This window comes from Panthera tigris, chromosome F2 (assembly GCF_018350195.1).
Source record: "Panthera tigris isolate Pti1 chromosome F2, P.tigris_Pti1_mat1.1, whole genome shotgun sequence".
Lineage (NCBI taxonomy): Eukaryota > Metazoa > Chordata > Mammalia > Carnivora > Felidae > Panthera > Panthera tigris.
Window position 1 is genome coordinate 64206671 of NC_056676.1, and position 144179 is coordinate 64350849.

Sequence of the window (144179 nt, forward strand, 5' to 3'; positions counted from 1 at the left end):
GGCTGAGAGACTAATTTCAAACTTTGGCTTTGCCACTAATTAGCCACGGGTCTTACACAAACTGCTTATTTTTCTATGACTCAGTTTTCCTGCCTGTAAGTAGGGAAGAATGATCTGACCAACATAATGGGTTGTCATGAAACTAAATTTTTTAAAGAAAATCAAGAGCTTGGGCGCCTGGATGGCTCAGTCAGCTAAGCATCCAAATTCAGCTCAGGTCATGATCTCCCAGTCTATGAATTCAAGCTCCGCATTAGGCTCTGTTCTTATGGCTCAGAGCCTGGAGCCTGCTTGGGATTCAGTGTCTCCCTCTCTCTGCCTCTCTCCTGCTTGTGCTTTGTCTCTCTCAAAAATAAATAAACATGAAAAAAAAATTTAAGAGAAAATCAAGTGCTTTAGCAGTTTCTGATACATAGTAAAGGTTCAATATGTGGTAATTACATGTTCATATATTAAACACACATGCATGCGTGCGTGCACACACACACACACACACACACACACACACACACACATCCATATATCTCTCCACATGATCAGTTGCTCAATTTTCCAAAAGTTATATTGCTTATTTAGGTCCCTATTTTATCAGTAATTCTTCTTAGATGCAATGCTTTCTTCTAATAATGTCTGATAGCATGTCATGCTTTTTTTTTCTTTGTCATTGAACCACATTTGTTCTGATAAATTAGTGTTCCCATTTTAATCAGCTCATTTAGTGGAACAAAGCTCATATGCTTATATGCTGAATGACCCTTGTGGGACCTTCACTTAAAGTATAGCTGGATTTCTCCATATATATGTTAAATTATTAAGTGCTGAGATCTTTTATTCTCTGGGTTTTTTAAAAAATTTTTTAATGTTTATTATTATTTTTTTTTTTGAGAGAGAGAAACAGTGTGAGCAAGGAAGGGACAGAGAGAGAGAGAGGGAGACACAGAATCCGAAGCAGGCTCCAGGCTCTGAGCTGTCAGCACAGAGCCCGATGCGGGGCTCGAACCCATGAAATGTGAGATCATGACCTGACCCAAAGTCAGACGCTCAACTGACTGGCACCCTGGTTTGTTTTGTTTTGTTTTGTTTTGTTTTGTTTTGTTTTGTTTTGTTTTGTTTTTAATGGTGATTCTCCAGTTGATCCACATGGCTATCTCTTCAAGGAGAGAGGCTTTCTTTCATATTTGAGGCTTATGTCACAAAAGCCCAATCAGTCTGTATTTGAAATATAGCTGTGCTGACATCTCAGAGCCTGGAGCCTTGGTTCGGATTCTGTGTCTCCCTCTCTCTCTGCGCCTCCCCTGCTCGTGCTCTGTCTCTGTCTCTCTCTCTCTCTTTCTCTTAAACATAAATTTAAAAAAATTAAAAATTTTTAAAAAAAGAGAGGGATCACATTCACATAACTTTTGTTACAGTAAATTGTTATAGTTGTTCTATTTTATTATTAGTTATTGTTCATCTCTTGCTGTGCCTAATTCATAAATTAAACCTTATCTTTGGCATGTGTATGTATAGGGAAAAATATAGTATATATAGGGTTCAGTATTAGCTGCGATTTCAAGTATCCCCTGAGGGTCACAGAACACATCCCTGCTCATTTGGACCAGGCACCTATTCCACAACCACATCAGATCTTTTGGCTTCACTTCTCTTTTGGTCACTTGTTGAACCCTAGCTACTTCTAGGACACCTAACCTGGTGTGGACTTGGACCAAACTCTTGCAGCGAAACTCAGCAGCACCTTGCCTAGTGTCTGTAACTTGCCCCACAAGCTTTTTTCCTGCGGCAGTGCTAAGGGACGAGATACTATGAGGTCTTCTTATACACATATGGGCAACCTGGATATGCAGGGGGATTTCCCCTACTGATTGATAACACAGAGGAAAGGGGCTCCCCATCAGTTCTGCAGTAGCCGGAATCACTGTAGGGAGCAGCAAAAGTATTAGTGATGACAATAATATCAACTTTCATTTAAGTGTCTACTGTGTACCAGGTAGCATGCGAAGCACTTCTCATATGCTATTGCTTATATCCCCTCAGCCTCAGTTTCTTCATCCATAAAATGGGGATGATATCATTGCTTATCTCAAACAGTGAATGAGGTAACTTCTGTCAAGCAGACAGCCCAATGCCTAGTACACAATAAATGCTCAGTTAGTATTACGTTTATTATTGCTGTTGTAACTCTTCAGTTTCTGAAGGGTTGCCTCACAGAAAAGGAGAATCCTTATTTTTTTCCCCCAGAAAATAAAATAGAAGCCAGTGAATAGAAGAATGCAAAAGATTTCAAATCCATAAATACAAATTTTTTTTTCAACAATTAGAGCTATTTCATGGAATGAGCTATCCACATAATCACTGAGCTATTCACTAGAAGAAGCCAGTTGAATGAATTTCTGCATGGGATGCCCCAAAATAGCACTGTCCAGTAGACATATAATGTAAGCCCACATAAAATTTTAAAGTTTCCAGTAGCTATATTTTAAAAAGTAAAAGAGAAACAAGTGAAATTAACTTTAATAATATATTATTATTATGCCAAATATTTCTAAATTATTATAGATTTCAACATATCAATGTATTTTAATGGTATATTTTGCCTTTTTAAAATGTATATTTGTTTATTTATTTATTTATTTATTTTTAATGTTTATTTTATTTTTTGAGACAGAGAGAGACACAGCATGAGCAGGAAAGGGGCAGAGAGAGAGGGAGACACAGAATGTGAAGCAGGCTCCAGGCTCCGAGCTGTCAGCACAGAGCCCGATGCAGGGCTCGAACTCATGAACTGTGAGATCGAAGTCGGACACTTAACCGACTGAGCCACCCAGGCACCCCTAAAATGTTTATTTATTGACTTGAAAGAGAGAGAGGGAGAGTGAGAGCAGGGGAGGGAGAGGCAAAGGGTAAGAGAGACAGAGAATCCCAAGCAGCCTCCATGCTGTCAGTGCAGAGCCTGACATGGGGCTTGATCGCATGAACCTGGAGATCATGCCCTGTGTCGAAATCAAGAGTCGGCCACTTAACCAACTGAGCTACCCAAGAGCCCCTCTGATCTGTATTTAGATGTTATAACATTCACAGTTGGAAAAGTAGCTTCTCCTACCCGTGTTGTTCCAGACATGCTTGAAACTTTTACAGTAATAGAAGCATTAGCTTTTAAATTTAAGTTAAAATGAATTAAAATGCAATAAAATTAAAAATTCTTTTCTTCAATTCCACTAGCCACATTTCAAGTGCTTAGTAGCTATATGAAGCCAGTGTCTTTCATACTCGGTGACACAGCTCTAAAACACAAGTGTCAAGAAGTAAGAGATTAGATTAAATGATCCCTGAGTTCTCCAATCCCAATGAGCCTATGACTAAATCAATTAAACAGTTATCTATTCTAAGTCTGTTAGATGCCTGGTATCATGCTAAGCATTTTGATGGCATTTAAAGAGGAATAAAAGATCATTGGACAAGTAAATGATACCACTAAAATTTTGGTCAACTGTGAAAGACTGATACGCATAAAATGAGCTATTCAGAAAAATAGCTGGGTAATTTTGGCAGTCTCCGCAGCAGATACGACAAGGGTGGCATTAATTTATGGATGGAGATGAAAGGAAAACTCACCCACTCCACCTCAAGCACAGCACAAGCAATACCTTGGGGCAGTGTGTGTGTGTGTGTGTGTGTGTGTGTGTGTTGTGTTGTTCTTGTGACAATTTGACCTGTCTTGTTAGAGCATGAATGGGTATCAGGGAATCAGGGATGGAAAAGAAATTATTAGTAGAGGTCAATGATGGAAAAATGAGATAATAGAGCCTCTGGATATATAGATCATCTGGCCAAATTATCTGATATCTGGATCTCAGATATAACATCCCTTAAAAATTTAACCATTTTTAGAACTAACCAACAACCTCTCTGTGCTTATAAGCCATCACCACATGGGGGGTCAAAGATGTGTAGTTTTCAGGCTAAAAGTTTGACACAAACAAAATTAATTTGATTTAAAAATTTATTTTTGACCCCAGAGTTCTTTTATTTTTTTCCTTTTCCATACATAAACTTGAATGGTAAGACTCAGCTGTTTTCAAAGAAGGCTTGCTTATATAAGGAAAGGGACTAACATTAACTATCTTTTAAGAGCTATAATTAGATTAAGTTCTTTACACATGCTTTGCCAATTAATCTTCATAGCAACACCTTGAAGAAGTATTATTACTTCTCTATTCTAGAATGTGGAAACTGAGCACTTAACTCACTTGAAAACTGCACAGGTGGTACTTGAACCTGAACCTGGCATTCCAGATATCATGCTCACCCATTACATTGTGTAGTGCCCAGATATGCTGACATAGCTTTAATAATGATCAAGATGGAGTGGGACACATGCTCCTTCCTTTTCTGAGTGACAGAAGTGTCAAAATATTTGCAGCAATGTCTATTCCTGTACATCTTACCAAGTTTCCATTGGTTTAGAAAACTTCAAAGGAAGTTTTCAGGGGTCATGATTAGTGGCTTATAGAGTTCGGTTAGCATCACTAAGTCCCATGTCCACTTGTTGCCTACTTAACTCTCGTTAACCATGAGTCCATGGTCACTGGAAAAAGTGGCTTAGAAAGTGCAAATTAGGGTACTGAATTCTCTCTCATTAGTAGACCAAGATCATTAGCCTCTGTAAGTCATTGGACAGGTTAGAGATTTTTACTGTGGGCTTGATTTTCTTATTTAAACTGTCTCTTTGCAAAAGATATTTGCAAGGGTGTGATTTTCATTCTAGATAGGAGAAAAACAATGACACAGAGAAGCAAAATGAGTCATTCAAATTTCCTGTCCTGTGACAACTCTGTGACTAGAGCCCAGGTATTGGACCTTAGCCCAGTAATATTTTCACACCAACATATCACCTCTTAAAAATCAAAAGTGGGGTGCCTGGGTGGCTCAGTCAGTTAAATACGTCCAATTTCATCTTGGTCATGATCTCACAGTTAATGAGTTTGGGGTGCCTCATCAGGCTCTGTTCTGACAGCTTGGAGTCTGGAGCCTGCTTCAGATTCTGTCTCTCTCTCTCTCTCTCTCTCTCTCTCTCTGCCCCTCCCCGCTTGCGCTCTCTCTCTCAAAAATAAATAAACAATTTTCATATTAAAAATAAATAAATAAAATAAAATAAATAACATTGAAGCGACTGAATGGCTCAGTCAGTTAAGCGTCCGACTTTGGCTCAGGTCGTGATCTCACAGTTCCTGAGTTTGAGCCCCACGATGGGCTCTGTGCTGACAGCTTCCAGTTCTGTGTCAACCTCTCTCTGCCCCTCCCCTGCTCATGCTCTGTCTCTCTCTCTCTCTCTCTCTCTCTCTCTCTCTCTCTCTCTCTCTCAAAAATAAATAAACATTAAAAAATAAGTGAATAAACATTAAAAAGTCAAAAGAATTCACAAAATATCAGTACAAGAAGTTTGGATTGTTTTGTACCTAGAATGCAACGGTTTGTAGGTCTACAGAAAATGCATTATCAGCTGGATCAGCTACTCAGCGGATATAATGTAGTACATATATTGAGCGCTTACTCTGTGTCAGGCATGGAACTGACTTCTTATCTCATTATTCCACCTAATCTTTAAGAACCCTGAAGTTAGGTGTTAATTTATCCTTCTTTTACAGCTGAGGAAATAGGCTTGGGGAAGTTGAGTGTCTTTGTCCACATACTCAGCTGATAAGGAGTTAGACTGAATTCATATTCTATCCATGGGTAGGGAATTCTTGGATTTTGTTGGTTGGAACTTCCTGGAAATTGATTTATTTTACAAATTCACCACCAAATTTGGCCTGAAGATATCAGGAAATCCTGAAACAAGGAAGCAATAATTCCAAGCCACAGGAATTTGTCTCTTCATTTATTCAACAATTTATTATATCCTAGAGTGATAGTATATTGTTGGAAAACTCATAAAAATAAATGAAATGATGGGCAAACACATCCAAAAATTGGGAAGAAAGATGTGTAAGGGCTTAATTTCTTAACTGTTGAATCTGTTGCTTTTTTTGTATTGTTTTTTGAAAACACAAATCTATAGAACACTCTACACCTATTACATGAAAACAGCTGCAGTGCACATTCAGTTTATTCCCCAAAGTATGGACAAAGTCTGACACTCTAATTTGAGTCCTTGAGGGAGAGAATATTGTGATTTTAGTAGATTCAGGCTCAGTCTGTATAATAGTGGCCCTGATCCAATCTCTGGCTCTAGGTACATACATTCCTTAGAAGATGATTCTGCTATGATAAGTTTTCTTCTCTATTTTCCAGGAATACTCTATAGAGAGCAATTCCATCTTGGCCAAGTACAAGGTGACCTAACCAGACTAGTCTTTTTTTCACATCCTTTATACTCGGTAATAAATTGGAAACTTTGTAAGTGGGATAAGAACACTGTGACTTCTTCTGTTGCCCCCAGAGGCAGTAATTATTGCTGTTATTCTAATTACTATTTATACACAAGTGAATTCTGCATTTGCCTTTGAAGTATGTTAATGCCTCTGAAGACTGGTTAGGGGATGACATTTCAAGGCTGACTCTTCCTTGTCTTTAACATGAGCTCTTTCAGTGGAATGATCATGAAGTTCCTACTGCAGTAATTCTTACTTTCATGAGAATATTTTATTCACTATATGTCACTTAGAAAGGATCTTAATGAAAAATGCTCCAGCAGTAAGCTCACTCAACAATGTGCCATTCTTTTAATATTTTGTTCCTTCATCTCTAAATATCTTGAAAATTATAGGCAGTATATCCTACTGGTTAAGGCAGCTGCTTTGGAGCCAGATAGCCTAATCCAAATTTTGGCCCCACTACTTATGAGAAATATGAAAGAAGTCAATCACATAACCTTCTCTGTAATTGGGAATAATATTATTACCAATCTCAAAGCGTTGCTATACAGATTAAATGAATTCATACAAATAAATTATGTAATATAAAAAAGAATGATTTTTTGAGAAGTATCATTATTATTATCATCTGTTTGAAATGAAAGATTGATGGCTTGATAAAGTCCTTGAAAACCAACTCAAACCTATCTACTGTATATATATATATACAAATATAATATATTTATATATATATAGTATATATATACTCTCTCTATATATACTCTCTCTCTCTCTCTCTCTCTCTATATATATATATATATATATATATATATAGACACACACACACATACATACATATATGTATGTGTGTGTGTGTCTATATATATATATATATATATATATATATATATAGGGTTGATTTTGTCCAGTAGCCATTTATTTGAATATTCACAAAATTGATGATAACTTAGCCATATGTCCACTTCTAATTTCTCCTCAGTGTCCCTCCATTGGGAGATGGAAGCTTGAGCTTGTTTTACTAAATAATAATTCTTCCAGGAATAATTATGTATGAGTTGGAGAGAAGAGAAGGTTAGTCTGTTTCTTGGATGAAGAACTATCCCATCACCTGGCAGATCCTGATAGAAGCCAAATGTGTTCTCTAAGTCAGTTTTGCTGAGTAAGTGAGAATTTCATTGCAGGGTCACATTCTCATCAAGAAGTCCCAATTTATTGAGAATTTATTCTGTGCAAGAAAGTGAACTATGCAGTTAACTTATTTGACTCATATCAACAAACTTATAAAGATAGAATTTTTAACCCAATTTTGCAAATTATATTAAACAGAAAACAAGAGAGAAGAGAATTGCTTAAGCTCACGCAAGTGAGATAGTGGAAAACTTAAATCAGAACTCAGACCACTGGGTGGGTACCAGTTTCTTTCTCCCTCCCTCTCTCCCTCCTTTCCTTCCTTCCTTTCTTCCATTTTTAAAATCGTACCATATATGGGCTAACTCACTAAAGGAGGGGTGGGTTGATATATTTCTCTTGAGTCAGAAAACTGTTACAGCTCGGTACCCAGGTTTTTAAGGGAAATCTCTCACTACCTAGTTTTGGCAGAGCTTTCTTGAAGGAATGCAATTTTGGGAGATGGAAGGCACATGACACAGCTCTGGGAAGTCCTTTCAAAAGGCAAACAACAGGAAATAAATTTAAAATGACTCTCATCTACCTACCTGCTCAGGTTAACTGAAAGCAATTAAAGGTACAATTTGCTTATAAACCAAATTAGGTTGGAGAAATGGTCAAGAGAGCACAGAAAGAGAGGAAAATTGCCATTGCAAAAATTGGCTCCAAAACTAGCTATTAAACTCCCACTTGCAGTTAATGCTTAGAGCATGTGTAATACGACCCTTTGTAATTCTATCTTTTATACTTCCAAGGAAGAAAGAAGTATTAATCTAGAGGGTAATGCCATACATCGGTTGTACTGAAGGAGTATGGCTATAGTTTTAATTTCACCATAGTTTCTGACTTCTTCGTGACCTTTTCCATTTGCGATGTAAATACTCAGGGTAAGATAAGGAAAAAAAATACTGAACTTTGATGATTGAGTGCTAGACACTTACAAGTCTTGATTTGTTTTAAGGCAATGAGATGAGGAAAGGGGCAAGCTTTGCAGCCAGCAGACCTGTGCTGTTTCAAACCTCAAACCTTGCCCCCTGTAGCTCTGTGATCAATAGCAGGTAACCTAACTTCCCTGACATTCACTTTCTTCATACTTGTATGAGAACAAGAGGCACTCGTGAACATTCTTATAATCCGCTCCCCTGGAACTCTGCCCCCAGGGGCTCTGGATCCTCAAGTTGCCTTTCTATTTAGCATCCCAGAGGATTTTACATCCCTGGGCAGTGCACCCAAGGAAGATTTTGTTATATTATTTACTTTCTAAAATGTATTTATTTTGAGGGAGGGTGGGGCAGAGAGAGAGGGAGAGAGAGAGAGAAAGAGAGAGAGAGAGAAAGAGAATCCCAAGCAAGCTCTGCTCTGTCAGCGTGGAGCCCGATGTGGGGCTCAATCTCACAAACCTTGAGATCAGTGAGACCATGACCTGAGCCAAAATCAAGAGTTGGATGCTTAACTAACTGAGCCACCCAGGAACCCCAAGAAAGATTTTAAATGAAGGTAAGATATGCCTTTATTTTGTGAGCTAGGCAAAGGCTGATTGTGAAAGAGAGGTGGACAGGTGAGCTCCCAGACTTCGGTGTCTCCTTGGTCAAGGCAGGTAAACATTAGGAAAGAGCACAGGGGATATATTGGAATGTGATTCCATTAAAACCAGCCTCTCTGTAGTCTTCCCTAGGAAGTCTGTATAAAGTGCCCAAGTGGCTCTGGTAAGGAGACATTGAGCTGGATGCTCTCTGTGTTGTCTCAGAGCTATGATATTATATAGTCCTAGGAACTGACTTGAAAATAAAGTACAGGATAAAAAAGGGATAGAACATTTTTCTGAGGACCCTAAATCTCCTGAGTGTTGCAGAAGAGCATCAAGTAATTAGGTTCCAGATATCAGTGGGTTATCACAGAATATTCTTCGGTTTGCAAATATAAATCAGCCGCTTTCTCAGCAAGGCTCATCAGAAAATGCTGGCATCCTAAAATGCTCCACCTCGAGCAGAGAGAGAAGCAGAGCAGCAATTCCTTTGCTGCTTCTTTGGGAGCCGGAAACGTCAAGTCCTTTGTGATTTCTACGCATCTAACTAATCATCCAATAGTTACAGCTGCATGAAAAGGATTCAAGGACCTCGTAAGTCAACTCCAAATTGGTAAGGCCCTACCTTTACCTTTTCTTTTCTTAAAACAAAGCAGCCAAACCAAACCAAAACTTCTCCAGAAAAAGAAAAACAATTATCTGGGAGTTAACCCAGTTAATTATCCAAAGGGTGTATCAATGGGATCTAGTGTCCTGATTCCTAGAATGTAAATTTTAATCTGCTCAAAGTCATAGTAGAGATTTAGTTCTTGTTAGCTGTTTATTCAAGAATATTTAATATTGACTAGATTTTAACCTTTGGATCTTGCAGATACCTTGGGAGTACAAGCTCAAGATTGTCATTTGCTTTCAGTAATTCTCAGTTTCCTCAACAGGGGAATTGGGGTAATGAAAGCAGTGGAGGTCCCATGGGGTTGTTGTGGCTATTAAAAAAAGATAATGCAAATAAGGGATTAAGCATACTTCCTGGCACATAGAAACAGGTCCGTGCATTGCTCATGTTTTTATCCTAACTTTGAGAGGAAAAGAATTAGATTCTATGTCTCAGAATGTCAGGAAAAATATAAAAGAGCATTTTGTAAATCAACTTAAAATTTCTGCAAAGTCCTTTGCCCCATCCTCTCTCTCTCCCACTCCTTCCCAGGCAGTAACAATCTAATGGGTGAAACGGGGGAAACTCTGACCTACCTGGGGAGTACTAAAGCTGTTAGGCGCACACGAATTAAAGGATTTGTTTCTGAGAGTGTGATTAATTCTGCAGTGAAAAGATGCCACTCACTTCGGTCCCTGCTTGTGTTACTGTGCTCATAAGGATCCTCAGGTATAGATTTTGTAACTTGATCTATTTCATGGACAGCAAGTAAATGTTATGTGACTGCAGTGAAATAGCTCAAATATCTGCGCCATTGGTTTTAGCTTCATCGATTAAAAAATACATATTTTAAAAGCATTTGTTGACAATTTTGATGTAATTGAATTTCTCTTTTTGTGTGGTCATTGATCCATCCTTTTCTTAATCTTAAACTTGAACAATGAATCTATTCTTTATGAAGCCTGTGTGAAAGGCTTACCACCAGTTCAAAATAAGTATTTATTGAATAATAAAAAAATAATAAATGTGATAAAATGATAAAAATAGCAATAACTAACTACCTGGCTGTACTTTAGCACCATGACTCTGTGGCAAAGTATTATTTTAAGTTGGATACTCAACATAAATTATACATTAGAAATTCATCAGAACTTGAAAACTTTCACAATTGGATCCAATAGTTTCCTCGGAATGTGTGAAGTGTTACAAATGCCGCCTAATTCTTTTTGAAGCTCAAGGCAAAGGCAAAAAATCTTGTAACATACTGGAATGATTTGGATGATTGTACCATAAAATGGCTTGGATTTGCTCATCTGGCTTCAAGTTCAGAGGAATGACCAACAAACTGACTTATGTTCTCAGCAGTGTAGATTCTGAAGGGTCTGAGCAGATGTTGAAGGCTTACTTCAGGCCAATGCACGAGGTTTTTTGTGGTTTCTCTTAAGTGTTTGCTAATATCTACCACATTGCAAACTCAATGTCCCTTTTCAACTGGCCTGACTGCTCATAATATAATACAGATGATTTCATCTTTCGCAGAGCCGTTTTGCTACAGAGAACTAAAGTCTGCAGGGCTCAGACTTCTCTAATAACATACATGTTTCTTTAAGAACAGGAAAATCCCTTCCCTTTAAAAGTTTTGCTCCTCTGTCTTGGGTTCTAGAATACAGCATCATATGTAATTCGCGTTTAAATAATGCCCTCCTTTTCCTCTGAGTATTCATTTAGGCTTCTGCTCTTTTATATATATATATATATATACACATATATATATATATATGTGTATATATATATACACACACACACACACACACACACATATATATACACACACACACATATACACGTATATATATGTGTATATATATGTATATGTATATATATGTATACATATATATGTATACATATATATGTATATGTGTGTGTGTATATATATATATTTAATGTTGTTTTAGATAGGCTATACCTTCCTTTGGTAAACATGTTCTCATTTTGACCTGATTTTCATTGTCATTCACCTTTTCTCATGTTGAACAGAATTATTTGATTAATTTGTGCATTTGTGCCTACTTTAAGGTTAAAGACTTAGTTGAAGTAAACATTGCCCTTAGTTTTAGGATATGAATGAGCCATAGAGGGCACTTTGATAATACTTTGTAAACATTTCCTTTCAAGTTATCAGAATGGTTAGAAGAAAAGTACCATTGAAACCTGTACAAGTTTCCTGTTTCCTGCCAGCCCAAACTCCTGTAAGCCTTGACGAGTGTTAGCTGCGCCATGAGTGAGAGTTTCCTCCATCTTGATGAGGTGAAGAATATTTGTACAACAAGATGTTAAGTTTGTCCTTTTGTTTTGTTTAGGAGTGTTTATAGAAGCTCTAGAGGCTGAGAAATACACTCTAGGTATCAGGTAACAATTAATCCTAAAAGGATAGTAGTTAGGTAGTAAGACCATGCCATCTGTGCCAAAGAATTATTATTAACTTTCTGAAAAACACTTGCATTGTTCTACTTGCCTGGTAAAGATAATGCCTGACCACGGGACAACAAGCCACCGTGTAATCAGAAGCGCCCATCATGAGCAGAGTTCAGGCAAACTCACCACATCATGCAGTTGGCCAAAGCCAGCACTAATCCATTGTAAGAAGGAAGGGATAGAGTTGGGATCAAACAAAAATAAGACCAGAAGTCACAGGTGGAGTTCACTAGCAGATAGCCCAGACTTAAACCCCCATGTTACCCACCACTCTGGTACCAGCCCTTTCCCTTAGCTCACAGGTATGGCCCTGTTGGGAACTCCCTTAGGACCAACTGAGAGAGGAGGGGATAAATCAAACTTAAATCATGGGCAGACCAGCTCAGTATGTAGGTACAAACTGAAATTGAACTGAAATGCGCTACAGTTCATTCAGGGCTAGTACTGAAAGACGTTTTAAGGGAAAATCATCCCAATGGCCAAAACTTCGAGCAGTATAGCTGACCATCTACTCCGTGTGAAAAGAGAAATGGTCTGAGGTTATAATACAGCCACATGGGCAGTGGAAAGTGGCTTGGCTGGTTAGTCAAGGGACTTGGAAGAAGAAAGAGTAGAAGATTGGGGACAAGGAAGTCTATGGAAGAGGCATTTGGATAACCCACTGGGTTGGGCATGAAGTGTGATGGACTTTGTACTGGTTATCAATACCCATGAGAGAACAACTACCATAGAAGAGACACTAAGCAACCATGTAGACCAAGTGACTCAGCCGATTGATATCCACTACCCTAACACCAGCATATTGGGCACATGAACAGATAGTGCTGGTGTCAGGGATGGAGGCTCTCCATTGGCCAAACCGCATGGATTTTCATTCACTGTGGCTGATCTAGCTTCTGCCATTACCAAATTCCAGTGTGCTGACAACAGAGAGCAAAGCTGAACCCCAGGTATGACTTCATCCCATGAGGAGACCAACCAGCTCCTTGGTGCCAGATTGATTATATAGGGCCCCTTCCACCTTGGGAAAGGCTGACAATCATATTAATTGAAATTCACACTCTTTGGGGTATCAGTTTGCACTTTTTGCCAGTAGGTCTCAGCCAGCACCACAATTAGAGAACATATAGTATATTTCATCCATTGACAGGTGTTTCCTTATAAGATAACATCAAACCAAGTGACCTGTCTCACAGCAGAGTAGGTTTGGTATTAGCTTGTCCTCATGGTTTTCATGGGTCTTACTACATATCATCTTCCCCAGGAGCTGCAAGTCATTTTAGCTATGGTACAGCCTGTGGAACAAATAGCTGAGGCACCAGTTGGGAGAGGACATTTGGGGAAATGCTGTATATACCTTAAGACAAGAACCATGTATGGTTCTAAGTCCCCTAAAGATAGAACACGTAGGTCCTAGAACTAAGCAGTGAAGGTAGGAGTAGGCTGTTTGTCATTCCAAGTGACCCACTTAGAAGATTTGTGTTCCTTATCCCTATAACTCTGGGTCTTGGTTACCAGAGGGAGAGTTTCCACCAGGAAACACAGTAAGAATCCCATTAAAGCTCAAGCTTTGACAACTATCTCAATCACTTTAAGCTTCTTGCACTACAAAAGTAGCATGCCAGGAAGGGAGTCACCAACTGGCAAGTGATTCTGATTACCTAGAGGAGGTAGGGCTACTCTTATACGGGTAGTAAATAATACAGTTGGGACTCAGGTGATCCACCTGGGTACCTCTTGCTTTTCTTTTGCCCAATTTTGATAGTAAGTGAACAAGTTCAGCAGCTGAAGCTCGAGAAAGACATGGTAGCTCCTTAGGAAGGAGGGTCTCAGTCCTTCTACCCATAAACCTTTGAGGCTAACAGAGGTGTCAGCTGAGAGTGAGGGGAAATCTTGACTGGGTGGGGAAGAGGGAGTATGATTAATATTAGGCATGGCTTCAACACTGGTTTCTTCATTGGTGGTGCCTGTAGTTCATCCTATGAACCATCTCCTTGTAAGCTTCCTCCAGGTGCAATGCAGCTGCTCCCAGAAGTGATTATATGATATATGTGGATCTGAATGGCATGAGGAATGGACCAGAGTATTCACCCAGATCACATTCCAAGACTGATGAAGTAAACTCCTGAGCTCCTGGGAGTGTTTGCAACTGATAGTTCTAAGCTGAGTCTCCCTCTGGGACTTGTCCTCAGCTAAAGAAAGTCATCTTGTCCAAAGTCACCCCACCACCCCCCTTCACTGGGGCAATCTGGGACCATTTGATATGGGGGTATAAAGGGCCTACCCCCTTACCCAATTTGGAGACAACTTTGAAAGGCCATCCATGCCAGCTCCAGAGCTCCCCATGGGATCTGATGAGCCTTTTGCTTCAAGTTGACTCTAGTTCAACTCTTTCCTTTGCCCAATCCTGGTGCCTTCACTTCTCCACAGGTGTTAATCCCCAAAGCACTTAAAATACCCTTGCAAGTAAACCTGTCCTTAAGAGTCTTCTTCCTGGGGAACCAAGCCTTAAAATATCCTCTTTTAAGCTTAGGATGATCTATCAGTTAATAGATCTTGTTGTGTCTATTGGTGTTATATTCTTCTGCATTTGAAGAGTGTGTATGTATGTATGTATGTATGTGCTTATAGTCATGCACGTGTGTTTTTAAGTCCAGGGACACTTCTTCCCTCAAGTAGAATGTAAATCTTTAATTTTATTTCAGTGTCACTTGGGATACAAAATTATTACTTATAGATTAAATTTCCAGCAAAACTTCCTTGAAAGGCCTGTTGGAAAGAAATATCTAGAGAGCCATGATCGGCATTGAATCTGGATGACTTTGAGGCCAAGAATCTATGACATATGAGCCTCTCTGACAATGATAGAAAACTCAGATCTACCTTCTCGCTTCCAAATTTCCTGAACAAACAACTTGAATTACTTCAAAATTACCCTTAAACATTAACTGTAGCTCTCTGTGACAATCACATTTTATAGCAGTGTGAAAAACAAGAAGGGCCTTTACCTCTCTGATGTGCTTTGTGATTTAGGTGGAAGATGTCACAACAACCCAAGTAGGTAAAGCAGGTATTATTATCCTCCTCTCCTTATGATAAAAGTGGACTGCGGAGGAACTAAATATGTTTCCCAAATTTACGCAGCTCGTAAGTGGCACCAAGAAGTCTCAGTGGTCTGAAATGACCTGACCTCCTTTTGATGCTTTTAGACACCACCTCATTAAAAACTGAAAGAAAGGAAAGGCCAAACCAGTGTTAGAAAACTGTGCTACATTTTGAATGGTTACATTTAACAGGTAGGTATTTTCCATGCCCAAACCAAAAGAAACATTTAACACCAAACAATACAGAAATTAATCTGAAGATATTTTCGTTGTATACACTTATTTTCAGGTAACGTCCAAATTGTATATTGGTACCACCTTTTAAGAATCTTGGGCCCTGTCAGATAGTCTCCCTATGCTCTGCCCTCCTACCACTGCCCATTAAACCCCCAGCTCTGACCCAAGCCCAGTGCTCTTTCTGTAACATTCCATGCTCTTCTTCTCTGAATTAAACTTGGATTTCCAGTTTGACCTCCAGTTTCCCTTTTTACTTAAGCTTATTTTCTTAAAAGAGGATTTATTTATTATTGGGGCTGTGTTTTCTTTCATCCAATGAAATACCCATTTTTTTTCTCTACCTCATAAGAAAATGAGTCCTTCACCTTCTTCTCTCCCCCGCCTCCCCCACTACTTCTCCACAAGTACATACACACTTTCCTATTTGGGGTAGATTTATTCCTTTGAATGGCTTTTGCTATGATGAACTTTACTTAAGACATTAATAATTCTTGACAAGGGCTTCTTTTGTGTTTTAGCTTTGAAAGGAAAACTTACTATGCATAATTGCCCCATTCTTAACTGCTTTATAGATTGAAAGCAGCAGAAGCTGATAACAAACAGCTTTGCCCCAAGTATACAAACTTCAAGTCTGCCTGTTCTCCCAGGGGGATTTGGCTTTTACCTAGACATGAAGGAACTGAGTGGCATAGGCTTGGGGCTAGATGAGAAAAAAAGGAAACAAAGGCAATTTAGAGCTGGTTTTGCATTCTCAGGAATCAAATACAGTCTTCCGTATACTTAAAGAATACAATAAATAATATTCAATAAAGATTTCATGTTAATAAAAAACAAATTATAAAACACAAAAAAGCAAACTTTGTATTTTGCATGTGTGGGTACTATAAGAGGTCCAAATGATGTGAGAGTGAGAATTATGATTTTAATATCTAACACAGAATGCCTTTCAGGAAGGCCACTGTCTTTAAGAAGGCAGTGTAATGGAAGTGTGGGTAAAGGCAGGGCCTCTGGGAGAGGGAGAGATGATTCAGTGATAAAGATAAAGATGTAATCATTAGTCAGCCAATAAAACACACCTGTTCAAAAAAGCTGTGAGAATTTTGAGACTGAAGGAGGTAGAGAAGGAAAAAGGGAAAAGGGAAAATGAAAGAGAGAGATGGCAGCAAAGGTGAGACCTTGAGCAGGAGTATCAGTCAGTGAGGAATTTCAGAGGCAAGAGTGATGGGCAACTTTGTAGGAACGGATGCCTACCCAGCAGACTGGCTTTTCCTAAGATGTCTGTACTAATGTCTCTTCCCTTTTCTGCTCTTCAGCAAGGTGTTGTTGTCAGTCCTGTGACTGAGGTGCCAGTTCCTGCACAGTGGTGAGGTGGCCTGGCAGTGTCTGTCTCTTGTCCTGGAAGTATTGAGGGGGGAAAAAAAGAAGTCAGGACGAAAAGGACATACAAATTCATAAATGTAGAATTAACTGATTTTATTCATTTATTTTTTTTAAAATGTTTATTTATTTTTTTTATTTTTGAGAGACAGGAGCAGAGAGAGAGGGAGAGAGAATCCCAAGCAGACTCTGTGCAATCAGTGCAGAGGCTCGCAAGGCTCCATCTCAAGAACCAAGAGATCATGACATGAGCTGAAATCAAGAGTCAAGTGCTTAACTGACTGAGCCACCTGGGTGCCCCATAATTAACTGATTGTATTTATGATTGAGCAAAACATATACCCCAAATGCAAGCAGGTAACTGGCAAGTAGCTGCAAAACTGTAGTGGATTTTCAACTCTATTTATGTGGAATTAAAGCTACAATTGTTACACATCCTAGTTTTAGTAAACGGTCAGCAGATACTCAATTTATTTCACTAGTTACATTACACTACATATCACTATTACATTGAGCTTATTCTGACATCCTGGTTCTCTTAACTGTTTATCAGGTTTACCTCAATGTTGTGTTCTCATAATTCTTTGTCGGTATCTCCTGTGGTTTTCCCTCATAGTTTACATAGCACCTGTGAGTAGTCAGTTTCCTGGACATTCTTCAGGAAGGGTCTATTAAGTTTGGATTCCCCACAGAAGACAGCCACCATTTTGTAAGAACAACTCCCCTGAGATCACTTTGCTATGGGGAGAGGCCCTGGAGAATGTGACTCCCAATGGGTAGAAAGGCCAAGAAGCCTCAAGGAGCCAGATATGTGCATGAAACAGCCACCTTGGAAGGTCTTCCATCCCCGGCTGCCAAATGACTCCATGTTGATCTGAGATTAAATGGCTCATCTGAGCCATTTCTCAATTCCTGGCCTAAAATAGCATCAGCAAAATAATAATAATAATAATAATAATAATAATGATGATGATGATGATGATAATTGCCTTAAGTCACTAAATTTGGGCATGTTATTAATTTCCAAGGAATAATCAAATCAGTGTAGTAGTCTACATTTTTTGTTTTGTGGTATAACCCTGTTCTGTTGACCAAAATAGTCAGCAAAGTCTGCCACTCTCTTATCTGAAAGATGTTACGGAGATGGCAAAAGTTTCAAGAAGTCCAGTTGCTGGTCAAAGGGCATCCACTTTAATGAGCTAATCCAACACTGCTTTGCAAGGAGGTGAGCCCTTTCACATTCACACGCAGGTGTCCTTGTTTTACCACATCCTTCCAACACTCAGCATTTTGAGACTGTAGATTGGTGCCCGTAGCATGGGTGTAATTTTAGCTTGTGTTTTCCTGTTTACTAATACAGTGGGACACCTTTCCATAAGGTTATGACTGCTAGGGTTCTTTATTTTTCTGTGAATTGCTTCTTCAAAGCTCTTGCTGACTTTTATTTGTTTTGTGTTCTTTGTCCACTTTCTTTTTATCATTTTGATTTTTTTAGAATTTTTATTGATTTGCAAAGTCTCGGTAACTATTGTTTGAGAACAGTCCCTTTTGTTTATATGTAGAGTGATCATATATTATGCCAGCTAGATGACTTTGAGAGTGAGAAGAGGGTATTAATGCCACAACTATCCTGAGGTAGCAGAAGTGTGCCGGTGCTGTCCTAGGCAGGTGCTTGTCCTGTGCATTCAACACAGGTAAATCTCAAGCACAATCGTGATGGGAAAAAACAAGTTGCAGAAGTACATTTAAACTATGATGCAGCTTGAGGCACCTGGGTGGCTCAGTCGGTTGAGCATCCGACTTTGCTTCAGGTCACGATATCCCAGTTCATGAGTTCGAACCCCATCTCTTCTGACTCTGTGTCTCCCTCTCTCTCTCTCTGCCCCTCCCCTGCTTGTTCTCTCTCTCTCTCTCTCTCTCTCTCTCTCTCTCTCTCTCTCTCAAAAGTAATAAACATTAAAAGAAAAACTAAAAAAAAAAAAAAAGATGTTATGGAGAAATCATTCAAATGGGCTATAGTCAACATTTGAATTACTGTGGACAAATTGGGAAAGAAAATGTCCTGGGATGGTGAGAAGCAAAGAGAGAGGAAGAGGTCAATGGGATAACGGACCCAAGGGCACATAAATCCAGGGAAGGGCACTGGGTTTAGGAGAGGGGATGAAGCGTATTTTATTTAAGTTGCAAGGGTGAGAGTGACCTCACATGACAGCTAAATAACATTTGAAATTCCCAAAGCTGCAAATTTTAGGTTGGTACTAATTTGAATAAGAGAAATAAATTGAAATTGACATTGATTACCTAGAAAAACGATACCTTGGTATGGTAAGATTCAAAAGCTCTGTATCTGGAAAGCACCTGGCATAAAGTTTGTTCTCAATAAATGAATGTGCGAATGAACTAGTGAGGTGACATGAACTTTGCTCAACTAGAAAAAGGGAATTAAGATCTTTTCCCTCTATCTCTACCTCCTGGTGAGGTAAACATGAGAGGTGTGAACACTCCATAGTGGGTGAGGCCGATCCCACTTGAGACTCCAGCCATGCTTCGTTGGAGGGATCACCGAGGCTTCTCCCTCATCCGTGCTCTGCCTTCTGTCCTCACTTCCACCCTTATTTGGAACCTTCATTCACGCATAGACTATTAGTCTAGTGATTTTGTAAGTAATATTTCTGCATTCGTTGTCTTTCAGCCCAAATGCCTCCTGCTTTCTATTCCTTTCTTCCATTCTGTATCCACAAGCTGAGCTAAAGACCACTCATTCTGTGCTCTTGTAGCTAGCTATTCACTTTTATCCTAATGTTGAGGCACTCATTTATAACACTTTAAGAGCCTAGACCCTAGAATGGTGCCAGGCAAGTAGTAGTTGCTAGGTAACAATTTGTTAAACTGTAGAGTTTAAAACATCAGCTCTAGGGTGCCTGGGTGGCTCAGTTGGCTGAGCATCCAACTCTTGATTTCAGCTCAGGTCATCATCCAGGGTCATCTGATCAAGCCCCATATCAGGCTCTGTGCTGAGTATGGGCCCTTCTTAAGATTCTCTCTCTCTCCCTTCTGCCCCTCTCCCCTCCCCCACTTCTCTCTCTCTCTCTAAAAAAATTAAAAAATAAAATACAAATAAAACATCAACTCTATATGTGTCAAACTATCACTGTAATAATATTTTATTTCTTCAAAACATCTTTTAGGCTTTAATCATGTCCCATTAATATGCATAAATCCTTAGCTCATGGTGACTCCTTACATCCTTAATTTCCAACAACACTTTAACAGGATTCTTTGTTAGCGTTAGGCAATTCATGACCAGGAGCATTATCTGAGGGAAGCAAAAATCATTGAGAAGACAAGTATAAGACTCTCAGGGATACAGTTACTATTTTAGATTCCTTGAAATTGAATGATATAATATCAGAAAAACACCCTGGTGCATGAATAGGAGTCAATAAACATTGTTTCATTCTATAATCTTTTGTATTCAAATATCAAGTTAATAATCAAAACAAATTGTGAGTTAGTCAGTAAATCTCCCCAGCTCTTCATATAAGTATTGAAATTATCTGTCACTCTGCCTGTCTTCTCTGGAAGAGCAACACCTCAGGGAAGGGATCATATCAGTTTCATCTTTTTTTTTTTTTAATATTTTTTTTGAGAGAGGGGAGGGGAAGGGAAGAGAGAGAGGGAAACACAGACTCCGAAGCAGGCTCCAGGCTCTGAGCTGTCAGCACAGAGCCTGATGCGGGGCTCGAACTCATGAGGGGTGAGATCATGACCTGAGCCAAAGTCAGATGCTTAACCAACTGAGCCACCCAGGTGCCCCCAGTTTCATCTTTGAACACAGTGCTAGCACAGTGCCTGGCACATGGTATGTTTGTTCAATTGACTCAAACTTGGATACCAAGTCACCCACTGTGCTGATGTATTGGTGGTATGGAGTGGGAGAAGGACCTCTAGTTCTTGTAATGAGATGTCAGGGGAAACTGGAGAACGGTGGGGATCCATGCAAGGGTAGAGACACAGAAATAAGGAAGAAGTACATACCTGCCATTCAATTTTATTTTGGTGGCTCAACAACTCTAGATTTCATATGGTATCTTTATATGGCATTAGGCTGGAATCTTTTATTGCTCCTGGGACAAAAATCTGCTGCTCCAACATCCATTTTAAAAAGTACCATTCTTCTGAATGAATGGTATTATGTGATGAAATGTTAGTCCTGAAAAATGACCAGTATTTGAAAATCTCTGCCAGTTGTTGGAGGGGGGTTGTCTTTACTGAGGCATTCACCTTAATTGTCACTTTTTTTTCCTTCCCCTTTTTGGAACTTTGTTTTTATCAGCCTCTTCGTGTGTGTGTGTGTGTGTGTGTGTGTGTGTGTGTGTGTGTGTGATGACTGGGTGTATATATTCTTAAATTTCTTCTGGGTGATGTGTCAATTTCAACCTATTACCAGTTTCTGCTTAGCAAGCATTGGCTTTCTGGTTAGTTGGCCTAAAATTATTGATGCATTATCATAGCTTTGAACACCAATATCGAAATTACCAAAGTCAAACAATAGTGTCAATACATTAGGAGCCAACCCTCCCTCCTTGGGCATTCCTTCCCAGCATAAATAACTCTTTTCCTCTTCCGTTTCATATTGCACACTATATTCATTTTCTAATACTGGTAGCAAATTGCCACAAACATAGCAGCCTAAAGCAATACAAAGGTATCTTCTTACAGTGAGTTTCCATGATGCAAGAACCTGGGCAGGAGTCAGCTGTGTCCTCTGCTCAGGACCTCACAAGGGGTCCACTGAGCTGAGGGTTCCCTTTCAAGCATCTGTCATTTCCTTCAGAACCCAACTTGTTGCAGTATTAAGACCAGGGCCCCCATCTTACTGAGGATCACTTGTCTGTGATGTGTTGTCTCCTTCTTGCTGCTTTCAAAGATCCTCTCTTTGGCTTTGACTTTTTACAGTTTGATTATGATGTGTGTAGGCTTGGACCCCTTTGAGTTTGCCCTCTCAGAAGTTTGTTGTGCCCTTTGGATAGGTTAATGTGTTTTCCTCAAGTTTGGGAAGTTTTTGACCATTATTTCTCCAAGTATTCTTTCTGCTCATTTATTTCTCTCATGTCCTTCTGGGAGTCCCACATGTATATGCTGGCATGCTGGGTGGTTTTTCTTTCTGTTCCTCAAAGTGGATGATCTTAAATGACTCATCTTTCATGTCTCTGATTCTTCATTCTTCCAGCTCCAGTCTGCCACTGAGACCCTCTAGTGAATCTTTATTTTTTAACTCCATAATTTCTATTTTTTAATCTCTATCTCTTTATTGATATTCTCTATTTAGTGACACCCTTACCATTTGTTCTTTCATTTCTTTAGACGTAGTTTTCTTAAGTTCTTTAAATGTATTTAAAATCGCAAGTTTAAAAATCTTTAGTCTATCCAATGTCTAGGCTTCCTCAACAACAGGTTCTACGATGTATAGGGCATACCTTTTGTTCTTTGTCTGTCTGATGATTTTTGTTGAAAATTGGACATTTTAAGTAATATGATGTTGCAATTCTAGAAATAAGTTTACTTCTCCTTGGGGCTTGTTGTCACTGCTGTTTACTGTTACTGTTATTGGTTTTTAGTGACTTTCCTGAACTAATATTACAAAGTCTTTATTCTTTGTCATAAGTGGACAGTGAAGTCTCTGCTCAGTTAACCTAGGGGTCAACTAATGACTGGACAGAGATGCCCTTAAATTCCTAGAACCAATAAATCTCCCAACCTTTACCAAGAGGCTCTGTGTGCATGTGGGGCATGCCTTCAATTCTGAGGCAAGCAGTCTATCATTCTGGCTTAGCCTTTACCTCCCGTGTTTTAGAGTCTATTTGAAAGGAGAGAGCTTTCTCTGGTCTGTGGATATGAGCACAGGGCATGCACACAGCTGCAATGTTAAACAATTTGACAGTCACCTCCAGGGAAAAGGCCGCTTGAACTGAATGAGTTCTGAGTGAAGAAAAAGTTCTTTGAGTGGGGGGTTTTCAGGGAAACGGCCAGACACGTCAAATAATGGCAATTCCCTGAGAATGCTGCTGTTGGGAGGTTCATGCCTTTTCCTCCCATTCTAGTGATTGCTAAGCTGCTGGCTAGTGCTTTTGAAGAGTTTGTGGAATTGCAAAATGAGTATTGGAGTAGCAAGTTAAAATACCACAGGGTTTGCTACTCTTACCAAGACACAGCCAGTTTTTTCTGAAGAAGGGCTCCTCAGATTGTTACAAGTCTTTTGTTAATTTACAGAGTTCTAAAAAGTTGATTCTGAAAATTTTTGCTTGTGTTCTCATTGCTTTTATAGAGGAGGAGATCTCTGGGTTTCCTTACTTTTCCATTCCTTATGGTGTCCTTTTCATGGCATCCTGATGAACAAAAGATTTTAAGTTCAATGTGTCTTGCTATATCAATTTTTCCTTTATGACTTTGAGAAATCCCTCCCTACCATGAGATCATGGTCTAATATATATCATAGAACGTCTTTTTCACCGTGCTCTTGGGTTTAAGCTAGTGATAATTGGTAATCTGACATACTAACTCACGTAGAGGTCATTGTAGCATTGATTATGATAGGTGGTAAATCATCTTACCACAATATATGTACCAAATTAGTCTTTTAACAATTATATATTCTTATTTTCTCTTCTAGATCTGGATTTTGAATGCGTGGAACTAGAGGGTCCTTTACGATCACCTAATAAACATATTTCAGTGGGCTAAGGACCCTAAGAATGTTCCGCCTGCTGGTCCGGCCTTTTGGTCATGTGTTTAAAGCTGTCACTAGAGAGTATAGTGCATCAAAAGTTTGGAACATTTGTTTTCTCAAGAAAATATATATAAATTATAAAGGAGAAAGGGAACTAAAAAAGCATGCTCTGCTCTGCAGCCTGCAGTCTTTATGTTTGCTCTATGTCATAAGAATTCTGGCATACTTGTTTCTGTGAAATACCTGTATTTAGAGAACAGACGAAGCCAGCCTCTGTATGGAAAAAAATGTGATTGGATATCACATTATGAATCATTTTGAATACAATCAAATTCCCCAATCTCCCCAGTGAAGAAATGATCATTTTAAGTTGACCAAACTGGACTACGAGTGAACCTTCTTTGCTCCTCAAAAAGTTGGGGATTCTTTTTTTTTTTTTAATGTTTATTTTTGAGAGAGAAAGGCAGAGCATGAGTGGGGGAGGGGCAGAGAGAGAAAGAGACACAGGATCCGAAGCAGGCTCTGGGCTCTGAGCTGTCCGCACAGAGCCTGACGCTGGGCTCCCACAAACGTAAGATCATGACCTGAGCTGAAGTTGGAAGCTTAACTGACTGAGCCACCCAGGCGCCCCCTGGGGATTCTTTTTTAAGCATACCTTTAAAACAACTTAATAATAGAAATTAGAACTGTAGAGGGATTCAACAATTGTAGAATTTTTTTTTTATGTTTTTTGAGTAGAAAATAAAAGACAATAGCATAAGCATTTGGTTGGTTCATGTCTTGGTAAACTGAAAGTTGAATCCCAGTGCTTATTTTTAAATAACTATAAGTTAGATTGAGGTGAGAGAAATGCCATGCTCGATTTCTTCAAACACCTATTTTATCTAAGCCCAACCCCTTCATTTTACTGGTGAGGCAGCAGAAGCCCAAGATTACACCTCTAGTTTGTGGGAACCCCAGAACTAAAACTTATTTCTGACTTCTGATATGGAGTTATTCTTACCTCAGCCCTTCTTTCTTGATTGTATATTTTTTAAATGTTTGTTGATTTCTGAGAGAGAGAGACAGAGAGAGCGAGAGCAAGCGAGAGAGAGAGCACAAGCAGGGGAGGGGCAGAGAAACAGGGAGACACAGAATCCGAAGCAGGCTCCAAGGTCTGTCAGCACAGAGCCTGACACGGGGCTCGAGCCCACGAACTGCGAGATCATGACCTGAGCCAAAGTTGGATGCCTAAACCGAATGAGCCACCCAGACACCCCATCTCAATTATATCACAAATAAACACTTGACAGAATGGAAAAACACTTTTGCTATTGCTGGCTTTAGGGATGAGTCCTTGAAGCGTCTAGCATAAGGATTGCCTGGAGTGTGTGGAGGGGTGAGTGCTTCCACACCTTGCTTCCCTGATTAAACTTGATGTCTTCTCTATTTTTGCGTAGAAAAATTCTCTTTAATAGTGGGAGTTCCCACACCACAGTGCACAGTAAGATCCAAAAGTGATCATCAAATGACCACAGAATTCATTAAAAAATTCAAGGTCTAAGATCCAGAGCTAGATTAAATACAGGCAGCAAAGCATGTTAGCAATGTCAAGGGACACAGAACTGTGGACATTTTTCTTTCTCCTCAGCTAAACTTGTCATTTTTTTTTCTATAAAAAGAAGACTGTGTAGGTTGAGCTATGGCCTTTCAATATTATTTTTATCTTTATACTTCCATAGCAATTAAGGCACTCCACAATCGCATTTCTTAAAGTTTTACCTAATTTACATTTTACTAAAATATTCTAGGAAATAACAGACTATGTATGTGTGTATATGTATGTATACGTATACACACACACACATACACATATTAACTGAAGTATAGCTGATATACAATGTAATATTCATTTCAGGTGTACAACACCTGACGATTCCCTACATCACACTTCGCTCATCATGGTGAGTAGTTACCATCTATCCCCACACAGTGTCATTACAATATTATTGACTCTATTCCCTATGCTGTACTTTTTATCCTCATGACTTGTTTATTTTATAACTGGAAGTTTGTCCTTCATAATCCCCTTCACCTAATTCTCCTATCCCTTCAACTGCCTCCCCTCTGGCAACCACCAATATTTTCTCTGTATTTATGACTCAATAACGGAAAATATTTCAAGGGGACCCTCCATCAACCACACGTGTAAGCAGATATGAACGTTTGAGAAAAATCTCCTGTATAAAATTTTAACAGCCATACATCACAAAAATCTGAGACACTAGTAAAACAAACATCTAAACCCCAGAGGAAATACCCACTATCCTGTTGACAAAGGCCTAAGACCAAACTTTTGTTTTACTTTTATTTTTATTTTAAGAGAATAGGGCCTCTCGGTGGTCTGATGGGTTTTCATGAACCCAAACCAGCAAACACTTCCTGATGAGGGCCACCTGCTCACTCCTTCCCAAGAAGGATTTTGGGGAGGTTTGCCATATCCACTCTTCTATTCATTATGTGCCTGTGTACGCAAGAACACCAGTGGAGATTTTCCTCAGCTGGTGGTTCCTGTTTTAATTGTCTGGGTCTTTTCCTTTACTAGCTCAGAAGAGTTTTATAAGCCTCTCCCAGGGTGGTCAAATGTGACTGTTTTTCCTAGCAAAGCATGTAGTCCGTGTTGAATGAGGCCCTCCTTTGCTACTTGCCTCTTGCTAACTCGGGGTGAGAAAACTCTCACATGTGCTGTATATTAGTTCTTGCCTCACACTCCTTAGCTAGAAATATTTTATAATTTCTGTGTTGTGCTCACTGCAGCTTCTCTCATTTTTCTATAGGTAATTTGCCATTTTGCTGACTCAAGGGTTTTACTCGATGCATTATCAATAGCTAATTTTTTAAATTTGCACTACCCTTCAAGGTTCAACTTCAGTATGAGCCATAAAAGCTCATATGATTTCTAAATGATAGAGAAAAGAATAATTGTTAAGATAAAGATGTACATTTCCTTCCATCCTGTGAAAACTATATAACAAATCATGTGCCTTCCTTTGCGGAAATTTCTAGGAAGTTTAAGACTATTTTTTTCTTTTCAAATACTTTATTCCAGAATTCTGGTACAGTAATTGTTTGTTTTAGTTTTTAGTCGTGATTCTTAGCATCTTCTGGGTCACAGAAATATTTGAGAATTTAAGGAAAGTTGTGTTTTCCTAAAATCATGTACATAGAAACACAAATTTTGCATTTAATGTAGGAACTTCTGACATTCTTCCACGGAATGTTGGGTTCTATATGTTCTCTTATTTTTCTAAGCATAATTTTAATTTAACTAGTTATAGTAGTAATTTTTCCTATTGTGTAAGGCGGTGCTATTCACTTTCTGAATTTACTGAAGGCAGTATTATAAACTGCTTCACATTTCTTTGCGACATAGCCAGAGATTTTGAATAAGTAGGAAAGTGTATTTGTTTGAAAGTAAAAAAAAAAAAAGCTAACACTTTGAAGAATGCATTTCAAAATTAAAGACAAATAAATTGATATTGGTATATAAATTGATGTAACCCCCTGGAAACCACTTGGAAAATCATTTAGCATTATCTTACAAAGCCAAATTTTCACATACTTTATGACCTGACAACTCTACTTTTGGTTATAAGCCCAAGAGAAAGAAACTCCTTACACTTGTATGAAGGTTATGTTTTACATAAATATATGTACATATTATATATATGTACACACACACACACACACACACACACACACACACACACATGATTAGTGGCTACTGAACCATTGCTTCTAGGTAAAAATCTGCTTTGTAGTGGAATTGCTTTATTCTGTATATTCCCCCAACAGGTGGTAGTAAGCTCAAGGGCAAGACTCGTGTCACATTCTTTATGACCCCATCAACAACTAGGACAGAGTTGTGAACACGGGAGGTGCTCAATAGCTGCTTACCCTGTAAATACAATGTCTTGTGATACCAGAATGCAGATCCTGAGAGGAGCAGATCTCATGAAATGTAGGATGCTAGAATCCCACAATAAATGGGTTACAGTCATGATGAAAAGCAGCTTTAAATATTATAGTAAGTGATACAAATTTAATGAGGCAGAAGAGAAATGATTTCTTTTGAGAAGGGATCACTATATTTTGGGGGAAAGAAATTGTTCACAGGGCCCCCTAGGTAGTCAGGGATCCTGAGACTCTGACCGGACCAAATGTATCAGAAAGATCGTGGCTCCAAGAAAAAGAGAATTATTTAACCTCTCTGAAATAAGAGGGCATGGACTTAAGAAGAAGCTGAAGAGCCGATAAGGACAGTGTGCAGGTTGATGAAAGACTGTGTGGTACAGATGTGATGCATCTATATGACCTCCTGGATATTTTGGCAAAAACTTGTAAAATTACTAAAATTTTGTAGTGATTTGATTTCTTATGGAAATTGGTAACAGAGTGGCTTTGTGTGACATGTCTAAGGAGGAGCACAAATAGCCTTTGTGTTTATAATCCTCTTGCTTTGTGTTCTCGGTTTTAACATGTATATATGCCATATATACACAGATGATTCTCATTATTCAAGGATTCCGTATTTTCAAATTCACCGGGTAGGAGGGAATAGGGATGATTGTGAACTGTTAAGTCTGGGAAGCTGCAGGCTATGAGCACTTCATTGAGCAGTGATGTTTCACTTGGGACTTGAAGGGAGATTAGAACTGTGCTTTAAGATGGCAACACTTCCTAACAGTGATGTCTTGGCAGTTTTCTCTTAGGGCTCCTCTCAATCAGTGTCTGAGACATAGACCTGGGTAAAAGTTGTGTATTTGGTCAGTGATTCCAGGAAGCAGGAATAAGGAAGAGCAACAGGGAAAGAGAAGAAGTAAAATGAGAAAGTATTATTGAGGTTGCTGCTGTAGGTAACAAAGGCTCGATTCTATTCGAACCTCTGAGAAGTGTCCAGAATAACCCTGAATTGTCCCATCTAAGGATGGAGAGCAGGAGGATTTACCTATGGAGTCCATTTCCCCATTGGTTGAAGGATGTCCCTGGGTTCTTAAGTCTCCTATATTTCTGGATGCACTTGTGGATGTACCCACTGTGCTCTTGTGGCATCAGAGAAGACACTTTGGTAGAAAGCATGGAGAAGGGAGGAATGTGCTTGAGGAACGATGTCATCACAAGGCAAGTATGAACTCCTGTGAAAATATCCACCTCAACGGCAATTGCAACCAAGAGTGGTCAAGGGACCATGACATGGGGGCCCCAAAGATACGTGCTAGAAGTACAAAAGTTATTCACAGGCACAACCCTTGCTTAGGATTGGAAGCAAGGAAACCAGTTAAAATATAGTAATAAAGGACGTATCCCTTTGTGTCTTTCCAACCCTTTCTACATGGAACACTTCTCCCTCCTCACTGCCTAAGCACTACCCTTACTTCAAAATCCAGGTAATAGGCACAGCCTAGAATAGTGCCTGGCACTCACTAGGTGTTCAGTACTGAATAAACAGCAAGAATATTTATCGTGACCTAAAATTTACAGTCATTGAATTTAATGCCCACGAAAACTTTACTGTATATGAATTAGTACCTCCATTTTCTAGACATATTCATGTGTTAGTTCAACAAAGCTTACTGAATATCAATCAAACAGTGTATTAGGCTGTGGTAGCTGGTAAGGAAATTAGTCCCGAAGAAGGTTAAATCTTTTGCTGAGGACGTCAGAGTAAGTGGAATGTAACAGAAGTGAACTCAATGAGGCTTTCCTGTATCCAATCCCAATTCATTCTTCTATTCAAATTCTTCCAGTTAAGCCCTACGAATTAACTATCTCATCGATCTTTAGTTTCTATACCACACTGTGAAATTTTCATTTCTCACAATGTAGGATAATGTGCATTTTCACCTTCTATATTTGTCTTTGTCTTTTCAGCTCCTTGAGGTCAAGAGCCATAATCTCATGATTTTCCATAACTTAAGACCAAGGCAAGGCATTACATGGTGCTTTGTAATATTTTTTGGTAATGACGTAGTTCTTAAATAATAGGTATCAGCACATTTCTTTTTTTTTTTTTATTGAGGTGGCACAGAAAGAATGAGATGTCATGCGATATGAATGCAGAGTTGACATCCAAATCATAACCTTTGAAGGCAGCATTAGGGCTTTATTGAAAATAAACAATAGCAATGCAAAAATGCGGACTTGTAGACAAGTAACCTTCCTCAACAGTCTTTTGGGCAGTGGAGTTTGAACTCAGAAATTTGATAGTGGCTAGAGAAGACTATGTTTAGGGAAAAGATATAACACAAACTTGGACACATCCAGACACATCCCATTCATTTGTCTGCCTCTCAAGGGAACAGTCTCTAAAATGCCTCTAGAAAGTAAGTGGAGAACAGTGCTGTCCAGTTGAAATATAATGTGATCCTGCAAATGCAATTCACATAAGTAATTTCAGTTTTTCTAGTACCCACAACAAAAGAGTAAAAAGAAACAGGTGAAATTAATTTTAATAATATATTTTATTTCATCAGATCTATCAAAAACATTATCATTTTGGCTCATAAGGAATATTAAATTTATTCATGAGATATTTTACATTTTTATCACATCTAAGTGTTCAAAATCTGGTGAGTATTTTATAGTTTTGGCTCATCTCAGCTTGGACTGAATGTTATAAGGGCTCAATGGCCACATGAAGCTAGTGGCTACCATTTGGACAATCAGGTTTCTAGACTGATTTCTACAGTTTGTATTTCCTGTGCAGGGGTGTGTGTGTGTGTGTGTGTGTGTGTGTGTGTGTGTGCGCGCGCGCGCGCGCGTGCGTGTCTGTGTGTCTGTGTATGTTCCTGACATATGTTTTTACAGCAACTTCCCTATGATCCATCATTCTTTTTGATGATAAGCTGCCAGAATAGGTACATACATTGGCTACAATATGTAATGATATTCTAATGACATCATGTTTAATTTTCTGCCCAGAGTGGGCTCTCCTTAAGTGTTACCTTACTGATAATTGGCTGCATGTGCCAGTGCAGAAATAAATGGGGTCTTCTGCATTCAAAACTAACCACAAATAAACAGGTATCTTATTACATAGAAGGACCTCCAAAAAAAGGCACATTGTAAACCTTCTGAGAAACTATATTTTTATAAAAATTGTGTTTTATTCTTTAAAAAATGTTGAATGCCTGAAGACTGCTTTTTTTCTTTCTCAATTTCAAGGCCTAGATAGAGCATGTGAGTTGACATGGACTTTTTTAATCCCTTTTTGTCCTTTCGTATTGTGGAGTTGTAGTTGTGTGCTGGGTAGGCCTAGGGTTTTGGAAACAGATACGCTAGAAGTTAAATACTGGATCTTACTTTACTAGTTGTATGACTTTTGGCATTTTATTTTATCTCCATGAACCTCAATTGCCTCATTTATAAAGTTGAGGTACTCCTGCTGGGTTTTACTCTTAAATGTGTCTTGACTCCCTTTATTGTTCTCAGAATCTAACACACCACCTTTGTTAAGTAATTGCCCAATCATTTATGAATGATCTAAAGCTATAGTCTTTTTTGTATCTACTTATCCCCCACCTACAGTATATTCCTCCACAGTGGACTGAAGTTACTTATCAAACACGTATCTGTTTTTTACATTGCTTATTAATGACTTTGTTGAGATGGTCCCCGGTTTCTCCTGACCCTGGATTTTCATGTTAGCCACCAGGGGGTGCCAGTGATCCAGAGATCAGTTAACCCCCGATTGGCTTTTCTTTGCTGTTTTTCTTTCTTCTTGATTACCGTTGTCAGTCTCAAGAGAAGTAAGATTTTCAAACTCTCCAACTCTGACTAAAATATCCTTCAAAAGAATTTAAAAACTAGCCAATTTGCCTAACTAATTATAGACTACTTAGTACTACTATATCTTTATCAGAAAATGGAAGAAGGTCTAGATAGATGGTTAAGACCAAAAGTCACATTATTTCACTTGTCTGCTGGGAATACACAATGGCCATTCATACATTACAAAGTTTGCCCCCTTTAATCTTAGTCTTTGCCTACTCAACTCGTCACTTCCTCGGCTGGACACACATTCCATATCCCTCCGAGTTCCTCTTCTCATCCCCAGTAAAGTTGCAATGTTAACCAAAATTTTCCATCAATTCTTCCTTGGTTATTTCCTTTCCCTCTGATTTCGTTTATTGTAAATGACCTCTGCAACTTACCATTTCATACTCATTTGTTTGATGTGAAGCCCAATTCAAATCTTCCATTCATGAAACTATCACTGAATTAAGTCCTATGACCATTACTTTACTATGTGGTCTTGTCATCCATCTCCAAAAACTGATTTTAAATTATCTTGATTCACTGATAGGGATGTTATGTTGCACTATTCTTAGTGTTTTCATATGCCTGCATTGTCCCTCCAAATGAGTGATAAATTCCTAAAAGGCACAGAGATCATCTTTTTCTCCCTTCCCCCACCCTGCCTTTTTTCTTTTTTTCTTTTTTTGTGTGATGTGAGCAATGCCTTGGAGACTATTCTGCTCATTTTTAGAACTTATTATTTAGGGAATAAATGAATGTATCATATCTAGTAGTTTTGAGCACTCATTATTTTCAGGCACAGAAATACAGAGCATGCTCTTCCTCTCTCCCTTTCTTTATTCCTTCCTTCATTTTCTCCTTCCACATTGTGCTAATGTCTTATGCAAATGAAAGAACTTATGTTTCTTTCCATATAGAGCTTGGGAAGAGAATCAGTAACAAGTGAGTGGCCAACTGAGTAATTCTTAAGATGACGGATTTTACAAAACAGAAAGGCATGCATGGTAGGCAGAATAGTGGTCCCCCAAAGACATCTACCTCCTAACCTATGAATAAGCTACCTTTCATGACAAAATAGACTTTGCATGAGTAAATTAAGGGATCTTGAGATGAGGAGATTATCCTGGATCATTTGTGGGCCTGATGTAATCACAAGGCCTTTTCTAAGAGGGAGGCAAGAGAGTCAGAGTGAGAAAAAAGGTGTGGGTGACACAGCAGTGACTAGAGGAATGAAGGCCCAAGAGCCAAGGAATGCAGACATCCTCCAGAGGCTGGAAAAGGTAGGGAATGGCTTCTTCCCTGGAAGCCCCAGAAGGAATGCAGCTCAACTTACTCCTTGATTTTAGACGAAAACCCCTTTCAGACTTCTGATCTCCAGAACTGTAAGAAATAAACCTGTGTTGTCCCAAGTCACTGGGTGCACTGTGTTGCCAGGGCAATAGGAAGCTAATATAACATGTAATTTAAATTTGGGCTTCTGATTTATGAAAAAATGTTTCCTTTCTCATTTTGACCTATTATTATCACTCCCTGGAGATTATAACAAATTCACAAAATATGATACACTTACACATATACATATTTTATAAAATATATACATGTTCTATGACACAAATGACATCATATCACTTATAGTGCTTCACAACTTTTTTTAACTTCAGAATATATTGTGGACATTTTTTCTCATGTCAGTAACACACTGAGCTATCTTATTCCTACTAAGAGTCGCATATTATTCCATAATATGAATACAGAACTTTACTAAACAGTTTTCCTGTTGATGATCATTTAGATTGCTTTCAATTTTTCAAATGATTAGCAAAATATATTTGCTAATGACCATTTGTGTCACTGAGAATTTGTCCAACTATATAATCAAGGAAGAACTGTTCGGTATGAGATTTAGATGTTTGGATGTGCAAGATGGGTATATTTATTAAACATTTAAGTGGTTTTGGTGTGTGCATGCCTGACTAGTTTTGACGCATTTCCTCTTCTTCTTGCTGGGAAATACAAAAAATGCAACTCGATCACTGGTGTGATCTCAGTACTGGGAGTGATGGTTGGACAAAATGCAAAGGGTCAACTTGGTCACCAAGATTTCATAAGAATGGGCTATTGGATCAAACCACTTGTAACATGATGTCAGACACTTCGCATGTATAGATAACATGTCTGACATCATGTTATCAGATATATGTTACATGTATATTACATATATACGATAAACATCATATATAATATTACTTAATTCTTCTAATAAACCTACAGGCTTGTAAAGGTGAGGATGCTTTTCAGGAAGATACAAATAGCCTCCCCAACACTACAGCTGATGAAGTGTTTCGGCCGAAAGCTAAGCCCAGGTCTGAATGACACCTTAGCCCATGCTCTCTGGGTCTTTCTTCAAGGATCCCAAATTGCTTTAAATTTGGGCTTATCCACCAAATGATGATTAGGTTCTTTCTTAAAGGAGAACAAAATGCTAAAGAACCTAGACATTGAAGTAAGATTGACTTTTGATCCTGGGTTGTGTGTGAGTGTGCATATGCCTTCATATTTTTGAAGCTTCCACAATTTTGTAATACATTTTGGCTCCCACTGACCTAAACTTCTCTGCAATTTCCCTTTCTTTCACTCATTTTTGCCTTTTTCAGCCTCTTTTCTTTCTCTCTCTTTGCCTCCCTCCCCCCTTATTTCTCCCTCTATGGTCAGCATCTTTATTGTTATTACCAATCTTAATTTATTACTAGTAAGAATCTAATTGAGAATCAGAGATAGCCCCTACTCTTTCCTTCTATTTTGGCATTAGCTATATAATTCTCAATTTTATAATGATCTATTGTATGATGGATTATTTTGTCAGATTTTTATTGGAAATACTACCATCTCTACAGAATAAATGTAACAAGCACCATAAAAAGTAGAAGAAAGCTAAGTGAATTTATCCTGAATCAAAGTCCTCTTTGAATATTTCAACTTTTAAAAAGGATCTCAGAAAACAGTATGTTCCACCTTTGCCTTGCACCATGGGATAGGATGGATCCATGCAAAATGTGTCTTTTTGTATAATCTTGTTTGCTGAAAATGGAGGGATTCTCAGCCCCGGATTCAGATGTGTCTTTGTGAAATACCAAGGTGACTGAGCTGATTAGATAAACATGTCTCCTCACAGACCATTCTCTCAAACAGTTCTTCCTCTCTTCACACCAGACAACTTGCCCTCTGTCCCTTTTCTTTGTGTTGCAGCAGCAAAAACCAGGATTCTGGCTTCAAACATGTCTGGACTTAACCCTGCCTCTGACACTCATAGGATGATCCTGGCCATTTATTCAACCTCACTAAGCCTCGGTTTTCACATAAGTCACCTGGGAACTTTAGCCTTGCCCGTATTAGACAGCCTGAAGTCCCAGCAATTACAAGAATGATGAAAGAAATGTTTCTGAATTTGTGGAAGTTGCTTTTAGTCATCTCTTGTGCAAAACAGGCCTTTGAGCCTTGTCTGAAATATGGCCAGATAAGGACTGTGTTATTGCTTTGCTGTTTGCGGTCAGGTTCCACTCATGGCTGTGTGTACACGGATACTTTCCGTCTACCCACCCCTTCTTCCCTGATCTCGTATAACAAGATACGTAAAGACTAGAATACAGAGAACCAGCTCTCATCTTTAATATTGGTGTTTTCATTGCCAGTTGTTATTCCATCCACCTCACCTGCAAGATGGCCTTCCAATAAAGAGCCAGGTGCGATGCTTTTAGGAGTCACTAGGCTGTAACTGCACTTGGCCTGCCCCACACATTCTTTCACATCGCAGATCTTACATCTTCCCTACCTCTTGGGCGTAGCATCTTTCAAGATGTAGACATTTGGGAGAAAAATTGAACATATGGTGCATGAAACCCCCTGCCCTCCCCCCAAAAAAGTCCTATATTTGAGTTGTGGACATCTATATGAATATGTCAATAATTACAAGCCTCATTTATTATGAATCATTTCATAGATGTGGGCAGAGGAAAAGTTTGAAGGTAACACAGAAGCATACGGAAGACAGATGCTGAATAGTCAGAATCTCTGGGTCCTGATAAAAGCTTGGGAATTATTAACTACAGTGACCTATTCATGAACCTAGAATAAAGATAATGAGAGCGACAGTCGGTGTTTATTGTGAGGTTAGTATGCGCCAGATACTGGGCCACGATGCTTCAATGTGTTTGATCCCCACAGTGATTCTGGGAGGTAGGCACACGCATCATTATAGGCCCACTTTTTTGGACAGGCAAATTGAGACTCAGTAAATTGATAACGGTCAAAAGGTGGTGTCGCTGGGATTCATATGCTGAAGCACTTAGTGGCTACGATACTGAATTCAGCAGGAGAAGAAGAAAACACAAGAAAGCCAGGGAGTGGAGACTGGGAGGAGCCTGTAGTGGCAACCTTCTCATTGTTTTTCAAAACGAGACGCAGTTCGAGGCTACGCGTTTCTATGACAAACGTGAAGTGCAATTATAAGCAGAAAAGCAGTGTGGGATTAAGGAAAATGATTTAATAGAGGAACTGGGCTTTAATAACATCAAGAAACTGGCCCCTCTTGTAAATAACAGGATAGAGCACTTACCAAAAACACCTACCCAAACAAGAAAGGAGGCTAAAGACGTGTGAGCTAGGATGTCAGTGAGTGAGAGCACTTTCAGGGGAGGCACACATGTGGAGCCAGCTGCAGACAGGAGGATGTCAATGATTAGAGTTGATAGCGGTGTGTATTAGCAAAAGTCTTCACTCTTTGCGGCAGGAGGGGACCACAGAACCAGCTCTTGATTATGCGGGGGCCAATGGTGTCTTCGGTGGTTTCTCCATGTCTCTGGTGTACTTCAGCTCTTTTATTGCTTATTGCCTTTGCCCTTCTTCTAACAAAGGATCTGACCAAAAAAGGAAAAGCCAAGTTGCGAGATAATAGCTTTTTAGAAAGCGCACATAATTGTGAAGTGAAACCAGGACCCGTTGCCCATGTATCTGTTATGAGTGAGAGAGAGAGGTGTGGGGTAGGAGTTGGAAAGGCACACATATAATGTGACTCAGATTCATAAAATTAATAATAATAGTATTAAGAAGAAGAGGAGGAGGAACAGAAGAAAGAAAAGAAAAAACGCACCTTTTTTTTAGCCCTTTTACGCTACTCCATATTCAAAATAAACCTTCCTTAATCTCCCTTTAAAACTGTATTTTAACAACTTTAACATATCAATATATCCTCCACTTTGTGACACCTTCAGTTTTCATAAATATTCTTTCAACTTAAAGTTCAAATTCTCTGTGAGAGCTGATTTTCTCCCCAAAAGATCTCTTAACTTCTCTTCCTCAAGAAGTTGTCTGGTTGCAGTGGATAAAATTACTTAATCTATTTATGCCTAGTCTTCATATGTAAAACAGAAAAAATAAAGTATTATTTACATCATAGTCTCACCCAATAGTTTCAGCTAAAGATACAAGAGCATAAGTCAGAATGCTTGTCTATTTAATATGTGTTTTAGGATTTAAATAAGATTGGAAAAGTATAGTCAGTCTATAACCAACTCAATAGATGCTATTTGCCTTTCCTTTTTTTTTTTTTTTTTTTTCTCCTGGAAATAAGTCTTTTACCTCTCCCTTTGTTTTAGGGAGTTGTAGGGTGGGGTGTGTGCTAAGGTAGAAGCAATTTGAAAGAGCATCAAGAAATAGGAAGGTAGAGTATGAAACCCTCCCCTCCACCAGCTGGGAAGAATTCCATGTTGCCAGTATATAGACCAGAGCTTCCAAAAGTGTGGTTTTCCAAGGATTATGGTTGATGCTTTGCTTAGGGATGCCTATAAAAAAGGAGAAATGTTAATCCTCAAAGTGATATCTGCTACCCACTGGACATCTTACAACTTGAAAAGAGAATCTGATTATCAGACTAAGCAATTTCAAGGAAGTCACATGCATGGAACTGACTGTAAAGAGGAGGTTGCCAATGATTGAGTAGATCCCAGAAGTGTGTTAGAAAACGTCCTCGCTCTTTCTAGTAAGAAGGTACAACTAAGCCAGCTCTTCATTAGTCAGGGGCTAGTGGTTTTCCCACAGCTGAGAAAACATCACCATTGCCTCTGGCATGATAGGTCGCTGCTAACATTTCCATGAATCTTTCTGTATCAATCAGCTAATGCTGTGTAGTAACAAACTACTTCAAAACTTCATGGCTTAACATGATGGCCATTTGTTTGGCTAATGATTTGAGCAGCTGGGCTGTGCTCATTGGACTTGGCTGGGCTGACTCATGTGCCTGAAGTCAGTATCTAGGTCATCTGGGAACCTGTTGGTCTGGTGAGGGGCAGGAAGAGGGACTCAGCTGGAATGACTTACTTGGTTCCGTAAGGTCTCCTACCCTCTAGGAGTCTGGCCTAGACATGTTTACATAGTGGCAGAAGGGAAAAACATTTAGAAGGGTCAGGGACTCTATTTTTTTTTTAAGAACACAAAGATATCTCATAATCAAATACAGCTTTTTATCTATTTTATTCCTGTAAAAATGAATCATTTTCCTTCTACTCCTAATTTAAATAGTTACTCAGAATTATCATAGATTTGAAAGGTATATGTGAGAGAATTCAATCCCAAGTTTACTCAAAAAACTCCCACAGAACTATAGGTGGGCACAGATCAGCACTGCCTCAAACTTTTTAGCATACCTGGGCTGGTCACTGTTTGCCAGATAATTCTCCTTTGTTACATTGGATAAATGATTAGGTACATATTAATTTAAAAGTGTAAACCATTTAAAAGGTTAACTCCTTCCTCAGATCCTCAAAAGGTAAAATTTAAACCCTCTCCCTCACTCATGCTCTTTCTCGAAATAAATAAATTATATATATATATATATATATATGATATACATATATATAATGTTTATTAATCATGATTTTTAAAATTATTTTTTATTAAAAAATCACATTAACATATGATTTGTCTTGATTATTGAGTTTTTTGTGTCCCCTTAAATTGTGCTTCTGAAGTAAGTGCCTCACTCAGCAAACCTTAGGCCCAGCCCTGGATTTAGGCAACGTGGTAACCTGATCTAATAATGATCAAGTATGAGAGCTTTGGATCTAGACTGCTGAGACTGAATCCCATCTCTGTGTTGTAGTCCTCTCTATTCATGCTGGCAGGCTTTGGGCAAAATTACCTAACCCTGGACGCTCAGTTTTCCCTTCTCTGAAATGGGGGTAAAAATAGTCCTTCCTTGGCGGATTGTGGGGTGAAATGGGTTAACACATGAATATATGTTAAATGAATAAATAGTCCATGGGACATAGCAAGTACTTTAAAAAGCATTAGTCCTGAGGGCTAAGAGCATGTCTGTTCTGGCTCTCTCTCTCTCTCTCTCTCTCTCTCTTTGAAATAAATGTCGATAAGTAGGCAAAAGGACTGTTTCCATTTGGGAGTAAATCGATAGAACAGTAACAAAGCATGATCCTCCTCTCCCACTGTTTGAGTAATAGAAGAAAACACCCAGTCAGAATAGAGTACAATAAAGTGAGAGAGGCTCTTGTGATTGATTTCGGCTAGCAGATCACGATGTGATCACAAATACAGCTCGTGCGTTACTTTGGTGAGAATTTCCATTGAGACTTTGAACACAATGACCTCCATTTGAATATGGGATTGAATAAGGAATACTGATCATAAAGAAGTGACTACAAATACACAAATAGACTTTGGAGAACGCTCAGGCATTAAAGGCTATCATAAATGTGCCTACTAAACATAGCTTGTCACTTGACTGTATTTTTCCCACAAGGAACTTTAAAAATCTTTTCACATGTTCTGTTTTTATTTGGAAAAAAAATTGTTGGGGCCCCTGGTGGCTTCTTCGATTAAGCGTCCAACTCTTGGTTTGGCTCAGCTCATAATCTCACAGTTAGTGAGTTTGAACCCTGCATTGGGCTCTGTGCTCTCAGCGCAGAATCCTGCTTGGGATTCTCTCTCTCCCTCTCTCTCTCTGCTCCTCCCCTGCTCGCTCTATCTCTCTCAAAATAAATACATAAACTTAAAAACTATTTTAAATATTGTCATGAGTTTTGTATTTTAGATGAGAAAATATACTTTTCTTTTGAATATTGAAGAAGGGATTGTATCAAAAGGCAGCATTCTCTGTGGACACAATTGAGAGTAGTAATAATTAGCTTAGATTTACTCCATGTTTACTATGTGTAAGGTATGATGCCAACTGCATGGTTGCAAAAATATGTTATATAATTGACCCCAACAGCCTATGAAGTAAGTACTAATATTTTCTTCATTCTCATATGTGGAGAAGACAAAGAGAAGTAAACATCTTTGACCAAGATCACATAGTGAGTGGCCGAGGTAGAACCCCAAGCCACACAGTCTAAACTCTGAGTCTGGTTCCTAATTCTCACGTCTAAAAGCGATACTGCACCATTCTCCAGAACCTTACTGTTCAAACTGTGGCCCATGTGCCAATATCATCTCCGGAAATAGAAATCTTGATCAAATGCAGAGTCTTAGGCCCCAGCTTGGACCTCATATAGTGGAATCTGGATTTTAACAAGATCTTCTGGTGATTCATGAAACACATTAAAATTTGAGAAGCACTGCTATAGAACAGTTCAGAACATTAATATTTTTTGCACTCGATTGTGAAATGCCTCCACTGAGAGATAACAATCTTTGTTGGAAAAGCTTCAGAGATGTTTTCAAATCTAATTCTCTGCTTCAAAACTTATCTTGTCAGGTCGATCACGCCATGGTGTTCTTAAATCCCTTTACGGATTGTAATTCTTCACTGAGTTTTTAAAGTGTTGCCTGAAGGTGGTCCTGTCTGTACTCCTAATGGGTTTCAGGAAAAGAACCATTCTGGTGTTTTCTGTAAAGCTCAGAATCCCGAAGAATGAGTAGACAGACCCAAAGCAATAAAAGCAGAAGTCATGTGGCAGACTTCACCAGCAGTGTGATTCTTTTCTCCTTAACCGCAACTAACATTTGCACAGTGCTTTACAGTTTGCAGAACCAATTTTACACACACAACGCACACAGAAGCATATACTTGGCTAACTTGAGGTTGAAATGCTTCAAATTAGCGGACGCCTGGGTGGCGCAGTCAGTTAAGTGTCCGACTTCTTGACCTCAGCTCAGGTCATGATCTTATGGTTCATGAGATGGAGCCCCTCGTCAGGGATTCTCTCTTCTCTCTCTGCCCCTCTCCGGCTCATGCTCTCTCTCTCTCTCTCTCAAAAATAAATAAATAAGCTTCAAAATGAAGAAATGCTTCAAATTGGAATGTTTACTGAGGATTACAAAATTTCTTAGGTGTCTTGAAGTCCCGGATTTGCTTCCAAATCACTTCACTGCTCTTACCTAAACTAGCGGACAATGAACATGTTGAAGGGAACCTCGCAAGGCTGTGGGTCTCAAGGAGCTATTTCACAAGGCAGAGAAAAAGCAAGCTAAAATCAAAGATAAGAAAGTTATCAGCTGTTTAGGGCTCTCAAATTTTATAGTCATTGTGTATGTTCAGCTTTCAGAGTTTAGAATCTTGGATCAAAATTTAGACAAACTATAGGCATGCAGGTGATGAGTATATGCATTAAGTAACCTATATTGGTACACTCAAAAAAGTAAGTAAATGATGTGGGCTGGCTCCGGAGGGGAATTCACAGAATATGTGCCAGACAAAGAGGACCAAAAGGTATTTTTCTGCCAATTAGTGAGGCAGCTTTCACAGATCTTAGGGACTTCCTTTTGTGGTGTGAATTGAAATTCATTTATTGAGAGTGAAGTCCATATTCACTAAGCCTAGCTTGAATGGGTCTTACAAGACCAGAGGTTACTAGACTGTGACAAACCTACCCTTGAATCCTAATTCTATCTCTTATTAACTCTCTGACCTCTTATGGTCATGTGTATGTTTCTAAATTTCCATTTCATCATCTATAAAAATGGGGATCCTAAGAGCTTACACCCCCAACAGTTACTGTGAGCACCAAAGGGAATTTAGTGTACCCTGACTGGCATACATGAAGCCTCGGTGAGTCCTTTCAGTAAATATTTTTGAACATGTATATGGTGGCAGGAGCAAGTGCTGCCAAGATAAGACAAAACACCAGCGGGGATTATTGACGTAATCACACAAGCAAATGGCAAATTGCTCTGCAAGCTTATAACAGGGTTTAACCTATTAACAAAGATTTTGTTGGACTGAGGCTAGACACTCTCAGCGTGTATACAGCAGAACTTACTGAAGATGGGGAAACAACACAAGTGAAAGGTAGGAGGAGATACCTTGAAAATGATACTCGCATGTGAGCTCTGGCAATTTCTTTTGTAGAAACCTGCCTTGTTTGTGAGTTAGGCGTCTGAGCTATTATCACATAAAGGAGGCAGCGTAGGATTTTGCCAAAACCTTTGTGCAATCTAGATTGGGTGTGTCTACTTATGACTGCATTTCAGATGTGTGGGGAGGGGTAAGTGACTGATCTCTCTTTCCTCCGCCGCTCAAAGAGAGCAACATTTTTATTATGTCTGCTTTTTTTGAGGATGTAATCTGGTGGCTACCATCATTTTTTTCTTTTATTTTTATGATTTTTTTCCAATAGAAATGAGGACAGGAAGACTGCCCTTCTGAACCTCCTCTCTGTCAAAGGACTTCTAGGGATTTTCAGCATGTGGAGGAAGATCAGAAAGTCTCCGCGGAACTTCGGCCAAGCTGCTGAAGTCACAGACTCTTCCCACACTCCCCTGGGTCTCGTCAATTCTTATCAAGGATTCAGGGGTGGCAGCAGCAGCCTTCCCACTTCAGAAAAGGAAGTGAGTAGAGCAGGGGAAAAGAAAACTAACACTGGGAGGCACAAGGCTCCTATCAAATGTCAACTCATCTGTGTCTGACCATCAAAGAGGCTTAGGTTTGTGTAAAAGTGGGTGTCCAAGCCAGCAGCTCTCAGCTTGATGGGTGCCACAGAGGGGAATGTTTATTTCTGTGCCCATGTTGCAGAAGTCGGGTAGTTGGGAACCAGAAATTAAGGGGAATTTGTTGAGTCAAATTTGCAAACCGTTTGACCTTCCTTAGCTCTGTCTTTAAAACCTAGTCCCATTCATTCAGCATGTTAGGTGCCTGCATAGCTAACAAAGCCCAGCATCCTGGCTTGATACACTGAAGGCTTCTTGGAGGGCTTACAAAGCATTTTGAAGAGTTAAATGTAAATGAATCAGGAACACATGGATTCAATTTCCCTGGAAATTCACATGTGCTTGGAAATGAAGGGGGGCAGTGTCTGGCCAAATGTGCTTTGATTTATCTGACCCCAAAATATATCCCTCCTCTCTCCTTTCCTCCCCTCAGAATCATTCAAAACTTTGCTTAATGTCAAACTATGGCTGGGTTCTTGAGACCCTTGAATCCTGGAGTGGTTTGAGTTCCTGGAGTTAAAAAGGGCATTCAGGGAGCCTTATTCCACCACCCCCTGCCCTCCAACTAAAGGAAAACCATCTCACATGGTTTTCTTCTACTTAATAGGGTTACATTAAAGCAAGGATGTGATGATGTTGGTTCAATCACAAAGCTAACCACCTACTGCGCATCATTTCTGCCAGTAAAACTCAGGTTTGCTTTTTCTAGGAAACCACCACTAGGATAAAGGAGCAGAATTATACAACCATTGTCATCATCATTGCCATCATTATCGTCATACACCTAAAGTTTTGTTCGGGTGTGGAGTTTCAGAACACCTTTTAAAATAATTATCACTTTTAATAGCCATAACTGTCCCTTGCATGGAGTGTTAAAGATTGTTTATAATTGCCTAGAATTATCTAGAACCTACTTAGGGCTATCAGGCAGAGGGATCCCTTAGCAGGGGACCTAGGGGCTGGCCGATAGAGTCTGGTAAATTTGCATCTCATAAGTTTGACTAAGAGTACTTTAGACACAACTATTCTGGTCCCCTCCTTTCTCAGAAATTTCCGATAGAGAAGTTAGAAATTCAACTTTTGACCTTAAAGTCTTGTCGCAGACTGGAATCAAGCTGTGGTTTGTCAAAGGCTAACATCAACTGCAGTAATTACTCGGATAATCAAGAAGCAGCTGGATCTATACTTTGGGTCCCTTGTCAGCATTAATTGATTTTGCCTTGTCCTTTTGCTCCCTCTTGGGCCAGGTGGAGACCACTACCTATTTAAGCATGTACTTCTTCGTGGCTGGCTTTCTCCCTACCCACCTAGTTAACATTGTTCCTTGGTGTCTTTGGAAATGTTTCTTCCCATAGGTTGCAGATTTGTCCTGTGACGATGTTTGCGTGTGGCGACCACCAGAGGGAGCTACTTAATGACCTTAATGATGGAGTGAGGGCAGAGCAGGAAGAAGGTAAGGGCAACTTCTGGCTGACTCTCCAAGGGTATCATGGACAGTTCTCAGCTTTTCTTGCTATGCCTCAGCCATACTTACAGCTCTTTTCCTACTCCTTTTTCTCTTCTACCTGCATGCTCCTAGCATGTTGAATGATTAGCTCCTCCTAGATTCCTTAAAGCTCTGGCTTAAATATCACTTTTTTCAGAGAGGCCTTCTCAAATCACTCTATGAAATGAAGGTCCCAGACTCCTCCCAACTTTTACCTGTAATGTATAATCCTGTTTATTTCCTTAATAACATATCATGATATGTGATGACACTGTTTACTGTCTTTTCAGCTAGGGCTGAAATCTCTTGCAGCTAGGGGTAACTTCTGCCTTGTTCATCAGTTTCCCCATACCTAGTAGCTGCATACCATAGCTGATCAGGAAAAAATTACTGATTGATGGATTATTCTAGTGAGCAGTCCAAATGTTGGGGGGTGAGATCAAAAACCAGTCATCATAGTGAGCAGTGACTAGGCTTATACATTTTTTTAAAAAGACAGAGTATCTTATCCACCATTTTTACATATATAAAGTAAGAGTCAATATTTATAAGGTGACCTCTCTTAACCATGTGCTCTGTGAAATGCTGGGATAAAAGGTGGAACTTCACATTTTCTATTCATGGCATCATAATTCAATGTTGTAGTATGTGAGGAAGGTTGATATCTCACAAGTCTGATGAAAGTGACGAGAGGGACGCATGAAAATAGTACCAGCTACAATGATGGTAAATTCCTATGTGAAGGAAGTGGTCACAGGTCCTATCGAACAAACTTTTATTGAGTTCTGTAAGAGTGTGCAATTAGCTTGTTATTCGTTTATTTTAAAAGATCCTTTTAAAGTTCATTTATTTATTTTGAGAGAGAGAGAGAGAGAGCAAGCAGGGGAAGGGCAGAAAGAGAGAGAGGGAGAGAAAGAATCCCATGCAGGCCCCATGCTGTCAGTACAGATCCCAATGCGCGGCTTGATCCCAGGAACCTGAGCCACAATTAAGAGTTGGACGTTTACCCGACTAAGCCACCCAAGCACCCGATTAGCTTGCTATTTAAATAATGATTATTTTTACCCTAGATGAATGCATAAAAAGGATTAAGATTTTCAAAGATAAGTGAAAAATCAGATCTCTTCCCTTTGGGTACATGAAGAGATAAAGAAAAATAAAATCAAAGAAAATAGGAAAAAATGACAGGTCGAAGATTATTTCACTATTCAAAATGTATACCATAAATTTTTTGATATTGTGCTAAAGTTGGTTGTAAGTTTTGTTCTGATTTTCCTAGCAGCCATTGTAATGAGTAAAATATGATTTAGTATGTGATTTATAGGCAGGGCCAGCTACATAATTTGCTGGCTCCAGTGCAAAATGAAAATGTGGGGCCCCCTTATTCAAAAAGCAGGAAAAATGCCATTAAATGTAATAAAACATGAAACTTTTTCCTTTCTTCCACGCTCTCACTCTAGACCTGTCATGGTGTTTTTTATTTGTTATTTAATGGCTCGCTCCCTCGGGCATGGGAATACTGGCTGGTGGACCAGACTCAACAGGCCCTGGGAGTGTTTCCCACCCCTCAACTGACCCCCACTTGGCTTACTTGCCCACCTGCTGCTGAGTCCTCCTTCCTGCAGCCATAAGACCTATATACTATGCCCTCTTTGCGGGCAAGAAAAACAGTCTGCTCTTCCCACAGCCTGCTGCCCCCACTCCCCAAGAATAGGCATCCCCCGGAGGACTGAAAATCCTTTGCTAGGGTGTGATCAGGACCCAGACAGGGTGTGAGCCAGAGGTTTGCCCCACCAAGCACATGAACCAAGCATCACAGTAGAGACCACCACTGCCGTGTCCCACCCTGAGACACCACAGGGTCTACATCATCTGACCCCTTCCTTCTCCATGGCCCAGGCTTCTGCACAAACCCTCCCTGGGTGCATAGTGCTCACCGGCCTGGGAGAGAGAGGCCAGGCAGTGCCTGGGGTGCAAAGGAGCAGGGTGCAACAGCAGTATCTGGGTGGGCCTAGGAAGGGGAGGTCAGCTGGGCTCAAGGCAAAGCAATGGGAAGTCAAGAACCTATCTCAGGGAGGCAGGAATACATTGGGGGGGGGGTGCTGCACGTGAGCTAAAGCTTCAAGCTTAGTGCATGCTGCATTGTCCCAAGCTACTTCATGTACAAAATATAAATTTAAAAATAAAATTCTTCAAAATTTCAAAACAGTGAAAAGCATTAAAATCCAAGCAAGGGAACTTTTGAGGATAGGGCCTCAGTCACATGAAGTTGACCCCATTTATAGAGTCTGTAAGTTAAAAAGAAAAAAAAAAATCCTAGTTGCCAAAAGGAAACGCGTCTGACCTTGACACTGAGATCTGAAGACTCAGAGAAATTTCTCATCGAGGTCTATGCAAAGAAGCCATTGTGTGATATAATTGACAATGTCCTTAGAATTAATGCAATAAAACTGTCATTCTTAAGTACCTACTGTTAACCTTAAAAATAAAACTACCAGTTATTTTATCAGCAAAAGAAATGAGTTTATTAGGAAACAGGGAGTTACAATCCAAGAAGAGCAAGCTATGGCAGAACCCTAGGCGAGTCTAGGGAAGAAAAGGAGAGGAATGCTCTTTTATAGAGGGAAGGGGGATGTTGGAAAGACTGTTATAAGCAAAAAAGTCCATTGATGTAAACTGGCAGTTCACAGTATACTGGCCTCTCATTGGCTTAGTTGTGACTGGCTTTCACTAGCTGGACTGTTGCTGGGCGAGGAGGAAAATCTTTCTTCCTCCTGCTGGGGTGGTAAGTCAGTGGCTGGTTACAAGGTAGGTCTCTTCCTGTTGGGTCTGCAACCAAGTGGTAGGGTGTGAGAGCTCCCCCTGCTGACTTTCTGACTCCATTTTAAGTGAGATTTCCTCGTAATTAATTTTCACACTACTATGCGTCGTCATTGTACTTACTTTACAGTTTGGAAGAGCAGAAAACAAGGACATAAATAAAGAAACTAAAAATCCCCATTCCACAAGCTGTAGGAAATGCTGGACTGCTTTTCCAGACTCCAGCCAATGCCTTTTCTTCTGCACTTCCCTCCCGTGGTTCTGTCATCATCCCACTTTGCATTTCAGCTCAAAGTCTCCTCTCCTAAGGAAGACTCTCCTATTCTCCCAACTAGACCAGGGACCTTTTGCACTCCTCATGTTCCCCTCTATTTTAACTTCATGGCACTGTTCACAGAGTTTGTAATTATGAATTTGTTTATATTGTCATTTGCTTACGCTCTACTCGCCCCTGGCTAGACTGTAGGCTCAGAGCAGCAAGGTGTGCTTTGTTCTGCCTCCATCACATGTGCCTAGTGGCTGGCACGGTTATCCTAGTATTCCTGCATCTCTTTGCCATGGGTAGATTCGATTTAAAAATACCGTATTGAACGCACACTTACTTGGTGCCAGATACATGGCTGCATCCTGGGGATAAAATAATGAGCAAGACTCATGATCCGTGTCCTCAGAGAAGAGTCTGTTCCTCTCCAAACTTCCTTGACAATTTTTGCCTGTGATCTCTTTGCTCCAATCATATACTTCACTTGTTTTTTGAACAGAGTCCGTGTGTTCCCAGCGTAATTCTTTTGATCCAAATGCCATCCTTCCAGATATTCCCTTTTACTCCTATTTTTTAAACATCAGATTGTCTTCCATGTTGTAAAAATGTCTAGGAGCCTCCCCCTGGCAAATATATTCTGCTCTTCCGTAGTTAGAGACTTTAATAGAGTATGTGTTATACTGCCTGAAGACTGCAGTTGTCCTCCCTCTGCCCCCAGCCACCACCTTATCCACAGAAGATATGTTCTAAGACCTCAGTGGATGCCTGAGACCACAGACAACACTGAGCCCTATGTATATTATGTTTTTTTCTAGACATACATACCTATGATAGTTTAATTTATGAATTAGGCACAGCAAGAGATTAATAAATAATAACTCCTAACAGAATAATTATAGCGATATACTGTAATAAAAGTTATGTGAATGTGGTCTCTCTCTCTCTCTAAGTATCTTACTGTCCTGTACTCATTCTTCTGCTTGTGACGATGTGAGGTGATACAATGCCTACACGATGAGATGAAGTGAGGCAAATGATGTAGGCACTGTGACTTAGCGTTAGGCCACTACTGACCTTCTGATGACTTGATGGAAGGAGGACAATGTGCTTTCGGACCACCATTGACTGGGGGGGGGGGGGGTAGCTGAAGCCACAGAAAGCAAAAGCATGGATAAGGTACATTTCCCAAACTCCCTTGCAGCTGGGTGTGGTCGTGTCCTTCATTCTCACCAGTAAGTGGGGGAGATGACTACAGCTTCAACATCATGTACTTAAAAGGAAATCGTTTGCTGTCCACTTCAAATTTGTTTGCCTCTTACCTTGGTCTGGAATGTGAACAATTATGGTGGAAACCACACTTCAATCATGCACGCAAAAACAAGTCTCCAGGAAAAGAAGATAAGGTCAGTATTTGGTTACCCTTGTATGCTAATACAGAGGACTTAGTTTAAATCATAGTATTTAACGTGCATGTTCATAAATAAAAGTGCTCCTTTATTTATGGATGTACTATCTTTATACAGTTCTCTCTCACGTTAACTGCAGTCCCTAATTACACATTTTTTTTTAAAAATGTAGAACAAATTGTTCTACAAGTTGGACCAATGTCAGAATCCCAAATTCTATTTTTTGAGAAAGGATGATAGTTAATCAGCTGGTAGTTGAAATTAAAAATGGAATCAGTTGAAATTACCTGGAAATAGAGTCTCTCTCCTTTTTCAGCAGGAAATGGGGACGAGGAATCAGTCACATACCTGAGGTGCTCCTAGAGCAGGGGAACTTGACCAATAATGAATGCATGCACCTGAAATACCACCTTGAAACAGCATGGATTTTGGTTATCCAAACATGGATAACCCTCAGGATTGCATGTCTGAGGGTTAGACAGAAAGGCTTACCGGTAAAATGGCAAGTCTTTGGGGATTCTCGTTTCTTCTGTCAGCCTCTGAAGAAAGATGTGACTAACTCTAAACACCAGGAATGGCCTTTCTTCCCGTATCATCTCCCATTAGCCACACTAGATCATTGAGTATAGTAATTTAAAACCCTAGATTCTTAGATCTGAACTCCACATTTTTCAAAGTAGGAAAATGATGGAGAGAACAAAGCATCTTTGATTTTTTTTGCCAGATTTTTCAACCTATCAATCTTATTTCATAAAATAATTATCAACTTCACTGTTCCAGAGCAGATCAACCAATAAGAGATCCATAATTTTTTCTACAGAAGGGATAGACTCCCTGGAGACAATTGGCTGAGAACTTACTTACCAATGAAACATTGTATAAATTTTAAAAAGCACCATCACTTGAAAGAAATAGAAGTATAGGAATACTTTCAGCTAAGAGTCATTCCCATAGAAGAGACTTTCACAGACAGAGGCTCTCATGTAAGAAAATTTTCAACTTTTCACAGATAGAGGCTGTCATGCAAGAAAATTTTCAACTCCTTCATTTTCAAAATTTCAAAACTCCTTCATTCTCCTAGTCTTAAAAATTGATGTTCTCTTTCTGTCTCATACTCCTCTCCCCTCTTCTTATACTCTCGGAAATATTTGATGCTAACATCCCCTCTGACTCCTTTCTTTCAACTGGCTTTTGATCTAAGTTCATCCTCTAAAAAGTAACTTATAAGGCCCTTTGTGATCTATCCCCTGCCTCTGTTTTTATTCATTCACAACCTGCCACTCTGCCAAGTACGTTCCCTGCCTTTCTTCCTTGGCAGTTTCTTTAAATGTGTTCTTTTCTGCTCTGGAAGACCTAAAGGCACCCTTACTTCCCACCCACTGCTTTGGCTCCAATACCTTTTTCTGGCAAATTCTTATTTGTTTTCTAAATCTTGGTTCTTCTTCTTGCTATTGTCTCTACCCTCCCTCCTTGCCCCAAATCCTTTCTGTAAGTTCTATTTCTTGACAGTTTTATGTATATGGTCTCCTACATCAATTGCCATCGTTGGTTTGCTGTCTGAGGCCTTTCACAGACCTTAAATAAGTTGACAGCTTGGAGATGTAAACCGATCTTTTTATTGCTAAAGCTTAAAATAGTGCCTTCACATATAGTAGATGTTCAGTAAGTGTTGAGTTAGGAGGTAAAGAGCTGAAACAAAACCTGGCATAATATTTTTACATTTCTCTAATTATACTCTTAATTCAGGTTGTTACCAGATGTCAATCTGTGGAAGAAAAATTAGAATCAAGCCTATTACAGCCAAGTATTTATCTTCCTCCTGGTTTCAAACTTCTTTTAAAAGAGGAATTAGCAGTTCTTTAATACAGCAGCACTATAATCCCCTTTCCAAAAATGCCAGAGGTCACCTGGAAATAGAATGGCTGAGCAAGGATTAAAATGTAAGAATAGGGGACTTTGGCTAAGTTAACTGGATCACTGCATCCATGTCCTTGTTAAATATGCTTTGTGGACCATGACAAGAAAGCATGGTGGGGGGTCATGGGATGAAGAGCTTAAGAAGGAAAGAAGGTTTATTGATTGATAGTAATCAATTCATCTTATACTACGCTTCTTTTCTTCTGATTGCCCCACTGATATTCTTCAACCTGATAACCTTCATTAACGATAGACAAAAGTCACATGTCTCCAGATATTGTGATTGTTATTTTTGTTACAGAGGCACTCTATTCAGATCTCTAAATACTGGCAATCCCCCATGTAAATAAAAAGAAAATCCCCAGAGTTTTTAAAAAGAGTGGAGAGAACTTTAAATTTTCTTGAAGAATGAAAGATGATATGAAATATCTGTTTCTTCTTTGGAATTAACCGTTTGTATCTGCCAAAGGAGATATTTACCTACAGCCCATGATTTTCCCTTCCACTTATAGACTGAAATCTCAGGTAAAATCCACAAAAATTATTGCTCTAGTTTATTGGTTTATCATAGTGAACTGGGATAAAATGGTGACATTTTGTTGTATTATTTTGAAAAAAAAATTTTTTAATTTATTTACTTTTGAAAGAGAGCACGTGAGTGGGGGAAGGGTAGAGAGAGAAGGAGAGAGAAAGAGAAAGAGCACAAGTAGGGGAGAGGGCAGAGGAAGAGAGAGAGAATCCCAAGCAGGCTCCCCACTACCAGCGCAGAGTCTGACCCGGGGCTCGAACCCATGAACCAGGAGATCATGACCTGAGCTGAAGCCAAGAATCAGATGCTTAATGGACTAAGCCACACAGATGCCCCAGTGATAACACTTTGCATAGATAACAACCTTGGCTTATGTCTTGGTGAATCTCAGTAGACTTCAGTCAAAGAAGGGAAGTGAACTAAAGGAATGAGTACTTTATGCAACATATTCTGCTGGGAATCTGAGCTGAAATCATGAGACATAGAGACAGACAAAGTAGCTGCCTGATAACTATCTTTTATTTACATTGAGCTGGGCCATAATTCTTTTTGAGTTCCTTGAAGTCCCCTGAATCATCAAATAGAGCTTCCATTTTCTTAAACTTACTTGAGTAAGTGGTTATAAACAAATAGCAAAAGAATTTAGTGTGCTTAACAGTCTTCTTATGTTCTGAGGGAAGAATTAGGCACTTACTAACTATGCCAGGGACTATGCTTGGAACTTTACATTTTATATACATATAAGATAAATATTAAAATGTACATAATGTATTTCAAAAACTTTACTTATAAGGTAGGCACTATTAAGTCCATTTAACAGAAAAAGGAAATGGAATTAAAAGATATTAAGTCACTTTCTCAGGGTCTTCTATCTTGTAATTATGGGAGATAGAATTCAGGTCTTTTTTTAATCTCACAAAAAATTTGTCCAAGTTCTTAGCACCATCACAACGGGAAATCTTTCAGGAAATAAAAAGACAATGAAAAATATACAGAGAATGGAAGGAGTAGTGAATTTTACTTTAATTAGCATTGAGAAAAATTAAGCCCGTTCTTCTAGACATAAAACAGACCTAAATTGTGCGGTTGGGGGTGGGAGTGGGGAGAAGATTAAGAAGAGGAAGAGGAAGGAGAAAGATGAAGAAACAAGAATGGTCCCATGATGGAAACTTTACTGAATTAAAGTACTGAGGGGATTACCAAAGCTGAATTTTTTGAAATGTACTCTTTGAAAACAAATAGAGCTAAAATGCTTCACTCACTTAAAACTGACTAATAAAAATAGTCAACAAAACCAACTGATGCTTTAACTTCTACCTTTACTCATTATACTTAATGAAGCAAAACCAGGTCCCTGTATGAATGATTTAAATATATCCAATCTAGTGCTTACCCTATCTAATTTCCTTCTTAGGATTTTCTTGTTGTAGGTCCATAACTCCTGAGCCCAGATTCTTAAGCTGTTCCTTGCTTGCCTTGAAATTCTATGTACTTGCCTCAAGATCAGTGTTCACATCAGTGAAATTTAGCTCCACATATTTGGCTTGGTAATGTAGTAACGAAATACACAGGAGCTATGATCATTTGTGCTTAGGAAACATGAGGTTTTGCAAAGTTAAACAGTTTTTAATTTTTCCTTGATTATTAAGTTACAGAACTTCTCCAAGTCCATTCTGAATCTTCACATGCAGAACCTCTCAAGTATTTTGATACCAATTTCTTCTTTTGGAGGAAAAGCTCATGATACTTGTGTTTGGGGAGACATCTAATGAGAACTCTGTTCTTGACCAAGATTCCATAAAACGTGGACCTGGGACTACCAGTTGATATTCAAATCTTGCCTGAATATTTACTGCTGTCTTTTCCTGTGCTACTTTTTAGGGTTGACTTCCACCAGAGAAGGAAATATGGCAACCATTATCCCTTCTCAGGCATTAGTATCTTGCTCTGTAAAAATCCCTTTTCTTCCCCGAGGATCCGAAAGACCAGAAATATCCAAAGTGGCTTCTTTTAAGTGAAAGTTTGAGGATTTCTTTTTTAAAGTCAATCAAATGTAATATAAAGACATTTATTTGAAATCTGTTAGCATCAATTGGTAATATTGTGTCATCCAACTTGTTACTTAACCTTTCTGAGGCTTACATTTCCTATCTGGGAAAACTACATCTACATCATAGGACTGTAGTAGGAATCTACAATGTAGTGAATTCTTTCATGATATATCTAGGAATCACAGTTCCCTTCTTTCTTACTCAGTCTCCTGCGTGTCTCAGTGTATTATGTCTTCCTGGACTGATCTTCCAGAAATCTGAATCACACCCAGTACATGTATTCCCCATTGGTTAATGTCTGTCTTTGCAAATATTACCTTACCAACTTGCATGTGGAAAAAAAAATTAACCGGATAATGAAAACTAAATGAAGAATTCAGACATTCAAAACAAGGTCTTTGACCCCAAGGAACTTATATTTGGAGTTACAAACATTTTGACAAATTCGTATATAAATGGTATTAATAGCACAAGGCAGTTAATGATACTCAGAGAAAGAATAGAAGTGAAGATAAATGGCTATAAACTTCCAGAGGAGTGAGAAAATGAGGAGGTAGGACCCGAGTTTTCAAATTCTTGAAAGGGTATGGTCTTCCCATGGAATCTGCAAGGCTCTTGAGAAGTTTGAGAGTGATGATGGAGATTGTTTAACCTTACTATGCTTCTTCAGTGTGCACATTTTGGGTAGATATTTCTGCCCCTGAAGCATAGTAAGCTTCTGGCTGGTCTGGATCTGAGTTCTTAGCATTGATATGGTCATAGGTAACAGCTGGAGAAAGGGAGGCTGTGGGGAGTCCCACACAGTGGAGAAGCAAAAGTATGCCTGAGATACCCATAAGATTATAACTATATTCCAGCCACTCCACCAGCCTCAGAGAGATCCATGTAGGTTGTTTTTCATCTTTATCTGGTTTCCCAAACATAGAAAACATAGGTAAGGTTATGGAGAAGAGTTTGGCTCTAGCTGGCAACCTGAATATTTCCTAGATCTAGTTTAAAATACAGAAACAAAACGAAACCTTGGAAAACAAGAATGAAAAGACTCAAAACAATGGACTTTTAGAAGTCTCCTCAGAAATAAGTCATGCTAATTTAATGGAACAATAATATGCTTTTAAAGTTAAGAGCCATAACATATGGCAGGGAGAGCATGATGCCAAAGGAAAACTATAAAAAGGCCTGCCATTCACCAAGTCGTCACTAGAGGGGGTGGTTGCACACAGATAGCATTCACTTCCTGGGCAAGTAGTTGGCCCTCCTACTGTGCAGATTTCCCACCTCCACTAGCGGGTCACAGCTCTTTGTTGCCATGGGAACCCCTAAACAAGGGGTAAATATGTCGACAATAGCCATAGACAATTTTATTTTTCATCCTTTTTTAATGCATGGCAGTCTCCGAGCACTCCATCTGCAGCCTGATGTTGCTCACTGGCCTGTTAAGTCTGGGCAGCACAAGCCATCCATTATTGCTAAATGGTATCACAGCACGTAGCTCTGTTCACACACTGTGGTGCATTGTAAAGGTCCCTGCTCTGTGGAGAGAAAACCTCTTTTTTTCCCCCTCCCCTTTTTCCCTAGCTTGCTCCCCCTTCCAAGTGCAGCTGAATCTTCAAATGTGGATAACTCTTGAGTCTGTATCAGGCTAGTAGACATTCACAATGATTAAGCGTGGAGAAAGCCAATTTAATTTGGGGAAAAGAAGAATTGAAAAAGAGCCATTAGATTCATTCTTTGGGGCTCAAAGGTAAATGTTTGGGGTGGTTGGAAAATAGTTAAAATAATTTGACTTACTAAAGCATATTCTTCTCAATGAAGTTTGTGATAGAATTAAGGGTAACAATTAAGGCCACAGCCAAGCTTGTATAAAGACAGTCCACTTTGTAGGAGACACAGCTCTAAGTCATTAGGAAGAGCCATAGCCAAGGATGTAAACTAGGCAGAGAATGGGGCTGTGCTACCAGTAGCAAGTTTCCTTATTACCTATGCCTTGACCTCTGTGGTTGTGTCCATTATTTACTGTGTACCTACTAGGTATTATGCACTCCTCTGGATACAAGTATTAGTGGAGATGACTCTGCACCTGTGATGCTTATGGGCAAGGGCACTTTTATCCTCACAGAACTGGACCTGATCCAAGGGCAAAATAAGGTTGCTGTGGCAATAACAGAGATGCCTAACTCATAGTTAGACCTCTCCTCTCCACCAGGCCCTCTTCTCATATAAAATGAAGTCATTCCCATGGAATGACTAGGAGGAGAAGCAGGGCTTTAGACTTGGTTCTTGAGGTCAGGAACCAACTCACGGGGATCACAGAAGCACCATTGGTGTATATGTTGGTATGTGGCACGTGGCACTAAATAAATTTGTGTTCACTAAATGAAAACCTATAGGAATGGATGGATGGATGGATGGATGGATGGATGGAATAATTAAATGAGTGAAGCATTTTGAGGATCCTTAATGGATTTGTTTAAAATGGAAAAATATTGAATACCCATTGTATCATAGAATGACAAACCTGGATAAAAAATAAAAATATTCAACATTCAGTCTTTAATTTTTGCTTAATCTCACAAGTTTTACCTTTTAGTGACCTAAAATTTCTTTTATCACTCTAAACATCAGAATATTTAAATCATGGCACAAATATCCATCTTTAGGATGGTAAAAATTCATGTGTGAATTATTAAGAAGAAGAAAGAAAATTATATAATTGGCTGTCCAGTTTCTGGGAGGGGTGTTCTAAATGCCATTCCTGTAGAGAATTGCTGGCCTTTCCTTGAAACTTCCATTGACAATCTGAGTTCCTGGCACATGGGAAATTCCCATCTCAGACTGAGATTTCCCAGAGAACACAAAACTAAGAAAGGTGGAGGTATCCTTGGATTGTGGGCCATTATCATCCAGCCATTGATGCTACTGTGATAATGTTGGCCAGTGTTGGCTTTTTCCTAAAAGGGCCTCAGGATATCTACTTAACTGGAAACACACTCAGCAGTTATAGCCAAGAAGGGCGACCTTTCCCCAAATGGTTCTTGTTTTGTGATTCAGCATGTGAGTCATTTGATTAATAACAACTTCCTTTCTGTCCCAGACACCCCTTGGGAAATTTGGATCTCTTCTGATTTGGGGAGGAATCCTCAGGTCAGATGCTAAGACTTCAGGTTTGAGATATTTTGCCAGTAGAAACAGAGATGATGGACAATTGCTGTAGCTTACTAAACTACAGAGAAACTGATAGTATCATGGTAAGAAATCACATTTTGACATCAGAAGGTTGCCTGTCTTACAGGACAATTTTGAAATGTTTGCAGAAGAATGTCATGCTACTACACTGATGGAAACAAGCACATGTGACTGTTCAGTGGAAAAATCCATTCATACATTCATACATGTCATGGACTTTGCCCCGCAGCATTTACTCCACACCTTCCTTTTTGTATAGGAACCATAGGGTTGAGGTAGAATGGACTCACCACCAGTCCTAAGGGTGAGTCTTAAGTGCATAAGCTAATCCTACCCCTCTTGGGACAATACTTCGGTTAAAAATAAGCACTTAACCAGATTTAAGTTAACCATGACAGGGGCACCTGGGTAGCTCAGTTGGTTAAGTGTCCGACCCTTGATTTTGGCTCAGTTCATGGTCTCATGTTTTGTGAGACCCATGTCAGTCTCTGTGCTAACAGCGCAGAGCTTACTTGGGATTCTGCCTCTCCCTCTCTCCCTTCACTCCCTCCCTCTCTCTCAAAATAAATAAATAAGCTTTTAAAAAAGAAAAAAGTTAACCAGGACAAGATATTTTCCTTGTCCTAAGAAACCTAGATCATTCCCATCAGCATGAAGCTAGCAAGTGTTCCATGGGTTAAAGAAAGATTTTTTTTTTCCCTGGGCACAGAAAAATATGTACGAAGCTCTGAAAACTGCAGACAGCCATACTGTAGCCACTTGAGGAGCTCAGCCTTAGCATGAGTTCACAGGAAGAAAAGGAACCTGGAAAGAAGCTAGTTAATCAACAGGCTCCTGGAGTAAACCAAGATTGTTCTGCTATATTCTTTTTATATAAGCTGATATATTTCCTTTATTATTGAGACCATTTTGAGTTGGGTTTTCTCTTACTACTAAAAGAGAATGCTTACTGATATGATCAATTAATTGGTCATTCAATCATTTATTCTCTAAATATGGACTGTTTACTAAGTCATAAAGACAGGTTATTCTTTCCCACCACGAGTATAGTGTATACTGAACAGGCAGACAGAGAAATGGAAAATAAATGTGTAGCATGGTGAATGCTGGATGCAGACAATAGATCCAAGGCCTAGTGGGAGCAAGGAGAAAGTACCCTAACATATGCCTTGATGGAGGCAGTCAGGGGAGCTTCTTGGAGTAGATGGCATTGAGATAGTGATTAGAGCAAGAGTTGGAAATAAGGCAAGTGAGGGCAGTCCAGAAAGAAGGAAACACGCCTACAAAGAAAATTAGGCACAAGAAACCATGGCTTATTTAATACAATATGTATAGCACAAAGAGCAAGATAGGGGAATGGCCACAGATGAGGCTGGACAAATAGCCAGGGCTAGATGTTAAAGATCTTTCATTTAAGATAGAAGGAATTTTTGCTTGTTGTGAGGAGAGCTATTAAAAATTCTGACCTGGGGCGCCTGGGTGGCTTAGTCAGTTGAGCGTCCGACTTCAGCTCAGGTCACGATCTCGCGGTCCATGAGTTCGAGCCCTGCGTCGGGCTCTGGGCTGATGGCTCAGAGCCTGGAGCCTGCTTCCGATTCTGTGTCTCCCTCTCTCTCTGCCCCTCCCCCGTTCATGCTCTGTCTCTGTCTCAAAAATAAATAAATGTTAAAAGAAATTAAAAAAAAATTCTGACCAGAGTTTCCATTTTTAAACTACATATTTTATGAGTTCTTAGCCTCTATATGATGGAGAGTAGTAAATCACTGTGGTAAAGAATATGGGCTTTAGAGTAAAACTCCCTGGTCTTAAATTCTGGTCCTGCTCCCTCCCAGTGTCTTGGTTTTCTCATCTGAAAAATGGGTGTGATGGAGTTGTTACGAGATTTAAAGAACTTCTCAGTATAGTGGCAGGTGTATGGTATACTAATAATATATAATGATTTTATCTAAATTCCCTCTTGCTGATTTCAGTTCCTAACAATATTATGAATAAGGTCCTTTGGCCTGATGAACAAACTAATGTATTAAAAAAGCTGTCCTCCTGCTACTTTGTTATATAGTGTATAGGTCTCAAATCTGCAACTTTGCTTTAAATGTTGGACATCCGTTGTTTCATGCAACTTAGTGAACTCTTTGTCCAGGCTTGTTAACTTTCAGTTCAGCTATTATTATGTTTCTGGAGTGACATGTGCATACCAATATGTAGGGTAGCCCATTTAGAATTCATTTTTTATGTTTATTTATTTATTTATTTTGAGAGAGATGAGAGTGAGCAGGGGAGGGGCAGAGAGAGAGGGAGAGAGAAAATCCCAAGCAGGCTCCATGCTGTCATCTCAGAGTCTGACATGCGGTTGATCTCATGAACTGTGAGATCATGATCTGAGCCAAAATCAAGAGTCAAATGCTCAATCAACTGAGCCACCCACACACCCCAGTAGGGTATCCCTACTGGGATACATTTAAAGGTAAAGTAAAGGTATTACACACTTTGCCCCAAAATAATGTATCTCGTACACTAAAGATAAGGTGAAAGGTAAAGATATAGTAAAGAGGTGTGGAGTAGGACAGCCATAATAGTTTATGACAGTTCTATGAAGTAAGCAAAGAGAGTTGTCCACGTTAAGATTTGTCTGAGTGGAATAAAGGAATCTCGATGTATGAGTGTGCCAGGCACAGTTGATATTCAGCTGGTGTTCACACCAGGAGGGCCATATCAGTTAAATAAATAATAAATATATAATATATATATATAACATAACAATAAATAACAAATATTATTTGTGTCTTTGGGTCAGGCATTCTTATGATTAACCCATGGCTGTGCCATAACGTATATTAAGTATTTTAAATATCATCCTTGCAGCTAAGATTCCCACTCTACACACTTAAAACTTACAGAAGAGAGTGCTGTTGGTAGGCAGAAACAGTGGGCTGAGTCAGTATTATTTGTGTGGGAATTGAGTTCAGGGGAATACAAATCCACAAATTGCAGATGAAGTATAGGAAAGGATCCTGGGGATCACAGCAGTGCTGTGGGGATTGGGGTCTCAACTGCCAAAGACCTAGGCTGACCTGGGTTGTGTCCCACCTTCTCTCTTTCTAACCGTGTGATTTGTACAAGTTACTTAACTTCCCCGCGTCTTGGCTTAGATGAAGGAATGAAGACAATGATTCTTACCACAAAGAGTTTCTGGGAAAAGTAAAAGAGGTCATTATCTAGTGTGGTATCTTGCATAAAGAGTAAATGTAAATGTCACCTGTTATTGTTATTGATCGCTGGCTAGCAGGGCTGGGAAAATCAGTCACTCAATATATTACAACCATTTAAGCAAAGAGTACAAAGTATGGATATCTACTAAAATCTATCTGTTGCCCAACAACTAGAAAAGTTTTAAGGAATTTTTAAGGAATATTTCCAGGATAGCTCATTCCACCTTAGGCATACTATATTATTCAAGGGTTCAGCAAACTCTTGAAATTAAACTTTGTCCAGATTGGAGCAAACACAAATTCCAGTACATTTAATTTTACTCTATCATAACATTCCCAGACCAGGCAAGGTGTCCTGTTCATACTAAATGCTTGGTGAATGTGTGTTGAGTGCATGAATACACGGGTAGATCTCAACTGAAGATTAGTACCAGAAATCAAGCACTGCCTTTAAGATGTAACTGTTCTTGACATGGTTTTCTCTCATTTTAACTTCACTTTTATGATTTTCACATTCAGTTGTGCCTTGTCATATGATTCTTTTACTCATGTACTTTACTTTTATCCTTTACTGAGCTCCTTTAAATCCATCAGTGCCAGGTGGATAATTGATTCTCAGCAAATATCTACTGGATATTAAAGTAACCTATGAAATATTGTATTCAGTTTTAAGATGATTTGTCCTTCAATGGTTATGTACACCAAGCACATATAACATCCCTTTAGTTGAGAGATGATGACACCTGCTCTCAGTGACTTGTGGGTCACAAGTGCTTTGCCTCTTGGACTGGCATAAGCAGGGAGAGAGACTCAAGCTGTATAGCCCTACATGGCATACTTCTGATCATGATAGTTACCTGTTCTGAATCATTCTAGCTTTTGTTGCTTCCCCATAGTCTGCCAATGCCAGCAGTAGGATGGTCATCATAGCTTCCTAAGCAGGACCAAGCCCAGTATTTGCCCACTGTGAACAGTACCCTTTATATAGAGCATTGGGGCACCTGGGTGGCTCATCGATCAAGTGTCAGACTTCGGCTCAGGTCATGATCTCACAGTTCATGGATTCGAGCCCCGCATTGGGCTCTGTGCTGACAGCTCAGAGCCTGGAGCTGGCTTCAGATTCTGTGTCTCCCTCTCTCTCTGCCCCTCCCCCACTCACTCTCTCTCACTCTCATAAATAAATAAATAAGTAAATAAGTAAATAAATAAATAAAATAGAGCATCTTGCCTGCTTCAATTTGCATTGATAGGGACTTCCTACGGAGTGCCAGCTGTTATGAAATATATAATCAGGCAAAAAGTCTGCAGAGATGTAGGGCTATTAGAAGGTATGGAAGAAAAAAGCATTTCAGATGGCTGAAATGACATCTGAACCTCTACCATGTTCCCGACCTTCCTCCTTCCTGGTATGTCCATTTGAAAAAGCACCTTCGCTCAGAGATGTGATGAATGGAGAAGGTTCTACATCTTAACACAGTAGGATCTTGTGAGTTGCTGACATTTGGCTCACAACAGATACCAGTTGCCCAGTAGTTAGTTAATACACATTTTTGCAAAAGAAAATGGGATAAGCCAAAGTAACTTGAACTTATGCCCCTGCTTGCTGACTCTTCTTGTTTCATACATCCTTGCTTTTTGACTTTTCTTTCTCAGATACTGCTTCTGTCAACTTATTTTCTTCTGAAATAAATTCCTTTCTTCTTGTGAGCTCTTTGGATAAGACAGTGTCTATTTTGGAAGTTTCACAAGCATATGAAGGCACCAACACTTTTATGCATTCTCTTGGCCAACTGGGGAGTTTCCACTTTGCAGCTACTTCAAAAGAGATCTTGGGCCATAACTCTAAACAAGTTGTGGAGAAAGGGAGTTTCACACTGCCATTTACTCATTAAGACAATAAGTGGGTAAATTATTATCCATGCTAATCAGATTCAAAGAGACGGGTATTTTTTTCTTTTTCCTTTTTTTAATGTTTCTTCATTTTTCATTATCTCTAGGAACAGTATATTTTCAGTTAATTTGAGTTATACACAAGTAAAATCTAAAATAGCTTTAAAAGGGGTGCCTGGGTGGCTCAGTTGGTTAAGTGTCTGACTTCGGCTCAGATCATGATCTCACAGCTTGTGGGTTCAAGCCCTGCGCCGGGCTCTGTGCTGACAGCTCAGAGCCTGGAGCCTGCTTCAGGTTCTGTGTCTCCCTCTCTCTCTTCCCCTCCCTGACTCATGCTCTGCCTCTCTCTGTCTCTCAAAAATAAATAAAGGTTTAAAAATTTTTTAAATAAATAATAAATAAAATGGCTTTAAAATGTAAACCAGGAAAAATTGTGAGACCTACTAGATTGTCTATATTTTATATGATGTTTTATAGAAATTAAATTGTATTATCTTTTTCTTATAACTTATTTTGCTTTCCTCATCACTCTATTCCCACAGGTAAAATCCTTTGTTATTACAAATAAATTTGATAGTGTGAGGAGAAACAGGAAAATCAGTAAAAGACTAATAAGGTTTTGTGACTTTATTTTTTTATTTAAATTTTAATTAATATACAGTGCAATATTGGTTTTAGGAGTAGAATTCAGTGCTTCATCTCTTAACATACAGTGCTCATCACAACACGTGCCCTCCTTAATACCCATCACCCATTTAGCCCATCTCCCACCCACTGCCCTCATCAATGCTCAGTTCTCTATCATTGAGTCTCTTGTGGGTTGTTTCGCTCTCTCCTCTCCCTCCTTCCCATACGTTCGTCTGTTTTGTTTCTTGAATTCCACATATGAGTGAAATCATACGGTATTTGTCTTTCTGTGATTGATTTATCTCACTTAGCATAATACATTCTAGCTCCATCCATGTCATTGCAAATGGCAAGATTTCATTCTTTTTGATGGCTGAGTAATATTCCATTGTATATATATACCACATCTTCTTTATCCATTTATCAGTCATGGGCATTTGGGCTCTCTCCATAGTTTGGCTAGTGTTGATAATGCTGCTATAAAAACTGGAACACATGCATCCCTTCCAGGCTGTATTTTTTTTATCCTTTGAGTAAATACCTAATAGTGCAATTGCTGGAACATAGGGTAGTTATATTTTTAGTTTTTGAGGAACCTCCATACTGTCCTCCAGAGTGGCTGCACCAGCTTGCATTCCCACCAACAACGCAAGAGGGTTCCCCTTTCTTCGCATCTTTGTCTTGTTTCTTGTATTGTCAATTTTAGTCATTCTGATGGGTGTGAGGTGGTATCTCATTGTGGTTTTGATTTGTATTTCCCAGATGATGAGTGATGTTGAGTACCTTTTCATGTGTCTGTTAGCCATCTGGATGTCTTCTTTGGAAAAGTGTCTATTCATGTCTTCTGTCTACTTCTTAACCAGGTTATTTGTTTTTTGGGTGTTGAGTTTGATAAGTTTTTTATAGATTTTGTATACTAACCATAGGGTTTTGTGACTTTGAATGGTATATTCAGCATTTTTATGTCAACATTACCAGTAGTTTCGAATCCTGAGTTAGCAGGTAGGAAATATCAGGCTAGAATACTTCTTAAACATCAGTTTATCATAAGTGGAAAGTGTACGTTGAGCAAAGAGAGCTGTACCTAAGTTGAGCAGAGAGAGCTGAGCTTGTAAATTCCTTTGCACGTTTCATTTTTTGCATGGAATTAGTCTTTAATGCAAAAGAAAACTTTTGGGTACAGGACAGGATGTGATAAGACAACACAGAGTCGAACAATGTTTTTCAGACCAGATGGTGAAAGATTTTATTTTCCGTGATGGTAGAAAGCATAGGGATCACTGTGTCTGCCAGAGCACTTGGACTATGTTTAGAGCAACAGTTCAAATCACTTCAGTGCAAAATATTATTTGACACTGCCTTATAATGGATTCCACTAAAACAGACTCTGGGGCAGGGAATTTTGTGCAAAGTTTGTAGGAGAGTGGTCTTCGAAGATAGACCGAAGAAGTGAATAAGGTAAGAAGAAGCAGAGGGAAAAACTGACCCACGATGCAATTGAGACTAAGACCTCTGCTGACTCCATGGTAAGCTCTGTAACTGGGATGTCCCTTTAGATTATCTCAAACTGAGGCAAGTTGGTAAAGCCTTTGTTTCCCTCCTTTTCCCAGTAATTTGATTCATGCCAAGCCTTGGGAGAGGTCCTAAACTTGGAAGAGATTAAGAGCAATTTCAATAAACATCACAACTGTGAGTGGTCAGTAGGCAATATTACCACCAGGAAAATGGAGGTAAAGGATGAGAGCATTGGCCTTGAAGAAGGGATTTGGAACATTAGCTACCAGAGCAGTAGCTGTTAAGAGTTTGGTACCCAGATAAGCAACATGAGCATCATGTGGAAGCTTGTTAGAAATGCAGATTTTCAAGATCTATCCAAGATTTACTGGATCAGAAATTCTGGGGGTGGGACAGAGTGATTTATGGCTTAACAGCCCTCCAGGTGATTCTGATGCACACCTACGTTTGAGAACCACCACACTGACATGTCTGCTCTAGGCACCCAACAAGATAGCATCAACAAATATATTTTGTTATAAGATCAAAAACATTTTTTGTTAGCTCTTTCTTTCCAATAATAATGCGCTGATTTCTGCTTCTGGTTATTGTGTGATTTCACATAATGGAAAATCAGACACGATTTAAAGTTTCAGTCAGTTTCATTATAATGGCCAATTATTTAAATATGGCGATGTCAGGAAATGTGGAATACTAGTCTCTATCATGCTATGGGAGACTAACCAAAGGGAATAGCTAAGAGGAGTGAGTGAAGAAGACAGATACAGACATCATCTGTGTCCTTTCTTGCATGGGATTATGGAAATCCAACATTGCGAAAACCTCTGGCTTGCATTGGGATGAATTTAGATAGGTACCAAATGTCTGCTATTTTACTTTTGAGAAGAAAACAAATACAGTCTTCCTGTTCTTATAGAAAATTTATACAAACACTGATTGGCCCTGAAGATAACACCAACAATCTAGGAAAAAATGCTGCCAAATGGTAAATGATATGCTATTTACAAAGTGTGGATTGTCTGTAGACCATGAAAATCAGAACATATCTTTAAAATGAACAAAACAGGAAACTAAAGATGAAAATACTCATTAAATCTTGTTTCTAAGTTTAGTTACAAAGTTCATTGCAAAGCTGGTATCCTTGTCTCCAAATGTGATTTGGAATGCCCATGCTCTAGAAAGCTCTGAGACTTTGCAAGTCCTCAGATACCCTCTCAGTTTATCCAGTTTGGGTCTCCATTATCTATCTCTAAGAACTATTAGAAAAAAGTAGACCCAAGGGACAGAGGCTCTGTTCAGCCTCTCCCCATCCCATCTTGATCATCAACTTGCCATTTGTACTGGTACTCACCTGTGTTGCTTACCTACCTCACCTTCTTTGAAGTGGCAAATGTCTTGGCCTACTCTCTTCTTCCCAAACAGTATTTGCACTTCATTTACTTTTCCAACTACTGCTCAGTTATTGGCTGGGCTGTTGAAGCTTCCAAAAACCACGTTTATCGTGTGAATGGGCGGCTTAGATAACTGGGAATACTTAATTAAATGTGATATATTTTTTCAGTGTATCCTCCATGGTGCACTCATTTTTAATAGCATCTTATGCTTCTTTAACTCTAGGACCACTGGTCTTGAATTTACTAACAGGAAGAGTCATCATGGAGACACATTAACTCTGGTCAGTCCAAAGAAGCTCTCGAGTGGCTCTTCACATCTGTTACTGTATTTTGCAGCTTGGGTTCCCAATCAGTTGGGGAAAATGAAAACATTCCCAACTGCATGGAGGCTCAATTATAAACTTCAGTCTAAGGAGCTACTCAGTTCATTGCACAGAAGTCCCCTTGAAATATTAAATTCCAGGATCCTTACTATGGAGAAAATTAATAACCTTTCTGAAGCTGTTTTTCTCCCTGAGATTTTTAAATAAAAAGATTGACCTTCCAATACACTGAAGAAGGACTTCCTAAAAGACAAGATGTTCATACTTACCTCAAGGAGAACCTGTTTGAGTATCTACTCATATGGCATCTCATGTTCCATTGGCTGAAAGGAAATTACCCTTTCATGGTTGCACATGTAAACATAATGATTATTATATCAGAGTTATCATTAGTTAACATTTGTCCAATGCCAACAATGAGTTTGATAGTCCATGAATCACTAAATGATAACCCCACAAATTTTTTTTATAAAGTAAAAATGACTCAAGATAAATAGTAAAGAAACATGCTGATTTTATTTTGGTGACTTAAAAAATGCTTAGAAAAAAATTCAACATAGTTTACATAAAAATTTGAGTAGAAGGATACACTCAATCCCTTTATTATTACAACATATCAACAGTTGTATGTTTGTTCTGTGCTTGTTGTTAAGAGGAACACTATGCACATGAAATGTGTATTGTAATTTTTTTATACATGGCATGCGGCAGCACAGCTCAGAGGTTATATTCACCTGTGTCCTTTCTCATATAAATTTTATTCAATGCATAACCAGCATAAACCAAAATATTTCTGTTTGTTTATATGTTTGTTTTCTGGTTTTCTGTTTTGGTATTTTTGATGAACTCCTTTTCCTGTACTCCTGACCAAATAGGAAGATGGCAGTTGAAAGGCTGATGAAAGAGAAGGTTTCCCCAGATTGCAATTATTCAAATCTGAAGGAGATCAGGCATCCTAAATGAGACCAGGTACATCCTTTTGACACAGCTTAAATGGTTGAATTGAACTTCAGATCTGCTTGTGTGTGAGTCTGACCTCCTGTAACAGACTGGGGGAGCCTGGAGAGGAAACATCATCTCTTCTTTGTCTTCTGTTTCCCCACATAGTCTAGTTTCAGGTAGGATCCAAGAAAACAGTTGCTGAATTGAACTGAAAACCTAATGTGGCAGGCTACCGTCAGCCTGGCATTGTCATACTGATCCTAGTCTGCTCTGTATCCCAACAGGAATACCTGGGGATGCATTTCCCAGATCTCTTTCCTCTGTTAGACTTTGCAATTGAGAGGTGCTCTTACGAGATCTAGAAGGTGGATGAGAAAAAAGTCATTATACCTGGCTATACTTGCCAAAGGATACACGGGCAGAGAGCAGACCAGATTGGCACAGTGGTGCTTTCGTGCTGCAGGCAGCTGACTCTGAGGGGGAAGCCCTCCTGAGGTTCCAGAAATTCACAGAGGATTTTCAGCCGACACTTGGGGGCTCCACAAGCACCTGAGATAATCACCTATGTTTTCCCATAGATCTAGTACTTCTTGATGTCAGGAACCCAGGCAGCAGCTTCCCCAGCCCCTCCAATATTTGTATAAGCTTTAATTTCCTGTATTATGTGTTGTCACATGGAATAAAATGAATGAGTTTTGTTAAGTAATGAAACTCTATCAGATAAACTGAGGGATAGAGAACTAGCCAACAGAAGAATTAAGTTGAAGATTCTTCAATGCTATATGCTCCCACACCATATAAGATTAAACAAAAGGGGCAGCTGGGTGGCTCAGGTTGTGGGATCGAGCCCTGCATCTGGCTCTTCACTGAGTGTGCAGCCTGCTTGGGATTCTCTCCCTCCCTCTATCTCTGCCCCTCCCTTACTTGCATTCACGCTCTCTCTCTCTCTCTTAAAAAAAGTAAAAAAATTTTTAAAAGATTAAACAAAAAAATTATTGGTATTTCTTGCTTTTTAGCTGCAATGGATATGTGGTAGCTAAAAACTAATGTTTACAAGATTAGGAAGTAAGCAAAGGAGACCAAAAGACGTAGAAAGCTAAATTCAGTGATACCTGCCTTTCCACCAGCTACTCTCACATAATGATTTCTTAGCCTGCCATTTCAATTCTTTCTGAAAAAAAAAATCTCAAGTAATTCTTTCTAGATTGCTGGTTAACTAGGGAAGGTCTCATCACAGAAGAAAAAAAGACATTACATCGCCTTGCTGGTCAAAGATACTGTCGTGGACATCACCTGCGTGCTTGTTGGAAATGCAGAGTCTTGTGTATTTTAACAGGATCTTGAAGTGATTAGTATGTGCATTAACGTTGAGAACCATGGCTGGGGAGGATATGTTGAAAACAAGGATTACTAGGTCCCACCCCCAGACTTTCAGATTTAATTTGTCTAGGGTGTGGCTGAGGATATTTAAAAGCTCCTCGGGGATTCCACTATGCAGCCAAATTTGAAAGCCTCTGAGTAGAGCTGTTCTGGTGCAGCCTGAATACCTGCAGGAGATTTGGCATCGCTGATGAGTTCATTGTAATGGAATTTATTTCCAGGTGCATTTTATTCTAAGTAGCTGCACTGAATCCAATGACTGGGATGTTTGGGGTTTTGCCAACATTTAGTAGGGTTGCCTGGCTAAGCTAGCACTCCATTGTCTATTTCTTCCTGAACTGAAGCCTGCAATTCAGTTATTAGCTACAAAATAGTAGATGGATGCTTTCTAGAGGTTTGGAGACAGCCTTCTGGTCTAAAGTATTAGTCTTTCTAAAGACATGGGTATTAGTTTCCTATCGCTGCTGTAAGAAATTACCACAAACTTAGTGGCTTAAAACAACAAACTTTTGTTGTTTTGGGAGAGGAGGTTTGTGCCAATCTTTTATTTTATTTTATTTTATTTTATTTTATTTTATTTTATTTTATTTTATTTTATTTTATTGTTTTATTTTAATTAATTTATTTTTTTTTAGTATAATTTATTGTCAAATTGGCTAACATACAGTGTGTAAAGTGTGCTCTCGGTTTTTGGGGTAGATTCCCATGGTTCATTGCTTACATACAACACCCAGTGCTCATCCCAACAAGTGCCCTCCTCAATGCCCATCACCCATTTTCCCCTCTAACCCACCCCTCACCCACCTTCAGTTTGTTCCCAGAAGACCATGGGGGAAGAGAGGGGGGGAAAAAACAACAAACTTCTTAGGGCACCTGGTTGGCTCAGTTGGCTAAGCATTCAACTCTTGATCTCAGGACAGGTCATGATCACACAGTTCTGTGACATCCAGCCCCACTTTGGGCTCTGCACTGGTAGCACAGAGTCTGCTTGGGATTCTCTGTCTCTGCCCTCCCCCATTCACACGTGTGTGTATGTGTGTGTGTGGCTGTGTGTGTGTGTGTGCGCACATGCTCATTCTGTCTCTCTCAAAATAAATAAACATTAAAAACAAAGCAAATTTATTATCTTACAGTTGTGGAAATCAGAAGTCCAGAATGAGTCTTACAAGGCTAATGAAGATTGCAACAGGGTTGTATTCTTTCTGAAGGCTCTGGGAGAGATTCCATTTCCGTGTCTTTTTCAGCTTCTATAGGCTGCCCGCATGTCTTAGCTCGTATTCCTTCTTCCACCTACAATGAGCATCATACCAGCCTCTGTTTCCATGGTCATATCTCCTTTGTCTGACTTTCATCCTGTTTCCTTCTTAGAAAGATCCTGTGATTACATTTGACCCACAGAGATATCCTGTGTAATCTTCCCATTTTAAGATCCTTAATTGAATCCCATTTGCAAAATTCCATTTGCCATGTAAGGTAACATATTCTTGGGATTCAAGGATTAGGATGTGGGCATCTTGAGGGGAGGGATGCATTATTTTGTCTACCACCCATGGTTAAATGTGAATATTGCACTCAATGTTGCTTTTTTCTTTAAAGAGGGAGTAATTTATTAAAAACAATAATCATTGCAATTTTATATATACAGCAAGACTTACGTTATGGAATCACTACATTTTCATGCAGTTCAAGTTTCTTATTACCAATCTTAGATTCTCTTTCACCACTTTATAAGAACTTCTCTGCCCGTCTCCAGCCCCTTGCTCCATTGGGCATTCCTTGCTGCCTAAATTGTTGACTCTCTCACAAAGTTCAAGTTGTGTTCTACCACAGCTGTTCATTTGCTTTAATCTTTATCCTAGATCAGTGATTTTCAATCTTTGCTGCACAAGAGAATCACCTAGGGAGTTCTGAAAAATCTCAGTGTCTAGGCCACATCTACGACCAATTAAATCAGAATCTTGGAAGGAAACCCAGACATCTCTGTCTTTTTAAAGTTTTACAGGTTCTTTTAATGGACATCTAAGAACCACTGCTCAGGTCCTGTTTGCTTTTTCAAGCTCCAGCCCGCCTCATATATCCCACCTCCCAATGCCTGAAGGAAAAAAGAAAGGTGTATCATACCTTGCTTTGCAAAACAATCCTGTGATGACTTTTCCAGGTAGGTAGTATCCAAATCAGGAGTCAGGAATTAACCTAGCAGTACCCACACTCTCTCAAAAGTCTAAGAGGTTGAGAAATGCCTACAAGATCTTACGGGCTATCCCAGCATCGACAGAGTCAATGAGGACTCCTTGCAGGAAGATTGACTTTTGCCCTGAGAATGTTCAGCCTTTCTTCTCTTCCACTCTAGTAATACCCAAGTAATACTCCACCCTCCTTGGAGGCAAGGAGCACATAATTGAGAACACAGTGGGAACAGCTTTATGAGGAATGGCCCTGTGTCCACGTCTGGAAAGAACTTTTCTCTCAATCTAGTCAAAGGCAGAAGCCAATTCAATTTATCCTTCATAGTTGTCTCTCTGCTCAGGGTTTTTATTGTTTTTATTTGCTTGTTGTTGTTGTTGTTTTCCTGGAATCAGGAGCATTATGAATGTACAGGTAAAGCATCTTATGGAAAATTTGAAATAAACATTTTTGTTCTTAATTACAATAATATTTTCTAATTTTACTCTGTTCTTACTCTGACAGTCATCCTGTTAAGTTCATTACATATGCTGCCATATTCAGCATGCTTTATCCCCTTCCTGCTTAAATTGTCTCCGTTAATAGCATTTATTGACATTGAGCATACTATATACTATATTCATTTCACTTATTGTCTCTTACCCTCAGACTGCAGAAAGAAAAATCAGAAAAAAAAGAATCTTAGCCTTTTTTTGGCCATGACTTATCTGCCGTATCTAAAACACAGCCTGCACATAATAGGTGTTGGGTAAATATTTGTTGAATGACTAAATCTAATTTTATACTCCTAAACAACTCTCTGAGAGAGGTACCTCATTAAGCCCATTTTTCAGATGTTAAAATTAAGGCAGTTGAAGTTGAGTACCTAATGGACAAGTGGCAAAGATGACTTCAACTTCAGGTAATTTGACTCTGAATTCCATTCATTTGGCCATCACTCTACCCTGACGCTCTCTCATCAGTTACGCTGTTAAAAGCACATCCATAAAAGCAGCAGCACTGCGGGGAGAAACCTGCTCACAGTTCATTGTGAGTCTGAACATCGCCTCCGATGGCTTCTAACTAGATGTCTTTCGGCGAGCAATATTGCTCCCTGAGCTTTTGGCTCTTACTGGAAACATGAACTGCCACACAGAATTGTGGAAATGATCTAGGAGGAGATGGGACATTCCTGTCTTCGTCATTTCATCGGGCAAAACTTTCCCCCCAAGGTAGCAGAGACTGTCGCGATGCAGGTGGATGCAGTTTGCCAATACATTCAGGTCTCCTAACTCTTCAGCTATGGCGAGTCTGTGGCCAAAGAAAGAATACATGAAATTTGGGGGTGAGGAAGGTGTTCCAGGAGATACAAGTTTACTCATCTTCAAATTTGGGAACATTTTCGTGGAAGGTGATGTAAATGCTTTTTGGTCCCCAGAGAAGCTATTTCTATCTGTTTTTGCTGTGCGTTCAGACACCTGTATAATTTCAGAGATGGCTTAACGGCTTTGCTGAGCATATCTTTGGAAAGAAGACTGACCAATGTTTACTGATTAAAAATATTTTTTTAAAGAAATCTTTTAGAAATACATGTTGTTGCATGACTTTGAATCTGCTGATTTTTTTGGAATAAGGATTTAGAAATTATGGATTATTTGCTTTGAGAAACAATACATAATTCCATAGCTATGAAGTATGACATTGAACATTCTATTTTTTTTATAACAACTTTATTGACATCTAATTCACCTACCATAAAATTCCTCTTTTGAAGCATATCATTCATTGGCATTTAGTATATTCATATACTTATACAACCATCACCTCTGTCTAATTTCTGAATATTTTAACCTTCCAAAAAGAAACCCTGGTCCCATTCTCCTCCTGCCCCAGCCCCTGGCAACTGCTATTCTACTTTCTGCCTCTGTAGATTTGTATATTCTGGATATTTCATATGAAGAGAATTGTACAATATGTGGTTTTACTTCACTCACCATAATGTTTTCAAGGTTCATCCATATTGTGACATGTATCAGTATTTCGTTTTTATTGCTATGTAATACTTGATTGTATAAATACACCGATTTTTTGATCCATTCATCAGTTGATGGACATTTGTGGGTTTTCCCCCCACATTTTGCCTACTATAAATAATATATGAACGCTTACATACAATTTTCGTGTGGAAATATATTTTCTATTATCTTGAGTGTATACCTAGGACCGGCATTCCTGGGTCCCATAGAAACTCTATGTTGAATAGTATTTTTCATTTTGGGAAAGAGGGCATTCTAAAAACTGAATCCAATAACTAACTTGAGCGGCGAGATGAAGGGCGAGTCCCAGACTCAGACACTATATTTATGATCCAGTTTCATCTCCACAGTTGCTGCGAGATAGATGTTCATATTCCCATTTCACAGATGAGGAAACTTCATTTTAGAGAGATAGGTGATGTGCTCCCGTTGCCATACAGCTATAAATGGGAGAGCAGTGACTTAACCTGAGTCCGTGGGACTCCAATATTTCCACCGTCATGGTGCTCATTATAAAACAGCATAAAATGTTTTTTGCTTTTGGCTTTGTTTTTTTGCTTCTTCATTTTTATTTGCCTCCATTACACAAATTTGGAGATTTCAGAATTTGGAACTTTTCAGGAATGTTTCTTTTACTAAAAAGAAATGTGAGGTCATGGTCTAAGCAGCCCATCACTTCCGTGCTTGATGTAATTATTCATCCACGCCAGACAGCACTCATTTCTTAAAATCAAAAACTGATAAATAATACATTTCAGTTGCTAACTAATAAAATATGCCAGTGTATAATAAATATATGTCAATAGGTAACAAATAATATATACCAATTTGTTTTCAAAACATAAATCTTGTTACCGAACACACCAAAATTTAATTTGCACTTTAGAAAGCTGCTTTCTCTACAACTTAGTGTTGTACTTTGATATTCACGCAAATTGTCCAAAATAAATGTTGACGTTTACCAGAGACTTTTTTCCCACAAATGAAAATAGATGGCACACTGAAACAGTAAAAGCTATTTTTAATGGTCTAGAAATAGTCTTAAGTTCTGCTTACATTAAGAAAGATTACTGACTTCCACAGGGCATAAAAATTATTTTCTCTGATAGCAATCTCAGTATTACAGTTCATATTTGTACTATGGAATCTCTCAAATGAAGTGGTATTTTAATAATTTTTTACAACGAAGTGATGGTGTTAAAATGGATGTTCAGTGACCAGGAAAAACCTTGACTTGGATCAACCAAAGTTAACAATTAATTAACACTGTACATTAATTTCCTCACTTAGTACCATTCATTAGAATATCCCTACAAATAAAAAAACATGGGCACATATTTCAATGCAGAAATAAGCATATCAGCAAAAACTTTTAAATTTTATAATTATAAAAGAACAAAGATGATGATGATAACTTATGGAGTCATACTTGAAGAATGGAATGGCACTTTTAGCAATTGTTTGCTTTAAGTATTGCAGAAAAAATTTCCAAGGCAACATAATTGGTGGGAAATACTACAATCACATTGAGAAAACATATGGTTTTCTGTTTTCTTTCTAAAAATGTCAGTTAGAAGCGGATGGAATGAGAGTTGGGACCAATGAGAGAGAAGAAGTAAAAAATAAATCATGGTTGATTTATAACCGAGATAACCCATCCAACAGTAATTACTTGACTATGTTAAAACCATACCATTATAGGGAGGCTTGGGTGGCTCAGTAGGTTGGGCCTCCAACTCTTTATTTTGGCTCAGGTCATGATCTCAGCTCGTGAGACCAAGCCCCATGTAGGGCTCTGCATAATAGCATGGAGCTTGCTTGGGATTATCTCTCTCTCTCTCTCTCTCTGCCCCTCCCCTGCTCACTCGCTCTCTCTCTCTCTCTCTCTCTCTCATAATAAATACATAAACATTTTTAAAAAAAAACAAATTCTTCCTTTACAAAGCCAGTTTCTCTCAATCTATTTTGTCATAACAAACCATTCTGGATTCCATATCATTCATTCATTTATTTTTTCGTGTAATAAATTTCTATTTAGTGCCTACTTTGTACTAAGAACTGTGCTAATGTTGATCAGTGTAGACATAATCCCTGCCCTATGAGACCTTGTTGTGTAGTAGGAAAATCTGCACATAGTGCAAAATTAATGGAGGGCAGAAGACTTCCTCCTCTTCTGTGAATCTTGGAAAAGTAGTTTCTTTTATCTTAGGTGTTTAAAGCTCTTTACAAAAATTAACTGTCCCTCTATACATGATTTTGGTTTTTTAAATAACTATTTCTTCTTCCAAGTGATAATTAATGAAAGCATAAATCACCTAGTAAAGTATTCAGTAATAGTAAAGGAACATTAAAATATGAATGAATTAGGGGATGTCTAGGTGGCTCAGTTGGTTAAGTGGCAACTCTTGATTTTGGCTCAGGTCATGATCTCACACTTCTGGGTTCGAGCCCCATGTTGGGCTCTGTGCTGACAGTGTAGAGCCTCCTTGGGATTCTCTCTCCCTCTCTCTGCCCCTCCCCTGCTCATGCACTATTTCTCTCTCTTAAAATAAGTAAACAAATATTTAAAGAAAATATGAAGGAATTAGAATACATCTTTTATTTTATTTTATTAATTTAATTTTTTATTTTTTAAAATTTACATCCAAATTAGTTAGCATATAGTAAAACAATGATTTCAGGAGTAGATTCCTTAATGCCCCTTACCCATTTAGCCCATCCCCCCTCCCACAACCCCTCTAGCAACCCTGAGTTTGTTCTCCATATTTATGAGTCTCTTCTGTTTTGCCCTCCTCCCTGTTTTTATATTTTTGTTTCCCTTCCCTTACGTTCATCTGTTTTGTCTCTTAAAGTCCTCATATGAGTGAAGTCATATGATTTTTGTCTTTCTCTGACTGACTAATTTCACTTAGCTTAATACCCTCCAGTTCCATCCACGTAGTTGCAAATGGCAAGATTCCATTCTTTTTAATTGCCGAGTAATACTCCATTATATATATATATATATATATATATATATATATATATATATATATACACACACACACACACACACACACACACACACACACCACATTTTCTTTATCCATTCATCCATCGATGGACATTTGGGCTCTTTCCATACTTTGGCTATTGTTGATAGTGCTGCTGTAAACATGGGGGTGCATGTGTCCCTTCAAAACAGCACCCCTGTATCCCATGGATAAATGCCTAGTAGTGCAATTGCTGGGTCATAGAGTAGTTCTAGTTTTAGTTTTTTGAGGAAAGAATACATCTTTTAAAAATGGACCATGTAAGGCTTGCTTACTAGGTATCTTTATTTGTAATCACATAGAAAGAACCCCAACAAAATAAGCAAATGGAGAGGAACCAAAGCAGTAAATTAAAGGCAATGTCAGGAGCAGGTGATGAGTAGAATTTAGAGCCTAGAAAGACAAAGAGGTAAGTCGAAGGGACAGGGTCTTCTGCAATTTATAGTTCTTTTCACAGGCACTTTTACCCATGAGGAATTTCTAAGCCCCCCTAATATGGGTGGATTCAACCATCTACTCTTAGAATATTCTTCTCTTAGAATCAAAGGACTTGAGCATGCAAGAAACATAGAGATCTCAATATCTATTTATCAAGTACGGTTTACTGACCCAAATAGGAAATTAAGACACTAAAGAACATAATTTTTCTTATAATCTAATTATTTCATAATCTTTCTTTAGCATTTAAACTCCATAAGCATAACTAGATCAAATGTCTATTTTATTATTTATTCGATGAAAACTTTGGCATTTATAAATTATTATCTGAAAGAACACTGGGAGATGTCTGGTTTCTTTCCTTGAGTAATTTTGCCTGCTTCCATCTGACAGAGGCGTATTTATCTCAGGTTTCTGCTTCTTGCCCTGTGCAATGAATGACATTTCTTTTAGACATTTCCATTTCCAGATGTGATAGTAGGTAGCTTCAATAACATAGAGAAAAATATCAAAGAAAGGAAAACCCCACATTGGAGTGTTGTTGTTGTTGTTGCTGCTGTTGTTGTTTTTACATTGGAGTGTTTTTTAAACAAATCTTCTTAGTGATAATTTTGAAAAGACATTTTTTTTCATATGTACACACACACACACACACACACATACCTACACACTCTTATTTTAAAGGATGGTTTAAATTACATGTGCAAATAGCTTCTAGTGGGTCCTTTTGACATGACATGACACATCATGGGGGGCTAAGAGGTGGCTGGTGGGTCTCTGCTTTCAGTGTTATATAAACTGAAGAGATATGAACATTTTCATTACTCAATATATACCATTTTTTAAGAATATAGTTTTACCTGGGTCTTGGAAATATTTTTTTCACCAGATTTAGGCATGCTCACCAGGTCAGAGGCAAATATATGAAATAACCCCTAGCGTTTGTTTGTACTGCTCAGAAGTCATTAATTTTTATTTTTTGGATGATATCTTTTGTAAGTCAAGTGTCTTTTTTCCTTCTTCTTTCAGCTCTTTCCTCAATGAAAATAATTTCACTTCATAGGGCAGTGGCCAAGAAAACTACCCCTGGAAGGCAAGGACCACATAGAATGGAATGCTGAATTTCCACTAAATTGTTGAAACATGAGTTACTATGGCTTCTCTTAAAGCAAATTTCATGCAACACTTATGTAGGATGATTGGGGGTGGGGTGGGATGCGAGACCCATGGTCAAATAAGTTTGGAAAACTCTTATTTTCTCAGAGAGTAGGTTGCTAAAATTCAGCAAATAAAAATACACTACACTCAGTTATATTTAAATTTCAGATAAACAAGTACCTTTTTAGCATAAGTATATCCCACACAATATTTGGGACATACTTATACTAAAAAAGTATTTGTTGTTTATCTGCAATTCAAATATAACTGGGTATCCTGTAATTTGACAACTCTATTTACAAGTCACATGTTAGTATTTGAGTTGTTTTTTGTTTTTAACCCTGATTTACCATCAAGGAATTCATTGGGTTTCTGGGAAAACATAACAAGGGGAAAAAACGCTGGGAGAAAACCAAGAGGAACAATGGGTACTTTTGTTTAACTGGACCCCACAACAAGTATGAGGTAAAGCTAGGGGAAAGAAGAATACAAAGCTACAGTGGATATCTGTTGTTCTTATCTGACTTAAGATCTGTATCTCTTTCATTTCACAATAACAGTATTTCTTTGGGGAACCATGCCTCTCCCACTCTCAGCCTTTCTGAAGGGGTTGGGCTGGTCCAATCCTAGTCTTCTAAATTGGGCAAGTGATTTAGTCTTGACCATCCAGCATATTTCTTCCTCCTAGCAACAGTGATTGATTCAGAAAAAGGCTACCAACAGCCTTGGACTTTTGTTGGCATGATTTTAAAAGAGGTACAGCTTCCTCTGAGGTCGCTATAGGATGGGGTCTGAGGCCAGCGGTGCTGGGAGCCATTTTTTTTCTCTTTTGGAGAGCCTTCCTTTGAATGAAGCCAGCACAGATGAAGCAGAGCCAAAGGAAGGAGCAGGAGATAATCCAATGACATCACTGAAGCACTTGGATCAGGCTGTGGCTGAGGCCAACATTGAAATTAATAAGTTAACTCCTTCCTTCCTTCCTTCCTTCCTTCCTTCCTTCCTTCCTTCCTTCCTTCTTTCCTTCTTCCCTCCCTCTTTCTTTCTTTCTTTCTTTCTTTCTTTCTTTCTTTCTTTCTTTCTTTCTTTTTCTTTTTCTCTTTCTCCTTTCTTTCTTTCTCCTTCCCTCTCCCTCTTTGCCTTCTCTTCTCCCTCTCCCTCTCTTTCCTTCCTTTTTTTGGTTATTTCTTTCTTCTTTTGCCTTAAGCCATTTTGAATTAGATTATTACTTGGAATTTGAAGACTCCTAACTTCTACATAAAAATAATTTACAGCTGTTATTGAGGGCATTTAATTTCAGGCTAAGACTTTTAGTACTACTACCTAAAAGTAGTAGTACTCCTAAAAGGAGTAGTCTCTCCTTACTCACTGAGTATTTCTGAGCAAGAGAGAAATGGGATTAGAGATTTCACTGAGGGAGCTATCTAACTTGGAGAAGGATTAATGAAGAGAAGGATTTAAGAAATGAGGAGACTATGGAAAATTGCTTGGTGAGCAGGGACGGAACACTAATCTGGGGGATTGGCCACAGAATACATAAGGGAGAGACTGCAGAAAGAGAACTAAAATGAGATAGCTTATCAAATGATAGCAAGGGGAAGAGAATCTTATTATTCAGTCTATAATGTTTTTTCAACTTCTAGGGTTGTTCCATTTGTTATTAGGGCAGATTTGAATTGACTTCCCTAGAGATATAAAGAACATTTTTTGAAACTATAATCCGGAAGGGTTAAAGGGACGGAAGAGACCACTTGTTGAAATTCACTGGAGTTTTGTGGCTCTGTATTTAGTTATTATAAGATTATGATAGCTATTGCCAGAAGCTGAGGGACTTCCTCTTTGGACTTAGGCCCTATTTATGTTGCTGAGGAAACATCCATTTTAAAAAACACAGCCATTAATAATTTGTTCATTTGTGCATTTTCCCAAACCACCATGTTTTCCTAGTCTATGGGTTAACATGTATGGCAGTCCCTGGTAAGCTTTTAATGGCCATTTATTTATCTCTGCAGTATGTTCATTTTTGAATGTTTTCACTGAACATCCAGACATTTATTAGTCATTTGTTTACCATTACATAAATTAATGGAACTGTTAAATGCACCATCTTGGTGAACTGTCAGAGAAGAGTTATAGTGCAGAGGAGTATATTGTTTGGAATTTGTTAGAAGTTCATCCCAATACTATTAATTATGTTTATTAGAGAATTGAGCTGATTTAAGTAATCTCACACAGACATAAAAAAATCTGACTTGAAAATATACTTCTTTTCAAATTGAGGGGCTATTGGTTGGAGAGGAAAAAACAGCTCTGAGGATGATGGTTGCTTGTTGTTGAAACCCACTTAGAAAATAAATAAATAGCTAATTAACTGAAAGTTGAATAACATACAAGACTCTAGGTATAACATTCTCTTCTGGCTCTGTGTTTCAGAATGGCCAGTGAAAGATCTTTCTGATACTTTAGTACTAGTTCTTTCTTGGATGAGTTCTAGGGGTCCCTTTATGCTGAAAATTCTTTCTAGCATTGTAGTACATTTTTGAGCTCTTTCCCTGATATCCCTGATTAATAAAACATGGTCTTCTGAAATCAAGCAAAACGAAATACAGTGATACATTTTTAAGTGATTTGTATTTGAAGCCTGTCTCTGACTCTTCCTTGCTGTGAAATTTTAGATAAGTGCCTCAAACTTTCAGAACCTCAGAAATCTCATCTGTACAATGAGAATAATGATAATATCTCCACATATGGGTATACGAAAAACTGAAATAATGCATGTAAAACATTGAAGACAAGGTCTGACACAGGACTTGGAGGAATATTTGGTGTTAATATCATTATATTTCTCTTTAACATTATCTTATCAGAGTGATGCCTTTGGGTTGGTGATCTGTGCACTGCTATGATTGATTTAATGCCTGATATCTACATAGCATCAAAAGATACTTCTCTAGCCCGTAGTTAGATCATGATGACGCTTCAACTGAATTTCTGCTTTTACTCAAGTGTTAAGTTAAAGCTCCTGTTCTTAATTTAAATCCTAACATGGGCTTTCTCTGCCGAGATTCTGAATACTGTATTTTAAGGCAGCATACGTATTTAAATGGGGGGTATCCCTCCCTGTCCACTCAGGGCCTCCAGGAGAACCTGCAATGTTAGCAAACTTTCATTCCTGGCTGTGCTTCAACCCTTACAGCTGATCAAGGACTCAGAATCACTGCCTCTGAGCATTTTCTTCCTTCCCACTGCCCTTCCATTCACTGAAAAAAATCTCCCTGTACTCTTTGCTAAAGAAAATGCTATTGAGTCCTATTTCAAGAATGAGCTAACACCTTTTGATTATCACAGAACATCATTTTAGGACAATGAAGAGAAATGGAAATAAGAGAATGATAGGGACTAAATGAAGTCATCTGTTGATGTTTAACATCTGGAAATTGGGCCAAAGGACCTTTAATCAGTATCTCAACTTAATCAACTGAAAATAGCATGGACTTCAAGATTCTTATTCCAACTAGAAATAATGTGTTGCACGAAGCATACATTAGTCCTCAGTTTTAATTATGCATCTGAACTACGTATGATTCTTTTGAAACTATAACTGCCTCTAAAATCAATAAGACTGGTAGTTCTGGGATGGGATCTAAGAACTTGTTTGAATTTTGTTTTTAAATTTCACAAATCATTCCAATGCAGAGTTGGGATTGAGAACTCATGAATTATGAGGAAGTTTGTGGGTGTTGTGCTGATAGAGCAAATTACCCACAAAATAGCCTGCACTGTTACCAAAGGAGATTTAGGGGATGAGTAAACTGATACACATCAGTATGGAGAGTCTTTCAACACCTCATAGGAAAATTGGAATCCCTTTTGAAGGGTTTCACTGTAACATTTACTCCTGTCCTTCAAGTAGTGTGACCATTTCTTACCCATTTAAAGTTTCCTAGCTAAAATAATGTTGGCCCCTCCTCACCTGGCAATTCTCATCAAGTCTGATAGGTAAAGATATAGCTGAGAGAGGAGAGGAAGGTCTCAAATAAAAGGGTTTTGGGGGACAAATATACACCAGATTTTAGTATGAGTGTAACTGGACCAGAGTTCAAATACCATCTCTGAAGTTTCTTACCTACAAAATAGGATTAATAACCTTGCCTGCTTAGATATGCTACATGGATACAAAGTCAAGTCTTTTGCTCTGATGTTATTCTGTAGAAGTCCTGAACATCATTCACTTTGTTTTTAATAGGGAATAACTACTTTTATTATCATTAATACCAAGTAAAGGTACTAAGCATAGAGAACCAGGTACGATAGTTCCCCACCCTCCCTCCCACACTTCATCTGCAAAGGATATGTTCCAAGACCCCCAAGGGATGCCTGAAACCACAGACAGTACCAATCATTATATATATACTATTTTTTTCATTCATACATACCTATGATAAAGTGAAATCTATAAATTAGGCACTGTAAGAGATTAACAACAATGAATAATAAAAAAGAACAATTGTAACCATGTACTGAAATACAAGTTATATGAATATGCTTTCTCTCTCAAAATATCTTATTGTACTCTTCTTTTTGTGATAATGTGAGGTGATAAAATGCTTATGTGGTAAGATGAAGTGAGGGGAATGTTGCAGGCAATGTGACATAGGCTACTATTGACCTTCTGCTGATTCTTCAGAAGGAGGATCATCTGCTTCTGGACTGCCGTTGACCGCACATAACTGAAGCCACAGAAAGGGAAACCATGGTTAAGGGGGTTGGGGGTGGGGTGGGTACTGTACTAGAAAAAAGGTACTAGGTATTATTATTGATATTAGATAAAAGCATAGGAGATAAGGTTATAGGAAGTGACCTGTCCAGTGAAATCTCCTTTCACTGTAGAATCTTGCTTAACAAGGGCAATGCAGCATTCATGTTGATAACGATTAACCCCAGTGATTATTTTTAACTTGGCAAAGAGCTCTGGACTTACTGGAGATGTCACTTTTTAATGTCCTGACAAAACTGTGTCTCAGTTTTTCATTTTATATATTAAAATATCAACAGGAAAATAAAATAGGCATGTTGAAGACTTTTCCAGCAGAATAGTAAGAGAACTTTACCTTCTAGTTATGAACTCAAACCAAGAGGCATTTGATAGTTACTCATGTGAGCATTCCTTCTACATTTAACTTTCTGATGCTCTGTTTAGGGACAGATACTCATAACCACATTAAACTGACCTGTTCTATTTTGTGTTTTAAAACTATTTTTTAAGTTTATTTATTTATTTTGAGAGAGAGAGAGAGAGAGAGAGCTCAGGTGAGCAGGGGAGGAGCAGAGAGAGCGGGAGAGAGAGGATCCCAAGCAGGCTTTACTGAGGAACTCGACGTGGGGCTTGATCTCACAGACCATGAGATCATGACCTGAGCCCAAATCAAGAGTTGGATGCTTAACTAACTGAGCCACTCAGGTACCCCTCTATTTGGTGTTTTATACAATAAAGGTGCTACCTACTGTGGATTTTGGAGACCAGCTATTCCAGTTTTGGAGGGGCTAAAGAGGTTCCTGGGATGCTGGATTTTTCAGATTTAAAACCAGAACACTCCTGGACAAACCGTAACACTCTATTTGGCTGTCATCCTATTAATCACCCAAGTTTCATTTTAACTTCATACACACTAAATCCTCTCCCACAGAATGTACTATAACAGCTAGACTCACGATTAGGAACTGACAACGACATGTGGAGCTGTTGTCCACATTCTGTCTTTCAACCCTCCCATGTGTCTAGGCTCAAAAGACAAGGAATGCCACAAAATGAAACAATCCAGGAAGCCTATGTATTGAATTATCACTGACAGCATTTGCCCTGGAATATTCATGAAAATTGTTATATAACGCCCACATATTGAAAGACATTATTGTGAGTGGATGTCCCTTGACCACTATGAAGCCCATATAAACATTCTGTATTATTTATATATGACTGAAGAATAAAGGAAATTGCCTGCTGTATTATACTTTTATGTTATTTAGCAAGTATCTATAGTGAATTGGGTGTCATCTAACATCCAGAGTATATGAGGCTAAAGAAATCATCTGTTTCCAATGTGATAGGACTCAGTTGTTTAAGATAAGTTCTACCACTGACTTTGCTATCCACATGAACAAAGAAAAAAATTCACAGAGAAAGGGTAAGGGCTATTAAAATGAATTTCCTTTTAATAGTTGGAGCAAAACTGAAAAAGACATAACAAACCCCAGACGTTCCTGGAGCAGTGACGGGAGGGTTAATTTTATTAAGGATTTCATAGCACTGGGAAGTGTCAATCGATTAAGAGAGTTTGCAGTTCTGAGTGTTTTAGCCAGCCACCCATCTGCTTTACAGAAGTTTGTTAACACAGCTGGAAAAGATGGACTTGCCAAAGCTTTCTTAAGCCTTTCAAGTCTCATCTTTTTTCCCCCCCCAGTAAAAGAGCTACAACAATTAGAATGCCTTCTCCAAAGAGTTCAGTGAGGGAGAAGGAAAAGACTTTTTCTTTTCTATTCCTTTGCCGTGGCTGGATATTATCTATATTTGTGGCCCCTTGAAAATACAGATACAATTTTAGTTTGCAACAGTCCTGAATATACCTGTTAGTTCCTTTTTTTAATGAGTTATCTTATTGTGTTCAAGTATACGTCATCACAATGTAGCCAGAAGTCATAATCTCCACTGAGAAACTATCTCTGTCATTGGATCTTCCCAGCCCTGCCTGTTTCCAAGTCAGATCTCCAACACATTGAATGGTGCTAGGCCACTCATTGTCCCAAAGTAGTAATGATCAAGAAAACCCATTCTGCAAATTCAACTTCAGGGCTGTATTCATTATCCTTTAATATTCCAGTTAAGAACTGCTATGCTCCCTAAACATTACTTAGAATGATGGCAAAGGGCAGGGGGTGCTCACCGCTGGCCAACGTGTTCCTTGGTTGTATTTAAAACAATTTGTTTGAACAATTTGTTGGATATCAGGCAGACAAGGGCCGTCATTCACTGACAGTCCATGAAGGCCAATCGTAGTGCAACTTCTATGTTTATATCTTCTTATTTGTGTGCACACAATCACATTTTACCATAGCTATTGCTTTACTGATGAGGAAACTGAAACGCATTGGCAAAAGCCGCATAGCTAGTAAGTGCCAGTCAAGTCTAGAGGGTTGCAAAATCCATTTTTTCTCCAATGTACCAACTTCTTGGCTGAAATGCAGGAGTTCCCACCTGGAAGATTTTAAGGCCTTTTTACATATGATAAATCTATCCAACACAACTCTATTCTCAAACTTACATAATTGTGGAATTGAAGTATAGTTAAACCCTTTGTCTAAAAGACATTTAGAACAATGGGATAAACTAATCACTGTCCTTTTGATACTCAGATTTTAATTTTCATTCATGTAAAAAGGATTTCTTATGGGTCTGTTAATTGTTAAGTCCTATACTGGAGTTATCAGAACTCGGGACAATTGACATGACCTCTACCCTCAGAAAGCACAAACTTTTGTGAAATAGCTCTCAAACTTTCGTGTCTAAAAAATAGCTGGGGACAACTTCCTGTAAAATTCTGGGATGGGGCCCAGGGGTCTGCATTTTTTTAAATGTTTATTTATTTTTAGAGAGAGAGAGAGAGAGAGTGAGCAGGGGAGGGGCAAGAGAGAGAGGGAGAGAGAATCCCTAGCACTGAATCTCGAACTAATAGCGTAGAGCTCGACATGGGGCTCAATCCCACAAACCGTGAGATCATGACCTACCAGAGCTGAAATCAAGAGTCAGATGCTTAACTGACTGGGCCACCCTGGAGCCCCCCAGGAGTCTGCATTTTAATAAGTCTTCCCGGGATCTTTATGTAGAGAGGGTCCCCAGAGCACCACTGAGAGAGACAGACTTCAGACATCCAGATTACAAATTGTAATTACAGATTATGTTGAGAATATTGTAGGAATAGAACAGGAAGTTATGAAAGAGGATAAAGGAGACTTTGGCTCCTATGAATATCAAAGAGGAAGCTGATTGTCACTGGGGAAGGTTGGAATTAGCTAGGTAGGGCCAGAATTGCAGAAAGAATGTGGACAGAACAAAGTAGGATAATATGACCACAGATATGCTACAAAAATCTGAGTTGCCTCTTTGAGGATACAACTGTTCTCTCTGATTTGTGCAAAGAAATTACACTTCACACAATTAAGAATCTGTCATTTCCACCAGTATCAGAACAACAAAGGATGAAGTTTTTAACTTAAGTCAGAGACCACATCTGAGCTTGTTCACATCCCTGAATGAAGCTACGACTCCAGAATCTGATTTCAGCTCTTCCCAAATAATTTTCAACAATAGCAAAAGGAAAGGTCACTTACTGTAATCTACCAAGTTTAATCTATTCTCATTGTTTTGATGTTTTGAGGAACTTGTCCAATGACCACTTCCTGTGAGAGGAATCTGGCTGATCTTCAAACTTCTATTATGAAGCATCTAAGAGGCCATAAACCCAATGTTTAAGCATCCAGGTGTGGGGTGAGCTCTCAGACATTCAAACAAGTAATATTGTGTGGACCTCATGAATATGATCATTTTGTGCAGCCTGTCATGGCAGGGGGAGTTCTATGCTCTGTGGAAGACCAGTCTCTACAATATAATCAGTTCCTCTGGGGCTCCAGCCAGGCTGTGTGACCACACAGTAGAGATGTTGTCAGAGGCCTCAGTTGGCTTTCTATGTCTGCAGGCTTTGCACACCCCTAATATAGAGTTCATTGTGTCATGATGGCACTGTCCAGCTGAAAGCATCATTTGTACAGTGTAGAAATGATAGGCCTTCATAGCTCAGCTTTCTTAGTAGGTGGCTTTGGGATGCTTAAGACAGATTTTGAATTATGGACAATGGGTAGAAATAGGTAACTAGATTCACTGTATAGGTTAGTAAATTCTCCCCTAGCCCAAGGTGGGGAAACCCCACAAAGTACCAAATACTTTATTCTCTCTCTTTCCTTCTTTCTTTCTTTCTTTCTTTCTTTCTTTCTTTCTTTCTTTCTTTCTTTCTTTCTTTCTTTCTTTCTTTCTTTTCTCCTTCCTTCCTGCCTTCCTGCCTTCCTTCTTCACTTAAGGAAACATTAACAGAGCAACTACTATGTGCTAAGCAATCTGCTAGCCAATGGAAAAATTGAAAATAGGATCCCAGTTAAAGCTACCCTCACAATCCAGTGGGTAAAACAGATGTATAAACAGCTCATTGCATTAAAATAACATAAATATAATAATAAAATTGTTATATCTCAAATTTAGTTATATTTCAAGCACTATTCAAAATGTTTTACAATCATGGACTCATTTAATTCTCACGTGAGTCCTAAAAGATAGTCACTATATATATCCCCATTTTGCAGATTAGGAAACCAAGGTATAAGGGGAAGAGAAAATTGGCTGAGTACATATTTAAACCCATGCAGTTTGATTCTAGAGCCAGCACCTGATCTGCTCTGGTGTTCTATTGCTCAAGTTGAACAGAATATATAAGGAACATGGAGGAAGAAGTAATTAATGGTATTGGGGATCAGTGAATGCTTCAAAGAAGTAGGTTTGGGTGATTTGTGCATCGACCATTAGATTTAGGAGTGTGGTGGAGGAAGGTTGGGTGGTGTTATCGAGATAATTATGTGACTCTTCCTCGTTTCGAAGAACTTATAGTAGAACAGAGGAGACAAACTTGAAAAAAAGAAAACTTCTACATTGTATAAGTTCTAGGCCTCACAGCAGAAGACAGTGTAGAAGAGAGACACTGTCTCCCACACATCCTTTTTGTTATGGAGGAAAATCTTTAAATCCTCTCCTCCCCACATTCTAACACCCTTCACCCTCACCCCTTCCCCTTGCTATCAAGCTTCCTCTTAGTTTTTATTGGCCAGAGTTGGGCCACATGGCATTCACCAAACTAATTACAAATCTAATCAACTGAATGAGCCATGATTGAATTACAATGATCATGATTTGTTCAGCTCTTGGGCGGGGAGAGGTACTGTCTCTGAGTATGAGAGAGAATAGCTATGTGATCAGTAGTGGCTTTCTGCTAGCCAGGAAAAAAAACAGCTATTGGTAGCCAATGGGACCGTCACCCTGAAGCTGGGATATGGGGGGGAAAGGCTTGTAAATGGGTCAATGACCCAATGTAAAAATGGGGATTGATGCTGAAAATAACTGGGGAACTCCTGGATGGTACTGACACTTTCTTTTATTTTATAGTTCACAGGATATAAGGATGAATGAAAGGGCATTGCTAAGTGAAGGGAACAATAATTATAAAAATGGCAATAAAATACATCCTGATATTTATATAGTGCTGATCTTGTGCCACACACTTTTAAAGTTTTACATACATATATGTGTATACACACCTATATATTCTCTCTTTATATGCATATAATACATTTATAATGCATGTGTTACTTTAGTTAATCCACACCTTCCTATGAGCTAGGTAATATTATTATCCCATTTTACAGATCAACAAACCTAAGCAGAATGAGATTAAGCAACTTGCCTAAAGTCACATAGCATACAAGAGGCAGAGCATATATTAGAATGAAGTTGGCCATTATGCTATATGGCATCATATTGGCAACATGCCAATTCCTATTTTTAAGTGATATACAAAGAGCCAAAGACTCCAGTCATCTAGTAATTAAAGGTAAATTCATCTTATTCTTAACCTTATTCTTAAATATAATTTACATACTTTTACATGTGTGTTGCTAAGCACGTTTGTTGAAAAAAGAAAAATATGTTAAGATTTTGTCTAAAATAAGGTTCTGAGTCAAGGTTGTGACCCTATTTTTATAGCTATTCCTTGCTTGCCTGTTCTTTACAGTTTCACCTAGGATCAAGATTCAACTCAGGTGAAAGGATTCTTTACTCCTATTTTGACTCTGAGTACGAGAGGAGGACTCATTGGCAGGGATAGTTTTAGAATGTGGGAAGATATTCTTAGTCTTAGACACATGTCTATAACCTGATGTTCTTATGGTAAAGTTAAACAAATAAACAGGTCCATCAAATTCTCTGCCCAGTGCATGCCCTTCTGTGGTCCTTTAGGGTGTATTTTGGACTCTAAGGTATGTTATTAACTGACCCAGTCACCTGTCCCACCACAGTCAATATTTGTGGCTTAAAATAGGCATTTAAGAGGATGGGAACGTTACACATGTACATTTTTTAGATTATGCAAAAGTGAATGCATATTTTTTGAAAAAAATGATTTGTGAACAAATCAGAACAAATCAGAAATAATTTTTAAATTGCAAGTGGTGTGATTATAAATGGTATTTCTTTTCCAATGTTTTATATTTTATTTAATGTTGTGCTATGTTGACGCTAACAAAAATGGGTTCACATTTGTAGAAATAGCTATCAGTTGGAGAGAATTTATAGATGACTCTTACCATGTACTTACTATTCTCCAGGCGCCGTGCTTTAAATGTCTTCTCTTGTTTGAAAGAAATGACGTTGACACGACACAGCTACCCAGCATTTTATTTTCTATTCGTTCATCTTTCCTTAAAGCCTCACTTCCCCTGTTCTCCCAGTCTTACCCAGACTTACCAGCAATGCAAGTACTTCCCCTCCTCTATATGTCTATTAGAAATATGTGATTGTAATTATACAAGAAAGCCTGACTGTACTACCATGTATTCCTATAATAATGCCTTTGAAGTTTTGTTTTGTTTTGTTTTGTTTTTAAGTAGGCTCCACGCTCAGCGTGGAGCCCAACTCAAGGCTTGAACTCATGACCCTGAGATCAAGACCTGAACTGAGATAAAGAGTCAGACGCTTAACTGAGTGAGCCACCCAGGCACCCCTATAATAATGCCTTTGGAGGAAGATCCAGACTCTGAATGCCATAGAAGAGAAAAAAAAATTGGTAGTTGAATTTGAGGCAGCAGGCATGGGCTGGTCCCAGAACTCCTATTCAGTGTCCCCAGCCATCTCTGATTACTTCATCATTGGATATGAAATCTGGGAGTGTCAATCCTAAGCAGCAAATAGTCAGAAGGGGAAAGACCCCAGATGCCCCTTGCTTTTTTCTTTTTCTTTTCTTCTCTTGGAACAGTTTCAAAAACAGATAGGCTTGGGCCTCCAGGTGAGGACTAAATGGTAGCAAGCTGCTGGGGAAAGCGATAGAAACCTCTGAAGTTTGTGATTAGTGACAATCATATATTTAGAGTGGCAGGATGTCTGGGGTGGTGGAGGGGACCATAATAACCATTACCAAATATTAAATAATGTCGAGACCTCTTTGGTCAACAAAAAGTCCACAGTTCAACATACTGGCATGAAGTTTGTACTAGTTTAAGGAGTACGAATGGAAGGCATCAGACTGAAAACACTTCAAACATGTGAGAATATGGGATTTATGATCATAAGCATATTTCTAGTTCTCAGATATACCATTTCTGGACTGTGTGATAAGAATCAAACCAGTGCCAAAGTCAATGCCTAGCACAGAATAAAATTTGTAAGTTAAAAAAAGTGACCGGGGCTATGATAGTAAATAATAGTAAGAAAGGATGACAAAACTTTTGTTACAGTATAATTTTAACTCTGTGAGTATATGTATATGATATATATACATTTATGTGAATATGTGTATGTATGCAAATATATATATATACATATATATGTATACGTATATATATACGTATATATATATATGTATATATACATATATATTTTTTTTTTTTTTTTTAAACAAGGGTTGTATATATCTCTAGACCCAAGAAGGCAGACAAATTTGCCAAACTATTCAGAGTGAGATTCTGGCTAACTTTAATTTTTTTCTTTGTGCTTTTCTGTGGCTTCAAAATTTTCTGACTTGAGCAAATCATTTATAATCAGAAGAAAAACTAGAAATATATACACACACACGTAAAAGAAAGAACATAAACACACTTACACACACATATGCACATTCATACACACACCTTAACTTTCATTATCCTTTGTTTCTTCACTTTAACAATGGCAAAAAGAATTGTAAATCCTAGCATCATTTTGAAGGCTTAAATGCATATACAAATACACAACATACTTCATAAAATTGCTAATATAACAATGAGAATTTAATAGGTGTTTGGTTACCAGGAGTTGGGATTATACCTTGGATTATTATCAGCCTTGTAATTGCTGGATATTCTCCAAGTTTACCAGACTGTCCTTACTTTTTTGTTTCCTTCTTTCTCCCTTGGATCTACTCAGTGAAGACTGTGCTCTTCTAAATGCTGGCACAAATTAAAATTCTGATGAGTAGTTAACTCTTTAGGTTTGATTTAGTTGGTAAATATTTAGGTAAAAATCAAATATTTGGTAAAAGAGCTAATATACCTACAAGTTATCTTTGAATTCATTGTTCTTTCCCTTCTCTGTTCACCATATTTGGCAATGATGACCACTCATCACTTATTCTGCATTTTTGTGGTCACCACCTGTTTTAGGTTATTATACCCAATCCCAACTTCTGTGTGTGTGTGTGTGTGTGTGTGTGTGTGTGTGTGTGTGTGTGGTGTAGGTTTCTGCACACCAACAAGCAATTCTCAGTCTCCAGTGAGGTGTTCAAGGATTCAACTCAATTCAGCTAAGTTCTGACACTATCTACTTGAGCATAGCATTAGATGTCACTGGTAAAGGGCTCTGTCCTCCAACTTCTGTCCACCTTGAACTCCAGTCACAATCTCAGGTTGTTACCCGTGGTTCTGACAGATCGTCCACAAATTGGAAGTTCCAATAACCCCCCCTTGGATTTGATGAATTTCTTAGAATGATTCACATTACTCAAGAAACTCATATACTCACTAGATTTTTGGTTTATTACAATGGATATAATGGATGTGAGTCAACAGATAGATGAAGAGATACAGAGTACAAGGTCCAGAACAAAGGAGCTCCTGTACTTGTGGAGCTTGGGACCCAGCATGGCAGCATGTGGAAGCATTCTGATTCCTGAACATTGAGGCTCTTTAAACCCCTTCCTTTTTGTTTTTTTATGGAGGTTTTAGTACACAGCCATGATGGATTAACTCATTGGCTGTTGGTGATTGATTCAACCTCTAGCCCTTCTCCCATTTCCAGAAATCAGGAGGTGGGACTGAAAATTTCAACCCTGTATTCCTGGTTGGTTCCCCTGGCAACCAGTCCCTTTCAGTTAGGTGCTTTCCAAAATAACATAAGCCCAATTATGGTGGGGAGGGTTTGTTTTGAATAACAAAACACCAATTTCACTTTCATGGCCCTGAAGTGTTCGCAGGAACTGAGAACAAGAGACCAAGTAGTATAAAAAAAGATGCTCCCATTGCTATTATGGCTCAGGAAATTCCAAAGGTTTGGGGAGCTGTGAGCCAGGAATTGTGGATGGAGACCAAATATATGTGAGAAATATAATTTGGGGGGCATTTGGGTGACTCACTCGCTTGGGCATCCGACTTCGGCTCAGGTCATGATCTCACAGTTCGTGAGTTTGAGCCCCGTGTCAGGCAGGCTCTGTGCTGACAACTAAAAGCTTGGAGCCTGCTTCAGATTTGTGTCTTCCTCTCTCTGCCCCTCCTCCACCCATTGTCTCTCTCTCTTTCTCTCAAAAATAAACATTAAAAAACATAAAATATATATATAATTCGGCCATCTGAATGACCATATATACATACTTCTTATAAGTCACAATATGTCACCACCCTTTCTCTGACCTTTAAAAATGATCAGCTGGAATTCTGTTTTTTTTTATGTTAAAATTACTTTTGGCCTCCCTCTTCTTCTCTCCTCAGAGTCCATCCTATATACCAGCTTTAAACATCCTAAAGCATGGCTCCTAGCATGCTGTGTCCATGGTCTAGTGGCTTTCATTGCTATAAAATAATAAGAATGGAATTAAGATATAGCCAGTGTATTTCAGAGTCCCAGTAAGAAACAGAATAAGGGGCTGTAATGAGATGACTTCTTTTAAAGTCTGGACAACATTAGGGAAACAATGAGGAATGTTGGGGCAACTGGGACTGACATCAAAAGAAACTGCCTGAGCAGGGAAAGAAATTATGTTATGAAAGCCTGGTGATATCTGGAGTCATGGAAAAGCTTCTGACCTTAGAAGAGCTGTTGTCATGAAAGGACACAGTCACTGCCTGAGCAGGCAGGAAGTGGGGAAAAGCATTCCATGGCTTGTACTTCTTCCCATTTTCAAATCTCCTGCCAGTGCCTTCCATTGTCCAAGCCCAACCTGGAGTCAGGGGGTGTGGGACCACAGGTGATGCAGTCCACAGAAGCCAGCTTTCGTGGTCACAGAGCAAGGCAGAGAAAGGCTGATAATGGATATGGAGGGTGGTATAGTGGAGGGCCCATATCAAATAACCAGTATATCTAGCACATAATGTGCTAAAATATTATGTTTTTATATTTTCCAATTCCATCAGCATTCTTGGAAGTTATTATTATCTTTATTCTACAGTTTGGGAAACTGAGGTTCATAGTGACCAAATGAATTGTACAGATTCCAGTCCCTGGAAATTGGCAAAGCCAGGACCCAAACTGAGATATATGTGAGTTCAAAATTTATATTCTTCATGAATAAAACTCTACTACTTTTGGCCTATTATTCAAAGGTTCAAGTGCCTTTCCAATCTCTTACTAATTCATGTCTTTAGCCAGACTGAATAGCCAGACTGAATTAATGTCAACTGAGCAACACTATTACTTCTGAAAAGGAAGTCCTGTCTTTTCCTTTCCAGTGATCAAAATATATTTATATACATCTCATCAAGCCCAACTCAAATTACTCCCTTTTTTTGAAACATCCCCAGAGTGCACCAGCTAACAGGATTCCTTCTTTCACCTAAACTCTTAATGTTTCTTGTGTTTCTTATTTATCACTGTTAAAAGATAAAGTGAGACATATTGAAAATTTTGAGTTTAGTTGGGCAAAAATTGATGCAAACTGAGCATTATCCAATCTAGCAGATAGAAAGGACCTCCAAGGAACTACACAAAATGAGACTTTTATAGGCAGAAGGGAGCGAGAACAAGGAAATTATATAAGGCAAAAAAAGTGGGTTATTGGAGTTACCTTCCTTTAGGGGATGCAGAGTCTGTTAGAGAGATTGCTTAATAGTGCTGATCAGGTGATTCCTCACTGACTGGTTTAAGGTTCCATTTATGGGAAAGCAGAAACTATAATCAAGTCTCAGTTTAGTTACATAGGATTTACTATAAGCAACTCCATCTTGGTTCTATTGTCTTTTTTGACCTCTCTCAATCTAATGCTGCCTTGTAATGTTATGGATCTGGTGGCTCACCAAGAAAAAAGGAAAATAGAACCCACATAGGGCAAATCCATTGATCATGATAATGTACCTAGTAGAATGTGGAGTTGGATTTCAATCCAAGCTCTTCTTAACTGATCAGAATCAGCAATATTTTCATGATACAAGTGTAATTGTAGAGGTATTATGGTAACATTCTACCTAGTTATCTGATATGTAAAAGGATCCAAACCACTTTTTAATGAGTTATAGAAGAGTTAGGAAATTAGCACTCAGGAGCACTCTCCAAGTTTGTGACCAATAGAATAACATGAAAGGAAATATGACATAATTTAGAATATATCTCAATCCAGGATACTTTTACACTTGCCAACCAAGAGATATGTGAAGCTCTGTCTCTGTTTAGCTGACACTTTCTATGTCTTATTGTCTAAAAGTTGAGAATCACAAGCGCTTTACTGGGGGCTACCTGAACTGGTCTCTCACCAGTTTTTCAGGCTTGCAAAGCATTTCTTGTCCCCTCTGTGATGAAGCAGCCAGGGATGTAAGGCAAAATTCAGAATTCTTGAACAGAGCAAATTCATCACTGCATTACAGATGAACCAACCCTTGACGATTGAAGACATCACTTTTCTTCTATATCCTGATTGGTCTGCTTCAGACATTTACAAGGCGAGGAGACATCATTCATTCAATTCAACAGTGAAAAACCACCTATGTGGCATTTTAGAGGCTAAGATGTTACTGTTGTTTCACATAATAAGATCTGGGCATTAAAGAGTCTCTAAGTCCTGTCTTAAAGGTTCTTAGTCAACATAGTAAAAAGATTCTTAAACAATAATGAACTTTAGGGAGCTTTGAGAAATGCTCATTTAAAAGGTTTCACTTTTCAGTACAGATTTACTGCACTCTATTGATGGGGAAAAAATTGCTTTGTCCTTCTGAACACTTAACTTTGACAAAATGATCTTTAAATTAAAGCCAGGCACAAGATAACAAGTTTCTTCTTTTTTCAATTTTTGCTTTTATTCTCATTACAAAGCAAATAGAAAACCTCATGGACATACTGAAAAAATTAAGAGAAAGAAATAAGTAAATATGTATCTAAGGAAATTTTATATATAGCATACAACAAGTTCAGTTGTGTTTACTGAAAATGGGACTTGCGGTTCCATGGATTAATCCCTGCTTCATGCCAGTGTATCTAGGAATTAATTAACTGGTAATAGTAATAACAGTGATGATCACAACTTCTATTTGTGAAGTGTCTACTGGGATTCAGACTTTGTGTTAAATGCTTAAATGTATCTTGCACTTTAATCATAGCCTCTATCTAGCAATTTAAGCTTTATTACTCCATTGTCCATATGAAAAAAAGTGTGAGTGTCAAAAAAAATTACCTAGCTTGCCCAAAATTACTTATTTTAAAAAAATGACAGACAGTATGTAAACCCAGTTCTTTGTAACTAACATCCCATACTGTTAAGTTTCATGCATACTTCCTACTATGACTATATAGCATTGTGCTAGATATCATGGAGAATTTAAGATATATATTATTTCAAAAAACATTTATATAACATGTAGCATGTGTAATATAAATTATATTCATATTATATACGTTCACATATAAATGTATGTATTGCCTTACTCTCAAATATCATGTAGTGAATTTGAGTAGACAAAATAAATTTGCCAAAATAAACAACTCATAAACAGACTGTATCTGGAGAGAATGGAATATGTGGCATACCCTCACACAATCATGGAATCAGGAGGAAGAACAACGAAGGAAGGAGGGGGGTGAGGAGTAAAGAGATGACCTGGACACTTTGTGCAGTATTAATAATAATAATAATAGCTATCATAAAATAAGTGTCAGATGTCATGCTAATTGTCATATATTCATGATCTCATTTAAGTATTAAATAAGTCCAGGAGTTGGGTATTAAAGGTTTGCGCATCTTTACTAATGAGGAAAATGGGACACATAGAGATAAAAATAACTGTTTAAAGTACACAATAAGTAATAAAGCCAGAATAAAGCTGAAATGTTTTGACTTACAAACTTGGATTCTGAACCACCTAATAGAATTTGTCAGGATATCTGGATAGGGATATTGTGATATTTACTTGAAAGTGAATAGTTATCACCAATATTGTTTAAATTGAGTATAATCTAGAGTGGAAGAAATAAAAGATATCTTGTTTTTTCTATTCAATGAACATATTAAGTGCTTAAGTACAAGGCATTACACCAGGTGCTGTGGGAAGTTCAAGAAGTTTGAGGCAGGGTTTCTGGCCTAAAGGACATTCTATTCTACTGTGGTAGGTAAGACACCTAGACTAATAAATAGCATACAAAGTAGTATATAATATGTGTCTTAAAAGAGGCAAAAATAGACCAGAAGAAAAAAAATAATTTCCAAATTAATTAGAGAAGACTTCATGGAGATGGCAGAATCAGATCTGTGTAGGATTCTTGTAGGAAAGAGGGATTGGAACTTATTACACATGGATTAACAGGGAACTCAGAGATATGGAACAAGATTGATCATGTATGGTGCGATTTGACTGGCACATGAATGCATAGAGGGTTATAATGGCAATGCTTGATGAGATCAGATGTGGAGAGTCTTCATGTCAACATAATAGCCAGACTTTACTTTGTAGACAATTAGGAGTTACTGAAGGGTAATGAGCTGGGAAAATAAACTCTACAAATAAAGAGACATTTTGTCTTTTTAGTCCTTGCCTAGAAGATATTTGCTCTTGCTCAATATTTGCTGAAGGAATCTATGAACTGCTACCACATAGTCAAGGCTATGTTTTAGGAAGGCAGCAATGTATAAAATGAGTTATAAAAGAGAAAGGAAACCATTTACAGGTCTGTTGTGTTCAAACAGGAAAGAAAAACTGGGAATTTCACCTAGGCTTCTGGCAGTGGGAATAAAATTCACAAGAAGGATGAGAGTCATCATTAATGAAGCATGGTCAACACCTGTTGACTCACAAGAGCTAATGGGGAAAAAGGAAAAAGAAATCAGATATGGAACCCAAACTTTGAGCCTAATGAGAAAGTAAGACACTTAAAAATAGTTGATTCAGGTGTTGGAGTTGCTTTGTTCCTGTATTCAAAGAATATTTTTGAGGGGCTTCTGTGTGCCAGGAATGTTTCTTAAGACATAAATCCTTGTTATATTTCAACGTTACAGAAAAATTGAGCATGGTAATGGGATTTGTGCAGTGGCAGGAAATAGTTGCCATTTTAAACAGGGTAGTAAGGGTAGGCACTGGGTGGAGGTGCTATTTGAGGGACAAACTGATGAGGTAAGAGAGCTCGACAGCTAGACATAGAGATCTGAGAATGAGAGATACCAGAAGCTGTTTGCGTTGAGGCAATAATAGATGGGGTGTGAGTGGACGAGAAAAAAGAATATCTCTATCTGAAGACCAAATGTAGAACTTTGGGGAACATCTACATCTAATGACTGAATGGGGCCAGAATAGTTATGAAGGGACAAAGGAAAGAGTTTTACAGTCATTTAGAGATGAATATACTGTGTGATTTTATCTGATTGAAAACATCTCCCTGCCTAGAAATTAGGCGTGGGTTTTTAAAACTCCAGTGAAGACTTTTCAATTTCTCCTTAGGAGGAAGAACGGATTGTCTTACATGATAAGCCTTCTATGAATCTTCTTTTTTAATCCAAGTTAGTTAACATATAATATATTAATATTTTCAGGAGTAGAATTTAGTGAGTCATCACTTACATATAACACCCTGAGCCTTCTACAAATCTTTTAATTCTCATATAATAATAGAAAGAAACCATAGGATACAACTTTGGTTGTAAATATAATTTGGTAATAATTTTTTCAATTTTTCTCTAGTATTCCTTACACCTATCAGTACAAAAATCATAAAACTTGGTACATAGAAGTGCATATCAGTAGAATGAAAATTAAGGTAATCAATGACCAATCTTTAGGGAAGTGTATTGATGATCAGGTTATTCAACTAGTATTTAGCAGAATAGACTTGAGTGATGTGATATGCCAGCCTAGACTTAAGGGATCAACCCAGTATAGACACCATCTGCTGAATCCAGGACCTGAATGACCTTCCCATACAGAGTAGGGTCCCCAGAAAGTCATGAGGGTTAGTTCTCTTCCTCTGGGCTTTCAAAATCTAAAACATCAAAGCTCTCTATTCTCTTTCATTAACGTAGATTCTAAAACATCTCATACAGTCAAGACAGGTATTTCATATTGAACCAAACTTTTCTTGTTGGAAGGGATGTTTATTTCCAACTGTTCTTATTGCATGTTTGAGGGTGTTAAAGATTCTGACATTTAGATACTTTTTGACTACAACCTTATCAGTTTGATCTCAAAAGAAACCATCATTTGCTTCTACATTGCAGTTAATGAAATGCTGCACTTACAGGACAGAGTCATTGACAATAGACTTACATTTTAATGTTTAAAATTTGATTTTCAAGAATCACGTATTTGGAGGCATATAAACTTCAGATGTAGTTCCCCAGAACTTTTCCCTCTTGGTTGTTTGGCAGGTGAGCCAAAGATAATACCATCAATAGAATCTGAGCTATATATTAAATGAAGAGGGGAAAAAATGCTCTTGATTTTTTTTTCTGAGATTTGAGACAGTTCACCACGTGTTTTTTCTATTCAGATAAGGGAGCCAAAGGCTAAGATAGCAGCTTGTCTGGATTAGAAGGTTGATTGTTTGCACTCTTGTTGAGTTTTATTCCTTAATGTAGACCAGGATGTCAGGGGTCTTCTGTGAGAGACGCTGAGGACAGCAGACACACAGGGTGGGGCCAAGGAAGACCGACCCTGAGGTACATGTGGGGGCAGAGTGGGGGAGGGGATGGAAGCAGAGATCAAAGAATCAAGAGCTCTTCAGCCTTCCAAGGCAGAAAAGCCTTTGGCAACTCTTTGATGTCCAATTTGCCCTCTGCCCCTAATCAGAGCGTGTCTAGGGACTTGAGTGAGGGCAGGGACATTTTACATGTCTGTGAGGCAGATAGCATCTTTTAAGTAGCTTCTAAAAGAATCGCACAGAAAAAAAATTGCTATAATTCCTGACCTACAGGAGCTTACACTCTAGTTCAGTAGACAAAACCTGAGCAACTTGACCGATCAACCTGACCAATCAACTTGTCCAGGGTCCGCCAAAAAACCCAGAAATTCTTGATGGTGTCATAGCTGTGATTACTATCTGAAACACACAGTTTACTAAAGAAGTTATTATCCAGAATAAGAACTACCTGAACATAGTTTTGCTCTTCTGCCTAGTAGAGTGTCCATCCTCAATCATGTTCCTCTACTGAACCTCTTTTTCCTCTCTGTGATCCATTTCTGGTGTTTTGTCTTTGGCGTTCTAGAGCAGATGCAAGTTCTATAAAATTATATGGTCATATACTTTTTTTTTCTCTCAGCAAACAAAATAATTAAGTCTTACCTACTCTCTGGACCACATAGGCTTTGATAGGACAACGTATTGCCAAATTAACTTGATATTCAGAACTCTTAAAAAGACAATGCTGAGTATTTGCCACTGGGCAATATGAAACCAATAACTTTAAGATTCAGGCAGCTGTTGGTTAAAAGGCTAACAGTTAATGCTCTATTTTGTAAAGTAAAAGAGGAATCCTGAAGATGTGTAGGTATGCAAATTAAATAACTAATATAGGGTCTCCTTTAAATCAATGTCCTTTGTCCATGAAGTTAACTTCACATAGAGCTTCCATCTAATGTACATATGGCCCTACAGAGAAGTTGAAGAGAAACTCATTCGACCCAGGTCAGCCAGCCTGAATTTCTTTGTTCCAACTTCCTTGATTTGCACCTAGTGATTCTTCCACCTGCTAGTACTGGAAACACCTTAGTCTCCCTTCTCATCCTAACTAGTCAGTAAGGAAAGAAGGGAAAATGTACAGGAAAAAATCATCTCAAACTACTGGTAGCTTTAGAAGTCTACAGAAATTACCTTATGCAACCTAGTTGGCAAGGCATAGTTGTTCAACTAAGACCATGTTAGCAGGTTAACTACTAGTCTTCAAGAGAATGCTATCATTTGTCTCTGGATAAAGAAGAAAATGAAGCTATATTCTGTATAATTAAATAATGATAAATGTCAGGACAATAAACTACATTTTGCACCCATCCTTTCCCCAAAATTTTCTCACTATGGTCTCAGTCCTTTCCTGGATCTTTAAGGATAGGAAGCTTAATATAGAGAAAGGTCATATAAAAACACTGGTTGACTTTCCCTTGGTGTATTGCATCTCTATACAAGAAAATTCCATGTACATAATCAAAGAAACTTTGATTTTGAAAGACAATTTGAGCCATCGTTGAAATGTACTTTGAAGACCATAACACTTGATGATTCCAGTGTTCTACCAGCTTCAGTCTTCAAAGGAAAATGCTGATGTTGTCGTTTGTGTGTCAGCAGAGAGATGTACACAGATAAAGTAGCTTCTAGCTAGCCTCCTTAGTGCAGTAGGCAGCCTGTCAGTTTCATAATCTGAAGGTCCTGAGTTCAAACCTCAGAGGAGGCAGTTTGGCTTTTTGCCTTCTTTCTCTGTCAAAAGAGAAAAAAGAGAAAGAATTTTCAGAATAATCTCCTATTAGTTATTTCATGTTCCTCTTAGTAACTTTACTTTTTGGCACTGATGTTAGTTAGTAATAGTTACAATGAAAATAAAGAAGTGTGGGCCATGTCAAAAAATAAGCCATTTGAGAGTTATGATTATAATATTATTAGATGCCAAAACTCATGTCGAATATTTAATCAAAGACATTGTTTCAGGGGTGTCTGGTTAGCTCAGTCAGTTAAGCATCTGACTCTTGATTTCTGCTCAGGTCATGATCTCACAGTTGGTGGGATCGAGCCCCACATCAGCGAAGAGCCTGCTTGGGATTCATTCTCTCCCTCTCTCTGTGTTCCTCCCCTGCTTGCTCTCTCTCTCTCCCTCAAAATAAATAAATAAACTTAAAAAAATTATAAAGACATTGCTTCAGATAGGAAATGAGACATGGATTGAGATTATAATGAACTGGGCATAAAACTAAAAAATATTGTGTAGGAGAAACTTGTTGTAAACTGGTATATATATGTATATACATATACTAGAATACAATAATATATAATATGAGAAAAGCCTTTGGAAGGAGTATATTCCTTTTGATACCAGGAAGGGTGGTAGTGGTTAAGAAAGTGTGTTGGTATTTTAATGGGATGCTTTGAGCCTTAAGGAACATACACTGACAAAAAAACAAAAACAAAAACAAAAACCTTGCGTGCATGTGTGTTAATGCACGTGTGTGTCTGTTCTGAAGGAGTAGGAGAGCAAGGGACCTGGTGAGGTTCAATATGCATTCAATTTCAAACTCAGAAACTGGGCCAAGAGGCCAATATGCTTAGATATACATTAGGATTAGGATAAGCAATCACTCTGGGGCTTTTAAGAAATGTAACAGTCTTTAAAAAGGAACATTTGGCAGTCTGAAAAAATAATCAAAGGGTTGTAGAAAGCTTGCTTTTTTATCCCAACACTTTTAGCCAATAACCAAGCATCTCTTTTACCCCAATTACTGTGGATTGAAGAGAAACGAAGTGGGTTGAAGAGAAATGGAGTGTTCTGGAAAAATGTGAATAGAGTCTAAGGATAAGAAGATGAAATTAATTAATCTTTTTTTTTCTTTAAGTAAGCGACTAAGACAGAGGTCCATTTCAATATTGATCATAGTTTGGTACATAATTAAAGAGACTTCATATTATGATACTGAATTATTAAGTAGAATTAAATATTTAAAAATTTTATGTCAAGGAAGATCCAAGCACCAAGACAATAAATAGTATTAAAAACGACTGATTAGAAAAAATAATCATAGTAAAGGATCCTAAAATTATACCTTGGATTTACTGTGAAAAATGGAATGTGGGGCCTGACTTCGAAGGCCAACAGAGAACAGATGCATCAAAGTCTGGGTTATATTACACTAATCTCTTAAGGGTCTTTTATCTAATCTCTCTCTGGCCATTGCTAAGTGCCAGGGATATGATTGCCACTATATAAATATCAGAGATTATCTAGACTTCTCAGGAGAAATCCATCTAATACACATCAAAACCAGTCTAGGCATTGCGTGTCTTTAGACTTTCTTTTGTGGAAACAGGCAAATCAAATCATTCCTTAACAAAGGACCTGTAATTTACCAACTTCTAAATATGTTCAGTTTTATTTTACCTTTCTGAGCCTATAACAGCATTTTTGACATTAGATGCTCTAAAAGCAAAGAGCAGTGGAAAATATTGAGTTCATTAACTCCTTAGTTAAATACCCTTGCAAACTAATCCTAATCTATAGGCCTGGTCATAAGGCAGGGTATGGGGGCGGGGGAAAGGCCAAGATGTCATGATGTAGAGAAGTGAGCCCTAAAGTAAAATTGTAATAGTCTATATTCCAAAATGTTCTGTCTTGAGGCAGTAGACTAACAACCTACTTAAGCACATCATAGGCTTTGCAGTTCACCACACGTGGGTCTGAGGACCATCTCTGCCGTGTGATAATGGTAAGATCCTTCCCAGGCTATGAATAACTTTGAACCTCTGAGTTTTCTTACTCTATAAAATATGGAAAATATAAACCTCACAGTGGTGAAAACTAGAGGAATTCACTTCTGTAAAATGCTTGGCACAGTCCCTGGCCTCCAGTAAACACTTAGCAAAGAACAGACGTTTTGTTCCCATTACTTGTGGCCAGTAAAACAAGTAAAAGACTGAAGAAAAGTGTAGAAAGTGGATCTCTTGACAAAGGGGCAATGTCTCATATCTCTAAGGAGAATCTAGTCTGAAGAAGTGCTGAATCAGACATATTAGGGATAATATAATAAGGATAAGGGGGCAGATTTACTTTTAGACCTTCTCTTACCATTCTGAATCCCAGCTTCTCATTTCTCCTTTGTAAGACATCGGCAGTTGTACATATAAGAACCTATTTGTTACAATTCTCTTATGATAAAAGGCATTAATTCTCTTGTGATAAAATGTGCTGTATCTCTCTTCATCTTTTTGTCTTAATGTCTAACAAAATGCATGAAAAAATAGTAGTTGCTCGTATTTGATCAACCTCATTCAGACAAATGCTACAATACATATAGTGCTATTTCTTTGTTCAATAATCATTAGGTATTTTGGTTTCTTGAAGTGTGTACGTGTGTGTGTGTGTGTGTGTGTGTGGTTAGTTATCCTTTCCCTGTAACCCAGTACAGATTGAATTAATACATGGAATCCCTGAAAGGCTATGTGGTTGACCATTGTGACTTTATTTTTCTGGTTGTACATAGTAGGGCCAAAAATTGGATTGACTTCTGTTGTATCTCTCAAGGAGTTAACTAAGAAATTAAACTGCTTAGGAGTTGACTCTGAGATTTGCTTATATTTGCACTGTGACTGCTTTTCCAACTAACCCATTGTAATATTTTGTTAGCACCTTGCCTAATGAGTACACCTCTCTGTTCTCCATGCAGTTGCAAACTAGTGGACACAGGATTATTCTACTCATTTGTTCACAACTCACTTCAGTCAGTGATCCTTGCTGCATTGCAAAGCCTTAGCTTCCTGCTCAAGTCCCTCACGTTACCATTTGTCTTTGCTTAGCTTTCCCCCTCTTTCTTACCAGCATTTCTATTGAGTAAGGAGAGCAAAAGCTCATTTTGTTGACATTTTTTTCTCCTATAGTTTTGTGGTACAGAGAAACTGGAACATCAAAAGGAACTCTTAGTTATGCGCAGGAACCCTAGTTTATTTGAATGCTTGTTTATTTTGTCCAGGAAACAATAAACCAAATTCCTGTTTGAGAAGAATCATTATACACTTGTATTTTCTGAAAAATAATTTCCCAGAAATGGGGTGTTAGAACAAATGATATGCACACTTACAGTTTACAATAATATAGCCAGATTTATTTCCCAAAATTTACAGAAATTTCCAGACTCTTCACTGCTTTTGAGAAATAATATATGAGAGTACTGTTTTCCTTATAATCTCATGAGCACTGGGCATTAACATGATCTTACATTTTTGCCAATCTGAAGGGCAAAAAGTTTTATTTCATTGTTTTTATTTTCATTTCCCTGAATATCATTTCTCCTTGTGCTATCCATTGTTCTTACTAATTTGAAGAACTACTTATATCTTAAGAAGATTAATCACTTTTGTGCGCAGCAAATATTTTCTTCCAGTCTGTAATTGTTCTTTTAATTTGATTAAGTTGCCTGATCCTATTCAAAGGCTTTTGTTGTTGTTGTTTTATTGCTTTATGACTTCACCTGGTGTTTTATTTTTCCTTTATATCTTTTTGTTTCCATATCCCTTACCAAGCTTCCCTTCCCTTCAGAGTTATACATTCCCACCTTATTTTTTCTTTTAACACATTTATTTAATCATTGAAAGTTTTGTGTGAAATTTATATTTGTCTAGGGGCACACAGCCGGAGCCTTATTTATTTTCTTCCAAGTGATTAACTTAATAGTAATTGCTGGCAAATCCAAAACTTACCCGCTAAATTTTAAGACTTTCAGACAATTCTTAAATATTTTTGTAACACATGGGCTTCAGAATCAGCTTATCGAATTCTAAAAGTAATTGCGGCATGTTTTTGATTTTAAGGAGTTGGAAACAACATGAATGTCTATAAATAGGAAAATGGTCAGATAATTTAGTGCTTCCAAATTATGGAATAGAAACAAGTTATGGAATAAATTCAGATGATCCAAATTATGGAATACCATTGCACCTGTCAAAAAGAATGTAGTAGACCAAATGTATATAGAAGTCAGTGCATACGAAAGTAGGAAGGGTGTCAGGTAAAATGAATATAGGAAAATATAAGAAAATATTTAATGCCATTCTTTATTTGTAAGAAAAACAAAGCAACAATCCCTACATAAGTACATATATATATTTGAATAAGCAAAGCGAAAAAACGAAAAACAAAACAAACAAAACCCTATGGGATGAAACAAAATTCTTAGTAATGGCTTTCAGGGATGTGGGCTTATTTCTGTGGAGACTAATAATTTTACTTTAGATGCTTTAGATGCCCTCATTCGTGTATTACTTACATAACTAAAAAATTCAAATGCTTAAAATTAGAAGAAAAAAGTATTCTTGCTATATTCAAAAAGGTAAAGAACTAGAAATAAGAGTTAAATCCCCATTGACCCTTGTACATTTTATACTTTGCCAAATCTGTATTTGGTGAGGAAACTCTCAGCATGAAGTAATTTACCCAAATGTCTCCCATAGCATACAATCCACACCATTTTTCTTTCAATCTGTGTACAAATCTCAAATAGCATATAATTTTATATCAAAATATGCTCATGTATCCTATAAACCAAGATTCCCAATGTACAGATGAAGTATATAAAATGTTAAATACATTGGCCAAGTGTAACATGTAATGTGCCTAGACATAAATAAGTTTTATAAATAAAACTTCAGGTGGTGTTCCTTGACTGGTTCTGCTCACGTCTTTATCCCACAAGTTACCAGGATTTACAATTTCATCATTAAAAATACTTGTTGAGTTCTCTTAAGACCGTATAATGACCACAAAAGATTCTTTCTGGGTGACTAAACTTCACGCACACAAATAAAGAAAATCAAATATAGTAAAAGTTGCTATCTATTAGCTGATGAGCCAGATAAAGCCCACAAATGGCTTTCTTCCCCTGAAGAAAATTGTTATAAAATTTAAAAGTAATTGACAATATATCTGGAAAGCAGTATATTTTTCTAATTACTCTTGAACAATCATAATATCTTGAGAAACTGGGTTTATTTTCTTACACAGTAACTAATGGTTATACCTGAGGATTATTTGGAAGTCTCCAACTTTATCTGCTAAATGAAATCCAGCAATTAAACTTACCACTTCCTCCTTTGTTAACAACTGGAAAGTTCATTATATTATGTGATCGGATTCACCATGAATAAGTGGCCTTTGGTATTTATAAACAGCCTCCAAATTCTTTTAAAACTGTGAATCTGACTCCAGCTAAGAAATTGGAAGTTGTCAGTGACTTCAGGGCTGAGGTCCCCCCAGTCACCCCATATTACTGTCACAGAAGTTTCTATGCTTTGGAGGCAAACCAGGGGTCATAGGCAGAGCTTATCAACACCTGTGCTAAGAAGTCCATATCAGCAAGACCTAATTGGTTAAGACCACACAGGGCCCAGACTTTGCTGATATGGGTGGTATTCTGATTATATCACGTGTCTCATTAGCTAAATATATTATAGTGCCTTTTGGTTAACACCTACTGGAATTGATACTTCTACTTTGGGCAAACATGCATAGAACACATATGTGAAGACAGGAAGGGATGTAGGAAAGTGGTGGTATGTCCAGTTCCTGCTCATATATATGCCCTCCCTAACTGGTTCTGACTGTGACACAGGGATTCTGTAGCCTGGCTTCCCCTCCCTTGTCTCAATTCCTTAGCTCCACCTTCTGAGATCATTCAGGAGGTTCAAAGTTCCTCTCAGTGGACACCATGTCCAAGCTCAGCCCTCACTCCAGCCCAAGTCAGGAAGCATTTACTCATTCTCTCATTTTCTTATCGTCACTCAGACTGTCTTAGAGGTCCTAAAAACTGACAGTTCAATCCTGGTTATGTAACTTTATATGAGTTACTAAAACATCTATGAGCTTCCCCTTGCTCATTGGCGAAGATGTCGTGAAATCACCGACTTCCAGAGTTTTAAGGATTAAATGGGATAGTTACTGTAAATATCTTAGCACAGGGTCTAGCACCTAGTGTTTGCCTGAGGCGGGGGCTGAGAGCAAGACTTAATTCCTATAGAGTTGGAAAAGAGGGTCTGTGTAGTTCAGTTGGAGGGCTATGTAGATACTATGGACTAATGAGGTTTTATCACCAAATAAGTTTGAGAATGCTAAATTATGCCAAATGAACAGATTTATTTCCTCAAGAATGCTCCGAGTCTTTAATAAGCAAATATGCACCGTTACTTTCTAAGAAGAAAAAAAAGGCAGCATCTACCCAATTTTCTTTTCATACAAAGAATGATTTTACAAAGAAGCATCTTTTTTAAGATGCTTATTTTTATTTATTTTTGAGAGACAGAGAGAGAGAGAAAGCAGAGAGGGGCAGAGAGAAAGGGAGAGAGAGAATCCCAAGCAGGCTGTACTCTGTCACTGCAGAGCCCGAAACCAGGCTCAAACTCCCGAACCATGAGATCATGACCTGAGCCGAAATCAATAGTCAGATGCTTAACCGACTAAGCCAAACAGGTGCCCCTACAAAGAAGGATCTTTGTACATAGCGCTTGTTTTATTCCAGACCTTGTGCCAAGTGCTTTACATATATTAACACATGTAGATATTTCACTGGTAAAATTTGTATAGAAATGTATTTTATCTGCTTAAAAAATCTGCACCATAGGATATTAGAGATGGAAGTCCATCTAGCTCAACACGCATATTTTTCTGAAGTTCACAATGCTTGTAAATGACAGAGTGCAGACTAAGGTGCAAGCCTCTCACCCCCTTGCACTATTGTCCTTTGCAGTTCTCAGTCTCTGATTCTGTGTCACCACCTGGTCTTTTCTCCAGAGATCTACATATTTAAAATAGTTGGGAGAGGTCACTCTGCTCAGCTATACTTTTCTACCATGATGAGGTCTCCCAAAATTCCACACCATAATTTATTGTCTTTCCAACTTAACGATTTCAAAATAAATCTGACAAATTCGAACAAAATTCAGCTGTTCAAAATTTTCCTCTACTGAAAATGTCCCCCAAAGAATTTGATTTAAGACCATGTCCTTAGAAATGTTGCGAAAGAAAAATGACAGAGCAAAGAGGCTTTACAAATATGTTTTGTTTCCTTCTAGTGCCCCTTTGAACTCTTGACTCCAAGCTCCTTGAGAAAGAAGCATATTGCCGGGAATGAAAGATCTCTAATGAGACCAAATGGCAGAACAAGATTTCTCACCTCTATAGCTCTGAGCTGGAGGGACCACCAAGGTGAGATGTGATTTTAGTCTCTGGGAGTACTATGATCTTGGCCTTTCTGCAGAGACTGTCAAAAAGGGTGCTAATGACTGCCAACTGCTGTGGAAAGAAACAGGAGTCCGTGCAGACCTGAGCGGAGCTGACTGCTTCGTTTCATTCCGAGTATTAAATCACCTGCTGCTGCCAGCAGCTTTCAACTACTCACAGCGGAAGCCAGGTTCAACCAGTGACCCACAAGGCAGAATTACCAAGCATCACACTACTAAGCCAGGTAGTCTGAGATCACATGGACTGGTTCGCGCCTCTTAGGCTGTGCACCTCTCTCACATTTAACTGGATTTTTCCTCTGGCCTGTGAGCTTAGCGTCCTCTTTCACTGTTTTGTTCCTCTTCAGGGTAGGGTCTACCACTGGAAACTGAAGGTTGGTCAGATGGTCCACAATGTAGTATGTTATATAAATTTAGAATATTATCTTCCTTCCACCCTTTGTCTCATACTCAGTTACTTACAGGATGCGATATAGAGGTAGAGAGACTTATTTCACGGAGATACGTATAAGCCTCTTAGCTTGAACAGCCACTAAAGTTCCCCAGAGACTTTTCGTTTGTACTCATGTGATATCAGTAGTGCCACCAAGACAATCCACATTATAGCTTTTGAATGAGTGTAGCAAATTTGAGGGCTCCTCATGTAACCTAAATGATTTAGGAAACATACTTTGTGACTTCTCTTTGAATACTCATGACCTTTGGCAGCGCTACTGGGAAATGTTTAACAACGGACTATGTGGGGGAAATAAATACACCTGTTTGAAGCATTTGCCCATTTCTGCGGTGTAAACAGCCCTACCGTGGCCAGTTTTCAGCTACCTACGTGAAATCGCTAAAGGCAGAGTTGTGAAAAGATGTGTGCTAGCATACCATTATATAGTACTCCCACATGCAGACAGAATAGACATATAATGTGAAGAGCCTAGGTAATAGTCAAATGTAGTAAAGCAGTTAGGAGTTGGAAGTGTAGTTATATAATATAGTAAAATAAAGTATATCGTATTAACAGTAGTAGTATTTTTGGTATTATCAGTATTTATTAATCTTATTAATATTCTTACCATTAATATTAATAGTATTATAAATAAAATGGATCATCAAGGTACAAAAGGATAGCCTTTATTTTTAGTATAATTCATTTGACTGGAAGCTTATAAAATTCAATTTTTAGTGATGACTGTGTTTGACCATCAGCTCACAAAAATCCTGAAAATTTAGCAACTGTCTCTTGAAAGTTGGTCTGAAAGAACTCCAGAACACTACTGGTCTTGGGGAAGAAATAGAAACCATCATGGTGACCTGGAAAGGATGTTGGATTGAGAGATGACTGACTCAGGAAGTTAATAGTGGTTAAGGACAAAAATTCAGAAGCCCAGCTGCCTGTGTCCAGAGCCCAGTTTCTCTTGTGGCCTTCGACTTGAACAAGTAGCTTAACCTCTCTGAGTTTCAGTTTCCTTTAAGGGAAATAGGGGATTACATTGGTACCTAATTTACGTGGATATTGGGGCTTTAAATAAGATAATGTTTGCACAGTGGCGTACATAGTAAGCGAACAATAAGGCTATTACTACCAAGTTTCGGCTAGGCCAGTAAGTGCTGTGTGATCATGGGCACTTTTTTCCCTTCATTTTTCATATGTAAGATAAGGAGTTAAAGACAAAGTGATTTATAAGTTGCTTTTAATTCTCAAATGTGCAACGATTAAGAACTAGAGCTTTTAAGTCAGGTGGTCTAAATTCAGATTCTGGCCCTTATTGTACAAGCTGTGCAACTTTGGACAAGTTAATTCATCTCCCTTACCCTTGATTTCTTCATCTGAAAGTCAGGAAGCAACACAAGAATTTATTGCACAGAATTGTTTAAGATTAAAGTGAGGTACATCCCAATAAGGTTGTAGTTCACTGTTCGGCACACTGTAGGTACTCAATAAAGCTAAGCTGTTTGTTTAAGAGTATTGGTATCATTTTATAATATTTTAACAGTAGTAGTATTTTCATTATACCATGTAGTATTAATATAGTATATATTATTAATGTACTATCTCATATTTTGCATACACATAGTAATAATATTGGTATTATTACTATCATTTATTGATATTATTTAATATTATTAGCATTATTAATAAGATGATCACAAAGGTACTAACTTTTTTTGTCTATGGTATGCCTTCCAAAGGAAGGACCATGTCCCGTGGCGTCAAAATTAATATTAATAATAAAATATATAATGGTAGAATGGGTGCTGTTACTGGGCATTTTCTTGATGTCAACCATTGTAGTAAGTGCTTCACATACAATTTAATTAACATCTTTGAAGCTCAGTTTCATTATTTATGAAATGGCTTTAATATCTATCATGTAGAGTTATTGAGAAGTTTATAAGTATTATTATTAGAACACATTCATCTCAGTTCCTAGAACAAAGCAGGTATGTAAATAAATGATAGCTAGTAATCATAGTTATAATAATAGAATCTAATTTATGGGTTGTGAGAATATATTTATACTTTCTGAGAAATGCTTATCATATTGCATAGTGCATTGTATATGCTAATTCATGGAAACTAATATACTTATATAATAGAAATAAATGATGGGCACTTACCATTTACTATCAATTTACCATTGAGAATGGTTTGGTGGGTCAGGGTGGAGGTCGGAGAACAGTCCAGAATACAGAGCTCAAAAGTGTTGTTGGAAAGAGTGGCTGTTGTGTTTTAATCTCTTGCTCCTGTGGTGGTGGAGGTGGAATGTGAAAATCTTTTCGAGAAGGGAAGGGTCCGTCAGGGTTCCTGCAGCTGGAAAAGGGCTAGACATTTGCCAAAGCTGGATTATGAGGTGTTACAAGTGTATGGTAGAGGTGTTAGAATAGCACTGGCAAGAGGTGGCAATGCTAATAATTACTCTTTCTAGCCCTGTGGTATTGAACGAGGACAACTGGTTCTTTGGGGGAATCTGTGGAAAGCTGGGGGGTTTTTGCGGTTGGCATTTGTTTCTTTGCCAAAACCATGTCTTTTGCTATTTTCAAACACTTTCTGCTTCTTCTGTGTACCTCAGTGTGTACTGTCAACTATAGCTGTGTCCAAAACATTATCAAATTATTAATGACCCCAGTTTTCATGTCTTTGTGTTTATCCATTGCACTTCCTATGAATCATTTTCATAATTTCTTAAAATATCATCCCCAAGTCAGTCCATATGGCCTTCTGATCTCATACTTAGTAATAAACACGAGGACATATGGTTATAAACTGAAGTCTTTCAGGATGCTCCAGTTCATTATTCTGTTGCCCCTTAAAGGAACAGAGTGAGCTGATCCAAAAGGCCAGATAATAAATAAGAGTGATCTCATCCTCTCTCTCGGCATTGGCTGCCATCTCCTTGGGGAATAATTACTTAATAAACTCAGGCTTCCCCCTTCAATGGTTTCATATAACACAAGGATAGATTTTTAGAACATATTCAGAATTAATGCTACTCATATCTGAGATCAGAGAAGCCTAAGTAGATCTGGTTCTACTGAGTGGTATTGGGAAATCTTGGTCAAACATTTTTCTAGAACAGCTGAGCCTAAGTTCAAACCCAGGGTGGAGTTCTCAACCAAATCAGACATCATGATTACATTCATAGAAATATAAACCCTAGGGACAGACCCAGAAAGATAAATAAAATTACCATATAAGGGACACACCCGTGAGCATATGCAAGTTGGTGGACATTGAGAAATATGACTATAAAATTTCAACAATCCTGGTCATCAAAAATGCCGAGTAGAAGAATAAGGATATTCCATTTTGTTCATCAGATTTGAAAGCTAAAACAAATAATGCCCAATGCTCTTAAAATTGTAGTGAGAGAGATTGTCCTTAAATATTGCACATGAGAAAGTAAACTTTTCTACCGTCTTTTAAAAGGCTATTTCAAAATAGGAATCAAATGCCTCAAAATATATATGTAATATATATTTTTTGATACAGTAATTTCTTATCTGTGATGCTGTGCATGAGAAATGTACAGAAATATGTGATTGTAAAATTTATAATACTGAAAAAAATGAAAAATACCTAAAAATCCACATAACTTAGTAATAAAAAAATGTTTTTGAAACTATTTCCATGGTATTTAAATTACTCAGGGTGCAACAACGAGGGTGAGCTTTATGACTTTAGCTATATTAAAACATGTGAAGAAAATATCTAAGAATGAAGTTATTTCTAACTAATGGGATAATGAGTCATTTCTATTTGAGTATTTTTTTAATATTCTGCATAGAGCATATAATCAGGAAAATTAAAGCAATTTTTTAAAAAGGATACTTAGTGCTCATCTGTAAAAACATCCTAAAATATATGTGGAGAGACACAAAAGAGAAAATTATGGACGTAACAGGCTATAAAATATTGGAGTAAGTTGGGTTGACTTTCCCAGAATTGAAATTGTTCTTTTCTCTCATTAATTACAAAATTGCTTTTAAAAAAATGCTTTCAGTTTCAAATACCCAGAGAGCTCAGTTTGAGGTACATTGAGTCTAAGGGGAAAACATTTTTAACAAGAAGAAAAGATGTCATTTTTTAAAAGGGTGGTTTCAAATGGGTTTGGCACAATTGAAAATGCGTCTTTGAAATGTGTTTAGTATTTCCAGACAAGGAGGAACTGTCACCTCACATTGCTTGTGAATCACTGCACATCTGGTCCTCCTGCCCTGGGACAAGAACTGCAGCAGGAAAAGTAAGACACTAAAAGACAATGGACATTGCTTTGCAATCAAATCTCAAGGAAGATTTCTTCCTTCCTTCCTTCCTTCCTTCCTTCCTTCCTTCCTTCCTTCCTTCCTCCCTCCCTCCCTCCCTCCCTCCCTCCCTTCCTTCCTCCCTCCCTCCCTCCCTCCCTCCCTCTCTCCCTCCCTCCCTCCCTCCCTCCCTCCCTCCCCTTCTTCCTTCCCTCCTTCCTTCCTTCCTTCCTTCCTCCCTCCCTCCCTCCCTCCCTCCCTCTCTCCCTTCCTTCCTTCCTTCCTTCCTTCCTTCCTCCCTTCCTTCCTTCCTCCCTTCCTCCCTCCCTCCCTCTCTCCTTCCTTCCTTCCTTCCTTCCTTCCTTCCTTCCTTCCTTCCTTCGTGCTTGCCATGTTTGAAAAAAAAATAGCAAATGATGTTTCTCCATTCATGGGAACTCAACACTGCAACCTGAAGTGTTACTCTGCAAGCCCTGTTCAGCCAACCCTCCGTGGAGGTGATGATAGGTTTTCTATTCACTTAGTCAGGTGAACTCACTCAGTTCACCAACTTCATCACAATTTCTTTGAAGGTTTCCCTGGCTTATTTGAGTGTGAAAACCTAGAACTGGGCACCTTCCTTGCCACTGAAATGCCACAATTTAGACCAGCTAAATTTTAAAGGTCAAGAAATAAAAGGTTCAGAGCATCAGTTTTATATCAGTAGGAATTACTGGTTTAGTTAATGGTTTCGTTGTGGGGTTTGGGTTTTTTTTTTTCATTCTTGTAATGTTTTTTGGAGTAACAGTCACTCTTTTTCCTATGACATAGGCAACACTGAAAATGATTTTCTGTTCGGGCTGGAAGTGTTCAGTACCACTCAGGGTAATGGTATCTGTTGGCATAGAGAAAGGCCAAGTGAGGTGGAATGGAAAATTTATTTTCCCTTTCTTTGCAATCCCGCCTTCCTGTTTCCCTCCCTACTGTTGGGTGTCTCATACATAGTTTAGCTTTGCTCTGCTTCATACCTACTCATTTCAGAAATAATTGTTTTCTTTTGGGGGGACTTTAAAGATGAAAGAACATAGCTTGTCTTTAAAACAAAAACAGAAACAAAATAACATGAGTTCTAATTGTCATTTTTTTCTTCTTTTCCTTTCTTTCTCCCTTCCTTTCTATTTTCGATCACACACTAATGAATTCCTATTATATGCCTTGGCAAAGAGCTAGATGCTAGGAATATAAGAGAGAGGGAAGAAAATAATATGTCCATAATGTAATTTTAGTCCAGCATAAAAAATGAGTTGGAGAAAGATAAAATTGAACACAGAAAGTCCGCTTGGAATTCCTTTGTAATAATCCAAAAAAGAGATGATTGTGGTCTAAACAACAGAGGTAGTATATATCATGGATTATTTAAAAAGGATTAAAAGTAGAATCATGAGGACTTGGTAATTGATTGTAGGTGTTGAGGAAAGGAGAAAAAGACATTCATAAAGACTCTGAGGGTTATAGCTTAAGAAACTGAAAGATTGATGGATGGCACTCATTGAAATTCAGAAAACAGATGAAAATACAGCTTGTGGGGGGTAGGAATATGAGTTCAATTTTGGGAATGTTAGGTATTGAGAGTTTGATCAGATATCCAAATGGAGATGCCTAATATGAAATTGAGTATAAAGGTCTGATACTCAGCACAGATATCTGGACTATCAACATATGGTTCAAAACATAAACATGACTGAAGTCATGGAATATATAAAAGGAATATATGGAATCACCCAAGGAGAATATATAAATTGAAGGCCTAGGCAAAAATCCAGAGAAACTCCAAGGAAAAAGTTCATTTCGAGAAGACATTAGTGTTCAAGAGGCTGTTGATAGTTTTGTCAAACTCAGTTTGAGTGGTACGGTGGAAATAGGACCCGGATGGCAGGATGTTGAGAACCAAATAGCCCAATACACTATAGAATCTCCATCAGTTGATTCACAGGTGTTTTTTTGGACAGATTTAATTATGATAAGCTAAATAAGTTGTTTGGAAAGAAGGTGGCAAATGCCATTTGTGCTTGACAACAAAGGTATCCTTGTCTTCTTTTCAGTTACTATTTTTAAAAATTAGGTCATTTGGGGGGCACCTGGGTGACTCTGTCAGTTGAGCATCCAACTCTTGATTTCAGCTCAGGTCATGACCCCAGAGTTGTGGGATCAAGCTCTTCACTGGGCTCTGCACTGAGCGTGGAGCCTATTTGGGATTCTCTCTCTCTCTCTGTCTCTCTCTCTCTCTCTCTCTCTCTCTCTCTCTCTCTCTCTCCCCCCCCTCCTTCTCTCTCTCCCTCTACCCCTCTCTCCCACTGCCCCTCTTCCCCGCTCACGCTCTCTCTCTCTCTCAAAAAAGGTTAGGTCATTTTAATTCTTTGGATATTTCTGATGATACAGCCTGGTGAGGGGAACAGATTAGTTAATTAAGAATTTTACTGTGCTTCTCAGTATGGGCATTTGATAAATTTCACATTGTATAAAATAATTTGTTTCTGGGCCTGTGAATAGGAGAGAAAGGAGAATAAATAGTTATTTCTTTCTACTGGGGATGAGATAAGTGGTATCCTCTAACTGAAATAAAATAGTTAATTCTAAAGTACAGTGAATAACATGGAGTTTACTCTGACAGAATAAATATATTTGATGGACAAAGATTGATAAACAAAACAAAACACACAAATTGAGTCCCACGTATAAATCATAAAGAACATAGCGCTTCTTAAAGAATAAAAAATAATCAGTGGTTATTTGTTCTTCTTCTTTGACTAATAAATATTAATACAATATGGTTGAAGTAAATTTAAGTATTTAGTTTCAAAAGATGGCGTGGGAATGTGTAGTTAAATGGAGAGTATGGCCAGCTGTTTCCTCAGGATAGAAATATCCCAGAAGTAATTTAAAAATGCTTCTACTTTTACACAGGAAGATTTTGGAGGCAAGCTCACTTTATGATTACTTTTGAAATTTCATGGATATTGAAATCGTTCCAAAATTGGCTGTAAGTTTTCAAAGAGGAACATTTGCATTCCTTATAGAATTTAGAATCTGTCATTCTTCAAAATGTTGGTTGATGATTCAGAAAGGGTACATAGTCCCCCTTCTTTACTTATACAATGGGTTTTATCCAAAAATCTCAAAGTACTTTATACAAATTAACTCACAGTCCAATCCTTTTAATACTTTGAATGAAGATTAATGAGACTCCTATTCCACATATGGTAACATGGAGTTTCTGGAAACCTTGGATGAAGTGAATGAGACATGACATAGCTGCCAGCAAGTTTGCAGATGAGCCAAGAATAGCAAACAAGATTTCTACTTAACTGTTTTAACCACCAGACCCACAAGAAATCATAGATATTAAATAATTAAAACAACAGACTAAAACATGGTCTAGAAGAGAAAGTTTTTTACTCCAAGTCTGCCTGTGTGTCAATTTGAACAAATCTCTCAATGTTGATGGTCTTGGTGGTCTCATTTCCCTCTCTGGGGTAAATTGCTTTCTAAGAGTCCTTCTAGAACTTCTACTCTAATTCTCTGCAGACCTTACTCTGGACAAGAGGTCTTGCCTGAAAATAGAATGGTTGAGAATATTTGTGGAAATAGACCTACGAGATGTTCTGGCGCATCTCTTCATTCTTCTCCTGAGCAATATTTACGGAATTCTGCCTCAGAACTACCTCTTGTCCCTTTTAAATTACCATTTCCATCACTCCTTTCTGACAAGGTCAGTTACAAATAAAGCCAGTTATGATATTCTCTAGATCATTACATAATTAGCCTCACTCTCTATCCTTTTCTCCAGGGAGAAAAACAGGTAAATAAGAGCAGAGTGGTTAAGAAGGAAGGTTCTGGAATCTTAGGAGGAATAAATCACAGCTCTGCAATTTAATTGGTGTGTGACTTCGGAGAAAATACTGAATTGATCCAAGCTCAAGTTTCTTTATCTCTGAGATGGGGGGGATAACATACCACTAATAACAGTTTTGCAGGGGAGTAAATGAATATATAAAGAATGTAGCACACCTGATATATAGTAAATAGCCTTGCTTCTCCATCTTTTTTTTCTTTTATTTTTTTAAGTTTATTTATTTATTTTGAGAGAGCAAGACAGTGAGAGTAGGAAGGGGCAGAGAGAAAGGGAGAGAGAGAATCCCAAGCAGACTCCACACTGCCCGATGCAGGGCTTGAACTCACGAACTCGAGATCAGTGACCTGAACCAAAATCAAGAGTTACATGCTTAACCAACTGAGCCATCCAGGCTTCCCTTTTCTTACTTTTTGATAGATACTTACCCAGACCCCATTGTATGCCGTCCTTTGTTATCACAAGCTAGAAATCTAGGAATTTCATTTCCCAGAATCCATTACCATCAGTATTCTGGTTTAAATCCTTTAATGAGATGCATTTATGTGAGATTTTGAAGGCAGAATATAAATAGAAATTAATGTAAGTCCTTCCCCAGAGACAGGCAGGTGCATCAGCTTTGGTAATAGACAAATATGAGGTTTAACCAGTGGCTTTAATGAGAACCCCTAAGAATTACCATTTTAATGCCACAGGTAGATGAGATCATTGGCAGTGGCCTCCAGCAATTTCAATATCCTAATTTCTTGAAGGAAAACAGTAGTTTCACCTAAATTTCACTTCTTCATATCTTTCAATGCTTTTGTAAGCACCTAATTTTCTAAATTAAATGCCTTCCACCTTGAATGGTTTCCTTTTTCTCGTTTAATTTCTGATTCAATTCTATCAGAGATTACTGAGTAAGAAAGATAGGAAAAAATAATAGTAACAGTAATAACTGTTAACATTTAGGTCTTTACTCAGATTATATCTTTTTAGTGAGTGCTTCCTAACTTCCTAAAATTTCAACCCTGTTCTCATCTCCCGGCTCTTTGTAAATCTCCTTGGCATTTTTTTCACGTTAAAAAAAATAAGAGTGATCTTATTTATTTTGTTTGTTGTATTTTCTTTCTGGAAAATTTAGCTCACGAGGCTGTGTTTTTTGACCATTTGTCTCATGGTTGACTCTTCAGCTCTACAAAAAAAATCTGGTGCTTGGAAAATACCTGTTGAATTAAGGAATGGAATGTTTATTTTCTATCAGACTTTATGCTAAGTGCCATATGTATATTATCTTATTTCATCTTTCTAAATAAATCATTCCAATGGCTATTATTATTATGCCAAATTTACAAGAGCAAAGACATAGCCACAAAAGTGCTGGAGCAAAGGTATGAACTCAGACTAACTCCCAAGCCTATGCTGATAACCATGATTCCATGTTGAGTGAATACCTGCTCTTTTTCTAGTATAGAACGAGGTACTTGATATTGTCTTGGAATTCCATGAGGATACCATGTGCTATGTATATTTATTCCACTTATAAAATGAGAAAATCGAACCTTATGGAAGTTAAGCGGTTTTTACAAGGTGATATAGCAACTTAATGGCACAGCTCAGATCCTCTTGGGTCTGTCTGCTACTAAAGTCTCAGGACTGTGCATCTTACCAAACTAGGAAACATTTTCAAAGATCATCAGAAGCTTTCCTTTTGAATTCAGATAAAACATATAAAGAAAAGTCATGTTATACATACTTCCCATGAGTAAAACCAGAGAAATAGCTTTAAATCTGCATATACTTTTATTAGAACAGACACATTTTAGTACAAGGGAGGTCTTCTTGTCAGATGTTAATATAATCTTGGTTATAGCATATTATTTTCATTAAGCAGTAACTGTTTCCAGGGTGTGAGCCTATTTAGCTTATAATAGGACACAGTGTAAATACCATGCCCCCAATTCCAAAGCTCAGCAAAAACAAAACAGCTGTCTAATAGGAGGCATTTTTATAGGCTGAATGAACAGCTCACATTGTTATGGAAAGGCCAATTTTATGAAACCACACTTTAAAAAGCAAGTTGGGCCCTGCCTAGTCTCCTTTCCTTTGTTAGGCCAAAGAGGAAGGATTAAGATGCAATCAGCAATATCTCTTAGAATGTCTCTGGTTATGGATGTGTCCTTGGAAGAGACCCTGCCATCCATTCAGTAATCATATAAACATAGGAGGGAAAATGTAGCAAAACAGAAGGATGAAATGCTTGAAATAGACATCGCAATTTCCATTGTAGGGGTGGGGGACCTTATTGTACAAAGCAGTGACTGCAGATGGCTATTCTTTATTGACTGGAGTCACTCATTTGCACGCAAGAGGAGGATGTCATTTGGAAATGAGCTGTCCGTTCTCTCCACTATTCCATCCCCTCCCAAGATTCCCACATTCCAGTCATTAGAATGTGTTAACTTGGAACTTGAGGATAAGAAAAAAAAATGTATTCATTAAATGCACATATGCCTCATTCTTCACTTTTGTAGACCTAATCTGATGCAGTCGGGTTTTAGCTCATCTTTCCTTCTGCCATTGTGCCATGGTCATGTTTTTAGCTTGACAATTATTTCGGTTGTGGGGATAAAAGATCTTTAGTATACAAGAAAACATTTTTTTCCCTCTGTGTAGTAATACTGTTGTTGAATGTGGTCATGTCTTTGAGAGTATTTATGAGATAGAAAATTGAAGTAATTAGGAATATAAAGTATAGTTTAGTATCTGGATTTATAGAAAGTATCTTAGCCTGAGAATCAGCAGACCTAAATCCTGACCTTGGATGTTCCACTAATTAAGAGTATAACCTCAGATAGTTCATTTAACCTTTCTAATCTTCAGAGTCTTTTTCTGTAAAAGATGGAGACTGTCAAGTCCTAAAAGCGTATTATATTATCTTTTCACAAAAGAGAACATACAAAGAAAAAAATCAAGATTTAGACAAATTAAAAGGTTTATTTAACAAGTCATATTTTTATATAAGTCACCAGAACAATTTATTTATTTTTTGTTCATTCCAGGTCAATGAGGACTACATGAAGCCAAAGGTAGGATAGTTTATCTAACCTAGTAAATATTAATAATAATAATATCTGAGCTTAATTATGTGGACAGCTTAGTAAAATCAGGTGAGTTTGGGGTTTTGTAGACTTTATGTTCTTATTTATAACTACAGGCAGGCTTCATGATGTATGGCCCATATATTTACCTCTGGGAATTGAGAGCTAGAATCTTTATTTGTTCTTATAAAGGACTAACCATCATAATGATGGGATGGAACTTAACAGAAGAGGGCAAAGTGGTACATAAGATATTCCCCCACTGGAATAGAGTAGTAGCTAAAACAGATTTTGAGGGCCCTGAAATTATATTAAATGTTTTTAAGTTGGTAAAGCCATTCAAATCAACTGTACTTCTAGGAGACAATGGTTTGGTAAACCAAGATTTGGGAAGCAAAAGATGTATCTCTGACAAGGTGAGCTGTGACTTGTCTGTTCCTTAACTCTTCGGCTACATCCAAAAAACATGGCAGCTTTGAGCTCAGAGAAATATCTAAAGGGATAGATGGCAATAAAAATAACCACTGTATGTACTACATTTTTGTAAATTGGTCTTTTTGAATCTGTTCAATAGTTTGGAACAACATAGGTGGTGTATGATGCTAACATGGCTTCTCATACTTTGGCATCAAGAATTGTCCATGGTTCCCAACTGGTGATAATGACAGGGCGTATTTGCACAGTTTAGACTTCAGTTGAATACTTTCTTTGGAGGGAAACTTTGGGCAGTTTCCCAGGTTTTGTTATTTTTTTTAATCAGTAAAATATGCTTTTGACTTGAGGTAAATTAATTTGTGTTATTTTGCTACAATTAAATGCGTCCAGCTTGGCAATTATTTTCCTTCTCTTTGAAAAAAAAGCATTTCTGTTTGTTTATTCTTTCTTTGTAGCTCAGAGGAAACCCAATCCACTTTGGAACAAGGCTTTTTAAGACATGGATATAATTTGGTGATGAGATAGATCCACACTATTCCCATGACCTTTCCTACTTTCACTGCCTCCCTTGTGCATACATTTCATCAGAGGTGGAAATGTAAAACTATACAGTCAGTTATGTGTTAGGGGTCTCAAAAATATCTACACTAAGTACTCTTTTAAAATCCAATTTGGCAACATTAAAATATGCTGATTTAAGGGTTGCTAAAATGTACCAACATCACACAGCCATACAAAAATATTATAATCCTTGTAAAGGAGTCAATTACAATAATTTTTTAGGAACATAATTTTTTTGTTTGTATTTAGGTTGCAAATATTTTATTTACTTTTTATTTATATTTTTGTTATTTTTAATATAATTTATTGTCAAGTTAACTAACATACAGTGTATACAGTGTGCACCTGGCTTCAGGGGTAGATTCCTGTGATTCATCACTTACATACAACACTCAGTGCTCATCCCAACAAGTGCCCTCCTCAATGCCCATCACCCATTTTCCCCTCTCCCCTGCCCCCCCATCAACCCTCAGTTTGTTCTCTGTATTTAAGTGTCTCTTATGTTTTGCATTCCTCTATGTTTGAAACTATTTTTTCCCTTCCCTTCCCCCATGGTCTTCTGTTAAGTTTCTCAAGTTCCACAAACGAGTGAAAACATACGATGTCTGTCTTACTCTGAATGACATATTTCACTTAGTATAATACCCTCCAGTTCCATCCATGTTGTTGCAAATGGCAGGATTTCATTCTTTCTCATTGCCAAGTAGTATTCCATTGTATATATAAACCACATCTTCTTTATCCGTTTATCAGTCAATGGACATTTGGGCTTTTTCCATAATTTGGCAATTGTTGATAGTACTGCTATAAACATTGGGGTACATGCACCCCTATGAATCAGCACTCCTGTATCCTTTGGATAAATTCCTAGTAGTGCTGTTGCTGGGTCATAGGGTAGTTCTATTTTTAACTTTTTGAGGAACCTCCACAAGGTTTCCAGATCACTCAAATAACTTTTTTATTTCTAGATTTCATTTGAGTTTATCACAAGCTTTCTCAAAGTATGTTCCTTTAGGAACATATTTATTTAAAAATATGTATTTATTTAAAATATCTATTTAAAAAAATGTTCCTAAAGGAACACACTTTGAGAAAGCTTGTGATAAACTCAAAATGAAATCTATATTGTATTAAAAATATGTTCCTAAAGGAACATACTTTGGTAAAGCTCTGATAAACTCAAAATGAAATGTAGAAATACATGAGTTATTTGAGTGATTCAAATAGCTCCATAATTTTACCTGTGTTTGTTTTATTTTTATATTGTCAGAATAGCTTTGCTTATACCAAAATATGCAGGAGGACTAACTCAAGGAATTAATAACTGAGATGCAGTCAAGTTTGTTCTTAGCCTTTGTAGCTTTATGGAAGAACGCAATGGGAAGTGGGAGATAGCATGTCCTAATAGAGACTCCAGTGGGTTAACCATCATAGTTCTTATATTTTTTGTTCAATCACTGCCTTTAATTTTCATTCATACAATGAACTGATTTAACACCTATAACATCTGAATTCCTCATGGACATGTAACGTCAGGCCACTTTCTTTCCAGATTGAAGTCACAGGATCTTTTTTTAATTCATTTATTTAAATTCAAATTAGTTAACACACAGTGTAGTATTGGTTTTAGGAGTAGAACCCAGTGATTCATCACTTACATATGACACCCAGTGCTCATCCCAACAAGTGCCCTCCTTAATTCCCATCATTCATTTAGCCCATCCACCCACCCACCTGCCTTCCAGCAATCCTCAGTTTGTTCTCTGTATTTAAGGGTCTCTTATGGTTTGCCTTCCTCTCTGCTTTTATCTTATTTTTACTTCCCTTCCCCTATGTTGATCTCTTTTGTTTCCTAAATTCCACATATGACTGAAATCATATGGTATTTGTCTTTCTCTAACTGACTTATTTTGTTTAGTATAATAGAATCTACTTCCATCCATGTTGTTGCAAATGGTAAGATATATGCCACATCCTCTTTATCTATTCATCACTCAATGAACATGTGTGCTTTTTCCATAATTTGGCTATTGTTGATAGTGCTGCTGTAAACATTGGGGTGCATGTGCCTCTTTGAATCAGCATTTTTGTATCCTTTGGATAAATAAATAGTAGTGTAATTTCTGGGTTTTTATATAACATATCTCCTACTATAAATGTTTTTCTGGGCCTATCTCTGCCGCTACATAGTAAACCTCAAATTTTATCTCTACACCCTCTCGGTAGCAGTTTTATCATCGAGAAAGAGCAGGATAGGAGTAACAGACTAATTCATTCCAACATTTTTTTTTACAACAACTCTTTCTATTCTTCAGATGAAATCTTATGTGGAAGCCTGGTAAGAAAAGTTAAATATTTTTTTTAAGTAGCATTGTTTTAAAGACACAGTGGCTCCCTAGCAGGTGGGAATGAGGAGCTGAAACCAAGACTCTGGATAACCCAGTTAAAAAAAAAAAAAAAGCCTTAGCAGAAATGTTCCCTAAGGTTTTGACTATAAACCTTATAAATTATGTTTAAATACGGCAACGAATACTATGTGAGAGAACATATATATCATTTGGTTTAGCCTGTAATGCATATGCTTTTAGTACCTAATCAAGAATGCCTAATCCAGAGATCATCAATGAATGTGCTGATTGGGGATGAAAAGTCTAGAACTGGATTTGGATCTCAGGAAGTTTATCCTCCAGAAGTGGTGACTTTGTTTAGCTACTTGTATTTGGACCAATCACTGCCACTTTGGTAATTAATATACTGGATGTCAGAAATGGCTCATTTATTGGTGAAAATAGCAGATTGTTGACAAGAATGATTAATGTTAAAAATGAGTCCTTATTATGGAAATGTAAATATTCAATGTGTGTGTATTGGCTAAAATATTTAGGAGACACTTCCCACACATGCATGAACAAAAAGAACTCAAGGAGGGTTTGTAGCCTACACCCTTGGAAAAGATGTCCTAATCTAAATCCCCAAAGATTACTGTGTCCAGCCTTGGATTCTGGAGGATTCTGGTTGTTTGATTCAGCTGTAATGGTGACAATCCTGGCTCTGGAATGTTGTTATGTCTGCTTCTAGAATATTGCTCTGTCTTCCTCAAGTGAATTTTTCTTGCAATTTGTGAAAACAGTATTTAAAAGGATAGTGAGTTAAGACTTCCTCAAGCCAATGAACAGGTTGCATAAATAGTTTTGTTTTGGCTTTCTAAGCATTGTTTTGTGTGTGTTTTGTTTGTATTTATGGCAGGATTTAGACTGAGACCTCATTTCATTATAACTAATAGCAAGGCTGTAGGTGGAGTAGATATTTCTGACTCAACTCAAACCTCATTGTTGGTCACTAGCAGAGACAAAGTAGCTCTTCATAACCAAGTTGGCTCAAGTCCATTTACCATCGTCTCTCATGGCTTTAAACTTCTTTAATTCAAAGAATAAAAGCATAATGGGAAAATATTTATATACCCCCTCAAATGCCATTATTTGACCCTGATTTAATCATTTGTGCCTGTGATATTCCTGAAATAACTTGTTTTGGTTCCAAGCGAACTTAAAGAATTACCTGACAACTACTTTTGAAGCATTTAATAGATACTGTTTACTACAGAAGAAAAATATATGATCTTTTTACTTAACAACTTTAATATTTAATTGGTGAGACCAGATATTTATATAGAAAAAACTACTTGTAAACTATGAGGAAGTATATAGTGAATGAAAAAAATGATAAGAAAATAAGTACAGTAATAATTCAAAGAGAGAGATAAATCTGTGACAATTGTGACCAAGGAAGATATGAGTATTGAAGCAGTTCTATCATATGCTTGAGATTTAGACAGGACTTAATATAGGCAGGAAATTAGTCTAAGAGCCTTTGGGAACAAAGACGGGTTAGACTGAACTCATGAATTCCTCTGAAGAGCAAGCTAAAGAACTCAGGTTCCAAAGAACCTTTGGTATATTTTTCTCCAATAAATCCCGTTCTTTCTGGGAGGGATGCAACCTAATACTTTCTGAGAGCATAGAAGCCTGGCTCCGGCAGAGTGTTCCTGGAAGGGCATTATGCTTCTGTGAGATTTAGTAAATGAGGAAGATAAGCCTTTACACCACAAGGGCCGGCAGGAAGTTCATCCCCTTCTCCCACTTTTCAGGTACTTGCTAGGAAATAACTTTTGGTCATTTGCCCAGAACAAAGTAAAGGCTGAGATCCTGAAATTAACCTGGCCAGTGTTTTCCCAAGATAGGAAGCTAGCATTGAAGTTAATGAAGGGTCAGAGGGCGAAACTCAAAGACATCCTCCCCTGACAGACTGACATTGAAATTTCAAATGTTTGCGAAGCTCACCTCTCTTTCCTCCCTGTAACCCATCTCCTTCTTCCACCTCTCCCTAATCTCTGTTTTCCTATGTCATTAATCAGAAAAGTCTGATTCCACCGGAAGTAGATGGGCAGGGTTGTAAATTCTTCCATGTTACAATCAAACATGCAAAGAAAAAGTGACTTCTTTATTTCTCTATAGCTAGTTTGTGAATGCACATCTTAGTAAGAAGATGACTTGGAGAGAGAAATTTATTCCAGGTGGATTTATTCCAGCTGGGTATTCTCACTGTGATTTAAAAATGTAAACTATTTTTCTGCTAGGGTAGCTTAGGTAATACACAATATATCAGAGTTCTGGTGCTTTCTCTCTTTCTCTTCAAGAAAACAGCTGAGATTATGGAAGGGAGGGTAATTTACACCTTATTTAACACGGTTGTGTTAGTTGGAACCTTCGGGAGGCAGATGCTGAAATAACAGGAGTTCAAGGGGTTTATTTGGAGACAAATCCTGTGGAAACCAAAAGAAGGAGGAAACAGGACTGAACAGGGAAAGCCTTCAGGCTGCAGATGTGGTACCTGTGAAAGGCGAGAGGGGAGGAAGCAGGACTGGGTAGGAAGACTGCATGTGGATACGGCAGAGTCCCTGCCAATCCAGCAGCAAACTCTCGAGGAGAGTTCACTGTTAGAAGGGTCTTATGCTGGGCAGAAATGGCCAGGCCCGGGTACCTCTGCTACATTTGGTCATTACAAGGAGCTACCCAGAAGAAAGTGCTCTTGTCTCAAAGGGCAAGTGATTCTGAAGTCCCAAGGGAACTGTCAGCTGACTACCCGCTCTACAACTAACGAGAGAATTCTATGTTGAGCTGAGATCTGAGGGGCACACTTCCATCCAACCACAAGTTCTTTGGATTCTTGGGTTTTTATTGGTCCTGACAGATGACACTACCAAGGGGCAACTGGTACCATTCCTAGGGAGTCTGTCTCTCTCTTCTAATGAGGCTGCCATAACTTGGGGTCTTTTCTTCTCTACCTTGATCAAGACTTATCAGTCGTCCCTGGAAAATTGGCAACACCTTGGCTTTCAGTATGCTGTGACATGGTCAGGCAAGATCCTCAGAGAGCTGTTACATGTCCTTTACATGTCCTCATGGTTGGGGGGGAGGGGCGGGGAGCCCAAGGGAATCCCTGAATACATAAAAACATGGCAGCCACAGAGTTGCCATTTAAGACACTGAATGCCATGTAGAACATGAATTTGAACTTTTTTAGTGCAAGCCTGCCCCCAAGTATTGCACAGGACATTCATACAAAAACAAACAAACCCAAACAAAACTAACAGGCAAAAATTCATTCATTGGTGCAAAAGTCACTGCATCCCAGTGCCCTGTATTTTTATTTGCTAATCGGCCAACCCTGGTGAGTGCCTGTGCATATTTAAGCTCAGATTCTCCCCTTATGTAATCACAGTGAATCATCCTACCTGGTGCACCACTCCAGGTTGGGAGAGAATAGCGTTCCAGGAGCTAGGTTTCCAATGTCCCAAAACAGGCTGAGCTAAAGCTCTTCTCCCCACCGCCGACTGCTTTGCCTTTCTCAGATTTGGGCCTGCACAAGGGAGTTTGGGAGTCACTTCTCATCACCTGAAGCCCTCTGTTCTCTTCCTCTCCTACTTGACACCATTTATTTGGATTAGAAAGAGTGGGCTTTGGGCTCTCCATTTCCTATTTTTCAGAATCTACTTCTGCCTATACCTAGCACTGTAATGTGGTGAGTGAGCCTGCCTTTCGCTAGATTCAAAAGAAATTTGAAGTATTAGAAAATCCTTCCTTGTTCAACAAAGCCCAGTAATTACTACTTTTGTCATGCTAAAGAGATCAAGAGTATCACATTTATTCACTTATTCATTTAGTAAGTATTTATTAGATACATACTATGTGCTAAGGACTCTTCTGCTAAGACAGAGAAGTAAACAAAAAAATGAAGTTACTCTTCTCATGTAGCTTAGAGTGTAGAGAGCTTAAAACTCAAAGCTGATAAAGGAAGCTTTGATCCAGGCAGTACCTGCCTCCCCTTTCCTCATGTAAATTGCCTCAAGATTCCGCTTTGGTGGTAGATTACAAGAAAACAGAACATCATGTGGGGCAGGTCTTGGGGGCATAAAAAATAGAGATTTGATATTTGGGGAAATATGTGAGTTTCAGAGAAATAAGCTCTCTATATGGGTGTCACCAAATCCTTTGTGAATAACAAACGCAAGATATTATTAAAAAGGGGAGGTATTTTTGTTTGTTTAAGTAGGAATAGAAACGAATGGGGAATGTTAAAGAAAACAGAGGATCCATAATACTTGATGGCAATAAAGCCTTCAATAATTGTATTAGATGCCACTTCGTGTCACCACTACCATAAATGCCCTGTAGAATTTTTAGTGTGTTGTATTTAGCTTTGGCTCAGTTATCAAATGATTTACGCAACAACTATTTGTTGGTCACCTACTATGTGCTAAGGACAGTGCAAGGCTCTGGTGACATAATGATGTATGAAGCATACTCTCTACCCTCAAAAAGCTCAAGTAATGAGGAAGAGGATGTGCAAAATTACCAAAATAATAAGAATATGATGGAAATGTGGAACAAGGCCACTTAGTAGCACTGTTTGCTTAGTGAATTCAGAGCAATCTTCATAGAGGTAGTAATGCTTATGTTCCAATGTAAGTTCAAAACAATTTTCTAGCTGACAGATCCAAGAGTGAATGGCATTCCAAACAGGATTAGACTTTCTATTGACATAGGACCTGTAAGTAGCTCTGTAATCACAAAGAGGTTATCGTGAGGGTTTTGTGTATAAAAAAGAAGATAAGCCACTTAAAGAGCTTACAATTTTCTATAAGTGCTAGATAGCCAAACACAAACTTTGAGCAGGGAGGTAATATAGATATATATTTTAGAAAGATCACTCAAACAATTGAGTACTACAATTCTTCTCAAACCTCAGTGGCCATCTCAATCACCCAGAGGGCTGGTTAAAACATAGATTGCTGAACCCCACCTCCAGGGTTTCTGATATAGCATGGTTAGGGGGGACCCATGATCTATACTTGTAACAGGTTCCCAGGTGATGCTGAAACTGCACATCTCAGTGCCTCCAAAACTCCAGTATGGAGTCAGGAGGGACCAAAGGAGGGGCCACAGTTAATGCCATGTCTCTTTCTTCTTTCTTTCTTTCTTTCTTTCTTTCTTTCTTTCTTTCTTTCTTTCTTTCTTTCTTTTCTTTCTTTCTTTCTTCTTTAAGTTTTTTTAATGTTTATTTATTTTTGAAGGAGAGAGAGAGACAGAACATGAGCGGGGGAGGGCCAGAAAGAGAGGGAGACACAGAATCCGAAGCAGGCTTCCTCCAGGCTCTGAGCTGTCAGCACAGAGCCCCATGTGGGGCTCAAACTGGCAAACCACAAGATCATGATGAGCAAAAGTCGGATGCTTAAACCGACTGAGTCACCCAGGCTCCCCACGATGTCTCTTTCTTATAGAATTTTTTTACTCAATCTTTTCAATAACCTTTTTTAAAAGTTAATCTTTGCTATTTCCCATCAGTGAACATTCTTTAGGTTGTAGTCCATTTTCCAAAGAAATGCATTATCTGCATTCTTACGAGACAGGAAAAAAAACAGGGGAAATAAGGAAAACTGTATTGTGGTTCAAAACAAGTTTTTTAAAGTGAGGCATTTTCTGCCCTCCTTTGTGTACCATGGAGAAATGTCGGGCCTTAGCTGTTTCATGAGAGACAGCAGCGTGTACAATGGCTTTGGAGTCAGACAAACATCTGTTCATATGAAACCATGAGCAGGTCCCTAATGTGCCTCAGAATCAACCTCCTCATCTGTAAAGTGTAGCTAGGAAGCCTGTCCTCTCAAACTTAGTGAAGCAATAAATGAGATCACATAAATTCAATGCAGATACAAATTAGGCAGGCAGATTATAATGACTCCCCTCCTCTTTTTGACCTAAATAAAACTAAAGTGTGTGCATGTGCTCATGTGTGCAGGTGTATGTACGTTCATGTACATGTGAGCGCATACGTGTGTGTGTGTGTGTGTGTGTGTGTGTGTGTGTGTGTGTGTGTATACCCGCACTGGAGGAGAAGATAGATTGAAGTCGGCAGAACTAGAGGCAGGGTCATAATTAGACGTAATTACTCTTTTTTATGGATAATTTTTACTGCATCTCCCCCCAAAAAATACTTTTAGAAGGTTGATCTCTGCCATCAGTGAAAGTTCTTTAGATTATAGTTCTTTTTCCAAAGAAATGCATCATCTGCATTCTTAGAGGTCAGGAAAATACATGGAAAACACACAAATAAACATTTATGCATATATATGTCTATGTGTGTGAGTATGTGTTTTTTGTTTTCTTTCTTTTTGGTACTGTAAGGAGCGAGCACTTATAGTGGGGGAAGCAGCAGCAGGGGTAATTTTTGTATTTCCCCTCCCCACACTGCCTGTGAATTCCCTCCATGTTTTGACTTACCTCTTAGCTTTGTTGGGGTTAACTGTGCTTAAACCATGAAGTCAGAAAAATGATGTCAGCCCCCACCCCCACCCCCCAGGAGCCCCTGTACACACACCATGCCTGGGCTCTCATCTGTCCCGGGAACCTAGAAGACTCTTTGTTCTTCTGGGTGGGTGGGCTCCTGGGAGGTCATTAGAGCCTTAATGACCCTTGCTTTGGGAGGACAGTATACCGTGCCTCATGGTCACTTCAGGACACTGGCTCCCTCACTTCCCATCTGCAAAGATACCCTGGTTGTGTGAGCCTGGAGTGCGAGGCTGCTCCTCACATTATTCGAAAGGGAAAGAATGACGAAAACCCCTTGCACACGATGCAGTTCAGCCCTGAGAGTCTGGCTCTTGCCAAGGACATGTCCCCCATAAATGCTTACCGCACTTCTGAATATTCCCATTCAGAACCTGACATGCGAGCCACATTCGGTTTTCTTGATTGCTTCTGGATGTCATTAGTTGAGTCATTTTTAATCAGATAATGTCATGCATATTCCTATAAGTGATTCTGCCATTGAGGAGCTGGTTAAAAACTGTACAGCAAAAGTCAGCCAATTATGTAAGGCAGCTGTGATGTGGTGGAAAGAATACTGGAATTGTGTTTCTAAAAAGCTGGTTCAGTCCTAAATCTGCCCAGTAATTTAGCTGAGTGAACTGGGGCACATTATTAAATCACCTCATTTTCTTCTCTTTAGAAGGGCACAGTGATTGATACTTCCATACCAAGGCAGACTCAGTGAGAAAATATGAGACTGCATATTAGGTAGTATATCATAGGTGATGTATTCTGTACCATATATGATGATTATAGACATAGAAATTATATATATATAATAGAAATAGAAATATATGATGATTATAGAAATTATAGAAATTATTACATCACCCACCCTGTACTCTCAAACTCACTATGACCACCTAATCCCAGCCACAATTTCCTCTTTTCTGTTAGAAGCGCAGTAATATTTGTACTACTGTGAAGATTCAGTGAGAAAACATACGTGAAATGATTTTGTAAACTCTAAAGTATGGTATATACATATGACTTATTACTTTAATATAAGCATAATATAAAATTATATATTCTGTTACATAATATATACAACATATTATTATGTACTATGTATTATATATTAATAAACATTAATATGTGTACTGTTTTAATATATATGATTATGTATTTTATTATATTATATTCGTGTACAATGTACATATAATATGCTATATATAATTACATATTAGGGTATATTATTCATGCATAATTACTTATTATTTTTATTTGATATTATTATAAGCTAAGTGTTTCAGACAATCTGACCATGGGATGAGGCAAAAGTAATTTTAAAGTAGCTTTTAATTGAAGAAAATTTTATTATTGAAATATAGTTGACATACAATGTTATATTAGTTTCAGGTGTGCAACGTTGTGACTAGAGAATTCTGTACATCACACAATATGCTCATCACGGCAAGTGTAGTTATCTGGCACCATGCAATGTTATTACAATATTATGGACTGTATTCCCTATGCTGTACTTTTTATCCCTGTGATTTATTCACTTTGTCACTGGAAGTTTGTACCTCTTAAATCCCTTTATTATTTTGCCCATCCCCCACTCCCCCTGGCCACCACCGGTCTGTTCCCTACGTAGCTTTGAATTTTTTCACAGTAATACTCTTGATGAGAGAAAAATCTAGAGGGTGGCCATACTCAAATACGCTTAGAAACTGTATGAAGATGATAATTTTACTCACTGTAACAGAATCTAATGAGCAAGGAGATTTCCAGAATCATTTTGTTGTTTCTTGCGAAAAGTATTATGAAATGTAATATTATAAAAAACCTGTTCTTGAATAATTTCCTATCACTCATAAAGTCGTGAAGGTGGGTTAAAATGAATTAGTTCTAAAAGAATTTAATTCAGGTGGATCCGCCTCTTGACTCATCTTCAGTTTGAGGAGACTTTGAAATTAATTATCCCTTACACTTATCATCATCCACATGTGATGTGATATTTGAGCATGTAAGCTCTTTCTATTTCCTAGGCCATCTCTTCACCATCAAGGCACAACATCAACAAGGGGCAGCAGGGGACTAGAGATCCTCTGTCAGGGGAAAGATCCACTCATTGTCGGGTATTATTACCAACAGAACATCTCTATGACAACACTAACAGAAACTATTAAGCATTAAAACTAAACTTTACGTAGGTTTCTACCATCCGTCCATTTGCAGGAGCCGGAAGAAGAGGCATCATCTTTGACATTTTCTCTACTTCACCTCAAGTCAAATTTATTGCCAAGGCTAGTCAATTTTTCTATCTAGACATGTACATAATCACCCTCTTTTTTCAACCTCTAACCCCCAGCCACTCATCGCCTCTCCTCTGGTTTACAGCGTCACCTGCTGGATGTTCTCTAGCTTCCGCTCTGTTCCTAGTACAGTGACCTTTTCACTGTAGGAGTGGGAATATGTCTGCCCTAACCTCCACTCCTTCCCTTCACTCTTCCCAATCCCTATAAAGGTTTCTCTTTGTTCTTGGGATAAAACCCCTGCACTTTGTTCTTCCTCGCTCTGTCCTCAGTAATCCTTACTTTTCCTAATTGCTCCTACTTACCAAGGTCCCTTCCCTCCTGTCATCCTGTCTTTGAACATGCTCCTCCCTCTGCCTGGAATCGTTCCCACCCCACCCCCCTTTATATCTGACTAACATCTATTCATCCTTCACATGGCCATTTACATCACCTCCACTGCACTACGTAACTACCTTAGTAACTCTGATTGCCACTGGGTTTCATTTCATTAGTTTCTGTTGCTTGTAGCGATTAGAGCTATAGCTCTAGCAGTTAGACTATTCCTACTTACCATGAAAATCCAGCACAAAACAAAAGGTCTACTTGGGACCTCCTGGACAAGTCAGGATGAGTTGGTTAGCTGGTGTGCACTCAAAATTGTGTTTAAAAATGAAGTTTGAGGATTAAAGTCCTTTCGTTCAATGTGCTGTATTCGTTACAAATCCCTAATTAAGATCTTAGGGCACCTGGGTGGCTCAGTCAGTTAAGCATCTGACTTCAGCTCAGATCATGATCTCATGGTCGGTGAGTTCGAGTCCTGCATGGTGTGAGCTCGAGCCCCGCTTCAGATGAGCACGAGTCCCACTTTGGGTGAACAAGAGCCCCGGCTGAGCCTTGTTTCTCTCTCTCTGTCTCTCTGTCTCTCCCTCTCCCCTCCCCCCACCTTTCATGAGATTCTCTCTCTCTCTTTCTTCCTCCCTCTCTCTGCCTCTTGCTCACTTGCACCCTCTTTCTCTCAAAAAGAAGAAACGATCTTAAATCTGTCTTTTTCCTTCAAATTAGCAGATAAAATATTTTATTCCCAAAGTCAATTGCCTTTGTGTCATTTTCATAAATTTCCCCAACTGGAGTTTCAGTTTCCTAGTTGGTAGAATTCATTACAAAGTAACTTTGAAAATAAAATCTAGTGTTTTTGAAGGAAGGAGTTCATACCCCAGTTCTACTATTTACCACATATGACCTTAAGGAAAAACTCAATATGTTCTTCCATCTATATATTCCATCTGTATTAATTCCAAATTTACAGGATTATGATAGCAATCAGATACAATCATGTATATGACTGATGGTTACCAGAGGCGACTGGGGGGCTGGTGGGGGAGATGAATGAAAGAGGTAAAGGGGATTGAGTACACTTATCGTGATGAGCACTGAATAATGTATAGAATTATTGAATCACTATATCATATACCCAAAACAAATATAACACTGTATGTTAACTATACTGGGATTGAAATAACAAAAAAAAAATCTAAAATAGTATCTGCCGTAGAGTTGATGCCCAATGCATTTATGTCGTTTCCCTGTTCAATTAGGAGGGAAAGAGTGAAAAGTACTCTTTTCCTGTGTTCATTTATGAGAACCATGGCTGTGCTTCAGGAGAGCGAGCGTTTCTCTGAATTGTCCACTGTCAACCTGAAACCTTTGCGGTTTGCAAAGAAGTCGGCGTATGTCACTTCCCAGAGAATACTTCAAATAAAATCATGCGTTGGTTCTCTCAGACATATATAAAATGGTTTTGTGCTTTTTGGTGATTTTATGAGTAGATGTTCGGCATTCATCTAAGACATTATAAGCAGTATGGGGCCGAAGGCCATGCGCCAGCTGCAGGGAGAGCAAGCCGGTCTGTTCCAGGTGAAAGCCCCATGCTTTTGTTTCCAAGAGACTTCAAGGGAAGGTTCCGCTGCAGTATTTATTTGGTTTATGGTAACCTCTCAGATGTACTGCATCTGCTTTGCAGTAAAGGATGTGGGGCTCCCTTCTGGTAACTTGCTGCCTGCCCGCCGCACACAACAGACATGTTTGTCCTTCTCAGCTTTGATCTTTTTTGCCTACTATCTAAATGAAGGCTTTCTTGTGCCTTCAAAGCTAAAGTGGCTCGTTTGGCTTCTGGTTACAAATAGCACTGCTCCTGCTGCCACCAGGACTCCCTTATCTTTGCTTCCATTCTAGCTCCTGTAGTTGGAGGGTTGCAGGGAGCCAAGATGAAGTACAACTACCGTGTGTGAATCAAGTACAGCGAACAGGAAAGGGAACGGGTGCCTCCCGGGTGAGCGTGCCTGGAGATTGTATTGATCTGATGGCGAGATCTGGGAGTTGAGGGCTGGGGGGAGATAGGGGCGAAGGAGACCAGAGGAAGAAATGGCGTTCTTAAAAGAATGTGTACCACTGAGGCGAGGGACGTGGATGCCAGATTCAGACAGCCTAGGCTGTAAGCATTTAAGAAAATTTTTAGAAAAGAGTTATTTACTCTCTTTTATTTATAATTTGAGTATGAGACAGATAACAGTCTGCATTGAATTGGTTATTTGGTTAACTGGCTAGTATGGGAGAGTGTAAGCTCCATGAGGTCAGGGCCCTGGTATCGCCTGCTCCTGCATCCCGGCTGCTCCTACAGATACATGATCATTAGGAGCAGCATCCTATAGTGACTAAGAGCTCAAGACCACCATTCACTAGCTGTGCAAACTTGAACGTGCTGTAAGAGCTCTCTCTTCTTCAGGTTCCTCCTCTGTGAAATGGGAATGATTGAATGTGATGCCTAAGTCAGCATTGAGAACAAAATGGGACAAGTCATGTAAAGTGCCTGACACATATATTCATTGGCCCAGAGTTAACTGTTGCCAATATTGTAATACATAGACAAATGACCTGAGTCATAGAATCCTGGTAACTTCTGTGCCCTTTGACACGGAGGAGTTCCTGTTTTATTTTTTATTTTGCACTATATTTAACTTACCAGGTTCACTGTATCTATTTAGAGGGAGGAAGCACAAGTAAATCCTAAATAAATAAGTAATTAAATGAATGAACCGTAAAGATGGAGGAATTTTCAGATGTGTTTATGTGTAAGTGAAACCAGAATATATTCATGATTTCTGAATGTCAGTAGATTCCTCACTACATTTCACTGAGTTTCTGTAACAAACAGGACTTCTCAGCAAGCTTTAGTGACTGCCTTTACAGTCCTTGGTGTGTCCTCTGCTGTAATTCCAATACTTTTAAATCTCCCTCCTCCGAGGCCCTGAGGCCCTCTTTTCTGAGCTCTGCTTCTGCCAATGTGCGGTGTTATTTCAGAACTTGGTTAGCACTCGCAGCAGAGAAGCAAACAGAATATGCCTTAAGCTTTTGCCTTTTATGTCATTCCACCCAGCAAATTGGCCAGATGAGGTTTTCCCTCCCATGGTAAGTCGTTTTTCCCCTCCTCCAGATGTTTTGCAACTTCATCTCATTACTATCATATACCATATATCAGATTGGTAAATATATAGTGTCCTGATTTGTCTCTGATTTCTTCCTAAATATAAATGAGTGTCCTATTGTCATTAAATATGGATTCTTATACTGGATTTTTTAACCATAAAGATCTAAATAAAGCAAATTCTTATTATGTTTGTTTACATTTGCACACTTTCTTAAGATAGCTGATACTAGAGAAGATATTAGAAAAAATAAAAAGATATTTGATAATAAAAACATTAGAAAGATTTAGAAATAAAGAAAGATTTAGAAAGAAAAAAGAAAGAAAAAGAAAGAAAGAAGCAAAGAAATAGAGGAAGGGAGAAAGGAAAATAACTTTCCTCTTGCTTTTCAAGGCAAAATATGAGCTCAGATTTTCCATAGTTGTTTAATAAGTCTGTGGGTATGATATAAATTATATGTCATCATTCCGTATATCAGTAGTTCTCAAAAGTTTTTGTTCAGGACTCTTACATTTTTAAAAAAAATTGAAGACCCTGAAGATCTTATGTTTGTGTGCGTTATACTTACTGATATTTACTGTATTCAAAAATTTGAAGAGATTTTAAAGAATATTATTTATTAATTTATTTTAAATAACAATAAATCCATTATATGTGAACATAATCTGTTGTAATTAATAATTAATATGCTTTCCAAAATAAACAACAACAAAAAAGGTTCAGTGAAAAGGGTAACACTGTTTTACATTTTTCCAAATTTCTTTAATCATGGTTTAAGAGAGGAGAGCTGGATTCTCATATCTGCTTCTACAGTGTGTTACTTTTGGTTAAAGTGTGTGAAAAGAATCTGGTCGCACACAGATATATAGTTGGAAAAGGGAAGAGAATTTTCATAGCCCATGTAGATAATTGTGGATGTTCTTCTTTGATACTACATCAAAATTCTATAGGTTTTATTTCCTTCACAGTTAACTGCAATGTGTAATCTAAAACCAGTTTAAGGAACTATTTGTACTGAGTATACTTACAAGACAATGAGAGGGTTAAAAGAGAAATCATGTCTTAAAAATGCTATAAAATTTGTTCTTGAGGATCTCCTGAAAGTGTCTTAAAGGTACATATGCATGCCAAGACCATATTTTAAGGCTTATTTATTTATTTTGAGAGGCAGAGTGGGAGCAGGGGGAGCGGCAGAGAGAGAGGGAGAGACAGAATCCCAAGCAGTCTCCATGCCATCAGTGCAGAACCTGATGATGAGGGGCTCGAACTCATGAACTGTGAAATCATGACCTGAGCCAAAATCAAGAGTCAGACGCTTAACTGACTGAGCCACCCAAGCGCCCCCCTGACCACATTTTAAATACCACTGCCATATACTACCTTAAATCCTTATAATCTTAATTTAGGAGACAAAAAAAAAACCAGCATTAATGAGAAAATTATGCAAGAAACTGTTAGGTAACTTACCTAACCTTTGTCCAGTTAACTCCAGACAGAACGAAATTTAAATTCAGTCTTCCTCTTTCATCTCTCCTATAGGACGTATTCCTTCCAAAAAATATGGAAATGAGGAACTACAGAGGCATGATTTGATTTTTCCCAAGGAACCGTAATTCTTGAGAGATAAATTGGATTTTATAGTTACTGAGCATCAAATTCTGGAACGAACATGACTGACCTTTTAGCATTGCTATAAAATCGCATTGAGTTAGAAGATATTTCAGTGTAATGGGAAACAAATTCCAGGGTAAAATTTAAATTTTTTAAAATATTTATTTATATTTGAGAGAGAGAGAGTACGTGAGCAGGGCAGAGACAGAGAGAGAGGGAGACACAGAATCTGAAGCAGGTTCCAGGCTCTGAGTTGTCAGCACAGAGCCCGATGTGGGGCTCAAACCCACAAGCAGTGAGATCATGACCTGAGCCAAAGTTGGACCCTTAACCAACAGAGCCACCAAGGCACCCCTCCAGGGTGAAATTTAGGAAGGAACAGAGGAGCCAAAGTAGGAATATGAAAAGAAAGGTTGGAAGAGGTCAAAGAATAGAAAATCCAGTCTATAACTGAAGCTCCAAACAGGGGCAGGGTCAGAGATTAATGTATTCACCCATGTCAAAGGAAAGCTGTCATTTTCTCCTACAGGACCCAGAGGAGATGGATGTGGAGGTGACTGAATACCTATCTTTTTAATGATTCCTTGTCCTCCTTGTCCTCTAACTATGCCCCCATTCCAATTTTTTATTCCAGGCCAATGAAACAGGGTTCCTTGTAATACTCATCAGTGGCATTTTCAGAATAAAAATAGCAGCAGAGGTAAAAAGAAAATAAAGTAAATCAAGGAAAAAAATGTTAAGTATCAATAGTAATGAAATTTGTTTAATATGGTATTGTGATATATGCAAGTATGACATGACCAATTTTGATTTTAACCGGAAGATGCACGAGGGAGCTAGCACCCGCCATATGTCTACTACGTGAATGGCATGCATGGCCCCCTGTTCCATGCTTGAGATAAAGCAATAAAAAAAAATCAAATTAACACCAGGGTGTCCCATACCTTTTGCTAACAGAAAAACAGAGGTTTACTGAGAATACCTAAGAAATCTTAGGCTGATCCCATTTAAACCTGCATGATAACTATAGATTTTTCAAAATTGGAGAATACCTCTAAAGTTAAGGAAGTAAACATTTAACATCTCATAACCTATGTTTTGTTCATTTGTTTCTTTTCAAAGGACTCTTTTTTTTAAATGTTTATTTATTTTTGAGAGAGAGAGACAGAGTACGAGGAGGGGAAGGGCAGAGAGAGGGAGACACAGAATCCGAAGCAGGCCTCAGGCTCTGAGCTGTCAGCACAGAGCCGGATGCGGGGCTTGAACTCATGGGCGGTGAGATCATGACCTGACCTGAAGTCGGCCGCTTAACCGACTGAGGCACTCAGGCGCCCCTTCATTTGTTTCTTTTCAACAAATTATCCAAAGTAAAAAAAAAAAAAAAAAAAAAAAAAAAAAAAAAAGAATAATTTACAGAGTAAATCTCGGTAGGTTTCTATTTTTTGTGTGTGCTAGTTTAGTAAATAATATAGCTGTGCTGTGATGTTAGAAATATATTTATTAGCCCAAAATAACTAGAGTTCAATTTGGTTTACAAAATTAGATTTGGTTAAAATTAAACTTTACTAAACCATCTGTAAATAGAAACATTTTCGTTAGGCATTTTAAGAGCATTTTAATGTAAGTCATTGATAGGCCGAGGGAAGGAGAAAGTCATGTGTTGGTTTGAGATTCTAAAGACTTTCAAGAGTTTTACAATATTGTTCTACAATGACCAGAAGAAATAAAAGCTACCATAAGTTTTATACTGTTAAACTTGTTGTCATTCACGTAGCAGCAATCCTTGGTAAAGGCCTTTTTAAAAAACCTTTTAAAAATGTTAGGAGTGGGGCTCCTGGGTTCCTCAGTCAGTTACGTTTCCCACTCTTGATCTCAGCTCAGGCCTTGATCTCAGTCTGTCATGAGTTCAAGTCCCGTGTTGGGCTCTGCACTGGGCATGAAGCCTACTTAAAAAAGATTAATAATAATAACAAGTAAAAATAAAATAAAGTGTTGCTAGTAAAAAAAAAAAAAAAGGGGGAAGTGTTGCTAATAACCAGATAATGCTAGTGATCAAACACATTAGTCTTTAAGCTTCCCATCGATTGGAACTACATCTACCAGCCCATATTATTTCCCTAGGACCTTGCATAATACCTGGAACATGGTAGTGAAACAATATTTGTTGCATATAAAAGAGTACTGTCTTTATTATTCATCTTCAAGTAATTTAGAAATTTATAAATACTGAGCATATTTTGGTCTACCTTTCCCCAGATATTTACTTTCTGGGTGCCACTTGTAAATCAAGAATATGGATGGAATTATTACAGGGTCAAAGAGAAGAGATCATGGGTCAGACTGAGCCAGGAGAGGTACTGCCCAGGGGGTCACTGGTGAAAATGCAGAGCTAAGAAAGAAAAAAGAAAGCCCTATCTAAGAAGATGGTTTGGGTTTAGAAGCAAAAGAGGCAAGAGAAGAGGGAGAAGTGAGACAGTATCTGGAAAGAAATAGCCTGTGAGGTCAGAAGGCAATGAGATATGGAAAACTTACTGATTAGTAATGGGAAGATTCAAACCTATGCATATTGACCATGCAGTGTGCTGTTCATTTTACATGGACGTGTCTACTTTGTGGCTTGTTCTGATTGGATTGGGGCTGGCTGCATAGGCAGTGAAAGAATTCACCCAAGGCAGAACAAAGATATAAATTTGGGAACAGCGCCAGGACAGCAAAAGAGAGACTGTCTGCCATGAGGCAGTGGTGAGGAGCTACAGTTATAGTGTGGAGTGAGGAAGTATGGGAATGTATGTAATTTTCACTTTTTGTTAACCTTGGGAACTGTGCCTGATTTTAAGTAGCCCGTTGGTCAGTTAGGACCTATGGCTATTTCGAGGTGGTTTGCTTAGTGAGCCTGTTTGTGTTAGCACAGTAGCCACTCTGGGTCCTTTTGCCCTGCTCAAGTTTTCATTGTTCCAGGCTGTTGCCTAAAAGTGGCTTCTACATACTTCTTCCAAGGAATGGAAGAACTTCCAATCACAGACAAGACACGTGCAGTTATACTCTTTAGTGCTTTGAAGGAGAACATTTCTGAGAGCAAAACACCACCCTCTCTCTGCCTGTGGGTCTAAGGAAAGTAAGAATAGTGTCATTTCTCCAACTATGATCTGCTTTCTTACACCCTCAGTGGATCTACCCAAGCTTCTACTTGGGAAATTCATCGGTATTAGAGAGAGCAGGGCTATTCGTCTAAACCCAGAATGTCTTACATTATCTTAGATCTACCAATCTAGTTCTCTCCTCCAGTCAGAAGACGGGATCCATTTAATACTGTTTTCATTTTAACATAACCCTATGTTTCCCCCACTTCCCAGGTGTATAACACCTGACCTTGAAAAACACATAAGTCACACTTCCTTCACGAAACGCTATCTATCCATCGGTCAATCAATGCATGCATTCATGTATGCATGAATGAATGAATTGTTTTCAAAGTTAGGGCAAGAGGTAAAAAAGGTGACTTAAGTTATTTCAACATCTATATCCTTTGCCTACACACATGAAAGTACATTGTAGTTTCAAGAGTGATCGTAATGAAATAAGTAAGGGAAAATAAAGTACAAGAAAATGGCAAGTTTTATTACGGCTTGTTAGAGCAAGCTGTGAAGACAGAGTGCCCAGATTGGAATGCAGTAAAACCTTGGATTGCGAGTAACTTGTTCAGTGAGTGTTCCGGAAGCAAGATGCACAAACATTTCTAATAAATTTTAACTTGATAAATGAGTGATGTCTTGTAATAGAGTAGTACGTGACTCCCAATGTCACATGATCACATCTGAGCCAATGGTTCTTGAGATTCACTTTGATGTACAAGTGCTTTGGATTACAAGCATGTTTCCTTAACAAATTATGCTTGCAAACCAAGGTTTTACTGTATTTGGAAAGGTAAGGCATGTAAGTTCAGTCACAGAGACATTAAGGTAGTAGAATGAAAACGTAACCCAGTGCTGTGCAGTGCTTGTGTTTAGGGGGTATTTGTTATGACACTGTCTCTTTATTGGCTCTTTATTTTTTTTTAAGTTGTTGTATTTGGCAGGGACTATATCCTCTGTTACATGTCACATGTTCATGCCACCTCAGTCACTTCAATCATGTCTGATCTCATGCAAAAGTCACCTCCTCTTCTTATTTTCAGTGGGTTTTAGGCACAATATGCACAGGAAGACTGGTTAGATCTGACTTCAGCAACATAGCTTGGCTGGTATTCACAGCAGACATCCAGAAAGAGAAGCAATTGTCCCCCTTCAGTGCCACAGTTTTAACAAACGTGAACCACTAAGTTGGACTGGAAAATGATTTGCTTTGAGAGAACCAGAGTTCAGCACACTTACCTCTAAGAAACAGACCACTGCATTCCAGGGCTGGGCCAGAAGCTCATCTTTCCTCTCTAGGATCTGACTTGAGACTGAGGATGGAGGGGGATTTTGCAGAAGGCAGAATACCCATGTCAATCTTGTCTTTCTCCATAAGCCACGTTTCTCAACCTCCCCAAACATCAGGAAATGTGCTCATTTCAGGATCTGGATCATTTCAGCTCTGAATTATGGGATTGGCATTCCTCTTGTGGATTTCATAACACACACCCACACCCACACCCCACACCCCCACGCACACATACACACCACTAAGACAGGCTTTAGGTTACAGCTTTTAAATGACGTATCTCTCTTTCCCGGTCTCCTGTATGTCCCTCCTACCTGCCCCTTCCCCATTTGGCTTCTTATTTGTTTACAAGCCTTGCATTTCAAGCCACTGAAGAACTCAGGTATTCTTGGAGAAGTGACTTTCCATTCAGGAAGGAAATTCATAGGAGCAAAAAGGCTTAGCTGAACCAGAACTAAATAACTTCAGGTCCCAAAGATTGAAAGAACTGGTTCTTGGGCCATCCCTCGCATTATTCTCTGAATGCCATGACCTATATGTGAAATTGAGAGGGTGCTTGGGGATGGCTCTTGTCTTTGAAAAGCAATGCTCCCGGGACAAAGAGGTTCTTTTACTGGACAGTAACGACGGCCACGAGGTGGGAGCCATAAACCAGGCAAGCCTGGGCAGTGTGCATGCTGACATTTTTCATTCCTAATATCCCACAAGTATTTCCAGCTTCAACAGAGCCTCTGTGCAGATGAAAAGGAACGTTTTTGTTCCTTGATTTTGTTATATTATGTTTGAAAATTCCTACCAGCCTCCCAATTACCCATTTGAAGATAGACTGGCAAAACTATTTTTCACCACCTTTATATCCTCCCTTTTACAAGCAAAAAGAAACACTAAGATCGGTGTTGTTTCCTCTAGGTAAATGAAATCCATACTTCTTCCTTTCCCAGACTGCCTCGCCTTTTTGCATGTGGGGTGTAAAAATCTCAACAGCTATTGTTCGGCCTGGCCTGCCCACAACCTAGCCTCAGTGATGTGCAAGTAAGCAGATTAGATCCCAGACATTAAAATTAAAAAATAAAAAGCATGGACAGCTTTTGTAACCATGAATGACCTATTCTGAAAGGAAAAACTAAGCATTTTGCACAAAGACAGATGGAGATGTGTAGGGGGCAAAACTGCCAAAGTCAGCAGGGGATGGATGTAGGGATGTATGCACTGTAAATGACTTCAAGAGGCAGCTATGATGCATTTTTTTTTGAATGGGAGAGGAACGCAGGATTATTCCATACCTTTGATAAGTTCACCACTTATTTTTCTTGTCTGTTGGCTTATTTTTTCCAGCTAGAGATAGTTTGCAAGAACTTGTCCCCTTTGCTCTGGGCTCTCCCCCATCCACCAGGTCACTCAACCTATCTTCTTTGTTGGAAAGCTCCATTTAGAGCCTCCCTCCCTCCCTCCCTTTCTTCCTTCCCCCTCCCTCTCTCTCTCCCTTCCTCCCTCCCTCCCTTCCTCCCTCCCTTCCTTCCTTCCTTCCTTCCTTCCTTCCTTCCTTCCTTCCTTCCTTCCCTGTCTCTTCTCCATTTCAAATATTGTTTCAATGTGTGTTACACGACAGGCACTACATGTTCAGTTCAAAAGAACAAAGCCATCAAAAGTAATGACATAGTTTCTTCCCTTATAGTTTATAAGCTGGTTGGGAAAGGATATAAAATAGATAATTATGTACATAAATACACCAGTGTAATTGCTGGTAAGCGAAGTCTTGGGGGCTATAGGAGAGTATACAGAAGATTTAACCTCATCATAGGTGTCTGACCATTTTCCCTGAGGAATGGTATTTAAGCTGATACATTAAGGGTGAGAAAGTACAACGAAGTATCACAGAATTTATGATAGAAGTCTGTTTAGGATAACATAAAGGTGCAAAGGAAGGGGAATTCTACCTGGGAGAAGAAGAGAGGTATGGAGCTTTCCAAAGGAGGCTATATTTAAGCTGAATATTAAAACATTAAAAGAACCTGAAATAAAAGCATATTCAATCTCACCAGAAAATAATACTGACTTCCATTCAACAAGTGCATTCTCCTTCACTGCACTTAAGATTGTCTCCACTTTGGGGGTATCTGGGTGGCTCAGTCGGTTAAGCGTCCATCTGACTTCGGCTCAGGTCATGATCTTGCAATTTGTGAGTTTGCGCCTCCTGTCAGGCTCTGTGCTGACAACTCAGAACCTGGAGCCTGGTTCCGATTCTGTCTCCCTCTCTCTCTGCCCCTCCCCCACTCACGCTCTGTCTCTCTCTCTCTCTCTCTCTCTCTCTCTCTCAAAAAACTGAATAAACATTTAAAAAAATTAAAGATTGTTACAAAAATTTTAAAGATTATCTTCACTTTGATGTCTGATCCTATAGATTTTTCTCGGTTTACACTGGTGAGTACCTTTCTTCACTTTGTGAACTCATAGTAAAAGGAAGAAGTCACATCCAAACGTATTTCCTTTTTTGTTTTTTTTACTTATAATAACTCACAGTAATCCTGAATATGTTTGAAACATATCACAAGGACATGGTGGTAACAATAGTTACCAGAGATAATAGATTTATAGATGAATTTTCCCTTCTTTAGTTTGTTCCTATATTTTTCAAATAAACATGCTTTTTTAAACCAAAGGTTTATCTATTTCAATCTTTAAAATTTTTAGTGTTTGTAAACAGTGTCACTATCAAGGCTTTTCCTATATTATTTTTGGCTGGATACAGGTCATCTGAAATGCACACTTCTTTAAAGCAAAGGTATGACCAACAAATTTCTAACAGTTGAGGCTTCGTTTACCTACTTCTCCTCTGAACTTTGTCCTGCTCTGTTAAATCAAATCCCCAACACAGCCTAAAATTCCCACCCCCATGCCATCTTGAGCTCCTACTTTGGAGTGATAGCATTAATTGGATGACAGTGTCAGCTAAGTGATAATGTTATACAGATGGCCTTTCTCCCAGACTGTGGTCTGTATATTATTGTACAGATTTTTCGTTTTTGCCTTCACTCATGTGATTTATAGCAGTCTCTTTAAAAAAACATTTTTTGGGGCGCCTGGGTGGCTCAGTCGGTTAAGCGTCTGACTTCGACTCAGGTCATGATCTCCTGGTTTGTGAGTTCGAGCCCCACGTCAGGCCCTGTGCTGACAGCTCAGAGCCCGGAGCCTGCTCCTGATTCTGTGTCTCCCTCTCTCTCTGCCCCTCCCCTGCTCATGCTCTGTCTCTCTCTGTCTCTCAAAAATAAAGAAATATTAAAAAAAGTTATTTGGAGTTTTTATTTAAAACTGTAAAACAAAGAACATTTTGACTTAAAATTCAATCTGTGCGATAAAGACAATGGATTCTATTTTTAATAGTAAAAGTGATCAGGGAAAGAAAGCAGTTTTCTCATCTTACAACCTTAACATACTTTCCTCCAGCAGCTAGATTAAATCAGTTATTTCTCATTATTTGCCTCATTTGTGGTATGAATAGCAGTACTTAGCATCTTCTTGGTATTGGTTGAGAACTGACTATATAGAAGGGCTACGCTGGGTGCCATTGCGTCGGCTCTGCCTTCCTAGCACAAAGTTGCATGCGATGGTGATAACGATTCTTGTCTTGCTCACAAGCTCCATAAGAAATCATTAAAATTGGGGCGACTGGGAGGCTCAGTCGGTTGAGCATCCGACTTCAGCTCAGGTCACGATCTCGCGATCCGTGAGTTGGAGCCCCGCGTCGGGCTCTGGGCTTGGAGCCTGCTTCCGATTCTGTGTCTCCCTCTCTCTCTGCCCCTCCCCCGTTCATGCTCTGTCTCTCTCTGTCCCAAAAATAAATAAACGTTAAAAAAAATAAAAAAAAAAAAAGAAATCATTAAAATTTAGCTATAAAATTTAACATCTGTTGTTTTATTTTTTTAAAATATAATTTATTGTCAAATTGGCTTACCCCTCCCCCATGGTCTTCTGCTAAGTTTCTCAAGACCCACATAGGAGTGAAAACATATGATACCTGTCCTTCTCTGACTGGCTTGTTGCACTTAGCATAATACCCTCCAGTTCCATCCAGGTTGCAGCAAATGGCCAGATTTCATTCTTTCTCATTGCCAAGGAGTATTCAATTATATATTTAAAGCACATCTTCTTTATCCATTTGTCAGTTGGTGGACATTTAAGCTCTTTCCGTAATTTGTTTTATTTTTTACTTGACTGACATTTTAAC

General features: G+C 38.4%; 1 long non-coding RNA gene and 1 other non-coding gene across 2 annotated transcripts; both read left to right on the plus strand.

Moving 5' to 3' along the window:
* Positions 1 to 42068: 42068 nt before the first annotated feature.
* Positions 42069 to 118267, plus strand: LOC122234955. Its single transcript, XR_006212963.1, has 5 exons — positions 42069 to 42274; positions 43729 to 43826; positions 48143 to 48344; positions 106409 to 106541; positions 118241 to 118267. It is a non-coding gene; the product is annotated as an uncharacterized LOC122234955 (long non-coding RNA).
* TRNAM-CAU lies at positions 98969 to 99041 on the plus strand. The gene has a single exon. It is a non-coding gene; the product is annotated as a tRNA-Met (tRNA).
* Positions 118268 to 144179: the final 25912 nt, after the last annotated feature.